This window comes from Ambystoma mexicanum, chromosome 2p (assembly GCF_040938575.1).
Source record: "Ambystoma mexicanum isolate Mex_15411 chromosome 2p, UKY_AmexF1_1, whole genome shotgun sequence".
In the NCBI taxonomy this organism is placed as follows: domain Eukaryota; kingdom Metazoa; phylum Chordata; class Amphibia; order Caudata; family Ambystomatidae; genus Ambystoma; species Ambystoma mexicanum.
The window spans coordinates 1,094,973,493-1,095,117,671 of NC_090923.1; the positions used below are offsets into that span (position 1 = coordinate 1,094,973,493).

The 144,179-nt window shown below is 46.4% G+C and overlaps 1 long non-coding RNA gene and 1 pseudogene across 1 annotated transcript; one reads left to right on the top strand and one right to left on the bottom strand.

Annotated features, from left to right (window-relative positions):
• Positions 1-9,469: 9,469 nt before the first annotated feature.
• Positions 9,470-69,118, bottom strand: LOC138567148 (uncharacterized). The gene is made up of 2 exons (XR_011302114.1): positions 68,539-69,118; positions 9,470-9,611 (listed from the first exon to the last, which is right to left on the bottom strand). It is a non-coding gene; the product is annotated as an uncharacterized lncRNA (long non-coding RNA).
• A 43,558-nt stretch (positions 69,119-112,676) lies between these two features.
• LOC138568255 (5S ribosomal RNA) lies at positions 112,677-112,795 on the top strand (annotated as a pseudogene).
• The last annotated feature ends 31,384 nt before the right edge of the window (positions 112,796-144,179 follow it).

Sequence of the window (144,179 nt, forward strand, 5' to 3'; positions counted from 1 at the left end):
TGTCTTTTGAAACAGTTCTTCAGGCTTCGCCCCTTTTGTCGGCTTTCCTCTGCCTGGTGCACTCTCGCCAACTTTTACAACACACTGTTCATCCGTTAATTTCACAAATCAGGACTCATATCCCTTAGCTTCTCAATCATCTGTCGGTCACAGTATTTTGACATTACATAGGATTTTACAAGACCCCTGTATGATCACTTTGAACTCTTCTCGCTTCTTCCCAAGGGCTTCTGGTTACGGTAGTTCCTTCCATCGGATAATCGCCCAGTTTCCTGCCTGAGCACCCACACTTTTTCTCAATAGTATCTTTTAGCTTTTCAAAGTTCAATTTAGCCAGTGGCCATTTATCGTTCAACAGTTTGGTTTCTTATCGACACTCCTCTCGGCTGTGATGAACCACTTGGTTTTCTTTCTCCTTGGAGTCAAAGTTGGTATCACAGAGACAAGCGTCTCTCCCCGGCTTGGTAATCAGCAAAGGAGGGTCTTGTGTACCGTTGGCATCTGTTGCAACACACGCTGGCTATTGTTTGCAGACTTATGATTCATTCTGCGGAGGCATCACAGGTCTGGGTTGGAAAGGGCAAGGTCGCTTCTTTCCTCATCACTGTCTCAGTATGCGCCGTCTTTCTCCTCCTCTTGAACTGCCGTGCTGAGCTAGCTCTCAAGTCATGCGGTCTGCCTTGCTCATCTTGTGCTCCACCTTTTATCTCTGTGGGGAAGGGAAAGGGCCGTCAGGTGTGTGGTCCTGGTCAATTGTCTGACTCTTGTATTGGGACATGTCAGGTAAACCACTCTGGTGTTAGTCCGTTGTATTCTGTGTTGTGCGAAAGAAAGGGGATACCGCATCTCACCCATCAGTGTCCCACTCACCAGTGATCCCCATCCAGGTGATCCTCCCTCACTGGTCCACCCCCAGGAACTGGATCCAATAGCGATGGCCATGTCCTGGCCACCTGCATGACAGATCCTAGGGAGACACCTTCAGGTTTCTCACAGAACAGAAGAGACAATATAAGAATCTATGCAATTCCAAAAAAGGCTGAGCTCAATGATCCCTTTAAATTCTTTGTGACTGGATTCCCAAATTGTCTTATTCTGCCTTTAGAATTCCAAAGAGCTCATAGAATCAGACCTCAGCTCACCAACAATGCTTCTCCCAAATCTTTCATTGCTTGTCTTCTTCATCATCATCAACATGCTCACCTAATCCTTCAGACAGCAAAGAAGCAATCACCTTTCACATTTCATGAAAATAACATTTATTTTTCTCCAGATTGTTCTAAACCAACTCAGGACAAAAGGAAAATGTTTTTGGAATGGAGACCAGCACTGAAGAAATTGGATATCAAATATGGCTTATGGAAGTCAGCAATGATGATCATTACCTCTCCTCACAGCATTACTAAAGTAAATTGACCCTGATGAATTGTATGCCCTTGTCAAGTCTAGGATCTCCACCTCATCCATTGTTTCTCATCCTTCATGCTCCAATTCACAACCTTTGCAAACATCTAGTAATAGATTTGACTCCAAACCTTCATCAAACACTCAAGATTCTCCTGATAAACTCAGATAAATCCATATCGCCTATACATTCGGATGCAAGAGCCTCAAAAAATGGTCTTTGCTAATTTCTCGATTAATTATGTCTATTTCAACTTGCTTAATCAGTTGCAAATTTCTTACGGTCTTTATGAATCTATATTTTGCATCTTTACAGCTTCACTGGGCACCATTGGGCTCGCAACTTCCTGTTTTGTACTGGTTTAGGACTGCTCCAATGGAATGTGTATTTCACTATACTATCGTTTTTGGTTTTTCCTTTTCACTTACAATTTCCTTATTCTTTGATACTTCCATTTTCACTCTACCTTTTTAACTCTACTTTCTTCCCTAAATGTTTAATTCCCTTATGTTTTTTCCCCTTATCAAGTCTTATATTGCTGCATAATGCAAAAGTTTATTAATCTCAACGCTTGAAAGTTTTTATCATTAACCATAAACTGCAATTGTAATTTCTCTTGTTACTTGTATACAGTTTTAAGTATCTGTGTGTATCTGACCACTATACCTTTTACTAGACGGAGTTGGTCTCATTAAATGTTAGAGTGTTAAATCATCTTATAAAGAGACAAAATAATTTTAAGTAATTTGGCCAAATTTAAGCTGTAATCGCTTGTATTCAAGAAACCCATTTAGGCTACTGAAGAAAAAAAGAAATTGAATAAACTTTGGGTTGGGCATGTTTTCTATGCTCCTGCTGTAGGGGAAATAAGGTGGGGTTGGTATACACATTAGCAAGAGATCCAATGTCTAGCTAATTAAAGAAGAACATGATCCTGCTGGTCGTTGGTTGATTGTTGAAGTGATTAACAAATTATCGGTCATCATAGTCAAAATTTTGGACCCCAATAACTCTGATCCACAATTTTGGTTAAGCCTCAAATAAAATAGTTCAATTAAGTTATGATCGCATCATCGTTTGCAGTGACTAATCAGATTTGTGATTTTGTTCTTGTAAATCTGATACAAGATTTGTTAATTGAAGATCCCACAAATAATTAATTAATTTCATAGATCATTTAACTTTGATTGATACATGGCGTCACTGTCACGTGGATTTTAAAGGATTTACCTTTTACTCGTCTCCTCATAATTCTTTTTCCAGGCTTTACCACATTTTTGTAAATGCTACTATTGCTCCCACTATTCTTGACTCAGAAATCGGCCCTATTATCACCCCTGATCATGCCCCGGTCTCCTTTGTCCTAGAATGGTATCTTTAACCCAATCCCTTCCAGATGGAGATTTAACTAATTTCTTTTAAATGATCCAATTTTCCTTCAACAAATTAAAATGTTTTGTACTGAATTTATTATAAACAAACTGAAAGACATTTGTATGCAGAACTGGGATACATTTAAAGCAACGTTTTTAAAAAAAACAATTTTTCTTTATTTTAAACAAACACACACAACAATGTACACTTTTAATAATCACAAGCAAATACAAGTAAATAATTATCAACTTCCCTCCCCAACTCCCAAATCCCGTTCCCTCCCCTTGGGCCTACCTTACACTTCCAAACAGTCATTCTTTTATCGGCGCCACTTCATCTGTGGCAACGGATTCGCTTAGTGCTCTCCCCCCCTCGAGTATCGTGTACAGAGGCGGCCAAATCAGCTATCAGCTGTTTCCACATATCAACTCCACTCACTCCTAGTTCCTCCTCCCTGCTGGACACTTCTGACCACGCCACCATTTCCACATTGGTCCATTTTAGCAGATCCCCCCACCATACCAGCGCCACTGGTCTCCCCAATGCTTTCCATCCCATTGCTATTCTCAGTTTCACCAGAATATACGCTAAATCCTTCAGCTTGCTTACATGTTTAGCCCGCTTGAGTCTCGGGAAGCACCCCAGTAGGCAGGCCTTTGGAGAGTTTACGTCCAACGTGATCCCAGCATTCGCCAGCAGCTGTGCCGCCTCCCTCCATAATCTATTGATTTCCACACATGCCCAAAACAAATGCACCAAGTTAGCATTTCTCTCCCCACATTTTGGGCACGCCTGGCTACCTGTCTGATTAAACCTTGCTATTTTGTACGGAGTCAGATATACTCCATGTGTCACATATAGCTGGATCTGCTGGAATCTTGCGTTTTGTGATACCTTCTTATGATACCATTTCACTCTGTCCCATTCCCCATCCGACAGTGGTACCCCCAGGTCCACCTCTCACTTCCCCCTGACTTTATCTAATCCCCGCTACTGTGAACATCAATAACTCGTATTTACGTGAGACTTCATGTCCCCCTTCCGATAAATCATAAAAGGAATCAATCACCCTACTCGGCTGCATATGCGTGTCGGATCTGGCCATCTTAGTTTCAAGCCTTTCAGAAGTCTAGAATGCGTGATGTACTGACCATTGTGTATCCCAGTATCTACTACCAGCTCTTCAAATCTCTTGGGTTTTCCTCCTTTAAGCACATCTCCTACTGTGACTACTCCCATGGGTTCCCAATTATTCCGTACATTCTTCCTGGTCTGTTCATGTGCCCCTGTGAGTGCCACCAGCGGCACCTGCAGAGAATATGGTGCTGTGGAACCTAGCAGCCGCAGTGCCCGATGCCATATGGTGCAGCCCAGTCGTAGCAGGAGGTGCCCGCTGGTTTTGTGCATGTCAGGTAGCCAAATCACTTCCTTCAAGAAGAATGGTCTGCCCGGTGTTTTCAACAGTCTGAGTTCAGTAGTCGGTTCGTCCGACAGCCATCTGGCCACGTATTGCAGCTGACTGGCTATAAAGTACACCTCAAAGTTGGCCAATTTAATACCCCCTTGTTCATATGAGTTCTGGAGCTTCCATAATGCCATCCTGTTTGTAGACTTATGCCAAATGAAGCTCTGGCATGCTCTGTGTCATTTCCCCCAAAACCTTTTCGGGATCGCAAAGGGGACATTGACGAAATAATGCAGAAGTCTCGGCAGCACCACCATCTTCAATAGTGCCGCCCGCCCCATCATGGTTAATGGCAACCTCCCCCAGAATGTTATACACGTCTCTATCCTCTCCACCGTTTCTCCGTGTTGTGCTTATGTTCCTCCTTAGGATCGTGCTGTATGTCTACTCCCAGGTATCTGAACGTAGCCAGCTCCCATTTGATAGGCAGCACCGGCAGACTCTGTAAGGGCTTCCCTTTGTAACCCCCTAGGGGGTACAAACTAGATATCTGGGGATTCACCGATATACCAGACATTAAGGCGTACTGTGCCAGCACCTCCAGGACATATTGTAAATTCTCTTCCGGATAACTCAGATACAACATGTCATCTGCATAAGCAAGACCAAATGTCTCCCGTCCTGTGTGCTTACTCCCATCTCCCCAAATTCCACCCTCAAGTAAACTGACAGTGGCTCCAGCGCTAGTATGAAGAGCAGCAGCGACCATGGACACCCCTGTCTTGTTACCTTACTTAATTGCCACATCTCCAAGATCACGGAACCCATCTTGACTCTGGCCATTGGGGCATTATACAGTAATTTCACCCATCTTATATAGGTTGGTCCCATGCTGAAGGCCTTCAGAACCGTCAGCAACCAGGGCCACTTAACTGAGTCAAATGCTTTCACAGCATCAAGCGAAACCACTGCCACCTCGACTATCTTCCCATTCGTGTAATCTATTATGTGATGCAGCCTCCTCAGGTTGTCGGTAATGTTCCTATGCTGGACATACCCCGTCTGGTCTGGGTGGATAATCTTGCCTATCATCGATCTCAGGCTCATTGCCATGACCGCCGTAAGCATCCTCCCGTCCTGGTACAGTAGTGACAGAGGTCTATATGACCCACAGTCAGTGTCTAATTTGTTAAGTTTGAGGAGGGGGACAATTACTGACTCCCTTAGTGATTCGGGAAAATTGCCTTGTTCTAGTGCTTCATTTAACATTGTTAACAATGGGCGGGGGGGAATGTCTGCCCTATACTCCTTATAGAAACTGCTGGGGAGCCCATCCACCCCTGGAACCTTGTTGGTAAGCAGACCCGTAATCACATTTTCTAGTTCATCAATCATTATGGGGACTTTTCATCTGTCCCTATCCTCTTCAGTGAGTCGGGGGAGATTTATCTCTGATAGTGCCCCTTGTGTGTCCACTATTTCCTCCCCCGTGGGTAGACTGTACAGGTCCCTGTAGAAAAGTCATGGAAGCACTCATTTACCTCTTCTTGGGTTTCTCGCAAGTGTCCATCTGCCCCTTGCACCTCACTCTTATATAACCACGCCAGTAGGCGGCCAGACTTATCCCCTTCTGCATGTTGGGGCTCAATATATTTCTTATAGCTCAGGTTACCCAGCCTCTCCCATTGCATTATGCATTCCTGCTGGAAGCGTAGAGATTCTCTTGCTTCCTCTTGTGTTCCACTACTAGTCCACATCATGCCTTCCATTTTCTGCTCTGTCTTTTGTAATTCCAGCACTATTTCCTCTTGTAACCCTTTGGACTTGGCTATTGCCTCTCCCCGCACCAACACCTTGAATGCTTCCCACAGCACACCGGTCGAACTTATACTACTGGTGTTGAGTGTAAAATACTCCTGCACCACCGACCGCATGTGGTCCCGGAACCGCGCATCTTTTAGGGCTTCAAAACTGAGTCGCCAGGTAGGGATCCTCACGCGGGAGGCCGTATTTGCCACTTAATGAACAGGGGTGCGTGATCGGACAGGACTATAGCTTTATATTCAGCGTGTGTGGATTTGTGCATCACCTTGTCGCCTGCAAACACATAGTCAAGTCTCGTGTACAGGTTTTGGGAGGCTGAATAAGGTGAATATACTTGGTCTATCGGGTGCTGTTTCCTCCATATATCTGCCAAGTTCAGGTCCCATATCAACGCCTTCAATGCCTTGGCTGCTGAGAGTGGGTTAGAAAACTTGTCATCCGACCTGTCCTTTGTCGGGTCTATCATGCAGTTAAAGTCCCCTCCCCCCCATATGAACTCACAGTCCCTGTGCGGTCTGATCTTGGGGTATAGTGCCGTAAAATAAGCTGTGGTGTTCTGATTCGGGGCATACAGATTTATGACAAATATCTTTATTCTCTACTTTGCCTCCGACAATAACTATCCTGTCATTATACACTACAGTTTGGAGGCCCATAAATGGGACCCCTGGTGCCACAAAGATCAAGACCCCTCTTGCATACGTTGAGTAGGCCGTACCAACCGTGATACCCCTCCATTTCCTTGTCAGTGTATCTAATTTATCTCTGGCGAGTTTCTTGTAAGAGCGCTATATCAACCTTCTGCCGCTTGAGATATGTAATAATTATATTTCTCTTTATATAGCTGTTTAACCCTCTAACATTCATTATTACAATTCTCAGATCACCCATTTTCATAGACCGCTTCGACCTTCTCTCCTTTGCATCGATTGTGTATATATGCAGGCCCCCCCCTCCCTCCAATTACCCCAACTCTCCTACCTCCCGTTTCCCCAAGCAACGCCAACTGTTGCTCAGCCCCATCCCTGGATCTCGGGCATCCCCGCATCTTGCCTCTTTCTCGGTTAACCCGTACTCGAAGCGCTGCAGGAGGATACTGCACTAACAGTATCCGAACTAAACTAACTATCGGGGGCGATAGCGTGTCTCTTAATGCTGCTTAGAAGAAGGCAGCACCTTAGTCTCCTGCGCTTAGCAATCAACTTTCGGCACAATAGGTCAATATCTACAATCACTGCCTCAGCATTTTGCCTATATTGTAATTCTCCCTGGATTATATTCCTTCCCAATGTCCATGTCATTGTTACAACCGCTATCTAACATCAACTGTTCTAGTCAATAGTATATTAGAGGAGGAATGCAGGTTCACTTATCCTATCCGCTCTGCGACTGGCCTTGCGCTTCTGCCGGACAGCCCAACGTGTCCAGCCATCCCACCACGTCCTCGGGAGTCTCGAAGAAAAATGCCTTGTTCTTGTGTATAACCTTCAATTTCGCTGGGTACAGCAGCATGTATTTGAACCCAGTCGTCTCTTGACCGCCACATAGTGCAGACTGTGTTTCTGTACCAGAAAGGCGTAGTCTGGGTAGGCTGCAACAGTCGCTGATGCTCTGATTATCATCCCACCTTTGTGAAAGTGTTCCAAAATCTTTTCCCTGTTTGTAGTTTAATATCTTGGCGATGATCGGCCAGGGTGGGGCGCCTGGTGGTGGACTCCTAGGTAGGACTCTATGCGCTCTCCCCACTGTGAACCCCTGGGTGAGCGTGCCTGCGCAAATCTTTTGCATCAGCATATTTTCTATATAATTTGTCGGGTCCGTGCCTTCTTCTCCCTCCCGAAGCCCAACCATGCGTATGTTGTTCCGCCGCGCTCGTCCTTCTGCCTGGCTTTCCAGATTGCACACTTGTTGTTGCAATATGGTGACCTCCTTGGTATTGGCCATGCTGGTATCTGTGTTGGCTTTCACTTTGCTTTCGAGCCCGCTTGTGCGCTCTGCCAGCGCTCTCACATCTTGCCTTAGGAGGTTAACGTCCACGCTGACAGCGTCAATCTAGAATTCCAGCGAGGATTTTAAGTCTGCCATGGTAGCATCAATCTTGCTCTTCCATGAGGATTTCAGTTCCGCTATGGCTTCCAGGATCTGTTGATCACTGCGCACTGGATTTGCTACTCCTCGCTTGTCTCCCCCTGTATGTATGGACGCTTCTGGTGTTTGGGTTGGTTTAGTGAAAATGTCTAACGTAGGTTGTTTCACTTTGGCCTTGCCAGTTTTAGACGACATCTCCTCTTCCGTATGTAACTTAGCTATAGTCCCCCAAGCCAGTGGTTTAGCTCTTAGCTTTCGGTCGCTTCTGGCGCTCCATTGTCCTGCTCACCTCAGTGCTGGGGCTCTGTATGCTTAGTTTCTCACTCGACACCTGCAGCTTCCACGAGCGATGGGTCCGCAAGGACTCAAAGCTTTGCCGCTGCCTGGATCTGCTTAATGTTCACGAGTGGGTGCTGCGCCTGAACGCCTCGGGTACAGTGCTGGTAGCCTACTTTCAGTTTGGAGGCTGCTACTGTTGCACAGGGCTCCCTTCAGTGGCTAACCACAGCCCTTTCAGTATCCTGTGTCAGCCCTAGGCAGCCATCCTCCTCTGGGCACTCTCTACTGTTGAATTGTTTTTGCGTTGTCCCCAGGCGGGGTGCTTCGCTCTTCGCCAAAGGTTAGGGCAGTCTATTGAATTTATTTCCTTTGTGGCTCATGTATGCACTCCCTAGGCATGTTGCACACATTTCGCTGTGCCCGTGCCCCTCTGCTGGTCTGCAATGGTATCATCCCTTGCCTGGACACCCGCAATGGGCAGCAGCTTGCCTTTGTCGTGAATCCACTTTGCTTCTGTGCATGGCCGAGTCCCACCTCTTTGCCGTAATGTCACTTACATATTCACTAATCCGTCGGGTCCACTCCCTGTGGTACTATGCTGGCTACAATGTTGGCTCTATTTTTATCAGTTTCACTTGTACCTCCGACTTTGCTGCTCAGTCGCCTGGATGCACCCTCATCAGCTGTTTCTGGGGGCTGTTCTCTTACACCCCCATCGATATGTGGCTGTGTACCAGCTACCGCTCTGCCAGTCTGATGATCTTTTCCTCGTAACTGTGTTGCTGCACACCGGAACCTTAACCGAGTGTCACCACCGTGCTCACCCTTTATTCACACAGCTGTCATGTCTTTTGAGTTGCAATTGTTCCGCTACAATCTCGTGTGCCGAAGGATCTTGCAGGATCCGCAAAGATCAGGACCCAAAGAAACACAGTCTATCTTATGGCTGCCAAGCTACACCCCCCATTTAAAGCAATGTTACATGGTTTTATAATACAATGTGTTGCCTCTAAAAAGAAAAAAAAAATTAAAAGTGAACTACTTAAATCTATTAAATTGTTGGAATCATAATTTCTTAATAATCCCTCAGATACTACTTTCAAATCACTTTTATTAAAGAAATGCATTGAATTTAATAAATTAAGTTCCAGTAAAGCTTGCTCCTCTTAACTAAGATCCAAAGTCAAATACTATACACGTTCCAATAAAGCCGGAAATATATTAGTAGCAGCATACCTAAAAAAAGAAAAAGGAAATAAATATGATTACTTCAATTGTTAATCAACATGGCATTATAGCAGTAACAAACACTAACCAAATAAACAACATTTTTTACTTTTATTCAGATATTTATTAATCTACCATTGATATAATATCAGTTATTTACACACACACAAAAAAAATAGCCAATCTAGTAGATCTGTCCTTTTTAGACTGTCCAGTCACCCACCAAGAAATCCAGAATGCTATCCTTCATCTGAAAATTGGGAACGCCCCAGGTCCTGATGGGTTTCCTATTAATTTGTATCACTCTCTCTGACTTTCCCCTAAACTTCTTGAACTATTTAATGATTTTTTTTATCTCAAGACTAGTTTGAGTACCTTTGGGGAAGAAGTATTAATCTTGTTCCCCAAATCAGATACAATCCCTTCTTTGTTAAAAATTACCCTGTTTTTCTCATTCTGAACCCAAAGTTTATGCTAAAAAATGTACCACAGTTCAGAACAGGCGATGCCCAAATATGACATGCATTCCTTACCGTAATAGCATTTCATTTTTTTTTTAAAATGATCTTTATCTTATTCAAACAAGTACATGTAAGATATAATACATCCAAAACCAACAAAAATACAATATATCTTAACACATACATCTATTCGAATTCGCCATACCCCAAGAAATTCAATAAAGAGACATTCATAAGATTTTAGAAACTTATATACATTGGAGCCATAAAACATTTTCAAATAAAAATCAGTCCTATACAATGGAAATATTCAAACCTACCAACATATAGACACTAACAAGACATAAACAAATAACTATATACACAGTAATTGAACAAATAACTATTACTCACTAACATATAGCATTTCTGACGATTGTATCTGCTTAGATTCACATGCTGTGCATATAGTCCGACATCTAGTGGTAACTGCAGAATATTGCATCTTCTCTTTCAAGGATCGAAAGGGGACGTCGGCATAGGCGTGTCTTTAACACGATCGCTAACGTGACGTGTAGTGTACCCAGACATCCTCATGCGTCGAAGTCCCTCTGGTTGTATTTTTTCTGCCGTGAGGGAGCCTTATGACTATCGTGAGCAAGTACGGAAAGAAAGAAGTAGTAAGATGTCTATGTTCCTTCCATCTGAGTGGGGAGGAAGGGTGGGCACATATGAATCGAAGCAGATACATCAGAAATGCTATTACGGTAAGTAATGCATGTCTTCTGATGCTTGTTAATCTGCTTAGAATCACATGCTGTTCATAGACTAGCGAGCAGTACGTGGAGTTGGAGGTGGGATGTGAGAAGGAACAGTAGTGAAAAGATGTCTTAGTACTGCTTGTCCCACCTGAGAATCAGACCTAGAGTGAGTGTTTAGGCAATAGTGTTTTGTAAAGGTGTGTACAGATCTCCAGGTTGCTGCTTTGCAAATGGACTTGAGAGGAACATTTACAATGAATGCTATGGAAGCCCCCGTGCCTCGAGTAGAGTGTGCTCTATGCTTGAAGAGCAGTTATCTCTTGGCAAGTTTGTAGCAGAGTGTGATGCAGTTGACAATCCATTTAGAGATAGCTGATTTAGAGACAAGATCCCATTCTCTACCACCTGCCATTGAAACGAAACACTGGTGTGTTTTCCTTAGTGGTTTAGTTCTTTCCAGATGGTACATGACTGCCCTGCGCACATCTAGTGGGTGTAGGCTCTTTTCTGCCACGTTGGTAGGGTTCTGGAAGAATGTAGGCAGTTCTATAGACTGGTTCACATGGAACTTTGAAATGAATTAAGGCGCAATCCTTGGATGAGTGCGCATAACTACCTTATCTCTGTGAATTGTGACAAAAGGGTCTAGACTAGAAAGGGCCTGTAGTTCACTAACTCTTCGTATAGAAGTGACTGCCACTAAGAAGGCGGTCTTGTAAGTGAGTGCTTTTAGAGTTGCTTTGTGCATAGGTTCAAATGGAGACCCCATAAGTCTGGTTAACACCACATTAAGGTCTGATGCGGGAGCTGGGTTGGAAATGGGAGGTTACATTCTCTTAACCCCTTCCATAAAAGCTTTAATCACTGGGATCTTCCACCAAGACACTTTCTGCTGGGACGTAGTGTAGGCTTAAAGTGTAGCTAGGTGAACCTTTAGGGAATTGAATACAAGACCTGAATCCAGCAGGCGAGTCAGGTATAATACAACATACGTAGGGGAACATTCAACGAGATTGATGTCCTTGGTATTACACCATATGACAAAGCATTTCCATTTATTGGAGTAGCAGTGTCTGGTGTTAGGTTTCCTCTGAGTATATCCATGCATCTCTGAGAAGGCTGGAGATGCTCAACCTCTAAGATTTCAGGAGCCAGACCGCTAAATTGAGAGCTTGCGGGCATGGATGGAGAGTTTCCCCCCTCTCCTGAGACAACATATTGTAAGGGCAAGGCAGCTTCATTGGAGGAAAGAGACATTTCCATCAGATGGGAGAACCAGGGTTGGCGTGCGCATAATGGGGCCACCAAAATCATGGTCACTGGTTCCTGGTGCATCTTGTGCACAATCTTGTTGAGTAGGGGAGTTGGGGGAAAAGCGTAAACAAATCTCCCTGACCATGTTATCCTGAGACTGTCCCCCTTGGATTGGCTCTGAGGGTACCTGGAGGAGTAATCTGGGCATTATGAGTTCTCCAGAGTTGTGAACAAGTCGTTCTCTGGGGAACCCCATTCTGCGAAAACATTGGAGACAATGTCTTTGTGTAGTCGCCATTCGTACTCTAAGGGCAGTGGGAAGTCTCGGCTGAGCATGTCTGCCCGAAGATTGAGTTCCCCTGGAACGTGTTGAGACAATAGAAACATCTTGTGTTTGAGAGCCCACTTCCAAATGTTCTGAGATAGTCTGGACAGCCCTGGAGAATGAGTGCCCCCCTGATTGTTCAGGTAGTACATGGCTGTGGTGCTGTCCGTGAGGACCAGGACTCTCTTTTCCTGTAGCTGCGTCTGAAAGGCTTTCAGTGCTTTGAACACCGCTAGTAGCTCCAACAGGTTTATGTGGCTGGAAACTACCGCTGGGAGCCAAACCCTGTGCGCCATTTGTTGAAGAAGGTGAGGGCCCCCCACACCGCGAGGGATGCGTCCGTCGTGAGAGTGGCTTCTAGTGCGGGGGTGGTGAAGGTTTTCCCCTTCAAGAGGTTTTCCCTCGACCACCACCTCAGAGAGAGAACGAGGGCTACCGAGACAACCACTAGATCATCACATAGTCTGCTGGACTGACACCATTGGCTGTTTAGCCACTCTTGCATGGGGAGCATGTGCAAACACGAGTGAGGAACCAAGTAAATGCAGGACGCCATCATACCAAGCAGTCGCATGGCCTTGCGTATCGTCACCTCGGGACCGGCTACATACTGAGGGATTTGAAACAGCATGTTTTGAACCCTCTCGTTGGAGGGGAACACGAGCCTGTCTTCTGTCCGAATAAGAGCCCCTAGGAACTGCTTGACTTGACTGGGGTTGAGGCTGGATTTCTTCTTGTTTATGGAGAATCCCAGACGGAAGGTCGACCGTCCTATTTACTTTTTATTTTTAGTATTTGCTAGGCATGTTTCCTAGGAGTCCCCTGTTATGAGCCAGTCGTCGAGGTAAGGATAAACTGGGATGGTTTGACTGCTCAGGTGAGCCACTGCCACTGCCAGTACCTTTGTAAATATCCTTGGGGCTGAGGCAATGCCGAAGGAAAGGACCTTGAACTGATAGTGCTCGCCTTCTATCATGAACCGTAGGTGCTTTCTGTGTGCCGGCAACATTGAAATATGAAAGTATGCATCTTTCATGTCCAATGTTGCCATGTAATCCCCCTTCTTGAGAAGAGGAATTACTTCTTGCAGCATCACAATACGAAACTTTTGGGGTTTGACAAACTTGTTTGCTGGGCACAAGTCTAGCACAGGGCGCATGGTTAGATCCTTTTTGGGTACAAGGAAGTACACTGAATAAATACCCTTGTTTACCTGTAGAACGGGGAAGACTTCAATGGCGCCCTTTTCCTGCAGGATCTTGACCTCTTATAGCAGGATCTGGAGGTATTCCGGTATCAGGTGCCTGGGTCTTGGGGGTTTGTACCGAGGTGGCCGACTGAACCCTATACAGTACCCGTGGGTGACGGTCTAGAGCACCCATTGGTCCGATGTGATCATCTTTCATGCATGCAGGAAAGCTGTTAATCCTCCCCTGACCGGGAAGGCATGGGAGGGGACCCGGACTCCAGAGGCCAGTGAGACTCTAGGGGTGGCGCTGCAGCCCCTTCCCTTTCCCTGACGTGGTCCTCTGGGAGGGTAAATAGTGGCGGTGTTAGAACCTTGTCCCGAAGAACAATTGTTCCCTGAGCCATACTGATAACGGGGGGAAACGTTGATAGGATTGGCTGCGAAAGGAGCAGCGAGAACTTGCCCCTCTTTGAAAAGGTCTTTGGGTAATTTGGTTCAAGGACTTGAGGGTCTCATGTTCTTTTTTTGTCATTCTCCAGTGCCTCATCCACCGCTTTTCCAAACAGATTGGAATCTTCCACGGGTTTGTTAATCAATGATGCCCGAGTCTCGGATTTAAACCCGGAATTTCTCATCATTCCCTCGTCAGGGATGTTGCAGTGGAGTATCCACTAGTACCTTGAGTGTAGGTGCTTTGGAAACTTGGGGTACCATGTTGTCGGCTTGTAGTTCCTGCTGTTTGGCTGGGCACGAAACAGACGCTTGCCTCCAAATGATCCTCTGTTGGAAGGATCTTCCTGATATTTGGCCTGAGCTTTTATAATTCGCATGTTCTTTTCTAGTGAGTCATCTACTGCTGGCCCCAACATACAGTGGTCTTATAGTAGTTTGTCTGTTAGATTAGCTTGTGTCTCAGGTTTAAATCCAGAGCCTCGGAGCCAAGCAAGCCTCTCGATTATGCTAGACCCTGAATCAATTATTCCTGCTGGGTCTGTGGCATCTGTACTTAATCATTGCATCAGCTGAGTTTTTCCCTCAGCTATGATCTTGAGCATTGCTGTTTTAGTGGGCTCTCTGACTGGTGGGTTGTTCTATTTCATCCCATTGGCCTTCAGAGTATCTCGCCATGATTGTAGTAGCGTTGGCGATTCTGACCCCCATAGGTTCCAGATGTGGTGATCCCGTTTTGAAAGGAGTAGAATGTTGTTCTCTCCTGATCAGGGGGGCATTTGAGGTTTGATGTATGCTCCGCCCCTGTTCATAGCTGTGGTTGCCATCAAAGTGTCTACTCTTTGCAGGCTCCTTATGTATAGTGGGTCGCTAAGCACTGGCCTATACTTTCCTATTCTCGGGTTAACTGGTTTTGTTTGTACTTGGTTGGCCAAGGATGGGGAGATTCTCCTTAGTATGCTCTTAAGAAAAGGTATGGATTTTGAGACTGACCCCTCTTTGAGGATGTCCTCAAAGTCAGTCTCATCCTGGGGTTCTTCCATCGGGATATTGAAGCTTGTTGCTGCTCTTAAGAGATCCGTGTACAAGACTTGGAGGGTCATAGTTTCCCGGTATCCATTGATAATTCCAGCAGGATACCGGGAAACAGACCTACCGTTTCTACCGCCTGATATCCTGATATTACAGGCAGCGGGAAGGGCGTTTGTTAAGATGGATTTCTGAACTCTGACCTGGTGGGCAAAGGTTCAGAAGGCCAGCCTAGTTTCTTGGAACAGGGTAACCTTCTGGAAAAGCCAGAACCAATCAAGGTGGCATTGGCGGCGGTCAAGACTAGGTCTCAGAAGGGGTGCGGGTGACTGAAAGCCCACAATGAGCACAAACAGTAAAGGACACTACAAATCACTCCCAGTCAGGTGTATATATCAAAAATACATATACATTTATTCAAGACCTTTGAAATCAAACACAAAGCAAATATCAACAGTAATACATCAAACCAACACAACACTACTTTGAAACATATATACAGTTACCAAGTGGCCTAAAGCAATAGTGCACAGAATGGGTCCACAACCGATGAAGAAAGGGAGCAAACAGTGCAAATAGGCTTTAGGTAGTTCTTCATCAATCAATCCCTAACTAAGTGGCAGTCCAGTCCCTACGAAGAGTGGAGCATGGCGCTCAAAAGTATTTTCGGATGCAGGTGGACGCAACGCTGCGGTAGAGTGAAAACGGGGTATCTAGCAGGGGCTGTAGCGACTCAGGAAGGTGGGCGAGGCTATGAAGAATAAGTTGCCACTATTCAAGGAGGGTCTCCCCAAGAAGGCAGAACAGGTTACAGGTGTTGGGAATTGGACAGTAGCACAGGCTACCTGTGGAAAGGCGAGTTGCTCTCAGGGAACAATCATGCATAAAAATTGATGGATGCTCTAGGAGCCACCGGTAAGAGTTGCAAGTACCAACCCCAGGCGCACACCGGACTAAACTTGGGCAGTCGAGTCCACTTCGGTTGCAGGTTCAAATCAGCAATTGTGTGGCTCTGCGGCTTTCAGTGACTGAGTTACAGCAATGATTCTGTAGCAGGTCAGTGGCCATTTCTCCACTCCTGATGAAGGGGGATCAGGTCAGTTTCATTGCAGCAGGATTCAGGGCACGGAGGGGCACAGCAGCAGGGCACCTGCGAAGTTTGTCAGCATGGCTGGGTGACACAGCGAATGCGTGCACTCGGGTTCAGGCGTACTCTCCTAATTCTAGACCTAGGGCACATAGGTGCACGAAACTCAGCAGGAGAGTGCCCCGGACCCAGTGCTTATGATTTACCAAGTTTCAAGTGTCAACTCGAAACGGCAGCGGTTTCAGAGCAAAGGACCTGCGCAAGCTGATCAGGTCACTGGTTGGCCCAGGAACACTTCCAAAGAGGCTCGCTTGCAGGTTAAGATGAAGGTGCCATCAATAGTTGTTCCCACTATTCAAATGGGTCGAAGCGCCTTTGCAGACCTTCTAGTTCGATCAGATGCAGAGGGGTACTGCAGGACAACAGCGGGCTAAGGGTGCCAAACCTTCCAGTGGGTCACCAGCAGTTCCTCGACTCAGCTTCTTATTTTCAGGATGCTTGGATCCTATCCTAGGTTCAGTGAGAACTCAAGAGATCAACCTGGTGTGATCATTTGGAGCCTTCTCTTATATAGAATCTCCTTTATGCCAAAACGAAGAGGACCCAATGGCGATCTGCTCCCATACAGGCAGATCAGACGCGGAACAATCACGGACCACAGTGGTCCCAGTCATTCCCAGCACACCAGACTCTCTGGCACCCATGATGTGTATTGGAACTAGACAGTCCAGCCCACATCCTGGAGGCACACACAAGGTGTTTCGCAGGAGAATGCATGAGCAAATAAGGACTGACCAGGGTCTGCGCGACCTGGGGAAGGCAAAGGGACAAGATGGCTAAAGGAAAGGACAAATAACCTTGTGGCATGGCCATTTTAGAGCCACACCACCTTCCATTGCCAACCACGGTAAACTGTTTGCATGGAAAGAAAGGGTTACAAATATGCGAAACGTTACACTGCCACCAGCCCTGTCTAAGGCACATCTTCTACCAAAAAAATCCTTTGTGGGAGTCTAGGGTCTTTGGAAACGAAAGGAAGACCCCAGCGCACTATACTGTAAGGTACATTGTCCACTGGAAACATGTTGCAGAAAAGTTGAAACATTGGAAAGGGAAACAAAGTCTCCCAGTACTGACTGTCTTTAAGGGCATGTCGGTATCCCCATAACAAAGTGAACAAAAACCCAGCGGAGTGCAGCAGAAGGCTGTGCTCCACTGGCAAAAGTCAGTCTAGGCTTGTCAGACAATATCAAAAAGTTGTGGGGTACACTACTGGAGGGTAAATTACACGTATATGGGAAACTTTCCGAACAGCGGTAAATCCCCATTCCATGGAATCCAATAGGACTGCATGGAGGGGATTGCTGGAATTACCGGCACCAGTATTACCAGTGGCAGTTATTCCAGCTTTTGTTTGCCAGTGGGGCCCCGATTTACCTCCAGCTCTTGGTTGGAGGTAAATCAGTCACCCCCACCGGCAAACCTTTGGTTTCACTGTGCGGTAAAAGTGCCAGTGATGGATTTATCAGCAGTTATACTGCACTGAGAAACTTTTAATGACTCCCCACCTGCCCCCACCTTTGTCTTCTGAAGCAGAGGATGAAGTAAAAGGTTCTGCCTGGTCTGGGAGAGTATAGTCCTCTGGGTCCATTTCAGTTTCCTCCTTATCCCCAACAATCCGAGTAGATATCCTCCTCCAACAGTTCCTCCTCCTCCTAAGTCTGCTCAGATTGGGATGGTAATGTCTTATGTCTCTTGAAGCTGTATGCCGGTCCGTGTCCACTCACTCTGTTTTTGGGAATCTATCACATAATTCCATGAAAGATTCCATCTTTCCCATAAGGAAAATGAACCTCCTCCATCCAAGGGGTTCCCTGTGGTGTAGACTGGCGTGGTCATAGGAGAATGTCTTCCTCCTCCTCAGAATCAGACACTTCAGACAGGGTACTATCCTTATTCTGTGCAGCAGTATGCTTTTTGCTTCCATGGATGTAGTCCCTTATCCTCTCAATGTGTAGGGAGTGTTTTTGGTATTTAGGCAGAGATACGCCCTTTGTCTTGCATGTTTGATCAGGTGTCGTTCAGGTTTTTCTTTAGGTGTGGATGTAGTATGTTTGGACATGGCTCTGTGTTTGTGTCCTCCCCTGCCCTGTTCCTGTCGGCTTCTCTTGCCCACCGAGGTGTGTGTTTTTGTTTGGTAGCTGCCCAATGCCGATGTGCGATTTTGGTGAGGAAACCAACTGGACGGCAGAGGTTGTACACACTGCACGACCCAACATCAGCCCCATGTAGCTGGAGGCTGGCTGCAAGAAAACTATTTGCATTTCCTCAGTTTTTCTTGATCTTCGTCGTCCCTCTCACAACCAATGTCCACTTCCTGTGCCTTGAGATCTTCCGCAGTAGCAGCAGATGTACCCAATCTCTTTTCAGCCTGCCTAGTCTAGGCTGCCCACCTCTTAGTTTGACGCTCTTAAAATGTACGCTCTAAAAAGCCTGCAAGATTTGCACAGAGAATCGTCGTGATCCCTTGCAAGGACGTTATTGCACAGTCAGTGCAGGTCCTTCCAAGGGAATTTTGTATTGCACCTTGGGCATAACTTAAATTGAGTCTTCTCCGTTGGGTAGCCAGGAGACGGGCAAGCTATTGTGTGTAGGTGAATTTGTAATGGGAGTTCAAGGCATTCTCTAATAACACATGCATATGGAGTAGAACCTAGCCCTTTCCCCCACTGCATCAAATTTACGGGGTGGTGCGCCTTTCAGCGTTCTATTTGGCGTCCTGTGATGATACACGACACCAATTTCTCATTGTGCTCGTCTCCGGGTGGGGTAGGCCTCTGTGTTAAATCTCCATGTGCTTCCTTTTGGGAACTTTGTGTTTTGCATCCAACCTCTGTGGCAGGAAAAAGAAATTTAAGACATCGGTGCGTGAAGGATTATAGGTACACGTAGAGTAAGCAGTGTTACAGGTACGCACCTGTCAATGCCTATTTTTTAAATTTACAAATGTTTAATACTCTGCAGCAACCACTAGATGGAGGCCTGAAATGGTTTTTCCACTTTATGAAGTGGTTTGACAGGCTGAAGAACAAGGGACTGGGGCGTTGCCCAGAGCAATGCCAGAGGTTAAGAAATTCTAGACCAGCCATCACCTCTTGTTTGGAGGTCTTCTATTAACATCTCATTAGCTTCAGTCAATATCCATCAGTTTTGAGGCTTTATATAGGAGAAATCATGGCAGACCTCCTTTAGTGCTGAGGTCTTCTGCTTCTCCTCTATTTTTTGGTTTGTCTTTTCTGTGTCACTCACCTGTAGTCCACAGTTTTAGTGAGGTTCTCTGGTATCAGTCCATTGATTCTCTGTGCATATTCTGTCCCACTGTCCTGTGTGTGTGCCTGCATTGGAAGCCTGGTGAGAGTTGCCCGGAGGGCATCCCAGTCTTATGTAGAGTTCAGCTGTACACAAATTGCTCTGCCGCTTTGTCCCTTGCCTAGTTTTCAGTTGTGGAACTTGCTGAAACTCAGCAGTCACATATGAAGGAGCCAAGACAACTGTCCAGTTGCAAGACCCGTGAAGAGAGTGGAAGCCTGGTGAGCAACCTCTGCTGCTGTCCTGGTGGAACCCTGTCTTGCTTGTGATCAGCAGTCCTGCGAAGGAGTTGCAACCCGTGGGGGTGGGGGGGGGGGGGAACATCCATTCCGGACGTCTGCTCTGTATCTTGTGAAGAAGAGCCTTCGGAAGTGTCCAGGGACGTCCTGTGGCTGACTAGCTCTGGGTTTATGCTACCACACTGCTGACATCGCCGTTCTGAGTTGAGGCCTGGCATTTGGAGGCAGGGGGATCCTCTGCTTGTCCTAGAAGATTTACCTCATGCGAAATGTAGGGGTCCTACCATCAAAGGGACCTGAGATAGGAGGGAAAGTCGGACCGCGACAAGCGAGGCCCTTTGCGTCGCTGCGCTGTGGTGACCACCGTCCTAAACAGCTTTCCTGTGTTGAGTGCAGTCCTGAGAGGGGTCCTGTATCGATTCTGCATTCTTCATCTGAGAGTGTTTGTGCCAGCAAAAGACACCGACTGGAGATCAGCTCAAACCTGCAACCTCTGCGAAACAAGGACTGAGGCGGACGGTGGGAAAAGCAACCTCAGATCTTCCCTTGACCTGCCAAGTCCTGGGAAGAGTCGGAGTACGGGGGGAGGTAAGTTACAGGGGTGCTTACCTGATGCTAAACTCACTTTCCGAACTTTTACAAAACCTTTACCGACACTTCTATTAGTTAGAATACATTGTCTTCTAACTCTTGGAACTGTTCACTGGACCCCAGAGACCCTTCCTTCATTTTTTCCTGCATCACAGACTGTCAGCACTTTCCTGAACTTTCCTGAACTTTTGGGCATAAGGCCCAAGACAACTTAGGCAAGGACTTTTGAAGATAGGGTCATGTAGTAAATAACCTAATCTGCACTTTCTTTCACAGGGGTTTGATGTGTGGTGGGGTATGCCCTACTTCAGTGACTGTATATGACATGCATTACTCACCGGAATAGCATTTCTGATGATTGTATCTGCCTAGATTCACATGCTGTGCATATAGTCCGACATCTAGTGGTAATCGCAGAATATTTTATCTTTCTTTTGAAGATCAAAAAGGGACGTCGAAATGGGCGTGACTAACACTATCCCCAACGTGACGTGTAGCGCACACAAAATCCCTCACGTGTTGAGGTCCCTCCAATTGTGTTTTTTCTGCCTTGAGGGAGCCTTCTAGAAAGCGTGAACGAGTACATAAGAAAGAAGGTGTAAGATGTCTATGTTTCTTCTATTCCATGAGGGAAGGAAGGGTGGGCGCATGTGAATCTAAGCAGATACAATCAATAGAAATGCTATTGCGGTGAGTAATGCATGTATTCTGATGCTTGTTAATTTGCTTAGAATCATATGCTGTGCATAAACTAGTGAGCAGTGCCCAACGATGTGGGAGAGATGTGAGAAGGAACAGTAGCAAAGAGATGTTTTAGCACCGCTTGTTCCACTTGAGAATCAGGCAGTAGTGTTGTGTGAAGGTGTGTACAGAACTCCAGGTTGCTGCTGTGCATTTGGAATCAAGAGGAACATTAGCAATGAATGCTATGGTAGGCCCTGTGCCCCGAGTAGAGTGTGCTCTAGGCGTGAATGGCAGATCTCTCTTGGCAAGAGTGTAGCACAATGTGATGCAGTTTACGATCCACTTTGAAATAGCAGATTTAGAGACAGGGTCCCCAGCGGCCATTGAAACAAAAAACGGGTTTGTCTTTCTTAGAGTTTTTTGTCTTTTCCAGAAAATAGATCACTGCTCTCCTTACATCTAGTGTGTGGAGGCTTCTTTCTGCCACTTTAGTGGGGTTCTGGAAAAAGGTGGGTAGTTCTATGGACTGGTTCACATAGAACTTTGAAATAAACGTAGGCGTAAAACCTGGGTGAGTGCGCAACTGAACTGAAAGGGCTTGCATTTCACTAACTCTCCTTATTGATGTGATGGACACAAAAAGGCGGTCTTGTAGGTGAGTGCCTTAAGGCTAGCCTTGTGCATTGTTCAAAGGGAGGCCCCATAAGTCTGGTAAGTACAACGGTCAGGTCCCACCCAGTAGCTGGTTTGGAAATAGGAGGATGAAGTCTTTTTACCCCTTCCATAAATGCTTTCATTACTGGAATCTTCCACCATGAAACCTTTTTCTGGGACGTGGTGTATGCTGAAAGTGTAGCTAAGTGGACCTTTAAGGAATTGAAAACCAGGCCTGAATCTAGTAGGTAAGTTGGGTACCGGACAATATGTGTTGTGTGCATTCAATAGGATTGATGCTTTTGCCATTAAACCAGATGACAAAGCGTTTCCATTTGCTGGAGTAGCAATGTTTGATGTTAGGTGTCCGTGCTTCCCAGATTATGTCCATACATCTTTGAGGGAGTTGGCGGTGCCCGAACTCTATGGGGGTAATAAGAGCTGGGCGGTAAGAGGTTAACGGTGCCGGTAATGGTTCTGGCGCCGTTAACCCCTTACCACCCTATTATGAATCTGCACGCGGGACCCGCAAAGGGCGGCCGGTAAAACCAGGTACCCTTGGCGGGTCCCGCTAGCAGACCAGGGAGCTAATAACGGGCCCGCTAACAACGGGCCCGTTGTTAGCCCCCTCCCCATTGAGCCCTATGGGGGCTCGAATGGGGATGTACCGGGTCCGGCTTCCTCGAATGAGGAATTACCGGGTCCTCCAAGGTTGGAATGGCCCGGCAAGTCCTCATTTGAGGAACCCGGACCCAGTACCTGGTAAGGAGGGAACCATGCCGCAAATTGCGGCATGGTTACCTCCAACCTCGTAATGACCCCCTATGACTTCAGGAGCCAGGCTGCTAAGTTGAGAGTTTGAGGGCAGGGTCTCCCCCTGGCCTTGCGACAGCATGTTGTAGGGAAATGGCAGCTTCCTGGTAGGGGAGAAGGACATTGCCATGAGATGGGAGAACCAAGGTTGGCAGGCCCACATCGGGGCCACCAGAATCATCCTGACTGGCTCTTGGTGCATCTTGTGCACTATTCCTTTGAGCAGGGGAATTGGGGAAGTGGGGGGCGGGGCGTAGACAAATTTCCCTGACCATGTTATCCAGAGACCGTTCCCCTTGGAGTGGTTCTGAGGATACCCGGACGTGTAAATCTGGGCATTGTGCGTTCTCTAGAGTTGCGAACAAATCGATCTCTGCAAAAACTTTTGACTGGCTACACAATGAGGGATCTGAAACCGCATGTTTTGAACCCTCTCATTGGAGGTAAAGGCGCGCACGTCTTTGGTCCGAATTAGAGCCCCCAGAAACTGTTTGACTTGGCTGCGGTCTAGACTGGACTTTTTCTCGTTGATCAAGAACCCCCGGTTGAAGAGGAGATCTATCGTCTTTTTGGTATATTTTAGGCATGTTCCGTAGGAATTCCCTGTTATGAGCCAGTCGTCGAGGTAAGGATAGACTGGGATGGACTGCCTGTGCAGGTGAGCAGCTACTATCACCAGTACTTTCATGAACACCCGTGGGGCTGAGGCAATGCCGAAGAGAAGAACCTTGAACTGATAGTGGGTGTTCTCTATCATGAACTTTAGGTACTTTCTGTGCGCTGGCAACATTGACATATGAAAGTATGTATCTTTCTTATCCAATGTTGCCATGTAATCCCCCTGCACCAGCAGTGGGATTACTTCCGGCAATGTTGTCATTCGAAATTTTTGCGGTTTGTCATTTGTTCGCTGGGCGCAAGTGTAGCACAGGGTGCATGGCGAGATCCTTTTTGGGTAAAAGAAAGTACATTTAATAAATACCCTTGTTTACCTGGTGAATGTGGACAACTTCTACAGTGCCCTTTTACAGAAGGATCTGTACCTCCTGCAGCAGGATTTGCAGGTGTGCTGGTGAGAGGCGTCTGTTCTTTGGTGGGTGATATCGAGGTGGCCGGTGGAACTTGATGCAATAACCGTGGGTGATGGTCTTGAGCACCCACTGGTCTGATGTGATCCCCTCCGATGCCTGAATGAATGACGACAACTGCCCCCAACCTGGGGAGCATGGGAGGGTACCCGGACTGGTGAGTCACTTGGATGTGGAGACAGTGGTGCCTCTTGGGGTGGAGTTTCTGTCTCTATCCTTGCCTCTGCACTGCCCTCTTTGCTGATACTGGCTGTTGCCAGATGAACCGTGTCCGGAGGGACATGAGGTGCCTCCAGCGCCATATTGCCCATCGGGAGATCAGGAGGACTGACCTCGAAAGGAACCACGAGACTTTGAAATCCCTTGCTGTTGGAAAGGCTTGGCTGGCTGTAATCTGGTTGAGAGATTTCAGCGGCTCATGTTCTTTTTTTAGCCGCCTGCAAGGCGTCGACAGCCTTACCAAATAAGTTGGACTCCTCTACAGGTTTATCAGGGAGGCCTGAGTCTCCAGTTTGAAGCCTGAATTTTTTAGCCAAGTGTGTCTCTTGAGTAGAATCCCTTGTGCCAGAGTGTGCCCCACAGTGTCATTAGCATCTGCGTGTTCTTTAAAATATAATGGGTCACCTGTCTACCCTCAGTGACGACCGCCAGTAGGCATGATCGCGTGGCTTCAGGGACATCTTGGAGCAGGGTCCATTGTACGTCGCTGTAACTAGCGACAAGGGTTGTGTTATTCGCGATTCTGGTGGAATAGGTCGCAGATGTGGTCATACGTTTGCCGACGGCATAGACTTTTTTGCAGTACTTATCCGGGTGAGTCTCAGCCGCGGACAGTGGCACCTCTGCCCTTTTTCTGGTGGTTGTAACAACCAGGGAATGAATCCGGTGAGGCATGCCCTCGAATATACATCGGGTCAGATGGAGAGGGGCGAAACAGTTTCTCAACCCGAGGGTTGACAGCCCTTGTGAGAGAAGGAGACAATAAAGAAGGGGCAAGACACTTCTTTATGGAGTTGAGTACAGGAATAGGCTGACTAGTGGGGGGGGGGGGTTTCTTTGAGAATGTCCTCACCAAAGTCAGAGTCGGACAGCCTCCTTTGTAGCAATCTGAAAGTGATCTGCGGCTCTCTTCTGGATGGCATTAAATACCATCTGGTCATCTATTGGCAATGACTGCCTTTGTTAAGGTGAAGAAGGCGAGTCTGGGGTATGAGGGGGTGAGAGCCAAGGCCCCTGATCTGCTGGCTGATCCTGTTCCCAGTCTGGGTCCTGGTCAGCAGTTTCCTGATCAAAAGGATTGTCCTCATGTTTCTTCTGGTTCTGAAAACTCAAATACCTCCTCTTGATGGATTTGTGACTGAATTGGAAGCTTCTGCAGCTTTGTTGGAATGGGGTCCTCCACCTCCCTAGGCCTCTTAGGAGTAATGTATTTCTCTGAGAAGTCTATGAATTGGGACATCTTATCCATAGGTTTCTCAAACCTCTGCCTAATCCACACGGATGAAGCTGAGGGGTCTGGAGGAGGGAAAGGCTTTTTCAGAACAGGGAGATTTACCTGATAAAGCCCTAGAGATGGGCTGGGGGCCTTCAGAGTATTCCTCCTAACGAGAGGGAGGTGCTTCTGGATTGTTCCGCTGCATAAATAATAGCTGCGAGACTCACGCGTATTTTCGGCAGCTGAATGCTGGGTTTCAACGCGCCTGCAGGTGTCACCGCGATTGCCGACTCCGCCAAAAGTCTTAGGTGCAAGTGCGCCCTTGGACGATGTGTCGGTAGCTGTGTGCTTTTTTAGCGGACACCATTTTGAGAGGAAAGCCCAGTCGCATGCCGAGAAGACTGTTGCAGGGAGGGGAGATGGACCGCGAGGTTCAGCAGGCACCAAAGTTTTCGGCAGGCCTGTTGGTGTCTGGCGCTTCTTCAAGGTGTCCGTCAAGGAGGCCTTAGGGATTGTGTTTTGCCTTGGGTGGTGCGTGTGTGCCCCATTACAGAACTTGTGGTCTGTCAGGGCCGGGGACAGGCACCTGGGAACCAGAGGGTTCCACCGAAAGGTCTATGGCTTCCAAGTCAGAGCCATGGCTGCCGCTGGAGTCCTCGTCGTCCGAAGTGACGGTGCCAACGGGGAGACAACTCGGTCTGCATTGCGTAGGCCTTCTACAGCTTAGTCCGCCTTTCCTTTAACGTCTTAGGACGAAAGAGTTTGCAGGACTTACAGGAACGCTTGTTGTGGTCACGAGGTAAGCACCTATTGCATCTGCGATTGGGTGTCTTTCCATGGGAACTTTCCGTTGCACGACGGACAAAATTTAAATGGCTTCCTCTACATAACAGAGGTAGAAGGCAGCAGCCAGACCAAAGAGGCAAAGAGAAGGAAATGCATTCTTAAAAAGAATCAACCCCAGGCCCAACTCTCCCTACGTCGATCAATACTCCAGTCGCCAAAGAGCAGTGGATGTCTTCGGCGTAGGAGTCCACAAAGTATTTGTCGAAAAGAGGTACCAAAGACTAGACTACCATCAGTCGTGGGACAAAGTAAGAAATGAGCAATATCAACACTTGCAAGCTGCGCATAAGGCGACAAACTATTTGTGTGGAAAAAAAGAATCTGAGGGACCTTGACGCGTGAAGGATTTTTGGGTACACTCCACGTCACGTTAGGGATAGTGTTACAGTCACGCCCATGTCGACGTCCCCTTTCGATCTTCGAAAGAAAGATGCAATACTTTGCGATTACCACTAGATGTCGGACTATAGGCACAGCATGTGATTATTTTTTTTTCCAATATGTTTTTATTGGCATTTTTTCATTGTTACAATAAAAATTAAACTGCCCCCTCTCCAACAGCCAATCCCCCCAACTCCCCTCTCCGGTTAGTGAGATCGTCTTATTCTTCTTCCTCTTTCATACTCCCTTTCTCGCCTCCTTTGTTTTTCCTCGTCACTTATGTGGGGTGGTCCTCACGCCAGACCCAGGAGCTGCACCTTCTTTGGGCACCACGCCCACCTGTAGTCCATTAGAAATTGCAAAACCGAGGGGCGTGGCCAACGGACGCGGCATGAAGACGTGAGCTCTCGGTGCTCCTGAGGCCGCCAGCCGTATCCTGCAATATCCTGCTAGAAAAACGACTGCCCATGTGAAGTAAAAGGTTTTTTCGGGTATCGGAACATAACGTTTCTCATGCCCGGTGGTCCAAGTGTGAAATCGGCTGCCAGTTTCAGAGAAATAAGCTGGTAAAAGTTGGAGTGACGACGTTTGGGAATTTTCCAAAATGGCCGCCGGGCGCTGCTGAGCGCGAACCCGGCGACGCTGCAAATCCTGGTACCTGTGGAAGAGAAGCTGTGCAGAGACTGTCGCTGCTTCAGAGGGAGGGGACTGCCTCCCCCTTACCCCCTACGCGGACCAACAGATTACCGGAGAGGGGGGGCCGCTACGTGTGGGGACTCGCGGCGGAATTCCTGCCCCCCCGGCCTCCCGAGTGGAGGCAGGCGCTCCGTACATCGTTGAGCGCCCGCCAGCCTGCTGCTTACCTGCTATTCTGCTGACCTGTGGTGCGCACCGGGAGGAGGAATCCACGAGACCCGGTAAGGAGAGACGGGAGTGGGCCCTGAAATCTGTCTGCCTGCCTGGAACGCGCTGTGGGAGAGGAGTTCCCGTGATCCCATCTCGGTGCAAGCGGGCCCCCCGCCTGGGTTAGAGCAACACCCCGAGAGACTGCCGCGCGAGTGCTCCGCGACCCAGGAGCTGAACTGAGATCCGTTCGCTTTCCCAGCGCAGGCCCTGAAATACTGGCGCATAGATGGAGACACGGGCCCCGGCAACAGTTTCTCCCAACCCATAGCGATTTGAGAAGTGCCTCCCAACCGCAGAACGTACTTTTCTTCATAATACAAGGCCTTGCTTCGCAATATGGGGAAGGACAAGCCTAGAAAAACCTCCACCCAATGCAGGATAGAACAGTACGCAACCACTCCGCTGTCTAGATCACCTGAGAGGTTAGCATCGACCGAACCTGACATCATGGAGGAAGACTTCTCCCTCAGGGATGTGATGGGCGCCATTGACAGCTCCAGGACATCAATGGAAAAGAAAATGGACGCCATTGGAGCTGAGGTATCCCTGTTGAGACATGACTTGCAGAAGCTGACCGCACGCACTGGAGAGGCGGAAACACGCATATCGATGACCGAGGACAATCTACAAGGTGTCAACCGCCAGATAACAGGCATGCTACAACAAATGAAATCCCTAGAGGGAAGAGTAGACGAAAGTGAAGGTCGATCAAGGCGCAATAACGTCCGCATCCTAGGCCTGCCGGAAAAAGCTGAAGGAGAATGCATGGAGCTGTTCCTTGAAAGATGGCTTTTAGACATATATGATACTGAATCCTTCTCCAAATTCTTTTCTATCGAAAGAGCCCACCGCATCCCAACGGGCAGGGTCACCCCTGGGGCGCCACCGCGTGCGATCATAGAAAGACTTCTGAACTATAGAGACAGAGATGCCATACTACAAATGGCAAGAACGAAAGGGTCCATCATCTATAACGGCTCAAAGATCTCCTTTTTCCCTGACTTCACTAGAGAAGTCCAAAAAGTGCGCCAATCCTTTGACCCACTTAAAAAACGCCTTCAATCGCTTGGAATCAAATATGGTCTGATTTTCCCTGCTCAACTCAAGATATACTACAAGGGCACAACAGTACACTTTTGCAGATCCCAGAGAGGCATGGAATTGGGCAGAAAGGCACATTGAAGGCGATTGAAACGGAAAGAAGAAGGTTGGAAACGACCGTAATAGACCACATCCAGAGAGACCACCGGACAACAGTCCACCACAGCGGCAGGAAAATGCGCCACAACAGGAAAACGCATGACGGAAACGGCAACAGAAAAGGCAAGTGAAAACACGAAAGAGAAATGAAAACTGCTAAAAACGAAATTCACATGGCAGAAAGTAAGTAATGGCTGGCGACTGGAACCGTCCCGCCCCCCCTTTGGCAAGAAACGAACGTACAACGATAGGCAGAGCTCTAGACTGCCTAGATATACTGTCCAACTAAAGTTTGAACTGTTAAGGGGCGACAGATGCTTCGGTTGGGGATGAAGTATGGGGAGGGGGGAGTTTGGCAAAAGTTTACAAGTTGGAAATACTCGATGAAGCACTACATATTACATAAAACAGTGATTAATCGACTAGCAATTACTGTTCCCTGCTGCGAGTCACACGCGTCCAACGCCCCCACTATAGGAGGCTCCATTGCCAGCTGGAACCATACACATGAACGCAACTCTACAAGACAATAAGAACAAAACTTTTTAAAACTACTCACCTGGAACGTAAATGGCCTAGGAAACAGCCTGAAAAGGAGGCTGGTGAGACAGTTCCTGAACAGGCACAGTATGGATATAGTCTTCCTAACAGAGACCCATCTGGCGGGTACATCCAACACACTATTTAAACACACGAACTATCACACAACCATACAAGCTGGTTTCACGATGGGAGCCAGAGGGGTATTGATATTAATCCACAAAAGATTACCGCTCACCCTCACCAAAACAATACAGGACACTGGGGGCAGATTCATATATGCCACGGGCACACTCTGGAACAAAACGATATCCTTTATGGCGATCTATGCTCCACCGACTCTCCAATCCAGACTTATGGATGATGTAACGCCCTTGCTAATCAGCGACACCTCGGACACTTTGGTCCTAGGAGGAGATTTCAATGACGTCATGAACAATGTACAAGACCGTACGCATCTACGTAACAGAGACCCTAACCGTCGAACCAATCTGGCTACATTTGTGGAAGCGTTTGGTATTAAGGATGTGTGGCGCGACCTGCACCTGGAAAAAAGGGGTACTCCTTCCACTCTGGAGTACACGCATCGCTATCACGCTTGGATTATTTCTTCATGCCTGTGACTATAACACACAGTAACGCAAGCCGAATACCTTCCACGGGGCATCTCAGATCACTCCCCTGTACTCATATCACTCACGACGTGCAAACCAGCTCCTCCACCGGTGTGGAGATTGAATAACTACTACCTAGGTTCCCCTGAGCTGATTGAACGCATACAAAAGGCCACTACAGAGTACTTTGAGACCAATGAAGGATCAGTAGAAAGTCCCTCTATACTCTGTGAGGCATACAAACCAGTGCTACGAGGAGAAATCATCTCCTGGACGACGGCCCAAAAGAAAATCCATTCGGAATCACTGAGAGAGGCAGAAACAAACGTAAAACAAGCAGAAGAAACATCTTATCAACGACTGTCCAGATGCCAACAGAGCACTGATGCTAGCCCAAAAGAAACTGCAAAACATCGCATTGGACAATGCCAGGCAGGCACATAGTGCTATGCAAGCCAGACTATATGATACTGGGGACAAAGCGGGGAAGGTCCTAGCCTGGCTTGAACGGAGAGACGAAGGGCACAGCCATGTGAGAGCAATTGTGTCCCAAAACTTGGAACCCTGCCTCATGGACCAGGACATAGCTGAGGAATTCGCAAAGTTTTACGAGACACTATATAAGGCACCTACAACTCCCCGATACCTCTATATTGGATGGTATCCCCCCTCCCGACTCTCTATGAAACCCAGATTGCTGGTCTAGAAGGAGACATCACGGAAGACGAAATTGCAATGGCCATGATGCATCTCCAGTTTGGGAAGACCCCTGGACCGAACGGCTTTCCTATAGAAAACTGGAAGAAGATAGGCTGTAACAACCTGGCTCCCCACCTACTCAAAATGTTCCAACAGGCCCGGACAACGGGACGCCTCCCGGCGGACCTGAGGAAAGCTACAATAACTGTTATACCCAAAGTGAATAAGCCCCCGGATCAATGCAGTTCATATAGACCCATCTCCCTCATTAACAGTGAAACCAAGATTCTGGCCAAACTCCTAGCGATACGCCTACAGCAAGTCATAACGTCCCTATCCCACCCAGACCAATGTGGCTTTATGCCAGGCAGATCCACGAGAATGAACATAAGAAGAATACACTTGGCCATTGAGCGGGCCCAGGCCCTCAACATCCCCCCGGGTGTACTTGCAATAGATTTTGAAAAGGCGTTTGACTCCATTCGGTGGGAGGCTCTATGGGCTATCATGCGAAAAATGGGGTTTCAGGAACAGTTTCTCTCTTGGGTCCAACTCCTATATGAGGCACCAATGGCTGAAGTCCGAGTGAACGGCTGGACTTCACGTTCCTTTGCATTGGGAAAAGGGACCCGACAAGGCTGCCCACTATCAGCCCTACTCTTTGCGCTGGCCATGGAACCACTGGCCCAGTTGCTGAGAGAGGCACCCACATGGAGTGGCATCCCGGGGGGTTCAGAATGGGAAGACAGAGTCTCATTATATGCAGACGATCTACTACTATATTTGAGGGATCCCAAGACGACGTGCCCGGTGGTGACACAGTTGCTCCAGAAATATGGTGCTTTTAGCGGCCTGAAAGTAAACTGGTCCAAATCCACGTTATTTGCACTAAATGCTCTAGGTAGTGGGGTTCCCGAGCCTTGCCCATACAGAATAGCCCCTGATCACGTCCAATATCTAGGAATTAAGATCACGAGGAATCTAGATGATTACATACTGAACAATTTACAACCCATTACGGAGCGATTCACAGGGGATGTGCAGCACTGGATGACCCTGCCCTTGACCCTTTTAGGCCGAGCTGCAGTGTTCAAAATGCTGACACTCCCCCGCTACCTGTATGTGCTCCAAAATGCCCCCCCTACACATACCTGTGAAAGAATTCCGGAACATAGACAATATACTCAGAAAGCTCTTATGGGGAGGTGGACGCCCGAGAATTGCCCTACGAACACTACAAAGGTCAATATGGGAGGGTGGAATTGGCCTACCAAGGCTACAGACATACTACTGGGCCAGTCAGATGTCGGTAGTAAACAATGCAATGCACGCAGACCCAACACTGCCACATGTACAGGCTTCGCCCCCCCCCTGGAACTGTACAAGGCAATGCCCAGAGCGACCCCCGAAACATAGCGGCACAGACGCCCCGTATTTGGGCTGAATCACATACCTTCATGGGATGGGGAGACAGAGTCGCGCCAATCCAACCATTATGGAATAATGGAAACCTCTATGAGGTAACCAAATTACCGAGATAGCCAGTATGGATGGGGTGTGGTATAGAAAAGGTGAGCGACATTGTAACAAATGGCGCCATCAGATCCTATGAAGAACTGGCTATATCCTTTAACCTCCCAGAGACAGAAAGGTACCATTACACACAGCTCCGACACGCACTCCAGCAGCACCTCCCTACAGTAGCTGACATGCCAGATACCACGCCAATAAAAGGCAATATAATAACAGACTGCATTCAGGCTAAAGTCACCACAGTAAGGTACAACGTCATCACCTCCTTCGCTACAACAGAGCTGGTGCGGCTGAAGACAAAATGGGAAGCCGAAGTTGGGGAGATATTACCGGAAGACTGAGTTCAGATATTAATGTTCCCCCGGGAGGTGGCCATATCGACCAGGCTGCGATTGGTACAGCTAAAAATACTACATAGAATCTACTACCCGAGGATAGCCCTATACCGCTGGGGTAAGATAGCGGAACCCAACTGCCTACACTGCCAAAGAGAAGAAGGAACTTTCTTTCACACACTGTGGGAATGCCCAAACATCCGCGATTATTGGCGGCAATGCTGTGACATCCTTACTAGTGTGCTACACAAGACGATCCCCAGTGACCCGAAATTGCTACTCCTTGGAGCGGACAGTGAAATAGACTTGTCAAGGTATGAAAAGCTCTGCTTCATGACAACAACTGCAATTGCTAAAAGGAATATAGCACAACTATGGGGTGCTGCAGAGACGCCGCAAATTAGCCAGTGGATCACTGATGTACAGATTTGCATTGCCATTGAAAGAAGAGTGTATAAAGCCAGAGGATGTCCCGAAAAGGTGGACAAGATATGGCACCGATGGGAAGACGAGGTGTGAACTCTGCAACCAGACTTGATATAACACTCCTGGATGTAGAATGTGCAGGGCAGTAGAGGATCCTTCACACTAGCACAACAACTTTAATGCGACTTTGTATGATTTGCTTGTTTGAGTATTCCATTGTACGGTACTATTGTTTTTAGTTTGTTATGCGTCTTGGCCCAGTGAGGACCAAAGTTTGTATGTTACAAAACCAATAAAATATAATATTAAAAAAAAGAAATTGCAAAACCAAGTCCCAGTCTGCTAAGAATTTAGCATGTTCACCCCTGATTTCATAAGTTACTTTTTCCATTGAAGCAAAGTTCCACATTTTGGCCACCCATTCAAGTTTAGTTGGTGTTTTCAATTTTTGCACAACCAATAATGCTCCTGCCAGGACCATAATGACGTAGACCTTCCGCTGGGTCTTCGTGGCCAGCTTTTCAATCTCTCCGTCTAGTCCCATTATGAACAAACCCATATTTGGCTTTTTCTCCACCCCAATACGCCCTGGATTGCTTCCTGTATCATTTCCCAGAACATCCCTACAAACGGGCAGCCCCACCAAATGTACCTCTATATCCCTTCCTCCCTGCACCCCCTCCAGCATTGCCCAGAGGTAGACCGGTACATTTTCTTCAGTCTGCTGGGGGTGAGATGCCAATGAAACATAATTTTCATCCATATTTCCTGGATCTGCAGTGAGTGGGCCCTCCTGGGGATATTTGTCCACAGGGAAGACCATTGATCTAGCTTGATCTCTTGCTCCGTCTCCCTCTCCCTCTCCCTCTCCCTCTCCTACTTGACCATGAACTTTCTCGCCCCTTCTCCTTCCCCCTCTTTGATCAACCTATATAAGTCCCCCACTAAATGTTTGTCCCCCGTGTTAGATGTCACAAATCTCTCAAAGAGTGGTTAAAGCTTGCGTTGCTGCCTTCTTATTTGAGGGATTTATGGGCCAGTGTCTCAGCTGGGCATATTGGAATCTTGCATCTTCCCCCACTACAAAGTCACTTTTACATTTGATGAATGTTTTAATCTCTCCCCTTCGAATAGATCCCGATGTTTATTGCACCCCCCGTCCTGCCACTTTTCAAATCCCTTCCCCTCCCGCCGCGGTGTGAATTGTGGGTTCCTAAATATTGGAGTGAGTGGCGAGGGAAACGTGGTTATTTTAGAATGTTTTATAACTTCATCCCACGTGTCACCCACCAGGGCTTCAATTGAGTTGCAGTACATGTTTTGCGGTCTGTCCTCCTGGGGTAGCCATTGACCCACCTCTATGTTAAGTCCCACCACCGCCTTGTCCATTTCCCTCCAACTCTTCTCTCTATCATCTTGATCATTCTAATTTGGGAAGCTCAGAAGTATGCTATAGGGTCTTGTTAAGGATTTCAATCAGGCGACCCATACTTTGGTCTCGGCCTAGTATGTAGCGCACAACTGAGATGCTTTTCTCCTTAGTTTATGCAGATTCAATTTGAGATGGTACAAAACTAGTATCACACCCCCTTTTCAAACACCCCGGGTCACAATGGACCATGAACCAGGGTGGTTGGTGAAAATGCAATTTTTAAAAAAAAAAATCAAAATAAATCATACTATGTTTAATATGGGGCAGCAATCACCAATAAGGTGAGAATTACGATGATGATGTAAGCAATACACTTGGTTTAACCTTCTAGTGAAACATATACAAAACCCCAGAGAATAAGAGCACTTTTTGATTTAGGAAAGATAGCACCCAAGTTTGGATTTCCCCCTGCAATGTTCCCTCAACCCACAAACAATTGAATTCTGAATGGATAGCAGGACACAGCAGGTAATCACGAATAAGAGGCAGAAAACGGAATCCAAATCTGACCTTCCCTCACCAAATAGAAGTGGAAAAACGGATTTTAAACCCCTTGCAATGTTATGAAATGACACTCGGAAATGGACAAATAATTAATTAATGTGCGGTTAAAACTTTAAGGTAAATACAATTTCTCACTAAAGCAACCATGCATAGACACTAACAATCACCAGCAATGGATTACCAAGAGAATACAATTGAACACTAAGTGGAAAGTTTAAAATATGTTGCAGTCACGTGTAAAAGTTGCATTTTCTTACTTCCCGCTTTAAATTACCCAAAGATTTTTTAATAAAAATGGGTGAAATGCTCTGATTTGGAGTGCAAGATATAAAAAAGTGCGCTTTGAGTAAAATGAAGCCGTGAAATAGGAAAGGAAAGCAGTTTTGACAAGAACAGTTTTACTCTAAACTAGGGTATTCAGACTAGACCACCAAAGATGGACACAGTAAGATCCAGGGTTGATTCACGATTTCAACCCTGTCACCCCAGCGCCTAACCCTGGCGGAAACCAGTCTGATCACTCGAAATAGGACTAATGGCTTAAGATTACACAAGACAAAATTGAAAAGAGATGGTGCTAGCACTTTAAAAAGTCACGGGCAAGAACACAGAGAATTCTGACAGTTTTAACAAGTTACCAGGATAAGGATATGATGGCTTAGAGAGAGGGATAAGGACAAAGGCAAGACAAGATAGGTTATGGGTTTCTCTGGGGTAGGGATTATACTCACAGTCCACTTTTAGTTTTGGGATTTTTGGACCGTCAACAGGTTCTGGTCACCACACGGCTGCGCGTCTGACAAAAGAAAACAGCTGGGCCGTTCTGGTCAGCGGGTGGCAAGGACAGCAGAGTGGCAATTCTGGTCACTGGATGGCACAGGTACCTCTGGATGCAGTTAGTGGGCAGCAGTTAGCGGGCAGCAAGCCAGCCTGGTTCAGGATGCTTCCCAAAAGAATACCACAGCTTCCCCTTTGGTTATTTGGGAATTTTAGTGGGATTTCAGAATTGAGGCCTTGCTGGGAATAGGATCAGCACTGCTTGGGTTTTGCAGTGGGCCCTGGAGTAGGGTCAGCAATACTTTGGCCTTGTAGTTGGGATATGGACTCAGCAGGATGAATGGAACAGGATGCCTCCACAGGAAAATCAGGAAGAGTGTGTGTCTAGAGTCTTGTCAGGGACTCATTATATAGAGCATGGTAACATCATAGACTATATATTGCTGGGCCGGCTTAGCTAAGCACACCTCTAAGCAACTGGATTGGACAATCAATGTTGGCTGCCTCCCCTAAGATGTGACTCAGTTTAGGAGGTTGCATTTTATGGTGTAAAAAGACTTCCCACAGACCTTTTTGGCAAAGGTCAGTCATAACAGAATTTACACATTTGTACATTTGCAGCACCTTAATAAATGGCATAATCAGGTTACATATTTTATGTAGAGCATAGCAGTCCAACCCTTCAATCTGTGACACATTGTTTGGTCCGTTTAATACTTTAGTAATTTTGAGTATGAAAGATTTGGCCTAAAATTCCATAACTTTATACACATGTGTGGATGATCATAAGGGATGCAAGTATACAAATTCGCATTGTCAACATGGATGCTTTTCTTGTAATCCGCAATACTTTGCCATTTCCATTCCCAAGGTGTCAGTGAATTCTACCATTTCTTCAATGAGAGCCCATAAAATCAAATTTAAACTGTAACATTTTCGCATTTTTACAAAGTCTTGCTGTAGAGATAAAAGTCTTTAAAGTTTATTTATGAAATGGTCTCTGGAAGCAAATTGCAATCCTTTGCCTGTCACTGGACCATTTTTTTCTCTTCAGCTGCCGTCAACTGTCATTTCCTTCAGAGCAAGTTGGGGGGTTTTCCTGCTTCATTGAAGGTTTATTTCCCCTTTGCCACTTCACACTTTCTTGTAATGGGAGTTCCATTGTCCTGGGTTTCAGCCCAGACTAGATTCTTTGCAACCTAGTAATTATCATTGGGATGCTAGTCTCTGCTGAGAGTTTTTATGGCGATTCCCTTCCTCCGGGGGAAGCCTTGGCTCTGCCAGCTGGAATAACCTGTTTTTCTAGAGCTTGCAAACTCCAGCCCAGGAGGTTTAAAACCTTTATTTTCTTATTTTGAGTCCCAAATTAAAACAAACCTGTAGAATAAAATAGCCCATGTGTGTATTATCACCAGCAACAAAACACCCTTCACATTGCTTGATAAGGCAGGCTTTCATTCAAAAGTTTACTTCAAAACAGGCATTTTTCTCCTTTTTAGTTTGCAAAGCACATTTTTATACACGTGTGGAGAAAAGGCACTTCATTTTAAATTTGGTTTTGCATCTCCATCATATTCCCCACACTGTCTTGCAGCTATAGTTATTTCTTGTATGCAGGAGTTTTGTTTTGGAGCACAGATGCCTTGAAATAGACACGGCTCAGATAGCTGGAGTTTCTTTTGAACTACTGAGCTTTGATACATTGTGAAGAAAATTAGCGTGTTTTACTGTGCGGGTAAAAGTGGAGTTCCTTGTTGATTTATCTCAAAGTTGCTTTGACAGGGCCTGTCATTCGGGAATCATGCCTGTTTTGCTGAAGCACAGTGAGATATCCTGGGCATGGCAGGGCCTTATTAATCACAGTGGTTTAAGGAAGGACAGATGGAAATAGCGTCAGCAGCATAAATTTAAAGGAGAAAAAGTTTCCTTTTAAATGGGGATTTTGGGTGTAGCAGCAAGGCAACGCTGCTTTTTCACTTTATGGCACACTACCTCAATGTTTCGGTCAACACAGCCCAAACGATAGTCTGCGATAACAGCGACCACAACAAGCTAACAGTTCATTCGCATTCCACCATCAAACAAGACACTCTTGAAAGAACCTGTGCTTGAACTTGACGGAACATTCACAAGGCTCTGCATTCCACAAACAGCGATATCACTTCTACCGACAAAACTACTTGCTTCACCAAAGACAGATCTCGAAAAATTGAACTATGGGTGGATTCTGCTCCCTTTTCAACAAACAGTCAAAAACTGTCCATACAGAACTCACCTTCACACATATAACGAGGAAATAGCAGAAAAGAAAAAGGCGCTGACAAAATCGTTAAGACACCTGAAGAAAACCAAAACAGTAGAAAGTACTATGTAGATCTCAAAATTGAAACAATCATAACTGGAAAAAAAAAAGAAATTGCAAAAATCAATCTTGCTGAAAACAGACACAGAAACCATAATGAAGACATACCAATCAAACAACACGAGAACTTTGGAATCTATTGAAAGACAATCCCCAGAAACACCACAAGCTAACGGCCAATGTACCACAACAAACATGGATTACCCATTTTTCGACCATCTATGCGGACCGACCACATCAATCTGAAGAAGAACCAATCAATAATAAACCAAAATGGACAGTATTCGTCTCCTACAACGATCTCCTATGCATGATAAAAAATCTCAATTCATCAAGAGCACCTGGCCCTGACGGACTCTCAAACGCTGTACTAAAGCAAGATCCGCCGGCATGGGCAAACTTCATGTGCCAGATAGTAGACATCATAAATACACACAACGAAAGTCCAACTACTTGGAGAACGGCTACAATCGTTCTGATTCATAAACAAGGACCCCGTGACCAGCCTCAGAATTTCTGCCCAATTGCTTTATTGGACCCACTTGGAAAACTTTTTGCAACAGCACTCCTGAGACAACTCACTACTTGGGCCACTTCCAATGGACGATTTTCAACACGGCAAACAGGTTTCACTCCCAAGGTCGGAAATAACATCAACCTATTTCTACTTCATCTCATCAAATACGAAGCAATCAACAACAAGACCATGATTTATGCTGCATTCATCGATTTAAAAATGGCCTTCGATGCCATACCACGGCAAAAGCTATGGGCAAAATTAAAAACATGAAACTGTCCTCCGAGCATTCTGGAACCAATCATCTTACTCTATTCAGAAACTTCAATAAAAGTGAGACTCACAAAACAAGGCTTGACCACCGCTCCAATAACTACATCAAATGGTCTAAAGCAAGGATGTCCTCTAGCAGCATCTCTCTATAATCTTTTCACATCAAACATCGAACAACATTTATAAACAGCCAAACTAATCCGGCGAAAATAAATTCAACTCCTGTCCCTGTTATGGAATATGCGGATGACATCATCTTGCTCGATAAATCCCCATCCGGATTACAAGCCGCCTTGACATCATTGAGCAATTACATGAACGAAAATGAACTATCAATCAACATCTCAAAAACAAAGACAACGCTTCTGACGAAACCACAATCAAAACCAAAACAACAACCATATTTCAACATCAATGGAATACGACTATAAAATGTCACAACATTTAAATATCTGGGCACATTCATCAACCAAAGACTGAATCTCAATGGTTGGCTAAAGTGGAACAAAAGGCTCAAGCACTGGCACGACAGGGATGCATTCTCCATAGGAAATATGGAAAATTTTCATTTAAACCTATCATTGCGTATTACAGGCAAAAATACATCCCGATAATAACATACGGAATAGAGACAATGATGAACACAGAAAAAGTAAATTGGGTGAAAATCGAGTCAACCTTTTGGCGCAAGATCCGAACTCTTTCTCAATCGCATCCAATGCCGAGAATACAATACAAACTAGCAACACAAACATCGGATCCATTGTATGCTGGAAACAACTAGATTTCTATCGGACGACAAAACCCCTGCTATCCAAATCCTGAAAACCCAACCAAACACCCTTAACAACACAGTGTTAGAAAAATGGAAAAAATCTATCATCAAAGAAATGGAGCATGAAGAGATATATAACTTTTAATCATGCATCCTCAACACGCCAAAGCCAAACTGTTACAGAATGACTGGATCAAAACCATCCAACAGAAAAACACCTACAAACAGACACTTCAATGTAACAAAGATAACAGAAAAATACATGAACTACAGTCGTACTTGTTATCATTTCCTGATCAAACCATCAGATCAACATTTCTAAGAATCTGGCTGAACATTCTACCCACAAACTTATCTGGCTACAACAAGACAGATTCCAAAAGCACAAAACTACTGCCGCTTCTGCAAAACTGAAACTATACCGGAAACCATATTCCATCTGTTTATGGAGTGTCAGTCTCTTGTACTTCAACGCAAGCGATTTGGCTCCCACTTTGATCTCGCTTCATAACAAATGAATACAGAAGAAAGATGGGCTGCCATCCTCAGCGAACATATATATATATACATACACACACACAAACACAATTGCCCTTTTCTTCTCCAGTATCCTTGATCTCAACGGAAGAAAACTCTGAACCACAACAGAGCCTGGACGTTGATCTTTTTTTTTTTCTTTTTCTTTGCACTTTCTATTTTACTTCACAAATAATTCACAACGATGGAAAAGTTTGACACCAAACTAAAACATCAACAACAAAAAAAGGTTTCCCCTTGTTCCATACTGCCCAATGTATGCTTGGCAAGATGGCGCAGCCATTTTTTGGTGTTGCTGCGAAACACAGTTTTAAGGCCATGGTGCTGACAGGAGCCAGTGCAACCATTTTACTGTTTCTGCACAAATGCAGCTTGGTTTTGGTGAAATTCTGTTCAGTGGGTCAATGTAGCCCACATATTCCGACTCTTCTGAGATCCTTGTCGAGGGAGAGTAGGGCAAGGTGGACTTCATCAGTCAGGAGTCCTTCTTCCATTAGAGAGCAGAACGCCCTGATCCTCTCGCTGTCTCTCGTTGGAGCGTGCAACAACACCCCAGCTTTCGCTTGGACCTTCCCTTTATGGTGATGAGCGACACCCCAGGATTTCCTTGGGTTTCTCCTTTCCAGGTCCCTGAGGAGGTCCTCCTTGGTAGTGAAGGTGCAGCCAGTACAAATCTCTGAAAGAGAACACAAACCGGTTACTACCATTTCCCACGAACTGCCCTCCAATCGGGTTGACAGCAGTGGGATACGCAGGCATTCAATGATAATGAAGAAAAATACTCTGTTACATAATTATATTTATAAATCCCTCGTTACCGTCTGATTCTTCTTTTTCTTATTCTAATGCTTCAGATGCCTCCTCTATTGGATTCTCTCTTGGCTCCTCAATTTATTGCAAAGTGTGCCTAGGGTGACAACTCTTTAGCTGATTAATATGGACCTATTTCTCTTCTGTCAATTTGCCTTTGGGATGTGGATTCTGTAGGCGACAGGTGAGATTTTATCTACAATTTCAATAGGTCCTCGCCAGCTAGGTAAAAATGTACGCTCTTTGGTCTGGTTCCTTTGGAAATTGTTCAAGTAGACCCGGTCTCCTACCTGGTATTCCTTTTTGGTTGTTTTTAGATCATATTGAGTCTTCATGCCCTCTGCAGATCGTTCTAGATTCCACTGAGCGTATGCAAAAGCATATTGAAGAGGTGTTTTCTTAGATTCTCAAAATACTCATGAGTTGTGGAGGAGGAAATCAGTGTCTGCTCTTGGGTTCTATAGAGCAAATGCTGAGGTAACACCATCCTTCGTCCAGTTATCAGCTCAAATGGAGACATCTTAGTTGCAGAAGAAGGTGTAGATCTGATGGCCATCAGGACAAGCGGTAATCGGATGTCCCAAATTGGCCCAGAGTCTGCCACAAACCTTTTTAGAATGCTCACAACGGTTTTATTGTACCTCTCAACTCCACCACTAGAGGAAGCGGTATGCAATGTGAAGTTTCCTTTTTACCCCAAGTATCTACCACATCTTTGTCATCACTTCGCTGGTGAAGTGACTACCTCGGTCTGACTCAATCCTTTGGGGTAGGCCAAAACGCGAGAAGATGGGATTGATCATCAGGGCAGCTGCTGTTTCTGCCTTGCAATTTGGGGCCGGGAGACATTCCACCCATTTGGTAAACAAGCATGTTACGGTTAACATGTACTTATTCCCCGTAGATGAGCGAATCACGGGCCCGATGAAATATACTTCTAAATCTACCAAGGCAGTGTCATCCCCCTCTTCTGGAAGGGAGCTCGGTGTGCGAGTGATTGGTCGAGGTCCTGCCCCATGTGTGGCCAGTATGCACCCTCTCGTAAGATTTCTAAAGTAGTGTGAAACCCCTGATGACCGGCTGTGGCCGCGTCATGGGCGTGACTTAGCATGAGGCTTCGGAATGAGGTAGCGACCACCCACTGGTCACAGCCAGATATGGATCTCCTTACCAAAAAATCATCTTGAATTTGGAACATTTTTGGACATTTCATCAATACCCTGACATCCTCTTTCCCAATGTAAATCGGTATCTGTCAGAGGAAGGTTCTCCAGTTCCTCAATGTGTTGATAAAATTTATCAATAATCAGATCCCCTTTTTGTGCCGTGATTAAATCAGCATCTGGGGTCTCCTTACTCCACTGGGCAGTCGAGAGCTCAACGTGAGCATTTTTCTGGGACCTAGTGATAGCAGTGACCTGGATTTCCCCCAACAGGGACTCGATCTCAAGGAGTTCCCCCTGTATGGCTCTGGTGTTGGCCAGCTGATCGGCTAGGTCATTTCCAGTTTTGTCTGGTCCCTCTATTCTAGAATGACCCTTGATCTTCTTCCAATAGATGGTCATCCCAGTAGAGGTGACCAGATCATCAATATTTTGATTAGCTTGCCATGTTTAAGCGGTTTATTGTTAGCACATAGCATGCCTCAGGTTTTACAATTAACCAGGTGCTCCACGAACCCGTTCTGGACATAATCTGAATTAGTGATTATGACCAGTTAGTGGAGTTGGTGTTGGACGGCAGTGAGGATGGCCTGATGAACTGCCATCAACTCCGCCAACTGACTACTACGGGGACCGATTTTGTCTGGGCATCATTCACCCAGGCATTCCCAATGCCGGCCACCAGTTCCTTTTCCCCGTTGTTTTCAACATGGTAGGAGCACCCTTCCACATAAACTGTGGGCATTCCCTCGCACTTGTCTTCTTCATAGACTTTGTGCGGGGAATTCAGGTACGCCTCCATGTTGTCCTGGGTTTTAAGAATTTTGACCTTGAGACAGTGTTCTCTGGCACAATCATGCAAGTCAGCCAGACCTTGCGTGAGGGGAGGGACTCTTCTAGTTTTGGCCATATCTGACCTCCACAGGAAAGCCTTGCATTGACAGAATCCAGGAAGTAATTCTGGAATTACTCACATTTCCGGCCCGGATTCTGTCACTTTGAAGGTATTACAAAGGCTGGTGTGGAGTCTCCACTATGATGTGTTCCCCCTGGATGAACGGCAGTAATTTTTCAATGCCCACACCGTTGCCAGGAACGCCTTTTCACAATCGTTGAAGTTTTTCTCCACAGAGGATAAAGTTTTGCTTGCATAGGAGATTACTTTATTGACCTTGTCATGCTTTTGATAAATACTGCTGTCATGCATGTATTTGAGAACCCTGTCTCCAAGAAGAACTCCTTGTTTTTGACAGGGTAAGCTAGACAAGGCGCTTGCGAGAGGCTTCTTTTGAGTTGCTTTACTGCTTCGGCTTCTTCTGGACCCCACTCCCACTTGCCCCCCCCCTTCAACAGATGGATCAGGGGTCTTGTGATCTCTGCGTAATCCTCACTGAACTTCCTACTGTAGTTAGTCAGTCCAAGGAGGCTTCTTAGCTCCCGCAGAAATGTGCTGTCTAAGTTTTAGGAGTGCTTCCACTTTCTTCTCCTGGGGACAGAGACCCTCAGGAGTTATTTCATGTCCCAAGAACTTGACACGGGTTCTGCACCACTGCGCCTTTTGAAAGGACAGTTTTGCTCTGGCAACCCTCAACTGTGTTAGAACATAACAGATTTCCGCTTTGTGTTCCTCCACAGTTTAGCTTTTTATCAGGACATCATCCACATAGGCCTGGTTAACCCCTTCACCCAAATCGGGCATGGCCTTATGTACGAAGATGTTGAATTTGTTGCCGGAGTTGATGCATCTGACAGGAGTCCGGGTCCACGTGTACTGCTGCCCCCAAAGGTAAAGGCCAGATTGTATTGGTCCTCCCGACTGACAGGCACGGTCCAGTACCCATTGGTCAGGTCAATGGCAGTGTATACCTTTGACCCCTGGATTTGGGCCAGCCCCTGGTCAATGTACAGGAGAGGCCATTTTGACATGTGGACCCGTTTATTCAGCTCCCTCAGGTCAGCACAGAGTCTCCACTGGCCGTTCGGTTTTAAAATCCCCCGCACCGGATTATTAAAGATGCTGTGGACTGGAGGAATTATCCCACGGGACTCACAGTTTTTGATGATTTCCGTCAGGGACTCCATGGATGCAAGAAGCAAGCGGTATTGCTTCACAAACACTGGAGTCGTTCCAGCGTCCATGGCAATTGTTGTAGTGTGGATTTTGGTGCGACCACAGACAGTCCACCGCAAAGAGATCTTTAAAATCTAAGAACACCTGTTTCAACTTTTGCTTTTGCACAGGAGTCTTACAGGCATCAACTAGGTTGACTTGCTCTTCAACCATTTTCCTGAAGCCTGGAAAGGCTTCCGGTTTGTGGTATCTCAGCGGCCTCCTCCAGCTGGGTGGAGAGGTCCCCGGTTAGAATATTGACCTGGACAGAGGGTTTCAGGTAGGAGGGGCTGTCATTGTGGACCTGGAAGATCACCTCATCCTGCCTAATGTCACAAGTCACCTCTTCCTCACCATAAGGGCAGGAAGAGTACACCAGGACATTCCCCCCTTGCTGGGTGAAGATCCTGTCTGGTGGTATGTCATTGTCACTATCACTGTCAAAACAGTAATTGGGAATTGGTCCTATCAGTTCATTACCTAGATCCATGGAAAAATGTTGGTCATCAACCGACATTCCAATATTGGTGCCTGCGCCCAGAGTGATACTCCTAAGGTCGCTGTTATCCATCAATATTGGAATGGTGTTGTGTTCTAAATTGACTAATGGTGTTGGGTTTAACCCCAAGCCCTGCTATTGGAGATGGGCATTGAGGTGTACATATGCGTCAGGATTTTGCAGTTTCTGTCCTCTTAATTTTTAATTCAAGTGGGAATAGTCGTGTCCGTCCTGAGATGGTGACCTCCTCTCCAATTTGAACTTGCATATGGCAGCAATTGGGCTGACCAAAATGCTTTTTCTGAATCAAAGTCTATGGAATTACCCCCTAGTCGGGACCAGGCTTTGTAACTGATCAGGTCCAAGTTAATGGCAAAACGATTGGGAATGTCACTGCCTAAATAGAATGCAGCAGGGACACCTCGCACAAACCAACAATTATGTACTATGCTTTTGTTTCCTATAGCAATTTTGAGCATACACCCACGAGGCAGGAGATGTTTGGAATTGGGAGGTTCCAGGCCCATTTCCACCTTATCGATAAATTTAAATGTGGGAATGGCTGAATCTTTTGGGAACTTTCGGAACATGGCTTCACTGATGAAGCTCTTACCGTTGTTCACGCACATTTGGGCGAGAACAGACTCATTCCCCTCATTTAATTAAATAAGGATGAACAACTGTTCTCTAATTTTCTGAATATCAGCTACACTTTGAGCTGGTTTCACATTACTTTTGACTATGGAAGTGGGATTATCAGATTGGGAATTGGTATAGAATTTCAAAGTATTTCCTTCCAGTGTGGATTGCCACTTGAAACTGGAAGGAAGGTGGATTTTCAGGAATGAGAGGGAGTTCCCATTGCCCGTTTGTTGTCCTACAGCAATTACCATCACGTCAGGTATTCGGATTGTTCTGGAAATTAAACTCAATATGATCAGGTTTTTGTTCAACCATGTGGCATGTGCCATTTAAACTAACATGGTTGACACTCTGTTTCAATTTTATTGGCCTATTAGTCTGAGTCCAGAGGACCTTATTCACACAGTCTATTAGGGGGGGGACAAACTGCGCAGGATGTCATTCCCCAGTAGACAGGGTGTGCCCTCTGGAGTCACGACTATGACCGGGTGTTTCACTTTGTGTCACCCAATTTTTATTTCCAAATCCGCAGTCCCCTCGACAGGAATATCATTCCCGTCAAAGTGCTGGAGTTGTCCAGGAAGAGGGGTGAGAGGGATCTGGTATCTCTCCCCCCCCACCCTTCCTGAATTTAGCTGCTCAAAGGCTCTTTTTGACAGAAGAGTGGCTTGGGATCCAGTGTCCACCAGCGCCGAAAATGTACATTGCCCCTGCACTTTGACTGGGGCATAAAATCTACCCTCCTTCTCCTCAAGGGGGCAAAGGTAATGTGCATTTTGGGCAAGCTGGGTGGTCAATTTCCTTATTTTTGACTCCGACACAGGGGTAGTTTGGGCATAATTCTGTGTGGGAGTTTGGGAATCTAAAAGAAAAAATTTACATTCTGATATTTGGGGAGTTTCGGGCTCCCTTTTTCTGATTCTGGGCTCCCCGCCCCTTTTTGGAGGCAGTCACAGAATTGGTTTGTGAGGTTTGGGATCCCTCTGTTACTATTGGGTTTCCTGGATGCTCATTCTGGGGTTCAAGGATGGGCGATTCTGACTCAGTCCCCACACCTACCGAGTCTTCATTTAGATCTCTTGGGACCCATGTTTCTTTGGGAGGAGTTCCCCCATCCCTGAAGGAGAAGATCTTTTTCCCGGAATCCTCTAAGGATTCTTCCCCTTCAAATTGGAGGACACTAACTTCCTCCACAAAATGAGCCTTTTTGAGTTCTTTATTTCTCCTACCCACCCCCTCTGTTCCCTGGGTTGCAGATTTTCGGGGCAGGAGATTTTTGTTCCGGTTCCTGGGTGTCCAGGGGCTTTTCACGAGTAGGGAAGGAAACTTCCTCTAGGGCTTTACACCTCCCACCCCCGCACCTCCTCCTCTGGAACAGGCGAGTTGTCAGGGTTCTCTCCCCGTCATTGTTCTGGGGTACCAGATCCTTGTTTTGTGGGGTTCTGAGCCGCCATGTTCATCTGAGGTTTCTGTTGAGCCCTCAACATGCGACCCAGATCCTGGTACGGGGGGGGGGGGAAATCACAGGAAGGGTAAATATCCCTTCTCCCCTAGTACCCTGGATATTGTGAATTTTGGTAACCCTCCACCCTTGCCATTCCCTCTCCCAGATTGGGTTGTCTGAGTTCCTGAAATCGGGGAATGAAAGGAGGATTGTCCTGCAGGTGGGGGCTTTGTGAGTATCGAGGGAAGAAACTTAACCCAGCATTTTGGGAATTACTGCCCTCGTGGGGGAAGTTAGGAGGGAGGTTTCCTGGGGCAGTACTTGGCTGATTGGATCCCCCTGGAGCTAGGGGGAGTCCATACATACCCCAGGATTGGTCGGTTACCCTTGTATCGGGGACTGATAATCAGGTCAGTTAGGGGTCCCATTGGTGGGATCAGATTGCCCTGAAGGCCACCTCGGTCTCCGATTTTGCATAGGTACATTTTTAGGCCCCCCCATTCTCTAGGTCTAAAATGGGGGCAACCTTCACCTCTGCCACCTTAGCAGCAGGGGTGTTGGCTGGTTTGGGGTTTTTGGCCAGATTTGATTTTTCTGCAGGTGTTTGGACCTCATAAATGTGGGTTGCATGCTCTATGACACAGTCCAGAGATCTTTTGTAATGGAAATCCCTCACCAGCTGGGTCAGAATATACTTTGGGAGTGCATGAAAGATGGTGGTTACAAACTCTCCGTGCGCACCCTCCCAGTGGTTTGTGCAAAGGCGCGTTTGAGCTCCTGCATAAATTCTCGTGGGGCCTGATCTTCCCCGCACTGCAGATTGTAGGCCGCTTTGCGAGCCTCTTGGGGGTTTCTATGGGCGGAAAAGTGTTTCAAGATCGCCGCCCTGTAGGTGGACCATCTTGAATGGGTCTGGTCCTCCAGTCCAGCAAAGAAGCTGGAGTACTCAGGGGAGAAGGTCCATTTTACATACTCTATGCAGTTCTGGATGTCTTTCAAATGAAACGTGTCCATCACCTGCTCATAGAGTTCCAGGTGTTCCCAAACAGAATATTTTTTATGGTATGGGGTTATGACACTCCTAATGGCCTTAATCTGCCTAATGGGGTCTTTTGTCATAACTCTCTTGAGTTTGCCTTCTTTGGCTTAGTCACCAGAGTCCACTCGCCTTCAGAGGTCCTCTCATGATCATTTAGGCACTCCCTAATTCTGTGAGCTTGAGGCACTCGCAGAATCGTGGGGCCTAGTTTCTCTATTCCTGTGGTGCTCAGGAGAGTAGTCTTTTGACTGTTCCCTGCTCCCAGGGTTGGCAGAGTATCCCCCACTGCCCTAATTGGGTAGAGGTTTTCAGGATGCTCATTCTGGGCCTCATTTAATTCGGTTTTTCATCAAATTGAACCCACTGGTCCCTTGGAAGGTAGTATTTCTGTGGATCTAATCCCCTGACTCTCCCCTCATAGGAGTCTTCCTTATCAGAGACATCAGCCTTAATGTTTGGGTATCTATACAGAGACGCCCGTCCATCAATTTCTGGGGGGGCGCTGACCTGTTAGTTCCATCATGCTTGGTTTATTAAATTCCGATGGCCTCATGGTTTCCGGCTCATGTGAACTGGCAGCCATGAAGTCAGCAGTGCACAAAGGGTCTCATTACGACCCAGGCGGTAAGTTACCGCCTGGGTCGTACCTTTACCACCATGGCGTAAACTACATTTACGCCATGGTGGTTGGCGGACTTACCGCCCCATTCCGAGGTTGGCGGGGCAGTAAGTCCCCAATCCCCATTTACCCTTCCCCATTCCCATTTTTGCCCCATAGGGCATAATGGGAGTGGGGAAGGCGTTAATTACGCCACCGTAAATTACGGTGGCGTAATTAACAACAAGGTCCCTTAGCGCCATGGATTTTAACACCTGCTAAAAGCAGGTGTTAAATCCTCCATGGCGCTAAGGGACCTCGGAATCAGGCGGTATGGGTCGGCGCTGTTTACGCCGCCGTAAACCCCTTACCGCCTGGGTCGTAATGAGGCCCAAAGTGTTAAATGGGTTAGAGTCCCTTAGTATAGAGGTCCTTATGCTATGATCAGGGGTTACCCTGTGCCTCTCTGCATGTTCAGGGTCCCTCCAGTTAGGATTAAATCTAGCACCCTCTTTCTCCAACCTAGCTAGTTTCTCCTTCTCAGACCCGACTTCTTGATACTAAGTTAAGATCTTAGCCTTTTGCTCAGCTATCAAGGCTTTACTGGCCTAAATGACCCGCTGCTGCGCTGCCACTTGTTTGTGGAGCCCATCATTCTTTTCACAGAGGGCCACACTGTCTCTCTGCGCTTCCTGTATGTTTTGAGAATAATGAGACAATTTCTGTTGCAGGAGACTTACCTCATGAGTATGTGCATCTTTGGTTTGGGTGTTCTCTTCCAGAGCACCTTCTACCCGTCGGGCGTGCTCCAGTAGATTCCCATACTCTGTTTTGAGTTCATTTAGTTTTTGGAGGGCTGACTCACGTCCCTGTAACTCTGTTTTTAACTTCCTTATTTCCTGGCCTAGGGCGTCTTTCTCCTGGCTTAGGGTGCCCCTCTGTTCAGCCAGGTCATGCCTTCATTTCTTGATGGTATTGGATTTCTGGCACTCTTGATCAAATTCTGCTCTAGAGTGGAGGTCTCATGATTAATTTATTATTTTCCTCTTTCAATTTCTCTATGTGATCTTGAGGGTAACTATCTGTTATGCACAGGCTCTATTAAAATGTATTTGTTGATTTAACTTCTGTTGACTCTTGCAGAGTCAACCTTTTCCTTACACTCCTCTTACAATGCCTCTAATTGGGTCTCTTGATCTGCATTATTTTGCTGTTGGAGAGCCAAGTAAGTGTTCTTTTAATTTTATGACATAATTTCCAGATTCTACCTTCAACTCTTGGCTCTTCTGTAATTTTTGTTCTGCTAAATTCAGATCAGTCTGGAAACTTGAATCTGTGCAAGGAGTCGTGTTTTCCTCATGCCTTTCCCCCCCATCACTCCCATGTGGAGATACATGTAGACTGCGATTCTGCCAATTTTGATTTTCTCCTCTTTAATTTTTGGGGTCATATATAATTCACTCAGAGTTTGGTGCAATAGGCCACCGTCCTGCCACGTGTCCAGTTTCATGGCGGTGACCTGTTGTGTTATTTCTTGTAGCCAGAATTTTTTTTTTATACTGTTCTGGCCACTCACCTCTGACAAGTAGCTTGTGCAGAAGGTGCTCCCTAGCCATATCGATTTCTACTACAGTCATTTTGGACATGATCTTTCTTCATTAATTTCTTTATTTATGTAAGGGTAACCTGTATTCTATTGCTTTTCTTTCTATTTTGGTGTTGATATTAGTTTTACTTTTAGACACAGGCCTGGTAGTATTTGTTTTTGGGAGGCGCTTGTACAGTGTAACACAGTATTCCAACAACACAAAGTATCACTACCTTGCAGGTTAGTCTGCTGTGTTAGACTGCCACGGGTGGAAACCAAACTCAATCCCCGACACGAGCCCCCAAATGTGTTAAGGATTTCAATCAAGCAACACAAACTTTGGTCTCAGTCTAGTATGTATCGTACAATTGAGATGCTTTTCTCCTTATTTTATGCAGATTCAATTTGAGATGGTACACAACTCATATCACACCCCCTTTTCAAATACCACGGGTCACAATGGACCAGGAACCAGGCTGGTTGGCGAAAATGCAATATATAGATTTCTTTTAAAATTCAAAATAAATCATACCATTTTTAATAGGGGTAGCAATCACCAATGGGGTGATAATTACAATGAGGATGTAAGCAATAGCCCAATATCCCAATAGCCCAACAGCCTCTCTGTGAAAGTTGCATTTAGAAGTGTCCCCAATAGCCTCTCTGTGAAAGTTGCATTTAGAAGTGTGCCCAATGGCCTCTCTGTGAAAGTTGCATTTAGAAGTGTGCCCAATAGCCTCTCTGTGAAAAGCTGAATTTAGAAGTGTGCCCAATAGCCATGTTGTGAAAAGTTGAATTTAGAAGTGTGCTCAATAGCCACGTTGTGAAAAGTTGAATTTAGAAGTACATTTAGAAGTTGCATTTAGAAACGTGCCTAACAGCCTCCGTGTGAAAGTTGGCTCTAGAAGTGTGCCCAATAGCCGCTCATGGAAACTAGTATTTAGAAGTGTGCCCAATAACCTCTCTGTGAAAGTTGAATTCGAAGTCTACCCAATAGCCGCTCAATGAAAGTTGAATTTAGAAGTACATCTAGAGGTTGAATTTAGAAGTGTACCCAATAGCCTCTCTGTGAAAGTTGTTTCTAGAAATGCACCCGATAGCCTCTCTGTGAAAGCTGAATTTAGAAGTGTGCCCAATAGCCATGTTGTGAAAAGTTGAATCTAGAAGTGTGCTCAATAGCCTCTGTGTGAAAGTTGTTTCTAGAAATGCACCCGATAGCCTCTCTGTGAAAGCTGAATTTAGAAGTGTGCCAAATAGCCAAGTTGTGAAAAGTTAAATTTAGAAGTACAATTAGAAGTTGTATTTAGAAATGTGCCCAATAGCCTCTCTGAAAGTTGAATTTGAAGAGTGCCCAATAGCCGCTCATTGAAAGTTGAATTCAGAAGCACATTTAAAAGTAGAATTTAGAAGTGTACTCAATATCATCTCTGCGAAAGTTGAATCTAGAAGGGTGCCCAATAGCCTCTCTGTAAAAACAGAATTTAGAAGTGTGTCCAATAGCCTCTCTGTGAAAAGTTGAATTTAAATGTGTACCCAATAGACTCTCTGTGAAAGTTGAATGTAGAAGTGTGCCCAATAAACTTCTGAGGGAAAGTTAAATATGGAAGGGCGCCCAATAGCCTCTCTGCGAAAGTGGAATCTAGAAATATGCCCAATATCCTAATAGTCTAATACCGTACCAGGTTGAACCGACTAATCTCCCTAATAACCTCTCTGTGCAAAGTTGATTTAGATTCATGCCTCATACCTTCCCTGTATAAAGCTGAATTGAGAGAAGTGCGCCTATTAGCGTGCCTTAATTGAACTGACTAGTGTCCAGAATAGTCTCTCTGTGCTTAGTTCAATTTAGAAGTGTACACGACACCATTGAGGTTAAGAAGCGTGCCTAAATAGCCTAAGTAATCCTATTAGTATACCTAATAGTATATCTGTGTAATGTAGAATCTAGAACTGTGCCTAATAATCTAATACCTCCTCTATACAAAATTGAATCTAGAGGTAGACCTAATATCATCTCTGTGTACAGTTGAACTTAGAAATGTACCTAATAGTACCTAATAGCCTAATAACATCTCTGTGTACAATCGAATCTAGAAGTACACCGAATAGTCTAGTATCATCTCTGTGCAAATTGAACTTGGAAGTGTGCCTAAAGCGTGCCCCCACTGAATTTAGAACTACAATTAGAAAGTCCTCCTAAATCCACCTAAAAGCTCGTACCAAGCATGAGTGCACCCACTCCACCAGAGTTTGTCGGAAACAACCACCCTGGACCTCACCCACTTCCTAATCTGCCTTCCCTCCCGTCCCCCTTCCCAAATCACCCCACCCTCCTTCGCACTCCCTGCCATTCCCCTCTCCAGACACCATGCCAGAGGGGCACTTCTCCCCTGAACCCCACCACCGACCAGCCCCTCACTATCCCACCTGGCAAACCCCGCCCAGCATTCATCCACCCCCCGCCTTTCCCTCAAACCCCCGCCACCTTCCCCCCGACCGCACCGTTTCCCCTCCCTAAATACTGCACGCCTAGCCCTAGCAAGAACCAAAGCCGCATCCCTCTCCCCCTCTGATCCCCCCCCTACCCTCTCTCACACTCCAATCGCAACAAAAACTAAAGAGGAAACGTACCTCAGCACTCTTCGCCTCCCCTGTCTCGACCCACAACCTGACTCCCCCACTCACCTCCTTCCCCCATGGCTTCACCCTTCCTGAAACCCCTCTCCCTCGATTTCTCATCAACTGCAACTGAAACTCCTAACCGCCCACACCCCACCTTCAAATCCCCCGAGCCAGACCGGATCATCCTAACACACGCAGCCACCCAACCCCGCCAATACTGCTGCTCGCCCACTATTCCCATCGATCATGTCCCACCCTAACCCTCACCCTCTCCCTCTCCAGCCTCCACTCGCTCCACCACCACCCCCTTCCGCTCCAGCTCCAAAACCAACCTCACCTGCCGATGTGAACTGCATCGTATTTATTGCCCAATCCGTAGCAAAAAACAGACATTGCATCTTTGACCTCCTCGCCTCTAAGAAATCAGACCTGGTTTTCATCACCGAGACTTGGTTCTCTGATGATTTCGCCCCAATCACTAATTAAGCCTTCCCCCCGACCACTCCCTCATCCCACTGAACTGCCCTTCCAGAGGAGGAGGAGTAGCACTCGTCTTCAAGTCTCTCGTCCATGCCTCAATCATCGACAACCAACCCTCCATTCCTTCCTACGAATCTCTCCTCGTTAAACTATCCCTCTCACCGTCGCTCTCACACAGCTTCCTAATAATCTACAGGCCCCCTGTCTACAATAGGAAATTCGCAAACAACCTCTGTGACTCTATTGCCACCCTTGAACTAAACCATCACAACCTCACCCTTCTTGGAGATTTCAACATATGGCTCGATATCCCCACCAACCCTATGACACTCTCTGGTTGACGGTTTAGACGCAATTAACCTCCATCCCCACATAAATGGGCCGACTCACTATAAAGGACACACTCTTGACGCCATCTTTAGCTCCAACACACGGATTCATTTAAACCCCCCCACCCCTATCATCTGGTCCGATCACTTCATTCTCTCGCTCGCCATTCGCTCACTAGACCCCCTCCGCATACTCCAATCTGAACCTCCGAATCTACGCAAATGCTGGACAAAAATAATAATCGTCCCGGACCTAGCCGACGCACTCCTCCAGGCCCCACCACCTACCTGCCAACTCAATAAACAACTAACCCCTGAACGCCTTTGACTCATGGCTCAACGCATCTCTGATGCGGCTCACACCCCCTTGCAAACCATCGACCCGCCGTGGCATCTTCCCCATTTGGTTCACTCCTGAGTTGAAGACCACTAAACAACTATATAAATACCTAGAACGCAAATGGCAGAAAGACAAAACCCAGGAAAGCAGGGCCACCTTGGCCCGACACCTCTATCAGTACAAGGCCGAAATCCAGAAAGCAAAAAAACCCACTGCAACTCCTGAATCCTAAATTGCAAAAACCCAAGCAAAGAACTCCACAAAATCATCTCTGAATTCACCAAACCGGCTTGCACCACGACCGCCCGACCCCCTCACAATCACTGTGCGACTCCCTCTCCCTCCAGTTTTACACCACAGCTCTCGAAAGAACAAATACTCTAACCACCAAACTGGCCCTCTTACATCCACCAGGCAATACCCCCCATACCGACCTGCCCACCAGCTGCAACCACTACGCAACCAACATTCGAATTCTTTAGTCCAATATCACCAGAGCAATTTCTTAAAATTCCATCTGCCCGCAAACCATCTGGCTCTCCGCTAGACCCTGCCCAGCCACAACCCTCAAAGAAATGTTCGCTTCCACCTGCGCAGGAGAACACGCAAGATCGATCGTAAATGCCTCCCTTTCCTCTGGTATCTTTCCTGACGCATTCAAAACGATTCATGTCAAACCTCCAATTAAAAAACCTTCCCTCGACCCTCTCGAGCCCAAAAACTACCGCCCCATCTCGAACACCAGGTTCCTTGCCAAACTCATTGACCGAACCGCCTACTCCCAACTAGATACCTTTGTCGAAGTCAACAATCTCCTATACCCCCCACAATCAGGTTTCAGAGCCCGTCACGGAACTGAAACCACCCTAACCTCAATCTGGGAAGACCTTAAAATGACCGCAGACTCTGCGGGGTGCGCCGCACTAATCCTTCTTGACCTATCCGCCGCCTTTGACACAATCAATCACTCAATCCTCCTAGACCGCTACCACTCCCTAGGAATACGTGGAACCGCTCCTAAATGGATAGCTTCATTCCTCAAAGATAGGTACCAAATAACTATACTCTCCACCTATACCTCCCAAGCCCGACCGGTCGACACGGGAGTCCCACAAGGAGCATGCCTATCCGCCCTCCTGTTCAATCTCTACTTGATTTACCCTCCCACCAACAATTCGTTCACACAACATCCTGTATTACAACTACGCCAACGACACTCAACTAATTCTAAAACTCCTGAACTCAAAATCCAACCCCTGACCTGACCTGGCCTGGCCTCCTGCCTCCTTGACATAGAACTCTGGATGACCCAAAGCCATCTCTTGTTAAACCCCTCCAAAACGGAAAACATGGTTTGTGGCAACTCCGAACTTCTTCCGCGCTCACTACCCTGGCCACCCGCCATGGGCAACTCACCAACCTCCTCCAACTCAGTGAAAAATCTTGGATGCACCCTTGCCTCTGACCTAACACTCTTGCGCCAAGTCAACAACGTCTCAAAGTCCTGCCACTACCACCTTAAATCCCTTAGGCGCATCTTTCTGTATCTCTCCTTTCCCAACAGACTCTCCGTGGTCCAATCAATCGTTATATCAAGACTGGACTACGCAAACCCCCTATACCTCGGAATCCACGCCTACCAACTGAATAACCAACAAAACGCGGCAGCCAAATTGCTACTTGCGCTCGGCCCAAGAGACCATATCTCCCCAGCCCTTAAGACGCTGCACTGGCTTCCTGTAGCCCGAAGGGTGACTTTCAAAAGCTTATGCATCGCCCATCGAGCTCTGCATAAAACCGGAGCTCAATATCTTCAAGACAAGCTAAAACACTATTATCCCCCACGCACCCTAAGATCAAGCTCAGCCGGCCTCCTAGTCATACCAAAGACAAACAGTCAGGTTAGGCAGATAATCATTCTCAGCCTTGGCCCCCACGCTATGGAACTCACTCCCACCCCACATCCGCCTAACTGAGGATTTAACGTCTTTCCGCAAACTGCTGAAAACCTGGCTCTTCCCCTAAAACCAACCCATCCAAACTAACACAAACAGACTAACAGCAGCAGATTGACACCAATCCAACTAACTACCAGATGCGAGAAATTGACAGCTAGTAACCCCTAATATAAACTAGAAGGACAATCTGAATTAACCAACTAAAATAATATCAAAGCAATGAAGTGGTTAATAAAAATAAATCATACGGAAACAGTAAAGAGACTTAAACTCCTGAAATGGACATAAAGCATGAGGAGTGAACGAAGTGAATGACGTGGATGAAATAGTTCGAATGGATGAAGCGTGTGGACCAGATGAATGCGCTAAGTGGAAGAATGCACGAGTGGAAGAACAGATGACTACATAGTTCAAATGAGTATGTAAATCGGATGAGTATGTAGATTGGATGAGTAGATAGAATGGATGATCAGTTTGAGCGGTTTGGGTGTGTAGAGCGGACGAATGCATAGAGCACCTGAGTGTACAGAGCGCCTGAGTGTACAGAACGGATGGCAGTACAGAACGGATGGCAGTACAGAACGGATGAAGGTATAGAGCTGATGAGTGTAGAGGGCAGACGAATAGATAGAACAGGATTACTGCGTACTAGCGAATGACTTTATAAGGCTGATGGTTGCATATAGCTGTTGAATGCGTGGGCACGGGATGAGCGTGGGGAGCGTCTGAACGTTGGGAGCGGATGAGTGCAGGGAGCGGATGAGTGCAGGGAGGTGGACACGCGTGGAGGGCAAATGCGCATGGAGAGCTGGTGAGTTCGGGGAGCGAGCGAGTGCGGGGAGAACGTGATTGTGTAGTATGGGTGACTGCATAGAGCAGATGGAGATATGGTGCATATGAGGGGATAAAGCAGACAAATGCCTAGAGCGGAGGAGTTACATAGACCGGGTGAGTGCGCAGAACGGATAAGCATGTAGAACGGATGAGTGCGGACTGCATGCATAGCAGATGAATGCGTAGATTAGATGAGTGCGGGGAATGGATGGATGAGCAGAGTGGGTAGGATGAGCTGAGCGGATGACCGTATAGAGTGGAGGACTCCATAGAACAGACTAGTATGTAGGGCCGACAAGTATATAGAGCAGACGAGTGCATATGATCAAAATAATGCATATGATAAAAAGGGGTGCCTAGAGGGGGGGGGCGAGCGCATAGAGGGGGGGGCGAGCGCATAGAGGGGGGGGGCGAGCGCGTAGAGGGGGGGCGAGCGCGTAGAGGGGGGGGCGAGCGCGTAGAGGGGGGGGCGAGCGCGTAGAGGGGGGGCGAGCGCGTAGAGGGGGGGGGCGAGCGCGTAGAGGGGGGGGCGAGCGCGTAGAGGGGGGGGCGAGCGCGTAGAGGGGGGGGCGAGCGCGTAGAGGGGGGGGCGAGCGCGTAGAGGGGGGGGCGAGCGCGTAGATAGAGGGGACCTGTGCGCCGAGGGGACCTGTGCGAAAAGGGGACGAGTGCGCCGAGGGGACGAGTGAGCAAAACGGGTGAAAGCATAGTGCGTGTGAGGGCATAAAGAGGACGAGTGCCGGAGCGAACGGGTGCCTAGAGCGAACGAGTGCCTAGGGTGGAACAGACGTGTCGGATAGTGTGGACGAGTTGCGTAGAGCGGATGAGTACGTAGAGCAGCTGAATGCGTAGAGTGGATGGAACGAGTGAAATGGAGCGTGTGTGGCAGACAAGAATGCATGCCTGGGGCAGACAAGAGTGCATGCGTGGGGCTGACTGGGGCGCGCGGAGTGGACTGGCGTGCGCGGGGCGGACTGGAGTGCATGACTGCGTCGAGCGAACCAGAGTGTCTGGAGAAGATTAGGATGCATGGAGTGGATAGGCGTGCATGGAACGGACTGGAGCGCATAGAATTGTGTGACGTATATTGTATGGTTTGGAATGCAGAGAACATTTTGAAAGAGCATATAATCCATCATATCACACCACCACGCTTACTCTCCCCTCTACACCACCACTCAACTAGAACACAGAGATACTATAATACCATTCGGTATAACTGTTCTCATACCAACATCCGATGCATACTACACATCATTCTAAGTAAACATTGCTGGTTACACACCCCCCAGCCAGGCGTTCTCCTCAGGCCTAACGCAGCCACACTCGGTCTGGATAAATCCTGCCAGAACGAACACATACTTCTGATCTCTCAACCACCACACCTACTGCTAAGAAGCAGCTATTACACGAAAACCGCACCAGCTGCACACATACCCGGTACCCACACGCACCGTTGACTCTCTCTACTCTCTCTACTGATCTGAACTTCGGTTCCCAAGGGCGTTCAACCTACCAGCACCTTCAGACCATACCAATGGTGTACATAAGGCGCTATATAAATGCAAAATAACATAACAATAACATAATACACTTGGTTTAACCTTCTAGTGGAACATATACAAAACACCAGGGAATAGGAGCACTTTTTGATCTAGGAAGGATAGCACCCAAGTTAGGATTTCCCCCTGCAATGTTCCCTCAACCCACAAACAATTGAATTCTGAATGGATAGCAGGACACAGCAGGCAATCACGAATAAGAGGCAGAAAACGGAATCCAAATCCGACCTTCCCTCACCAAATATGAGTGGAAAAACAGATTTTAAACCCCTTGCAATGTTATGAAATGACACTCGGAAATGGACAAATAATTAATGTGCGGTTAAAACTTTAAGGTAAATACAATTTCTCACTAAAGCAACAATGCATAGACACAAACAATCACCAGCAATGGATTACCAAGAGCATACAATTGAAAACTGAGTGGAAAGTTTAAAATATGTTGTGGCCAACTGACACATGTAAAAGTTGCATTTTCTTAATTCCCGCTTTAAATTACCCCAACAGTGTTTAATAAAAATGGGTGAAATGCTCTGATTTGGAGTGCAAGATATAAAAAGGTGCGCTTTGAGTAAAATGAAGCCGTGAAATAGGAAAGGAAATCAGTTTTGACAAGAACAGTTTTACTCTAAACTAGAGTATTCAGACTAGACCACCAAAGATGGACACAGTAAGATCCAGGGTTGATTCGCAATTTCAACCCCGTCACCCCAGCGCCCAACCCTGGCGGAAACCAGTCTGATCACTCGAAATAGGACTAATGGCTTAAGATTACACAAGACAAAATTGAAAAGAGATGGTGCTAGCACTTTAAAAAGTCACGGGCAAGAACACAGAGAATTCTGACAGTTTTAACAAGTTACCAGGATAAGGAATATAATGGCTTAGAGAGTGGGATAAGGACAAAGGACAAAGGCAAGACAAGATAGGTTATGGGTTTCTATGGGGTAGGGATTATACTCGCAGTCCACTTTTAGTTTTGGAATTTTTGGACCGTCAACAGGTTCTGGTCACCACACGGCTGCGCGTCTGGCAAAAGAAAACAGATGGGCCATTCTGGTCACCGGGTGGCAAGGACAGCGGAGTGGCAATTCTGGTCACTGGATGGCACAGTTACCTCTGGATGCAGTTAGAGAGCAGCAGTTAGGGGGCATTTTACCAGGCTGGTTCAGGATGCTTCGCAAAAGAATACCACAGCTTCCCCTTTGATTATTTGGGAATTTTAGTGGGATTTCAGAATTTAGGCCTTGCTGGGAATAGGATCAGCACTGCTTGGGTTTTGCAGTGGGCCCTGGAGTAGGGTCAGCAATACTTTGGCCTTGTAGTTGGGATCTAGACTCAGCAGGATGAATGGAACAGGATGCCTCCACAGGAAAATCAGCAAGAGTGTGTGTCTAGAGTCTTGTCAGGGACTCATTATATAGAGCATGGTAACATCATAGACTATATTGCTAGGCCGGCTTAGCTAAGCACGCCTCTAAGCAACTGGATTGGACAATCAATGTTGGCTGCCTCCCCTAAGATGTGACTCAGTTCAGGAGGTTGCATTTTATGGTGTAAAAAGACTTCCCACAGACCTTTTTGCCAAAAGTCTGTCATAACAGAATTTACACATTTGTACATTTGCAGCACCTTAATAAATGACATAATCAGGTTACATATTTTATGTAGAGCATAGCAGTCCAACCCTGCAATATGTGAGACATTGTTTGGTCCGTTTAATACTTTTTAGTAATTTTGAGTATGAAAGATTCGGCCTAAAATTCCATAACTTTATACACGTGTGGATGTTCATAAGGGATGCAAGTATACAAATTCGCATTGGCAACATGGATGCTTTTCTTGTAATCCGCAATACTTTGCCATTTCTATTCCCAAGGTGTCAGTGAATTCTACCATGTCTTCAATGAAAGCCCATAAAATCAAATTTAAACTGTAACATTTTCGCATTTTTACAAAGTCTTGCTGCAGAGATAAAAGTCTTTAAAGTTTATTTATGATATGGTCTCTGGAAGCAAATGGCAATCCTTTGTCTGACACTGGACCATTTTTTTTCTCTTCAACTGCCACCAACTGTCATTTCCTTCAGAGCAAGGTGGGGGTTTTCCAGCTTGATTGAAGGTTTATTTCCCCTTTGCCACTCCACACTTTCTTGTATTGGGAGTTCCATTGTCCTGGGTTTCAGCCCAGACTAGATTCTTTCCAACCTAGTAATTATCATTGGGATGCTAGTCTCTGCTGAGAGTTTTTATGGCGATTCCCTTCCTCTGGGGGAAGCCTTGGCTCTGCCAGCTGGAATAACCCATTTTTTAGAGCTTGCAAACTCCTGCCTAGGAGGTTTAAAACCTTTATTTTCTTATTTTGAGTCCCAAATTAAAACAAACCTGTGGTATAAAATAGCCCATGTGTGCATTATCACCAGCAACAAAACCCCTTCACATTGCTAGATAAGGCAGGCTTTCATTCAACAGTTTACTTTAAACTGGCATTTTTCTCCTTTTTTGTTTGCAAAGCACATTTTTTATACACGTGTGGAGAAAAGAAGGCATTTCATTTGAAATTTGGTTTTGCACCTCCATCAGATTCCCCACACTCTCTTGCAGCTATAGTTATTTCTTGTATGCAGGAGTTTTGTTTTGAAGCACAGATGCCTTGAAATATACATGGCTCAGATAGCTGGAGTTTCTTTTGAACTACTGACCTTTGATACATTGTGAAGAAAATGAACGCGTTTTCCTGTGCGGGTAAAAGTGGAGTTCCTTGTTGATTTTTCTCAGTGTTGCTTTGACAGAGCCTGTCATTCAGGAATCATGTCTGGTTTTGCTGAAGCACAATGAGATATCCTGGGCATGGCAGGGCTTTATTAATTAAAGTGGTTTAAGGAAGAACAGATGGAAATAGCGTCAGCAGCATTATTTTAAAGGTGAAAAAGTTTCCTTTTCAATGGGGATTTTGGGCTTAGCAGCAAGGCAACGCTGCTTTTTCACTTTATTCCATTTGTATGCGTCAGAACACACTGGCATGCTCCCTCCGTGTGTCTTCCTGTTCCATACTGCCCAATGTATGCTTGGCAAGATGGTGCAGCCATTTCTTTTGTTTTTCTCGAAACGCAGTTTTAAGGCCATGGTGCCCACAGGAGGCAGCACAATCATTTTACTGTTTCTGCAAAAATGTAGCTTGGTTTTGGCGAAATTCTGTTCAGTGGGTAAATGTAGCCCACAGATTGGACCTCCCATGCCCCCTTTATTCCTGGGTAGCAGCATCAGTTTGTAAGGGATCCTTGGTTTCCTTTCAGTCCCAGATGAAGGCTTGTGAATGTTTTTGAAGTGCACTAAAGAAGGACTTCAGTATCCCTATGGGCAAGGCCAAACACACTTATAGTAGCCTCGGCTGCACTGCCATTTTTATGGCATTTATCCTGCCCAACCATGATATTGATAATGGGCACCACCTGGTCAGTGTCTTTTTTGGACTCCAGGAGAGGGGGGTAGTTAACCTCTAATAGTTGTTCGATTGATTTAGTGAGGTATATTCCCAAGTATTTCAATTTGTTCTTGACCCACGCATATGTTGACCTGTACCTAACCTCACCATCCTCCTCCGGTGTCATCACCAGGCCTAGAACCTCCGACTTGCTCTTATCTATCTTCAGTCCTGTCACCACACCAAATTGGTTTCCCTATCCACCTCCTCCAAACGCTTTCCCCGGGTTGGACCTAATCCTGCTCAAGATGGGCTCTAGGTATATGGCATATAAGAGTGGGGATAGCGGGCACCCCTGCTTTGTGGCCCTTGAGACCTTTACTGGTTCAGACGGCTCCCCATTAATCAGTAGCCGCAGAGATGGTGTTTTGTAATTGGCTGCAATCTTTGAAATGAAGGCCTCCCCCAGACCCATCTTACGTAATGTACCAAAATGAAATTGCCACTCCACCCTGTCAAATGCTTTTTCAGCGTCCAGCGCCACTACCAAGGCTGCCGTACACTTTTTATTCATCTTCTCGATGATATGTACTACCCTCCGGATATTATCATGGGTCTGTCTTCCCCGAATGAAGTCTAATTGGTCAGGATCAATCAGCCCAGGAAGAAAGGGCGCCAACTGGGTCACCAAGATCTACATGTATATCTTGGCATCTGTGTTGATAATAGCAATTGGCTTATATGAGCCGCATTGGCCAGGTCTTTCCCTTGTTTCGGCAAAAGTATCACTTTCACCTCCTCCAGTGATGGCATTATTCCCCCGTCCTTCCCAAATCTGTTGAATAGAGCTGCTAGTCGCGGGGCCAGTATCTCTGTATGTGCTTTATAAAATTTGGACGAAAGGCCATCGTGGCCTGGGGCTTTATTAATGGGAAGTGAGGCTATCGCTCTGAACACCTTCTCTGGAGATCTCATTCTCTAGTATCTCCCTCTCTCGAGTCGTAATCGCTGGTAACGGGCAGCCATCTAGCTAATCCTTCAGTGCTTTCCCCTCTGATGTTTCTAATTTATACACCTTCCCAAAGAAATCCTTGAATTCCCTCTTGGTAGATTTAATATCTGATCGTTCTTCCCCCTCTGCGGTCCTTTTTTTTAGGACGGTTCTCTTTTTTTCCTCCACTCTAAGCATCCTAGCCAACAGTCTGTCCGCTTTATTGCCCTTTATGTAATATTTCCGTTTTAGATGCACTAGTGCCCTCTCCGCTCTGCTTGTTATTAGCGTCTAATTGGCCTCTCACAGCCCTATATTCTTTTCAAACCGCTGCTGTGGGCTTAGTCGCCATTCGGAGAGTGAGCGTCTTAAGATTGTCTTCCAAGTCCCTCTCCAAGTGCCTCAGCTCCCTCTCTCGTTTGGTTTATATCGCTATTATATTGCCCCGGATTGTGGCCTTAAAAGCATCCCAAATAATTCTTGGGTCCACCCCCTGGGTCTCATTCATTTGAAAATATTGATTTATCTATTCCCTCAATTCATCCCTAAGGACCCGGTCCGTAAAAACATGTGCTGGTACCTCCACTTCCACAGGCCTACTTGGCGGCTGGGCACTGTGATTGAGATGGTGATGGGCGCATGGTCAACAGGGTGATGGCCCACACTTCCACATCCCTCACTCTTCCCAGCAGGCGCAAAACCCATACATAGTCGATCCTAGATGCTGTTCTCTGCACATGGGAATAGAACGTGTACCCCCTCACCTCCCCTCTCTTTGCCCTCCATGTGTCCACCAGTTGCTAGATTTTCCATCATCCCACTTAATTCCTTGGACGGCCTGTTCTGTGAGGTGAATGTTTTTGCACTTCTGTCCCTCCCAGGGTCCCAGGCAAAGTTAAAGCCCCCCACTAAGATTATATTTCCTCTGGTAAACCCCTCCAGCTTTTACACCATTTTTTGTATGTAGTGGTCTTGCCCTGCATTGTCATGACCTACAGAACGCGCCCCTTTTGGACTTCCTGGTCCTGGTCTCAACGGGGCTTGCACTCCCTGGTACTCCCAACATGGCAGTCCAGCGTGAAACACCTTCCTCGCTCTACACGTTGGACGTAGCGTGTTCTATTAATAGACCACGCCACCCGCGGCTCTGCACATCTCAATGCTATTGCGAAGTAGCGACCAGACGTGTGCTCCTTAGCTCGCGGTATTGTTATCCTTGGTTCTATCCCAACCAACCCCATTCCTAGACCCTTTCACTTCATTTTTGCTTCCTGGACTCGTGTGCTGAGTAGCGCACTCTCTTAATTCCCCGGATTCCTGGATCGTTGCATCCCGGAACTTTGAACGCACACTGGAGTCGGAAGAGACTCGTGCAGCCTTATTCAAGACCCGATCCGTCCGCAAGAAGACATCGACCAAGAAATCCAGCAAAGATCGGACTCAGGTGAGAAGGGGGAACTCCTTGACACGCATTCGGGGCATACAGAGAGGCTACCATTAGGAACTAACCCCCCCCAATTCCCCCAAAAAAATTATCACCACGAACCTGCCGCTTTTGTCCCTGCTGACGTCCATTATTTTGAGATCTAGATTGTTTCTCAAGGCTATTAACGTGCCTGCTTTCTTACTCAGACCTTGGCTTGCTGGATTCTGCTATAGCCCCCAATCCTAAACCTGCTTTTGTCCATTTCCTGTAAATGGGTTTCTTGCAGAGCTATTATGTCTGGGGTCTCCCTAGTCAGGTATTGGTCTAATTCTTTCCTTTTAAGTGGAGTGTTTAACTCCCTGATATTCAATGAGATGACTTTTATAGTTGTATCCTTAGCCATTGGTATGCAATTGACTATATCCCTTTCCTCTCAGTGAAGGAGTGTCCCCCCCCCCTTCCCAACTTATTTCAAAACCAGGTTCCAGCTCCCTCCCCCCACCTACCCGGTGGACTCAACTGGCCTCTGGCCCATCCCGACTTCCCTACTCGAGTGTTGAGCACCACTTCTCTCCCAGTAACCCTTTGTTCTGGCCTTCTCTGACCCATAGGATTCTCCAAGATTTCCCCCGCCCCCTTCCCGCCTACTGTTGTGCGTGTCTGAGTGTAGCGCCCTCCCCAGGAACTTTTGCTGAGCCCATGGCTTTGTTGTTATCTTTGTTTGTGGGAGTACTCGTCCCCAAGTACTGCTTCTTGCGATGTGTCTGTCCGGTAGGCTCAGGCCTCATGGACCCCGCTTATTCCTCTGCCTCTTTCCCGGTTCTCGAGTTGACCATTCCCATGCCTTCCTTTTCGTATGGTCCTTCATAGGGCCTCCGTGCATGTGGTATCTACCTCGATTCCCAATACATCTGCGCCTTCTTCGACTGTAGTGACACTCCCCTGCCTACTGTCGACCTCAAACAGGAGGCCAAAAGGGAAGGTCCACTTGTACCTCTTGTTGCGTTTGACCAGTTCTTGTACTACTGGGCGCATCTGCCGTCTTTTCTTTAGCGTTGTGTGGGCTAAGTCCTGGAAAAGATGCACTGCTGCGCCATTGTATTGAAGGCCGTCTGACAGTCTGGCCGCCCTTAGAATATTTTCTTTCCATTTGTACTCGTACAATGCTGCCAGCAAGTCCAGAGGCCTGGCTCCTGGTTCATTTCGCTTCAGACCCACTCTATGTACTCTGTCCAGCTATATCTCCTCTTGGTTTGACAGATCTATGAGGGATGCAAATATTTGGTGAATGGTTTGCTGCAAGTCTGCATCTCCTACCGACTTGGGCAGCGCGTTTATTCGAATGTTAGCCCTCTGGGACCTATTTTCTAGATCTTCCGTCTGGAGCTCTAAGTTGTGCGTGGCTCTGGCCAGTTGTTCCATCATTTCCTCCATTTTGTGGTTATCCTCGGCTACTTCCTGAAGTGCCCTCTCATTGGTGTCCACTCTTGCCTTGATGCCGTGCAGCTCACGTTTGATTTCTTTTATCTTCCCTGACAGATCCGCTTTCATCTTTTCTAGCTGCATCTGCATCGTAGTCGCCATTTAGTCTCCAAAGCTCTGGAAGCAGTGCTCCATAAATGTTTGGGTTACCCTTTGTTCCCCCTGGCCTTCCTCTCAAGGGGGGGAAATCTTCCTCACTCCTGTCTTCCCCCATGTCAGCCTCCTGCAGAGCTCCCCAGTCCTTCCTTCACATTTTCTGAATTTGCCCCTCGCCACTCTTCTTGCTCCCTTTCGCCAGGGTCTGGGCTCCTTTCCCCTACTTTTCGACATCTCACCCTTCTCAGCAGCTGCAGGCCGTGTGTTTCTCCCTCCTCCTCTTCGGCAATCGGAGTGACTCTGCACCCTTGCTCCGCCTGCCTTACGGGCCTTGTCCCACTCCACTGCGTTTTCTCTTCTCGTCGTTCCCCCTTCCTCTTATAAACTACTGCACGGATTTCCCTTCTTACAGGCCTTACCCCATAAGGGGGAGGGGGGAGGGAACAGGCGCCGGTGCCCTAGGTTCCCTCCCCAAAGCTGTAGGGGTTTCCCCCCCTATGTGTGGCATGGTACCGGGGTGCCCTCCCTGTGTTTCGAGTACACTGTACTTTGATGCCTGCTGCCTATTTTGGATGGTTCCGTCCTGCTTCCTTGCCCAGGGCACCTGTCCCCTCTCCTCTCTGAGGTGCCACTTGGGGATGAACAGCAGGACTGGACCTGCACTATCGCCTTCTCTCCCGCCTTGCCTCCGTCTGTGGGTGACAGACTCTGCTGGCCTTATAGGCTGAGCCTCCCTTTCTTGCAGGGGGATGTCATTGGCCCTGTGTGTGTGTGTGTGTATATATATATATATATATATATATATATATATATATATACACACATACACACACACACAGGGCCAATGACGTCCCCCCTGCATATATATATATATATATCCTTTTGCCCCAGTGGTTGCGGCTGCTTCCAGCCCCTCCCCCCTTCCGCTGTCAAGACTCCATCTTTGCTCTTATATCGCTCTCCCCCAGGAGGTCAATCTCACACCCCCTCCACTCAGGCCGGTAGATTGGGATTGGGGCACGTATCAACGCAGTCCTGGCTCCCTTCCCTAGCTCTTCAGGGGTCTTTCAGTGGTTTGTCTCGTAGAGAAGAGAGAAACATGTAATGATTGGAGGGGATGGCCGTCCCCACAGTCCTTCGCAGCCGCTCCAACGCTGTTCCTCCCGCCAAGCCCCACTGCAGGCCTTCCCCCAGCCTTCCAGTCACACGCCTTGCAAGCTGCGCTCCTCACCTCAGAGCCACAAGCTCTTATAGTTGCTCCTCTGGGCCTGCCACAACACTTGCAGTGACCTTGCGTCCTTCGTCCGCTCTCCTTTGTGCCACCGGCACTGCTGACTTCGTCTGGCTGCTTTTCCGGGTGCTGAGGCCCCGCCTAGGCCACCCCGGTGCCAGCTTCTGTTCGTTGGGGGGGTGGGGGGGTCTCTTCCCGTCTTCTCAAGCTCCTTGGTGAACGGGGGCGCTTCTCCCTCCCCAGCTACCTCGCCTGCCCGCTGAAGCCTGCTTCTCCTGTAGCGTCGCCGCCCAACGCCAGGGTGCCCGCTCCCCTAGCCGTCCTCAGCCATGAAAGGGCATCCGTGTCAGCAACTGGAGGTGGGCCTCACCTCCACAGCCAGCTTACTCCAGGGCAGCCCTCAGTCTCAAATGTGCCCGCTAGTGGTTACCTTCTCACCAGTCAGGGCTGTCCGCACCTTTGCTTCCTTGCTAGTCTGCCCCTGTCCTTCCTGGGGGTAAGGACCTTCACTGTCCGGCCCCTCTATGTGCGCCGACCTAGCACTGTGCTTCTTCTCGCAGCCGCCTTATTAATACAGTGGCTGGGTGGCCACTACGTTCGAGGGAATCGCTTTATCCGGCTCGCTGAGTCCTTCGTCTCCGGAACTCGTCACACCCCCACCAAGCTGTATCGCTTCCTCTTCTTCTGACTTTCTCAGCTGCGGTGTCTTTGGGTGTCTGCTGGAGCTAGCGATTCACACCCTTGGGCCCTTGACCTCCCTGGAGCGATCTTCGCTTCCCCTCCATTTGGTCGCCTCTCCGCTGCACCGCCTTCCGAGGTAGGGCTTTCGCAGCGCCTCGGCGAGCCCTCAATGCTGCTCCTCACGAAACCGTGCCTGGGGAGGGTGTTCCAGCTACTAATTTATCCGTATTTGCAGAGAGGGTAGCGGAGCACGCCGTTTCAGAGTGTCACCGCTGCCGCGGCAGCCATCTTGGATCCAGCAAACATATGATTCTAAGCAGATTAACAAGCATCAGAAATGTAATCTATTATTAGTGTTGTGTGATATTTCTACCCGTTAGTCTTTTCATAGTGTTGTTGGTTATAAATTAACTTTATTTTTATACATACTGTCTAAGTGCAATTTGTGATCCCCATTTGGTATACTCATTGTGGACCCTTTACAAGCTTATATACTGTCATATTTTTTGGTCCTCTTCCACACAGCCCCCTACAAAAAAAGAGGACCCCACAGCTCTGTATTTGTATACTCCCTTTACAAGCTCACCACCTCTTGAGACTTAGCCCAGACCTCTCGTCACTGCTACCTTGAACTGGTTTGGCTACAGTTCCCCAGAGTTGTCCCTTTTACAATATAGGTTGGCCTTTTATACATCTGTCCACCAGGCCAGAGTATAGAAAATATGTCCTAACAGCACCATTCAATCAGCTACCTTAAAACAGTAATCAGCCATTAAAGTCCAACATGGATGCCCCCCATTTTCTACACTTTCCAGGGCACTGGAACCCTATAGGAGCAGGTACAAGGTAAAGTGCCAGCAAGGCGTCCTTCCAGCGATGCATCACAGCAACTAAGACAGTAAGGATTTAGTAACCAAAAGACTACCAAGCATTTTGACCCACGGGGGGAGGGGAGAATCAAAGTGTACCCAGGCTCTGGTTGATCCCCAGTAATTCAGTACCATGGTTGTGCAGTTCCACCTCTTCCGCAGCCTTACTCAGAGACCACCTCTGGCTTCCAGAGGACCTGCAAGTAGTCAAGGCATCCCCATTGCGTAATGGTGGTCAATCTGACAAAAACAGGGGGGAGGGAAAATAAGCACAAGGGAGAAACTTTGCAGCAAGAGCCCTCTTATATTTGCTCAACTTGGAGCATCCTGGCGAACCAAGACTCAGTCTGAAATAGTGAATGCATGAAACTGCACTGACAGTATGAAACATCACAAGATGCAAAGAAAGTATGGTCTTGATAAGCATGACAAAAGGGATCAGCAGAACACAGTAGTCTTAAATATTCCGTACAACAGGATGAATATTGGCAACTCCTAGAAGTCTAGTGCAATTACTGCACACCAAGGGAAACCCAATACCAATCCATTGGGTGTCAGAATGGGATACCTAAAGGTGGTTAGGTCCTACAATGGGAATGTTGGTCTTCACCTTATTCCCCAATCTAACTGTGAGTAATAAAGCACCCAGCTCACCTTTTGATTTTGCAGATCCTGGGATGTGGCTCCAGCCTTTTCTTACCAGCAAGACTGTCTACCTCCTTGCTTTACGGTGGAATGTCAGGCTCAGATATTGTTACCCTCTGATTGCAGACCCCCTCCTGGTCCAATGCAAAAAAATAAATTAAAAAAAAGATAACTTCAGAAACAAGCAGAGAGCAGATGTTAAATATGTACAGTGACAAGTCCAACATTTACCAGAGTGAGACTTGGCCATGGGTATCAAACAGTGCAAGGATATCAATTTCAAAATATTCATAAGGAAAAGAGATTCAAGACCTATGCTGGGGCTTCAGACGTGAGACATGGACAGGGATAAAACCAGCAAAATGGGCAAAGAAAGCCAGCCAGGTACAGGGAAGTCCTACATCAGCATTCCTGGTTTCTACTCTCAACACACACATGTCAGCTTGCCCAAACAAGCATGATTTAACAGGCAGCAGTGTGCTACTGAGGGAGGAAGGGGCATTAAAATGATTGACATTCTCCATTTTGACCCTGCCCCAAACAAACAAAAAAGTATTTTGCGTCACTGCTGGAATTACACACTTATGTAACATCTTTGTGCAAAGATCCAGGAATGGACTAAATTATTAAACAGCAGTGTTATTTTTATACCCGGCTCTTGACTTCCCCTTTTTAAAATGTTTGGTGGCCTTTTGGGGATGAACATTTATTTGCACCCCGCACCTCCCACCCTCTTGCTCATTATACTTCTTTCCCTCCTCCTGCTTACTAGAAGCAGGCTTATGCTTAATGGGACACTGTGTGAAACCCATAAATCAGCAGCAATTGCTAGTTTTTTAGGGCAACTTCTTTAGAATCAGCAAAATGTTGCTTAAGCTCTGGGGAACAAGGGGCAAAAACACATGGCCAAGCGAAACATGCCCTCAAAGGTGGCCACTTTATAAACCTTTCCCCAGCCACACGTACATAAGAATCTGCAACAAAAGTTACAGAAGTCATATGATCCTTTTTCTTGAACTCTGAATCTCTTCAAGTATTGGGCAGGAGTCTTCCCAAACCTTAATGTAAGAGTGTGCTTCAATTTTGCAAAATCTTTTTTGTCAGCCTTCGACATTTCCATAATGGCACTGCAGCCAAAATGGGGAGAGTAGACTAAGCAACCATGCAATCTTGTCAGCATCACCCACTTCTTGCACTTCATAGGCATACTCAAAAGGTACAAGCAAATTTATAATATTAATTTTCTCATCATACTGACTAAGCAGATCATTGGGGTACCTTGGATGTTAAGAGGGCCACAAACCATTCCCAGACCCTTGGAAAGAACCTGTTGGGGCCTGTAACCTGGCAAGCTCCAACTGGTGAACTCTATCTTTTTGCCTCTCACACTCTAGCTTCTTCAAGTTGAACTCAAGCTATTTTTCCTTGATCCTGAGCTTCTTCAGCTCACAAATGGCATCAGGCTCTGATGTGGTCACAGGCACATTGGTTATTAAAGAGTCAACATATTCCTCCTTTTCTTCCCTTTTAACAGGTGTAGTGGCAGTAACTCCAGTACTGCTGCTGGGCACAGCGCAGCATCACCACCAGTGCCATTGGTATGGGGAGGTACACCCTTATTACTTTCAAAATCCAGATTTCTTTTTAATATGGTTTATTATAAACCTTTAAAATACAACAGCACATATACAATCCAGAATTCTAGTTTAGCTTTAGTGCCAGAGACTGGGGGGCCTCTGTCACCACATAACTTTCAAAGATCAACCGTGTATGGTGAAAGCAGTACAAGTGATTGCTTCCATGATGTTAAATATAGTAGGTGACTTTGTAAATACCAAAATTCACTGTGGTTTGTGAAATTGTTATCCGGACACTTAAAAGTTGAACAACACTGGGGTACCCAATACCTTATCTTCACAGCTGTACACCAATTTGTTAGGACTGGATTTGTCTACTCTGGCCTGGTGGACAGATGTATAGGTGGCAAATCTAAAATTGTGACAGGGACAACTCTGTGACCTGTAGCCAAAACAGTTCAAGTTAGCGAGCCGGGTGGTCAAGGCTCTGAAGGTGAGCCTGGTAAGGGGTCCACAATGAGTCCAAAAGGTTAGTAGACAAGAATAACCCTTTGACAAGTAGCTATAAAAAAATAACGTGCATTATGTAGGCCAAACACACAATGACTAACGACTGTACGCAAGGAACAAGTTACTTACCTGTAACTGTTGTTCTCCAGCATGGGTCAGTCATGGATTCACATGCTCATGAATATTCTGCGTCGTCAGGCTGGGAATCCGTGGTAAACGGAAAAACTGTTTCAGTTTCGTTTCTAAACTGTCTTTCTCCTATAAACCCATCACTGAGTTCTGGGTCATACTGCCCCCAGCCAATCACTGCCCTCTACCTAAGCCCCTCCTCTGGCATTTCAGATTTGGTAGTACATAAAGTGGCAGTATGACCAAGAGAAGAGCCGCAGAGGGGAGGGTTTGCATGTGAATCCATGCTAGACCCATGCTGGAGAACAACAGTTACAGGCAAGTAACTTGTTCCTTCTCCAACATGGGGGTATGGCATGGATTCACATGCTCATGAATAAAGAATACATAGCAGTACACACACGCACAACCACGGGAGGTGGCAAGGCTCAACAGAAGCAATCTCTTACCTCCTCACCATGCTCACCTTCAAGCGAACAGGTTGCGCAGCACAGCTTGGGCGACTCTGGACTCCTCCCTGGAATCCCCTTTGACGCAGTAGAATTTTGTGAAGGTCTGCGTCGACCTCCATTTAGCAGCCCTGCAGATGTCCAGCAGAGGCACACCATACATAAACGCAGTTGTAGCAGCGATCGCTCTGGTAGAATGGGCTCTCGGACGGCAGGCAGCGGTTGGTTTGCCAACTGGTGACAGTGAGTGATACAGCCGGTGAGCCAACTGGAAATGGAAGACTTGGACAGAGCCTTCCCATGGTTCACAGGACCAAAGTTCACGAAAAGCAGAGAAGTTTCACAGAAACTCTTCGTGCGGGCCACATAAAACTTCAGCGCTCTAGCCACATCCAGCGAGTGCAAAGTCCTTTCAGTCGGCGACGAAGGCGTTGGAAAAAACACAGGTAACACCAAGGGTTTGTTGAGATGAAATTCCGATGGAACCTTGGGCTTGGAAGGAGGGGTGCCTCCGCAGCACCTCCCTCGTCTCATGAAAAATCAAGTAAGGGGGGTTTTCATGACAGGGCCTAGATCTCACCTACTTGTCTTGCAGAGGTGATGGCCATGAGGAAAGCGGTTTCCACGACAGAAACTTGAGCGGAGCTGAATGCATAGGTTCGAATGGAGCCCCCATGAGCCTAGTCAGCACCACATTGAGCTCCCACGCTGAGGTCGGCACCTCCACTGGCGGGAATGAGCATAACAGTCCCTTGATAAACTCCTTAACCAGGCAGTGTGACCACAGTGAAGACCATCCTGGAGATCTGATGTAGTGGGAGATAGCCGCCAGATGAACCTTGATGGAGGTGTGCGCCAGCCCTGATTTAGCCAATGACAGTAAATACGCCCGTGACCCTCAGAGGGTTGATCTTCTGTGAACAGCAGCAAACAGTAAAGCGCTTGCATTTGTTTATGTAGCATTTTAAGGTAGATGACGCCCTGGCCTGGGCGAGAATCTCTCTGCAGTCCGCCGGAAGATCGTAGCCACCGAACTCTAAAGTTGCAGGAGTCAGGCCTTCAGGTTCAGCGACCCTAGGTCGTGGTGCAGAATTGCGCCTCCTTCTCTGGCGAGAAGATCTGCGACCACTGGTAGCTTGACTGGAGGGGACGCTGACATACTGAGAAGGTCCGGGTACCAGATCTGCCTCGGCCATGCTGGTGCGACGAGGATCATCCTGCAGCGGTACTGTCGGAGTTGATTGATGACTCGAAGAAGTAAGGGCAATGTAGAGCATGCATACAGAAACAGGCCTTCCCAAGGGAATAAGAATGCGTCCCCCACATTGCCCCAGCTGGGGGAAGCTGCCAGCGAACCTCCGGCACTTGGTGTTTGCTGCTGTCGCAAACAGATCGATCTGGGGACTGCCCTATTTCGGGAAAAGCTTGTCCACTTGATCCTGCCGAAGCTCCCACTCTTGGCAAGAGCACAGCTCCCGGCTGAGCGTCGCAGGCACTGTTCTTTACTCCCGCCAGGTGAAATGGAATGAGGAACATACCCTGGGCGACAGCCGAGTGCCATAAATCCAGCGCTGGAGACCATGTGCCCCCCCTGCTTCTGGATGTAAAACATTGTGGTGGTATTGTCCGGGAAGACCCTCGCCACATTGCCTTTGAGGGACAGCAGAAACGAACCAGGGCCCAAAACACTGCCCGTAGTTCCAGGACGTTCATGTGTAGCCTCTTTGCTTCCGGTAGCCACAGGCCTCTGGCGTGAAGATGTCCGGTCTGGGCTCCCCATCCTTCCAGGGAAGCGTCCATCGTGACCGTCTCCTGGTACGGAGGGCTTTGGAAATCTGTGCCTCCGGCGATGTTGTAGCGTACACCCCACCACCTTATCGCTCGACTGAACTCCTCATTGATTGCGATCCTGTCCTGGAAGCCTCCAGACACCCGGACCCAACGAGCATCGAGGAACTCGTGTAGAGGGCACATCTGCAACCTGCAGAGCCGAATTAGGTATTTGCATGACGACATCATGCCGAGTAGCGACTTGATGGTTGTCACTGTGGCGACCCTCAGTGCCAACAGCCGTTGCACTTTGCCTAGGACGGCCGATATCCTCTCCTCCGACGGTGACGCCAGGCAGGCCACTGTGTCGAGTCTGGATCCCAGAAACAGAGCGTCCTGCGATGGAGTCAAGCAGGACTCTGCATAATTCACTGACAACCCCAGTTCCGTCAGCATGCGGACCATCTTTGCCGTGTGGTCGACTGCGATGTCCCTTGATCTGGCCCGGATGAGCCAGTCATCCAGGTAAGGGTACACGTGGATCTCTTGCAGTCGAAGATGGGCCACTGCCGGAGCCAGTCACTTGGTGAAGACTCTGGGCACTGACTTCAGTCGAAGGGGAGAGCCTTAAACTGATAATGCTTCCCTTGAACGACGAAGCACAGAAACTTAGTGTCCTTTGTGGGTGGGGACGTGGAAGTACACGTCCTCTACATCCAACAACGACAGGTAGTCTCCCTCCTCCAGCTGGCCGAGCACATGTTGCAGCGTGACCATCCTGAACTTCTAGAACTTTATGTACTTGTTGAGTAGTCTTAGGTCGAGGATGGGCCTCCATCCCCGGTCTTCTTGCGTACATTGAAGTACCTTGAGTGAACTCCAGAGCCCCGGAGACACTTTGGAACCAGCTCTATTGCCCCTTTCTTTAACATGGCCCGAACCTGCAGCAATAGCTGAGTGATGTGTTTTTCCCGCTGGGCCACCGGTGATATTTGAGGACATTGTTGGAACTCTAGTGTGTGTCCGTGGGCGAAAGCGTCCAGCACTCAACGGTCGGTGGAGATGGTCTTCCACACGCCAACGAATTTTGCCAGCTGGCCTCCCACCGGGGTACGCGGTCGGTTCAATCTTGCTTGGAGGTCGACGGGCCGCCTTGCAGTCCCTGACAACGACAGCGTCCGCCAGCAAAGGCCTTGGAGCGCCCCCTTTTGGCTTCCTGGCTCGAGGAGTGGGAGGACTGGCGGTAAGTGGAGCCCCTGCCGAAACCTTTGGAAGACCGACTAGACTTCCCTGCTGAGGAACAAAAGGACGGCCATCCGTTGCTGTAGCATGCCCAGGCGTCTCCATGTCCTTCTTGATGGCTTTGCGGGATTCATCCACAGCCTTCTCAAACAGGTTGACCCCATCCAAGGGTATGTCCAAAACCCTTGTCTGGACCTCCTGCCTAAAGTTGGTGGCCTTGAGCCAGCCATGACGGCATAGGTTTCCCCATCTGGCAGAAACCCATGTCCGCAATATCCAGGGCCACCATGATTGCGTGGTCTGATGCCACCTCGCCTTCTTGAAGGATCTCCAAAGCCTCTACTCGCTGGTCATCGGGGAGGAAGTCCAGGAGCGGCGCCAACTTAAACCACAGCTCTCGGTCATATCTGGCCACGATCGCAAGGTCAGTGGCCGCCTTGACCGTCGTCGTCACCACCGAGTAGATAACCTTAATACCCATAGTTTCCAATTTCTTCCCCTCGAGGGGTGGAAGATGACAAAGACGTCGAACTCGACGATTTCTTCCTGTCGGCCGCAGAGACCACAGAGCCCGGCGACGGTTGAGACTGCAAGCATTTGGGTGCAGAGTCCGGCACCCTGTACTTTTTCTCCAGCCAGTCTCTCTTCGCTGGGGCTGTGAAGGGGTTCTACATCAGAGCCAGCCCTTCATTCCAAACATCGTCCATAAGTGGGACCGAAAGGATGGTCTTCCTCTTCGCCTCCTGGCGCGGATATAAGAAACCTTCCTTCTCCTCCAGCGCGAGATGGAAAAGCTCCCACGCTCTGGGATCATTTAATGGAAGGATGCCACTTGGTCCGGCACAGAGGCCCTGGGCGGAGGCGGCGGAAGGTCCCCCATCCTGCAGTCATTTGTGCCCGTTGTTGCCATGTCCGATTCAGTCTCCCTTAGGGAGGTGATGGGTGGCATGGAAGCATGGGATGCCTTCATTTCTTGGCCGGCAGACCCCCCGACACCAGTGTGTGGAGGGCCGAAAGGATGTCCAGTGAAAGATCTTTCGGTGGTACCTGGGTGGTAGGTGCGTTGGGCCCAGGGCCCTCATCGTCTCGGGGCCCCTCGTCGTCTCGGGGCCCCCCTCGTCGTGGGGTGATTCTCCGACGTACCCCTTGTCCGCCTGGACGGTGTGAACGTAAAGGAACTCATGCTCGTCGGGAAATGTCAGTTCCTTGGAGGCCTTCATCACCGCCCCCACACCCCCGCCTTCTTCGGGTCCTGAGGGGGTCAGTCTCTGGCTGAGGTCCGGCATCCTCTTCTCCAGGGTCATCTCAACAGGCTTGTTCGAAGCCTCCCTCCTGGGAGGAAGAGACATCCTGGCAGTCATCTGGGTACCCTGGACTGGGCCCGCCCCTATGGCCTTTATTAGTGACGCCGCCACCACCACCTCGATGGAGGGGGACGATTTTGCCTGGTGCACCTGGGCCTTCATGGAAAGACCAGATCCCTTGTCTTGCTTGGCCTTCTCCTTCACGGCCGTGTCGGACACCTTGTCCTGTTTGGCCTTCTCCTTCTGGGCCGGTTCGGACCCTTTGTCCAATTTGGCCTTCTCCGTCACGGGTAGGCCAGACAAGGTACCCTGCGTGGCCTTCTCCTGATTCTCTCTCAGCTTCCCCGGGGTAGCTGACTTCCTCTTGGACGAAGAACCAGAGTGGTGACTGGAGATCAATGCAGATGACGATCGTGCCCTGACCGTTGTGGGACCTGCAGCAGCGGCGACCCAGACGGAAGCGGACTTGCGGTGCTTGGCCTTGTGTTGGGACCCTGTGGGTGGGGGCGCCCCCAAAGGACGTAGAAGCCCGCTCAGGTTTGCCGGATCCACGAGAGGCATGCCCCTGGGTACCACCCGGGGCAGAGGCCTTGGCCTGCAGCCACGACTCCAACCGTTGGTGTCGATCCATCATTGTGCGCTTTGTGAAGACACAGCAAATCACACAATCTTCCTTATACGTTGGGTGCAGACAATACAGATACTGGGGAATGTTTGTTGTCCATGTAAACATTCCGCAAACCGCAGTCGAAGCAAAGCTTGAAGAGGGACGCACCGTCCTTCTGCTCCTCCAACATGATTCACGCGGTGTAGGCCTGAAGAACTGGAAGCTTCCGAGAAGAACACTCAATGATTTCTGCCCTTGAGGGGCGATGAAAGATGCCGAAAAACGGATCCCCGTTGATCAGAAGAGTAAGCGATGGATCACACGGGCTCGATTAACCAAAAAATAGAATTTTCCCATCACAAAAGTGAAAAAACTCAGAAAAGCTCAAAGAGCAAAACACGCAAGGACTACCAACACTTGAACGTGCAGTAAAAATCGGAAGATGGCTGCCAGAGGAGGGCCATAGGTAGAGGGCAGTCATTGGCTGGGGGCGGTATGACCCAGAGCTCAGTGATTGGTTTATAGGAGAAAAAACAGATTAGAAACTAAACAAACTGTTTTTTCTTTTACAGAGGATTCACAGCCTGACGACAGGGAGTATTCATGAGCATGTGAATCCATGCCAGACCCCATGCTGGAGAAGTATTACTATCACACAAACTAAAATAATACACACATATATATATATATATATATATATATATATACACACAACCATATGGACAGTGCACAATTTCAGAAATACAACAACACCTGAAAGGGAAGTCCCACCACTGTCAGGTCCCAGTAATCACAAACACCAACTTCAAAAGTCCATCCCTATGTTGAAGGAACAAAAGCATCTCCCCAGATGTGCGCTCAGTGCCTGTTATTTTTTTCAATGAAAACTTGCACAATTTTGTACAACTCACCAATAATGGTTTAATTATGTAACTAGTTTGAACATTACTTCATATTCAGTTGTTACAACAATTGCAAGGATGTGATTCAGTAAGTCAGATCCTAAGTTATATACAAACTGATAAGCCTCCTTTTTCATTTCCTACCATTAGTGTAATATTGCCTCAGTCCACACAAATCATCCCTCTGTAGCTCAGGTTTTGTGCTTCAGAATGTGTAAGTCTGAAGTTTGTATTAAAGACATCTGTATATATTGTGAGAAACCAAAGGGTGTCTCACCGACTGGACCCTTGGGATCGGTCATCCAGGTCGCCGGGTCACGGCCATCGCTACTGGATCCAAAACCCGGGGTGGACCAGTGAGGGAGGATCACCTGGATGAGGGGTCCGTGGGAGTGGGGCACCTGGAGGTAACCCTGTACAACACCCACATTCCATGTACTAGCTAGGAACTTTATTTCCACCCCCCCTTCCTACACACTCTGCTGCACAGACAAAGCGCTTCAGAGAAAGACAGACTCACACACAACCAGTGCATTTGACATGTCCCAACATTAGGGTCAGGCAGAGTCAGGCACTTAACCTTAATGATTGTCACCTGAATCCTGATACCTTTCGCCACTGCGATAAAAGGAAGAGCATGCGAGCACACAGAGAGCAAAGCAAGAAGGGCAACTGAAGCGAACAAGACCAGCAGAACAGAAGGGCAGGAAATCCCAGGAAGGCGACAAGACTATTGAAGCAGAGCAGTCGGGACAAGTAGGCAAATGAAAGGCTGTTGTCCTACCAGCTGTTAGGTGAAAGTCGCTACAGAATCCCAAAGGGGCAACACTCCCTGCCACTGCAGAAGATCAAAGCAGTACCTCCTTCATGTGCAGCATGAGGACTTGAAAGGAGGCTAGCCGGGCTGGGCCAAGAGCCTTGACTGAACAGAAGGTCGCGATAGTCTATCAGCCGCTATCGGTGAGTGAAAAGGGAGACCGGCTTGTGATGATAAATTAACATTAACGGTTGAAGTGCTCATTGGGTGGTCGAGAAACCGCAAGCAAAAGCACATTGTAGCAAGAATGAAGAATCCTGAGATTGTGCATGTGAGAGAAGCCGCAAAAGAAAATAAATAAGAAAGGAGGCGAATAGTCAAAGTTTTCAAACAAGGCGAAAGTCAAGGGTACAAGTCCCCTCGTACAGTCGACAGTCTTTGACAAGTGAAAGGAACTGCAGATACCAGCAAGAAGGCCTCGGGAGAGGAGGCTGGTATAAACCTTTGAACTGTATGCAGTATTGTGGATTGCGTGTAGGAAAGCAGACATGAGAAAGAAGCTTGATTATGAAAAGTAAACTCACTTGCTACAATATAACAGTGTGGGCAGTCGAGACGCGATCGCCCATCAGAGGTCTTTGTATCGAACTGGCAAGTGCGTAAAAGTGAAAGATTGCAAAGAAACAAGTGTGATGCTGGCGGTTTGAAGGCTCACCACCAATCGAGGGAAGCCACAACTGCCTACAGAGGAAGGTATGAGCCCGGAGGAGGGGGACCTGAGTGAACCGGTGAAAGTGAACCAAATATTTGTTTAAAACGACATTTAAGAGTTCCTGAATGCTATAAGCTAGTATAACTGGCAAAGTTAACTGAACTGTGATTTGAAGGCTACAGTGAACCTGACAGAGGGATACCAAGTGAAAGCAAGGGAAAGAGAATCCCGTATTTTGATAAGTGACAGAACAGTGGTGTAAAGACTAAGGTAAACCCAACAAAGGGGTATCGCGAGGAAAGGCGCAGAAGAAGGGAATACCGCAAGGTTAGAGCTTGGAAAAAGTATTATGCTTCCAGGCAAAAGATATTGATTCGAGGAATCCTGCCTTTTCAGAGGAAACTGCTTGCTGATGCCTATAGACTCAAGGGGTGCTCATAGTCATGCCAGTGTTCAGCCTTGGCCTGTGATGCAACGTAGGTGAGGAAGGGAGTATATTAGTTCAGCAGTCCTAAACTACCGAAAGCCTTTTGGACGTTTCAGTTTGCATTACACTCTTTTGTTGTACATATCATTGTCCTGCACCCTTTTGTAATATAGAGTAAGGATTTGACAATAGGTTTATTAGTATAGGTCATTTTTTTTGACACACCACCACTAGGACAGCGTTTTCTTTATTTTGATGGTCGTAGCTTGCTCCCATTCTAGATTTATGTTTAGATTAGGCATTTTTCTCACCCATATACCTTTTCATTGTATTCCTTGTGTCTGTCGTGCTTCTGATAACCATGCCTTCCTTACAATATACACAAGTTGTTCTAGTCTACTTGAGTGTGATTTCTGCACATAGTTGGCAATCTAAGACCTTGTTAGGGAGAATTATCATAAAAGTGCTAATTCCCTTCACCTTAGAGACCCCCAGCAACTTTTCTGGATTTTGAGGGCTTGATTTTTTTACCTGGAGAGTGTGTGACCCTTTTTCCCCACTCTCTCATGTATTTTGATATGTGTTTTACCTCTGTGTTTTCTTGGTTATAGAGTCTAGCCAACTCCATAGGCATCATCTTTTTCAATTGTATCACACAGCACCCTCAGTGCAGTGGCACAGGGAAGCCATTTCAAGCTTTCCCAAGGTTTAAATACCTTCTCTGGGATAAACTACTGTTCCCCAGAGTAAGTAAAGTGAAATTGACATTACTAGTCTTAAATTCCTAGACCCAGCACACCCTATCTTACACTAGAGTGCTGGAGGGGTTACTTGGTGTCCCCTGTGTCTAGATACTCATGTAGCAGTCAAATGCTACCCTTTCCTCTCAGAATGGCTGGTGGCAGTGGTTTTACAACGAATGACCATGATTTTTCCTGACCGCAAACTATTCGTAGCTCCGGTGACGTTAAATCGCAGGAGCCATGTTTTTCAAGATGGCGTCTGAGCACCCTTTATTAAAACAGGTCCCGGTCTTCTTTTTTTGCCATTTCTTTGTGGAAAAGTCCTTCTAAGAGTTATTCTCGGTGTGCCTAACCAGGCTTGGTCTCTTTGTTCATTTGTCTTTGGTGGGCTTCAGAAGTGAAGACCGCCTCTGGCGCCCGAGTATCTGGGTTGGGCAGGAAGTGAGGGCGGTGCCCGAAACCCCCTGTGCTTAGTCTCCTATGAGAACCAAATGCACTCTGTGGTGATTTGCTGGCTGACTGTCCGGCAAGGACATCCACATTGCTGGGTGAGTGACAGTTAGGCTGGAATGAATGGGAGAGAACTAAATAAAAGGCGAGTCTCTTGGCCTGGAAGGCAGAATGGACCACTGGAATAAAGGAACCGAAGAAGAGCTTAAAGAGGACGGTTGCTGCAAACCCTGGACCATTGGTTTGCCCGGTGAATCCCTGCTGCAGGTCCGAATCGCCAAGTTCACATCGACAGAGAAGCCCCTGCAAGGACGACTTCTCCCTTTGAGTTGGTGGGACCAATCAACTCACAAGTAAGCCACCTGGCCACCTATTTCGGAGCTGGTTGAATTTCCTCAGAGTTGCTACAAGAAACCGTAGAACCAGGGAAAGGGACACCAGCTTGTGTGCATTACTACAGCCACCGGAATTGAAGTTTTCCAATTGCAAGCTTTTTGACCAGTTCCAGTGCAGGAGTCCCCCGACGTCCTCCCTCTTATCCCCACGACTGAGGCACAGGAACAGCGAGATCTGCAGGAACTGCCAGGAACAGAAGTCATCAGCTGCATCTTTTTCTTCCTTGTAAGGTACTGTGAAACAAGACTACTTACCTCTCGCGGTGAAAGTGCTTGAAACTTTTGCAACTCGCAAGCCTAATCAGCTTGTGACCCAACATATGATTCTTCTTTTTACAAACTACTTCCAAGAACTTGTGCAGACACTATACCGTTTACTTAACAGAACCTCTTTATCCTATCCAAGACTTTAGCCCATTGACTTTGGCTTAGCCTATTGAATTGAATTGACTCTTCTGGTGAACTCAAAGTATTTGCACTGTGTAAGAATAATTATAACCTTTCATGTTGAATAGTATTGAAATATATTTGTGTGTTATTATATTGCCTCCTTCTTATGAATGTTTTATAACTGACATATAAATAAATTAATACTGCTCACATTCCCCTCTTGAGATAAGCCTGGCTGCTCAGCTCCACTACCAGAACTGTGTAGTACAGACTTATACCAAAGGTTGGTTTGCTTACACCTGTAGTCCTAGTTGTGTGTAGTGATCCCAAAGGATACTGCATACAAACTTTGCCTAACACTGGTGGCAGGCTGTGAGGATAACCTTCACAATGCTAAGCACTACTAGAAATGAAATTGTAACATGCCAGATATGGATATCTTCAGACAGGAAGCCATGATCATTCTAACAGTAGAGCAACTGAAAGAAATGTGTAAATTCAGGAATCTCCCTGTTAAAGGAAAGAAAAATGAATTGATTGAAAGATTGTTGAATCACCAGAACCTGAGTAGTAGGCCTGTCACGCCTGCTATCTAAGAAAATGTGGAAAATGTTGATGAGGAGGATAATGATTCAGAGTCTACTTCTAATGTTATTGAGGAGTCAGAAGAGTTAGAGGAGTCTCAGGATGCAAAACCCTCTTTACCTCACCAAGCTCTTAGGCCTCAACCTTTAGCCACAGGGGCCCTACCGGGTCCAGTACTGAGTCCAGAATGTGTCTCTCTTGAAAAAATGAGACTTGAGTTACAGTTCAAAAGATTGCAACTCCAAACTGAAAACAAACAGCATGATCTCAAACTAAGGGAAATGGAATTACAACATGCTCTTGAAATGAAGAAATTGTCTCTTGAAAATGTTTTTATCCCAGAGTCTTCTAGGTCTTCCAGTCCTAAGAGACCTTGCATGCCCAAGGAAGCAGAGTATGTATGAGGTGAAGCTTGATATTTTGGATTGGTTGGGTGCTTTTGAATATAACTATGGGATTCAGGGTTTCAAGGGAAATCAGTTGATTCCTTGGCTTTTGTCTGGGCTCCCCCAGGTTGCAACTGATGCTGTAATGGAGGTGGGGAAACTGAGTATGAAAATGTGAAGCTAGCTTTATTAGCTAGATTTGGGAAACTCCAGTACCCTAAGAGGTTTAGGACCCTCAAAAAGACTGATTGTACCCCTTGGGCTACCTGGGTGTGTGCATTTTTGAAAAACGTAGATGGTTGGGTTAAGGGTTAGAGTTAACACTTTTGAAGGAATGAGAAATCTGTTTTTGTTGGAATCTATTTGTGATGCCTGCTCTCCTGAGCTGAGACAGCATGTGGCTGACTCTAAAGAGATTGATCCCTAGAAGCTAGCAAAAGCTGCTGACTTGTGGGTTGCCAACCACGCTACTCACAAAGATTCTGGGGCCACGCATAAGAAAGATGAAGGGGAATGCAAAAGAAAGATGACAAAGAGAATTCTAAAACCTCCACTCCGAAAGAGGGCCACAAACAGAAAAAGGGTAAGCCAAATGGAAAACCAGGTCAGTCTAGTGAAACCTCTGGTGCCAAACCAGAGGGAGGTCAGCAGAATCCCCCCCATTTGTCAAAACATTTGGGAAATGTTATGCTTGTGGGTCAACTGACCATATGAAAGGGGATCCCAGATGCAAGGGTAAACCTTTGGGGGTTCACACTGCCTCCTTAGCCTTCACCTCTGAGGGAGAAGCACATACGGCAAATGGAAACTTTCAACTATTGGCTGAAGACCTCATTGGAGTCTCTGCCAGTGTTTCTTTAGTGTCCCCGGGTCTGTGGGAACATCAGAATTTAGATGTCTATAATTCTATACCAGATAACACAAAAGAATACTACAAGGACAGTGTACTTGTAAATGGTCAGGAGATCCCTGCCATTAGAGACACTGGGGCCAGCATTACCATGGTGGATGAAACCTTTTTCAAACCTGAGGATGTTGCTAAGGCACCTGAAGGCTTCACTAAGCTTGCTGGAGGCCCTGTCCACATGCTTCCAAGACTACCAGCTCTCATCCAGTGCAACAATATGACTGTAAGAATACCTGTCAGTGTACAAAGTGAGGTGCCTGGGAGAGTCCTGCTGGGGAATGACTTAAAAACGCTTGGAGTTGTATCAAGCACCCCCAGGCTTCCCAGTAAAAGGAAACAGGAGCAGACAAGGAAAGCCAGAGAGCTCACCCTAGGTGACTCAAGAGGTTGTTACAGGAGAACCTATAACACCCAGTCCACAGGAAATGCCAACCTCTATTTCCAGGAAAAAGGAGACAAAGGGGAAACCCAAGGTCTCAGGAAACAAGAAAGATAGCACTCCTGTGCCTCAAACCAGGACATCCCCGAGAGGACAGTCCAAAATCACACCTGTGACTATTCCACCAACTGAGGCCGAGTGTGAGAAACAACCAGGAGAGGTTGAATCAGCTGCTGAGGATTCAGAACTGGAAGAAGACCGTCCCCCAGTTGGAGATCTGGTTCCTAAAGACCATCCTGAGCTGCAGTCTTTACTGGCAGAAGGTGGCCCTTGTAGGGCAGTCTTTAGCATGGGTCAAAGAGTGTCCTACTCTTGAAGGACTTCGCCGACAGGCAGCTTCCCAGCTGGATGGGCAGGAGCCAGGGAAGTACAGGTTGTACTGGGAGGATGGCCTCTTCTACAGTGATCCTACTGAGTCTATCCTAGGGGACTGCAGGAGACTTGTAGTGCCTCAGGAGATAAGACACCAGTTTCTACAGTTAGCCCATGAGATTCCTTTGGCTGGTCACTTAAGCTTTAAGAAGACCATGGAAAGGATCTCTCTTTATTTCTACTGGCCCAAGTTGGGGTCTGATGTAGATAAATTCTGTAGAAGCTGTCACACTTGTCCGACATCTGGCTAGAGTGGAGCCAAGAATGTGGCCCCCTTGGTGCCTCTCCCAGTGGTGGGGTTCCTTTTGAGAGGGTAGGATTAGAAATTGTTGGTCCCTTAAACCTTCCAACCATCTTCAGGCAACCAATTTATATTGGTTGTGGTAGACCATGCTACCAGGTATCCTGAAGCTATACCTATGAGGACGGTCACCGCTCAGGCAGCTGCTAAGGCCCAACTTGGTATTTTTACCAGAGTAGGTTTTCCTAAGGAAGTCATCTCCGACAGGGGATCTAATTTTATGTACCACTACATGCAGGCCATGTGGAAAAACTGTGGTGACTTACAAGATCTCAACTGCCTACCATCCTCAGACCAATGGGTTGGTAGAGATGTTTAACTGAACTATGAAGAGAATGATCAGTGCTTTAGAAGAACCCCTTAGAAGTAAGTGGGACCTTCTACTGCCATGCCTTCTCTTTGCTTATAGAGAAATCCCTCAGGCAGGAGTTGGATTTAGTCCCTTCGAGCTCCTATATGGTCATCCAGTTAGAGGTCCCTTGGCCCTAATTAAGCAGGGGTTGGAGAGTGCTCCTTCCACCAAGCCAGTGAGGGTCACTGACTATGTGTTAGGTCACCGAAGGAGAATGACACACATGATGAAAGAAGCTTCTGATAATTTGAAAGCAGGTCAGGCTCTGGTGAAACATTGGCATGACCAGAAGGCCAACCTGGTTGAGTTTACTCAAGACCAGCTAATTCTAGTTATGGTACCTACAAGGCAGAGGGCCTTACAGGACAAATGGATTGGACCCTTCAAGGTGGTCGGAAAACTTGGAGAGGTCAATTATTTGTTGGACTTAAGCCCCCTAATAAGGCCCCCAGGGTCTTTCACACCAACCATCTAAAAGCCTATGTCTCTAGACCAGAACTGGGAGCTTTGCTTCTAGCCTCTGCTCAGGAGGAGGAGAGAACTTCTACCTGACCTCCTCAGGGACAACTTTTAGATGGAAAGATAGGAGTTAATCTCTCTTCTAATCTGACACTGGAACAACAGGAGGAGTGCAAATCTCTATTAAATCAGTTTGCCCCTCTGTTTTCACTATCGCCAAGCTTGACCCTTTGGGGCCAGCAAGATATTCTCACTGGTGACTGTTTACCTGTTAAAAGCAGAGGTTACAGGATGTCAGACCATGTAAGAACCCACATAAAGATAGTGGTCAACAAGATGCTTGATCTAGGGGTAATAGAGCCATCTACAAGACCATGGTCTAGTCCAGTTGTACTAGTACCAAAGGCAGGATCCAAGGATTTGAGATTCTGTGTGGACTATAGAGCTCTTAATGCAGCCACAAATACGGATGCCCATCCTTTACCTAGGACAGATGAACTGGTGGATAAACTTGGTTCAGCCAAATACCACAGTACATTTGACCCAACATCAGGCTATTGGCACATAGCTCTGACAGACCACGCCAAGGAGAAAACTGCATTTTCAACCACAGCAGGCCTCTACCAGTTTAAAGTTATGCCTTTTGGATTAAAAAATGCAACTTCTACGTTCCAAAGGATGGTGAATCAAGTTCTGAATAGGATGGTAGACTCCTGCATGGCATACTTGGATGACATTGCAGTGTACAGCCCTACTTGGAAAGAACATGTTGACCACCTAGGATATGTATGGCAGGCTCTTGAGCAGGCCCATCTGACCATAAAGGCAAGTAAATTTCAAATTGGTCAGAGCAAAGTGGTCTACCTTGGACATGAGGTAGGAGGAGGTGAAATAAGGCCTAGCAAAGTATAAGCTGTACGAGAATGGGCCACCCCTACTACTCAAACCCAAGTGAGAGCCTTTTTAGGTCTCACTGGATATTATAGAAACTTCATAGAGAACTATGGGACCATAGCTTCTCCCTTAAATGTGATCTCCTCACCCAAATTCCCCAAGAAGGTCAGCGGAATGAGGAGTGCACTAAGGCATTTGAAGGACTTAAGAACTACAGCCAACCCTTCATTGTGCAGACAGAAGCTTCCAATACAGGTATAGGTGCAGTTCTGAGCCAGCTGTATGGGAAAGGCAGGGAACACCCAATCTGCTTCATCAGCAGGAAGCTGAAGGAACCCGAGACAAGGTGGGCAACCATAGAACATCAGTGTTTTGCCATTGTGTGGTCTCTGAAGAAGTTTAGACCATACTTGTAAGGACCTACTTTTGTGATTCAGACAGACCACCAATCCTTGAAATGGTTAATGCAAATGAAGGGGGAAAATCCTAAATTGTTAAGATGGTCAGCCTACAGGGGGTTATTTATTTAGGATTTGTATAGCGCACTACAGCCCATGGGCATGGAGGCGCTGTAAGAAAATGAAAAGTACGCTTGCTTAGGGATTACAGGAGAGCGGCCCCAGTTTGATACAATTGCTTAGTTACAGAGAGTTCGTAGACCCAGCACAGGTTGCAGTTCAAGATACAGTACATGGTATGAGAACAACAGAGGGCACAAAGCACAAAGCAGGTTGGAAGGGGAGGCCGTCAAAGAGGCTGGTTTTTAATGCCTTACAGAAGGCTGCATGAGATTCGATCAATCGGATTTGGGCTGGGAGGGTGTTCTAGTATGTTGCTGCCATGTTTGGGAAGCTGGAGCCACCTGTAGTCCTAGTTATGTGTAGTGGTTCCAAAGGGTACTGCATACAAACCTTGCCTAACAGACCTATCATAGGAAGACTTGTATGTCATCGTCCTCATTAAGACCGGTTGTTATGCTTTGTAATTTACAAATTATCTTTGCCTCTTCTTGTCCCAGGATGAGTTCACAATTTCCTAGTCTGAAATCTGGTCGGATGTGTTTGATCCCCACAAATTTGATTTCATCCCTGTTGTCCATTTGGCCAATGTTCCTGGAATGGTTGTTTCCTCTCGTTGGAGTTGGTCACATTCATGTTCAGATGCTCCCAGATTCTTAGGTATAGTTCTCCGATTGTTGAACATAAATAAAGTTGATCACATATGCATTTTAAGGTATTTGTACCGCGCAACGTCACCAACGGAATAGGTCCTCAGGCGCTCTGCATATGATGATGTACACCACACACATAGTTCTACATGATCAGATCTTCAATTTTTGTTTGTCTTTGTTCTCAAATATTTGTACATTGTCCGGTGCATATTTACGTAGGGCGCATGTCAAACATTTGTAAAATCCCCTCAGCTTGTGTCCCGTTATCACATTAGCTTGAACCTGCATGTTGTCCTCTCTCATGAAGCTCGGGCTTAGTTTGGTTTTCAGTGTCAGTGTTCTAGTGAACACAAAATCAGGGCAATTGGATATGTAGTTATTCATGTTATAATCTAACAGTAGCATGTGCCAGTGCTTCCTAGAGATTTTCTGTATTGGCTTGTTGATTCTGCCTAACCTGGTAATCATTTGTGTTTTGTTGTCAGTTTGTGTCTTTCTTTCTTTAGGGCTGAGTAGTATAGACCTGTTGAGCTTGTCAACTTGTTTTCTTGCTTCCCCCATACATTTATGGCCTGATTCAGAGAGCAGTTTCCAATGGGATTGCACCATTATAAAACACTTTGGTGAATCAGGTCCTTAGTTGTGTTCACTAAAGCACTGGGCATACCCGCCCCACTAGGGGTTGTGAGAAGCCTGAAGGTATTCTCCCAGGTAGAAACCAGGAACCCCTTGTTCAGGTGGCCAACGAAGCACTGGCCCTCTCAGATCCCAACCCAAGGGGTAGACGACCAGTTAAGGATCTCCGGGGTAAGGGAACCCAGGGGTGTGCTCGGGGGACATGCCCCAGATGAGACGCAGTATTATACCGGGGAAGAAGGTGAGGAGGACGAAGTCCCTGTGGCTTTTATAGGCTGATCTACATCTACGTCCCTTCCACCCAATGAATCTCCCTTACTAGAATACAACAACCCCTCTGCATCTGGTAAACCCATCAAAAACCACAATCCCTGCTATCCTGTCTTCTACCCGGATATTCACAATCATTCTTCTTCAGGTCCCTCCGATAATGAATTCCTGAACACCCAATCTACCTTTACAAAGCACTAATGTTCCCACAATCCACTCTGATCAGTTCACAATCCCGGCTATCCCTGTTTGCTTCATAAACCCTACCAATCCCATCCCTCCGATTGTCATTTTCCGACTTCCCAGTCGAATGCGACCAACAACTACAGTTCCCACAAACCCTCTTACTCATTGCACAGACCCTGCAAAAACCACCCTTCCAAGATCACAACAAGCCCCTCTAGTATGAGGGTCATAATCCCATACAACATCTCTTCCTCTCCATATCCCGTAGGATACTCCAACACTCCCCTCTTCCGACACAAACACTTTTCTGCACCACGGAAAACAGACTAATTCCAGAGCTTTTCACCCGACGTGTCCTAACCCAAGGGCCAGGCAGAGTCAGGCAATTGACCAGAATTACACACACCCGACGACCCTTTCCTTTCCCCACAGGGATAAAAGATGGAGCATGAGAGCCCAGTACGAGCAAGGCAGACCGCACAATGTGATAGCTAACTCAGCACAGCAGGTCAAGCGGAGGAGGAAGACGGTGCATACCGAGAGGGTGACAAGGAGAGAAGCGACCTTGCCCTTTCCGACCAATACCTGTGAAACCTCTGCAGAGGGAATCGTAAACACACGCAAACAATAGCCAGCGTGTGTTGCAACAGATGTCAACGGTACACAAGACCCTTCTCTGCTGATTACCAAGCCGGGAAGAGACGCTTGTCATCTGTGGTACCAACCTTGACTCCAAAGAGAAAGAAAGGCAAGCGGTTCATCACAGCCGGTGAGTAGAGGAGAGAGAGAGTCAATAAGAAACCGAACTGTGTTGAACGAAAAGTAGCAAGTTGCTAATTTCAACTGTAAAAGGCTTAAAGAGCTATTGATGGAAAAGGGGGGGAATGAGCAACAGAGGAGTCCGACACCACGTGTATGCTCATGCAGGATTTTCTGGGCAATTACCAGATGCTAAAAACTACCATAACCAGAAGGCCATGGGAAAAGGTGAAAGGGGGTCAAAGTGGTCATACTGGGGGCTTGTAAAATCCTCTGTACAGTCGAAAGTCTTTGGCCGACAGATGATTGTGAAGTTAAGGGAAGTGAATCCCGCATGACAAGAGATAAATGAGAAAGGTACGATTGACAAGATTGGCAAGAGTGAACCTGAAGGAGGGACGACTACAGTGAACTGTTTAGTAGAAGTTAGCGAGAGTGAACCCGGCAGAGGGATGCTCGCAAAAGGGGGCAAGGCCTGAAGTCCTCATGAACAGTGTGTTGACAGGAGTGAACCTGACCAAGGGATGTCCACAGTGAACTCTTTTTCAAAAGTTGGCAAGAGTGAACCCTGCAGAGAGAGGCCGACAAAAAATGCAAACCCTTAAGAACGGTTTAAAAAGACATTAAGATCTGTGAATGCAAGGAGTATCGTAAGAGCAGGGGGGAGTGGATTGTCCCCCTTGGCATTTGGATCCAAGCCCGGCAGAGTGAAATCTCGAAAGAAAGACCTGAACCCGATAGAGGGAATCCTAGGGGTCCGAGCCTGATCGAGGGAGATCCAGTGATGGAAAGTCATCACCCAAAGTCCATTTGGAAAATAACTTTGTTTTGCTGAATATAATCGAACCCTCAAAGGCAAGAGATTTTTTTAATGAAAAGAGACAACCATCAAAGAACCGGATAGCTGGAACGGAACTGTCTGTTTATTCTCGGAAAGCTCGCGTGTGTGCTGTGCTTAGGAGATCCAACTTGTCCTGTGCCCAAAACGTGGGCAAGGGAGACCCCTGGCAATCACATCCTGACTTGTGAACACTTTATTGTATTGAAAACCCTATCCCACACTTTCTGTAATTAGTTGTAAGGATATGGCAATCCTTTTTTCTTTTTATTATAGGCCTTTTAGTTTGACAAGAATTGACAAGGACTGACTTATTTTTCATTAGATGGTCGAAGCTTGCTCCCATCGTAGATTTAGGTTAGGCGTTTTTCCACCCTGCATTTACAGTTTAATAAACACCCTTTAACTGTGATCACTTGTGTCTGTCCTTACTGTTGCGACCAGGAGTTACTTACAGGGTGACTTACGTAAAACAAAAGAGGTGATAGCTGGAAGGGTTGGGATTATTCCTGACCTCTGGCATAGCTCTGGGCAACCCGCCAGACCATCGTTCCTCACCTGCCAAGCCTTTACAAAAGGAGAAACATGTTTCAGACTGGTTGTGTGAGGCCCACCAAGGCTAAAACATGTCTGGGGCTGCTTCTGATCTTGTGCAGAAGGTATGTGGCCAAGCAGTTCGGGCTGGACTGCCCCTTTTGAGGTTGTGACCAAGCTTGATTTGCAGAGGGTCTTTCCCTTGTGTAATGGCTTGGCAGGTGATTATAAATACTTTTATTCGGTTTTCACCATTTACATGAAATGAAATATTGTACAATTCAAAATACAAAGAGGTCATCATTAACGCCAAATAAAGAACAGTTCATATTCAAAAGAAGATATGTTAAAATATACAATAAAAACTTATTAAATACTTAAAATGTTCTGACCATACATTTGAAAGCCTCAATATACTCTGATAAATCATTAATAAAATAGGCATCGACAAAGGACAAAACAAAATTCATGGAGTCTGTGCCTAGTATTAATGCGAAAATGTCTCCTCAGCCATAGGCTTTTCAAATCTAAAAAGAAATCAATTAGATCCTCATCCGCCCCACTTCCGCAGATACAGAGCTTTGTATTAAACTGCCATGTCATCAGAGCCCTCAGCGGTAAAACGTTCAGCACATCATTGCAATGGTACGTCTTTGCACCGGCGACCGTACGACACTTAGCGAGAAATTCTCACAGTAAATACGACAAGCCCTCGACAAGTGGCTGAGTGAACATACATTTTCCATACCATTTCTCACCAAGTCAAGTTCTCTCCTTCTAGCTTTCACAGACAAAGTGCATTTTGTAATCTGGCCACCCCTTAGATCATCAAAAGCAATACCCCATTTCCTGCACAAGATAGCACACTTAATATGCCTGGAATAAATAACATATGTTCCCGCATTTGAGAATTCTTCTTTCACATTGACAATATTGGGGTTCACTACCGGGGCACAATGTATGTAATTTAAAAAAAAAACTCTTAAAAACCTGCGTTCAGCCTGGATGCCAATATTTGGAACACCAGACTACAACATTAGTGCAGATCCTGGCGTACTGGGTGACACACCCAGAAACTTTCTCAGGCAAATATGTAAGATGCAATCCAAGGAGGTGCAGCTGACACTTCCCCAGATCTCACTGCCATTTAATATGGCTGAGTAAATCTTTGCCTCCAGCATCTGAACGTATTTATCAAATCGGAACCCCTCCAAACTTTTGATAGATTCGTCTAATCCATTGCCAGACTTGTCCTACAGCGATTTTCAACTGATGTTAAATGTGCAGACCACAAACAGTTGCTTGACAACATAACTCCCAGGTAACAATATCAATCAATCAGTTAGGTTCACATTATCTATGCACCATGTGTAGTTTATTTGTTTTTTTTTAACCAAAAACACACTTAGTTTTCTTCAGATTTAATTTTAGACCGGTCGTCTCTAAAATAATCTAATGCATAATTCAGAGTACCGACAAGTAGCTTACCCCATTCAGAGATAGAGAAAATAGGCCTGGCAAATGTGAGGCAGACAAAACGTCTGATAGAAAAATGACAAACAGAAGCAGAGCCACTGTGCAACCCTGGCAAGCACCTTCATGGTGGAAAACACACTTGTGGGGCCTCCTCTTGGATTGTCTCTTACTGGAGGCACTGGAGTCAGAGTGGGGATGGACAATCAGTTGTAATAAAGATGCGGGAACTCCCAATCTCTGGAGTTTATTCCAGAGCAGACAACGATCAATAGAATCAAATGCTTTTGCAAGATCCCAAACACCTACATATAACACTGTTAAGGATTTCAATCAGGCGACACGCACACCATGGTCTCGGCCTAGTATGTAGCGCCTAACTGAGGTGCTTTTATCCTTATTTATGTGGATTCAATTTTGGGATGACCACCACTCATATCACACCCCCTTTTCAAATACCCATGGTCACAATGGACCATGAACCAGGCTGGTTGGTCAAATGCAATATTTATTTATTTAATTAATTATTTAAAATTCAAAAGAAATCACACACTTTTAATATAGGGCAGCAACCACCAATGGAGTGATAGTTACAAATGAGAATGTGAGCAATGCACTGGGTTTGACTTTTTAGTGGAGTAAATACACAGCACAGCAGAATAGGAGCACTTTTGATTTAGGACAGATAGCACTCAAGTTAGGATTTCCCCCTGCAAAGTTCCCTCAACCCACAAATAATCAATTCTGAATGGATATAAGGAAGCAGCAGGTGATCAGGAATAAGAAGCTGAAAACGAAATTCAAATCCGATCTTGCCTCCCCAAATAAGAGTGAAAAACAGATTCGAAACCCTTGTAATGTTAAAAATGACACTCGGAAATGGATGAATAAAATAATGAATGTGTGTAAAAACCTTAAAGCAGATACAATCCTTCACTAAAGGTACAAACAATCACAAGCAATGGATTAGCAAGAACATACAGTTAAAAAAATGAGTATAAGATTTAAAACAGTTTGCAATCAAAATGACACAGAAATATTTCTGTTTTCTGTGTAAATTTACTAATGCAGTTTCTTTGAAAAATGGGTGAAATATTTTGCGTTGGGGGATAGCTATAGATCACAGGTACACTATGGAAGTGAAAGTAAGTCTCTAGCTGGTAAATTGAATGAGTTATGCAAGATCTAAGAAGGTGCACTTTGAGTAAATGGAGGCACGAAAAAGGAAAGAAAATCAGTTGTGGCAAGAATAGTTTTACTCTAGAGTATTCAGGCTAGGCCACCAAAGATGGACACAGTAGAGTCAGAGTTGATTCGCGATTTTAACCTCCGGTACCCCAGCGCCCACCCCTGGCAGAACCAGTCCGATCACTCGAAATAGGACTAATGGCTTAGGACTACACAAGGCAAAAGAGATGGCGCTAGCACTCGAAATCAAAGGCAGGGCTTCACAAATAATGCTGACATTTTTAACAGGATTTCTGGGTCACAATAGGATGGCTTAGCAAGGGGAACTAAGGACAAAGCAAGGCAAGGTATACTATGGGTTTCTATTGATACTCACAGTCCACTTTAGTTTAGGATTTCTGGACCGTCGGCGTTCTGGTCACCATACGGATCTGGTCTAACAAAGGACAGCCGGACAAAATCAGCGGGACAGGATCAGCTGGGCAGTGACTGGATACCAAATGATAGTTCTGGTCACAGGATGGCACAGGTACCTCTCGATGCAGTTATTGGTGGGCCACAAGCCAGACTGATATCAGGAGGCTTCCCACAAAAATACCACCGCTTCTCCCTTTGGCTATTGGGATGTTAGAATTGAGGCCTTGCTGGAAGGTTCAGCAATGCTTGGCCTGGTAGATGGATCTGGAATCTGGATCAGTGCAAGATACAGGAACAGGACACTGCGCAGGAAATCAGGAAGAGAATGTGTCTAGAGTCTTGTCAGAGACCTTTATTTATGGTGCATAATGACATCAAAGTATAAACTGGGCAGGGTTAACCAAGCACACCCCTAAACTACTTGTAGGGCAGGGGTGCTAGACTCCGCCTTGCTCTCAACTAGCTGGATTTCCAAGGGAATGATGTCAGGTTTATGAGGTGAGTTTTACAATGTCCAAAAACTCCAACATTTTCTTTACTTAAAATCAGATTTTGCCAAAAGCAGACATTTATACAATTGCAATCTCTTAGTAAATTATATACACGGGTTACATAGTATGTGCAGCACATATCAGTCTAATCCTCAAAGTCTGTGGGACCTTGTTTCACCCTTCTGATAGCTTGTGGTTATTTTTTGCATTAAAGATTGGCCTAAAATTCCACAACTTTCTACAGAGATTCAAATTATCCCAAGGATGTATGTACAAAATGTTATGCTTGCAACATTGATACTTTCAAATTTATCCTCAATACTTTGCCCTTTCTGCCCCCAATGTGTCAGTGACTTCTACCATGTCTCAAAAGAAAACACAAAAAAATGATTTTTAAACAGTGACATTTTTACAATTTTTCAAAGTCTTGCTGTAAAGATATTAGTCTTTAAGGTTTATTCCCGAAATAGTCTTTGTGAACAAATGGCAGTACCTTTTGTTCCTGGTTCAATTTTTTTCTTTAACTGCAACTGCTGCCAACTGTCATTTCCTTCAGAGCATGGTGGGGGGGTTCTCAGCTTAATTGAAGTTATATTGCCCCTTCACACCTCAGGCTTCCTTCCCTGGGAGCTTCACTGCCCAGGTCCCAGCAGAGACAGAAGTCTGTTCAACCCCGTAATTATCAAGGGGCTGTCAGTATCAGCTGAGAGAGAGCCCTCCTTTTGGTGCCACCCTTCCAAGCAGAAGACCTGTTTTTCAACTTGCAGCTTCAGCCGCCATAGTTTTACTCTTTAATTTCTGATCTTAGATACAGAATGAAAGCAAGCCGGTTGCATAAAATAACCCATGTTATATCTCTCACCAGCAACAAACCCCTTCATATTGCCAAAGGCTAGCAGGCGTTCATTCACCAGTGTACTGTTCCAACACACAGGCATTTGTTTTTCTTTAGTTTGCAAAAGGCCATTTTTTTTTTTTTTTTTTTTTACACACATGGTGCAGCTGGCCTTTCCTTCTTGAATACCATTTATTATCTCCAGCAGCTTGACACACCGTCTTGCAGCTATAGTTATTCTCTGGAAGGCTGGAGTTGGTCTGCAGCACAGATACATTGACACAGATATGGCTCAGCTAGTTAGAGTCTCTCTCTGAACAGATGAGTTTTGGATACTTTTGCAAAGAAAATTAACGTGTTTCCTGTGCAAGTAAGAGTAAAGTTCCTGGTTGATTTTTTTAGAGTTGGTTTGACTGAGCTTGTCAATTCAGAATCATGCCTGCTTTTTCAGAATCATGCCTGGTTTTTCTGAGGCACAGTGAAACACGTAGGGCTTTTTACTCACAGTAGCTTTAAGAAACAGAGGGAATCTAGCGTCAAAGCCGCATTTTTTTTAAAGGTGAAAAGGGTTTCTTTTCAATGGGGATTTTGTTTTTTGCAGCAAGCAACGCTGCATTTTCCACTTCTTCCTTTTATTTATGTCTGAACACACTGGCAATCTCCTTCAATGTGCCCCCTTTGTTCCATCTTGCCGATGTGTACTTTGCAGGATGGTGCAGGCATTTTTGTTGTTGCAAAACGCAGTTTTGAGCCATGGCGCTCACAGGAGCCAGCACAACTCTTTTGTGGTTGTTTCTGCGCAAATGCAGCTTAGTGATGTGGGGCAATGCCGTTGAGTGGGTCAATATATCCCACAACATGCCCCTTCTAATCTTCACATTTATCCAAGATGGTTTGAAAACAAAAACATGATCAGATGTTGAAAATCCCTTTCTACATCTGGCTGGATAACTGGGAAGTATATTGTTCTCAGCCAAAGTCTCTAACCTGGCCAACAGACACGTAATATACATTTTTGAAATACTGGGCATCATTACGACCCAGGCGGTAAGGGGTTAACGGCGCCGTAAAAGGTGGCGGCACCGTTAACCCCTTACCGCCTAATTACGAGGTCCTTTTGCGGGTCCCCACCTTAACGACTGGTTTTACCAGCCGTTAAGGAAGGACCTGCAAAGGGACTTTCGAGGTAATTATGGTACCGCAATTTGCGGTACCGTAATTACCGCCTTCCCCATTCCCACTGAGCCCTATGGGGGCAAAAATGGGAATGGGGAAGGGCCAATGGTGAATGGGGAATTACCACCCCGCCAACCTTGGAATGGGGCGGTAATTCCGCCATCCACCATGGCGCAATCGGTAAAATACCAGTGTCAACCATGGCGCTAACAGCGCCATGGTTAACGCCTGGGTCGTAATGAGGCCCACTGTCTAATAATGATATAGGGCGGTAACAATGGGGATCCAGCCGCGAGCCCTTTTAAAAAATTGGTCAAAGACCAAGAATGGGGCATAGTCATTGACACAGCAATTGAGTTAAAGAGTGCTAGCAGGACTGGTGCACCATTCAGGGAACCATTTCTATACTTCTGATCTGATGCCATCCGGACCTGGTGCCTTGCTGATCTTGGTTCCAGATATAGCACACTCCACCTCTTCTTGTCCTCTTCTATAGGACAAGCCATATCGTGAATATCATACCAGAATCCACTAGTGACCAGATTGCAAAAGCCCTTTGTATCTTTATCACGTATAGATGCCTCCAGTTTTTCACGCTGAGCTTCATAAAACTATTTTCTCTTTAGCCTCAGAGTTTTTTTTATTATCACACTTAGCCAGGTGCTTAGCCCCTGCTGTGCCTTATTTTGTTCTAGAAGCTAACCACAAGGCAAACATAGATCTGCGACAGTCCTCATCAAGCCAAGTAGTGCCATTACGTGGCCCCCACCTGCCTCCCTACACAATCAGCTAGCATGGAATTGCCAGAGTATCTGCACCTTTCAGAGATAAAAGTCACCAATTTCATACTTGTAATATATTAGCCACAGCATCCTCTGTTGATGCCTGTGACAAACCATTACCTCTTGCGTAGTGTGCACTATCCAAAATCTATGCCAACTTTTCTTTCAACAGCTTTCTAGAATAGTGGTCTGAACACACGTTATCACATGTAGGGATAGGGTTTTTAACAGGAAGTCCCGACTTCATATTCCACACAAGAATTAAAGGGTTGTGATTGCTTTCTGGGCGGGGACAGACCTCAAAATGTTCCACGCTCCAAAAGGAATAGCAATCGACCAAACAGTAGTCGATTAAAGAGCTACTGCTGGCCTGACAAAAGGTGAGCTGGGGTGGGGGGTGGAGGGGAGGGTGAGATCGGTACCAACAGACCTCCAGTTTAATTCTTCCAGAGCAGTGGCATTTAGAAAAGAATCTAGTAAAATGCCACATGGATCGCCAAGGTTCCGATTTATATGCCTCCTTGGGATCCACCCCCCCCAGCAGCTTCTAAATGCAGCCTATCAGACGGGATCGCCAAATATTACAGCGTGGTGTTAAAATGGGAGTCGTGACCATGCTTGACTCACATTCACTTAGTAGAAAGTCTGCCAACCATCCATTGGGAGATAGAATATTTTGTAAATCCTCCTTAGGGCAGCAGTACAAATTCCCAATAGGAAACCTGGAGTCCACCTTATTGTCATATGTAATAGAGGTCAGCTGGATTTGGTCTGAATGTGTAAAAATAGGAATAGGGGCAGACCCCTCGGTACATCGTACCAGAGTAGCAAGGCCCTTACGTCACCTGCCTGTGCACTCCCGAGCAGCCGGATAGATTGTTATCCAGTAGTCCGGAAAGTATTTCACCAACAGAGTCTTGCCACACAGCCATGTCTCTTGAAGACATAATATATCAATGTTTCGTGGCCAATATAGCCAGTCGGGGTCTTCCAATTTATTAGTCACCCCTGCCACATTCCAGACGAAGAGTGGAAAGTTGAGAATTAGACCGATATTTACCCCTGCCCCATCCACTGCAAAGACCTTTACAGTGCAGACTATTTATACTAGTGCTAAGGTCAATATCATTAGAGCTGCCCAGGCTGCTGAGTCTGATTTTGTTGGCCTCCTGCTAAAGAGACCCCATTGGCAAGGTATGTTGTGCAAAACTGTATACTGGCTCCTTAGCCTGGCTTGAAATATTGGCCACTCAAAAAGTGGCTGAGCCAGTCTAAGCTCCAGTTCTGCCCAGGCCATGTATACAATAAAACAGTCCGCCGAGGTGGAATGAGCAAAAGTGACTGATCTTACCAATATAGGGACAGCATCAGATTTTGCCAGACCATTACTACCGTAGCCGTGAAAATGACAAATTGTATGACATTATATACATCAATACCTTTCTCCGCCAACACGTCGTGACAGTTAACAACACATGATCGAAGATGGGAGTTTGCAAAAGAAAAGCGAATATTGCAGCCCTTGCAATACATACAATCATACAATTAGAGAGAATGTGTAGACTAGGAAACAATCTAATAGAGATGTCATTCACTCCATGAACTTCAGTTAGAGCTTCGATCAAGATTTGATTATAGGAGTTCTTGTTTCAATGCGTTAAACCCTTAAACATAGTATTCAGTTATTCTCTCGCCAACCCATCAGAGGATCAGCAGTAAGATGCAGAGCGTCAAATTTCAACACTCGTTGAGGGATCGCCACGTATGTCCCCGAGTTTGAATGCTCCGGCTGCAATTCTATCCTAGGAACTGCCGAGGACTGAGAGCCAGCGAAGGGAAGAGGCAAAGCATTTGTGTGTACGGCTTGATCCTGAAGACCCTGACCTTCCTCAGAGGCAAGGATTTGGGCAGAACATAAACAGAGTGTTGGAATGGCAGCACATTCAGAGATCACATTTTTCCTTGAATTAGTCATTGGAATATCCCCACCCCCACGCTTGGGTCTAACAGGCCAAAACATGGCAATAGGTCATTTTTGGAAACCCTCCATCAAGTTAGTTAATGAGCCAATTATGTCTACATTTGTCCATGTAAGCCATGTCTTTTAATGTTTGCTCGGTCAGTAATCGTAGAGAGAGACTCATCTCATGGCAGGCATTCGTCAAACGATTTACATAGTCAACCAAAAAACTAGAGTTACGCACGATTCTTTCTTGGCCACTGGTGCTTGGAGAGTCCATCAGCTTGTCATTAATCTCCTGTACTGATGGTGTGGACTGGGGTGCCAAGTGTACGTAATCTGATGATCCGAATGTTCCAAAGCCACCCCCATCCCCGCATACTGCGCCAGACAGGTCAGGTCAGCTCAGCTCAGTTCAAAGCTGAACCTGTACCACAGGCTTGAAGGAAAAGCAGTGCCATTAATAAAAGCCCCCTCCAGTGTTTCTGAGAAATGATCCACAGTAACTATAGACATAGTAGGAATAGTTGGGTCTTGCTGTGCCGATAACTGGTGCACAAAAGACAAACTCTAGGTGCTACAATATTGTCTATGGATGATATGCCACTGTCTGCCATAGTCATAAGCTGTCCCTCATCTGGGGACAGCAAATTTTCCTAATCTGATCCACCACTGGGCACACTGGTATTAACATTAGTGAAGCTTCTGGATTGCCTGCGCACACAGATCTTGTAATGCTGGTCAATTGAGGCCTCCAAGGCCTCAAGAGTAGCTCCATCTGGTCTCTCAGGGCTGGGTTGCTGACGAGGCGCTAAAGAGATTGGGACATTTAGGTGATTAGGAGGAGTAGCTGCGCTCAAAGGGCACCACCTACATTCTTCTATATCATGCAGTATTCTTTTGCCACATGGGGGCGGAGAGCAAAATAGGGATAGAAATATTTGACCGCTGGATAAAGTCAAACCAACCATGGACTCTGATATAAGAGGCACTAATTCAGCCGATCTTACAAGGCTTCTTATATCCAGTGCAGCAGGAGACAGGTGTAGAACTATGGTCTGGAGGGTTGCCCAGCGCAATGCCAGCGGTTAAGCTTTATTCTAAACCTTCCAGCCATTCCCTCTTGTTTTACAACTTGTAATATATATAGATGGCTTGAATACAAATAAACTTCAGACAAACATTCTGAAGCACAAAAACATGAGTTACGGATGGATGGCTGTCTGGATTGAGGCAATATTACACCAATGGTAGGAGGCTTATAATATAAGGTTGTATATAACATGGGTTGTATATAACATGGGATCTAACTTGCTTAAATAACATCCTTGCAATTGATGTAACAACTGAATATGAAATAATATTCACAAAGTATTTACATAATGAAACCATTATTGGTGAGCAACACAAGATTTTGTACGTTTTCGCTGAAAATATAACAGGCACTGAGCGCACAACTGAGGGGTGAGGGGGGAGATACTTTTGTTCCTTATGTTTGCTAATCTGACTGTTCAGGTGTTAGTCATCTACCCTCTTGTTGACGACAGTGTAATTTTAAATAAACAATGCAATTAAATTGAAAGTAGGGTTGGCACAGTGACACTTGGCAGCACTGACACTTCTTGAGCTATTTTGCTTTTCATTGATTTGGCTGAAAATGTCAACCTTATATTACAATTAGTACATGAATACATAAAACACAATTTTAGCAAAATATAATTCAAGAATACAATTAATAAATTACATAAAAATCGTCAATGCACCTAGATCCTGCCACCCGAGACATTTCCAAATCCCAATCCCAATTAATTCCTTGGAGAGATTAATTCCTTGGAGACACTTGGTAAGATCTTTAAAAGCAATAGAAAATTCACCACATTTAAGATTAACGAGACATGGAGCCTATTAAAAATCCTACTCCACATTTCAACTACAGTCAACAATTTAAAATCTGCAAAATGTTGGTAAAATATAACCTCCTTTGTGCTAAAACCTTTGGGCATAGTACTAAATATGCCTTACTGCCTCAAGTTCATTTACATTGTGACAGAATCTTCATGATTTCTGCTTCATCGTCCAGTTTAAATGCATGCTTGTTTTTACCCTGGTGAACCACAAGTTAAATCGAATCCTCAGAAATAACCTACAGTACCTATAACAGTACTTATAACAGGGACATTTTCAAAAGGTATATAGGTATTTGGTGCAATGATTTGATTGTGAATGCTCCCGTTTTAAACAGCTTATATCGATTACAATCTTCCAATGTCCTTCGCCAATCGTAATACCACAATTTTCTTTTCCCCCGATCAGGGTTGGTTAATAATAATTCTAGCTCAATGTCTGCCACCAACATGATTGCCAAACAATCTTTATTCCAAGAGTCTAAGGCCTTATCGGGTTGTTCAAGTATTTGAGCAATTATCGGCAGCAGAGAGGCAGTTGCATGCTGGCCTAAAACACATTTCCTATCCAATCCGAATGAGCACCAAAAGATACCAGATTTGGGCGCTCGTTTTAGAGGCCATCACTTGAAGCATTACCTCTCCATCCATTTGTGAAATTTTAGCTTTACGCATTCTGTATCAGGCCTTCTATTAAAAGAGGGAGGAAATCTCCTGTTTTTGTCCATAAATAATTTGAGGACAGACACATAATCCTCCACCTCCTTAACACTGCCCCTTTGATACCCCTTCTCTAAGCACCTTTTTAGATTTTCAGTCCATTTTAACCTGTTTCTACCCCCTTCAATCGCTAGTTTTTGGGGAGAATAATGATTATCCCGATGAGGGGGCAATGGTGGTACCCAGGTTAGTCCCAAAATATTGTGATCACTGCTCTGCTGGGGTAGGACCTTGAATTTGTTCATCTCAGTAAAAGCACATTTGGACACAAATATAGTCTATTAAAGCTAACTGGGAGAGACGCCTTCATGTTGGATGGGGCGGGGGGATATCCCATTTAAGGGCCCCATTCAGCATTACCAACCCTCCATCATCCATTAATTGCAACCACCGCCAAGCTCTAAGGGTTAACAAGGCATCTTAAACATGTAAACACTTAATGTTTAAATCCACAACAATCAGCGTTGTGCCACTCGTGCCCTCATTAATGCATAAATCCAACATGGCTTCCACAGCGCGGATGAAGTTATCTTCAGTGATAGCTTGAAGATTGTAATAAAGATTCAGAATAGCACAATGCATTAGCGGGAGCTCCTTTCCCTTAGGGGACAGGCGTTTTGTAAATTGGATGAATGGGTTGGGAGAGGCCTAAGATTTTAATGTTCGACCTGTGTCCAATTTACATGCTGTTAACAGGCCAGACGATGGTCTCCCTTTTAGACCTTTAATGACCGAGATCCAACAGACGGCATACCCCTCCCAAATAGGTGGGGCAGTAAGCCATGTTTCCTATAATAACACAATGTCACACATTGACAATGTATTATTTTGTGCCGGTAAGTGTCCCATGATGCCATTCTCGGCTCCTTTCCTTTACTATTCAGTGGGCATTCATTTTGCACAATATTTCTGTCCCCCTTAGGGCACCTTGTAGCCAGGACCAATCTGGTTCCTCAATCTGTTGAGGGTCTATAAATGCCACTTCCATCAACAACTCAACTTGATCCCCTTGAGATGTAGGGGCTCAAAAGTGGTGGATTTCCTCACATTTGGAGATGGCCAATGTGAGTGTGAGCTTATTGAACTAAGATCATGAATGTCCTTATCTAGCCTGAAGCCACGCCGTTTTAAATGGTCTTCAGCCCTCCACAGGGTTTCCCCAACCAATTGTGAAGGAACCACCAATCTCACCTTATCAAACAAATAGTGGTCCAGAAATTCGACTTGATCAATAGCCATTAGACCCTGGGATACTCTCAATTCAACTTAAAACCGTAGTTCTATTCACAAAACGGTTTCAGGGTTCATATTGAGATATGAGTAATGATTTCTGCACATTTTTGACCCACAAGAGTGACCAGTCCCTTTCGATTTCTTTGAGCGGGATGAGATAGAATGTCTTTCGCCATAATCTTACTTCTCTCTTGCTCCTTCACTCGAAAAGTGTCTTCTATTTCCCCTTTCTATATTTTGCCGCCTCTGGGTAACACATCCTCTATGATTATCATTCGTTACATGTTGTACATCATCTCCCCTATCTCGCAATATACAAAGTCTTCTTTGTTCCATAGTGTCCATATAGGGTGCCAATTCCTTCTCTCATCTACCCACTCAACTCACTATCTGTCCCGGCATTATCACAGATTCCTTCTGAACAGTCATGGGAGAATTAGAATGTGGTAGCAGACTTGTAATTGAATAGGTTGTAAGATTTAACAGGTCCACCTCTTGGGCTGAGATCTCAGCTTCTTTGTTCTGGGCCATCACAGGCTCTTTCTTAGATGTTGTTTTGTTTTTTTATTGGGCTGTTTGACCATTTAAAAGATTCCATGATTGTGAGGAGGGGTAGCCAATGCTCCTGGGAACTTTCTCAAGCCGTAAATAGATGATTTTATTTGGGAAGGCTGATTTTTAGATTGTTTTTCTGATCGGCCCTTGTCTTTGCATTTTTCCACCCTTTTAGCTTTTTAAATATGTCGAGAAAGAGCTCATGTACATTCACCATGTCTGTAACAGAGCCCTTATACTACTTCCTGATGTAATGAATTCCGATTTGTCTCAGCAATATTAGAATCTAGAGACAGGGGAAGAATCCCCATTCATTCCCAAAAACTGTGATGGCGTCCTGAGTGTATAGGACTTTTCAATTACCTAATTTTGTCCAAAAGCATGTACAGTACTAAGATTTGGTTATCCGATTTTCTTTCCATTCAAATAATTTTGTCAGGGCTATGATCCTATTATTCATCGCTGTTAATGTTATTTCCAATAATGGGGTTCCGCAGTGAGTGGGTTTTAACATATAACAGACAGGGATGGAGGCTATAGCTAGATTTGAGAATGTTGCAGAGTGGATGCGACACAGGCTAATGTTCACAATTCTAAGTGTGGCATGTGCTAATATTCACAATCCTATCTAGATGCGACGCAGGCTAATGGTCACAATTCTATCTAAGTGTGGCATGTGCTAATATTCACAATCCTATCTAGATGTGACGCAGGCTAATGGTCACAATTCTATCTAAGTGTGGCACATGGCATGCTAATATTCAGTTCTACATGTTGCACATGCTAACATTCACAGTTCCGAGGTAGGGTAATGTAGAGTGGCAGGGTTTTCTGGAGTAGAGTAATTGCTCTACTCCCCACCCATGCCATCAGAATTTATTAACAGGACCTCCTGTTCCCCCTTCTCTCAAGCTGAGGATTAAACGTGTGGGGCAAAGGGGGTATATTTGTCATGCTTGCGGGTGGATGCTCCCCCCCCCTTTTCTACAAATAACTTCTAATGTCCGAGGATTTAAGCAAGATATTGCTAGTTATCTTATACCCTATGGCCTTACCTCCTGGGTGACAGCCTTGGACTTCCCTTCTGCTCATTCTGTGGCATTACTGATTTTTAGGTGTACGCATATGACATGTTAGCATACCCACTGACAAAAAAAGCAGGGGAAAGATGGTAAGCGAGTAGAAATTGTTACCAATACCAGTTGACAAGTAAAGGAGGATACTTTCTTTCCCCTTAATAGATCCACAGTTCGTTAAGACCGCTCCCCCTGCCAAGTTAACAACGTACACAAAGCGAGACTCTGTTGCAAGGTTTTCCCACTTCCCGCTTAACAGAGGAGCAGCACTTGAGGTGCACTCCTGGGTGTGCACGTGCAGATGCGCACACCCGCTGGTTTTAAATGTTTTCGGTGGGAGTGTGCGGAGTCAAAGCCAAGTAGGAAATGTTTGTTAAATAAACAGTGTCCTAGACATCCAAAGTGAATAAATATGCTTAGGGAATTGTTCACCAGTCTTCCACAGCGGAACAGCACCCGAGGTCCACTCCTGGATGCGTGCTATATTTTATATCCAAGAAGATGCTGCAGAAAAGCCGCCCACCATGACTACCTACAAACTCAATAGGGATGAAGACACTAAATCCCTCTTTACACCAGGAGGAGACACAACTAGCCCTTTCATTAACAGAAGGGCCAGTGATGAAACACTTAGCGAAATTAGAACGTCTATCCCTGAAAGAAATCAACAAGTACTGTGAGAAGGCTACCATGCTAAATTATCTAGACAAAGAACCAATACTAAAAGGACTTGGTTCCCAATTTAAATAAAAGAGGACTCAAATCTAGCTGAGCTGTGGGAAAGTAGAACTCTTAGCAGAACACGCAGAGAGTGAACACAAGCAAGTTAGTGGTCGAGCAAGAGATTCGGGACATGGAAGCCCTAGAAACCACTAAACAAAAAAAACTTTAAAACAATGGAAAAAATCATTAAACGACACCAGGATGAGGTTAAACTCTGTAAAGCCCAGAAAGTGTCACATGACAACAAGGACTATCAGCTGGACAGGGTCTACAACACCCAGCCAAAATACAACAAAACAACGGTAGCCAATCAAGGAAGAGTACACCAGGAACATCTCCTGAAAGTTCTCACGCAGATATGATATGATATGGCATTTGTAACGCGCCTATACACAAGTGTTTCAAGGCGCGACGAGGCAGGGAGGGGGGAACAAGGGGAAGACAGACAACGATCCTACTAGGCCAGGTGTCATTCAGACCGCGCAAGTGCAGGGGTAGGGGGAAGGGAAAAAGTGCAAGGGGGAGGGGGGGGGGGAGTGCAGTACAAATAAGTAGAATAGAAATAAAATAATAAATAGGGCCAGCTGGTGGCAAGTGCAAGGTAAGTGCAGACAAGTGCTGGGGGCGGGGGGGCTGTAGTGATACAGAGACAGTCCCGCAGTGCAGGGGTTGCAAGGGAGGCAGTGCAAGTGAAGAGTGACTGGGCCCAAGACCGAGGTCGGTGAGAGTGGCCCAGATTGCAGAATCAGTGCAGTATTGGTGAAGAATTTAGCAGGGGAGAGGGAGAGAGAAAGCAGAAGTGAAGAGGAAGGTTTTGAGGTGCTTCCGGAACCGGAGATGGTTCTCCTCAAGTTTCAGGGAGGCAGGAAGGCTGTTCCAGAGGGAGGCCCCTGCCGCGGAGAGAGATCTACCCCCAGCTCGTTGCTTCGAGAAGCAGCTGACCCTGAGGGAGTTGGAGACGGATGAGCGTAGGGCTCGGGAAGGAAGATATTTAGGAAGAGAGAGTTGAAGGTATTTAGGCCCCAGGCCCCAGAAGGCCTTGTGGACAATGCAGAGGGTTTTGAACTTACTCCTCGCAGCCACTGGGAGCCAGTGTAGAGATTTCAGTCCTGGAAAGATACAGTCCCTGGGCTTGAGGCCAAGGACAAGTCTTGCAGTTCTGTTCTGGATGAGTTGCAGAGGGCGGAGAGTGGAGGCAGGCAGATTAAGATAGAGGCTGTTACAGTAGTCCAGCTTCGAGAGAACCAGGGCTCGGGAGGAAGTGAGCTTCTGGGGGAAGGAGAGGAAGGGAAGAATACCTCTGAGGAGGTGCAGCTGGTAATGTGACTTCTTAGAGACGTCAGATATATGAGGAGAGAAGGAGAGTGTGGAGTCGAAGATGACCCAGAGGTTTTTTGCCTTGCAGGTAGGAGCAGGAAGAGGGCCAAGGGAGGCCGGCCAGAGAGCTGCAGGGAAGGAGGGAGTGGGTGTGCCGATGAGTAGGATCTCAGTCTTACTAGCATTAAGGCAGAGGTCATTGGCAGCACACCATTCCTGGATAGCAGACAGACAGTCAGAGATGAGGGAGAGGAGGAGGCCGAGGGTAGCCTGAAAATGAGCTGGGTATCGTCCGCATAGCACTGACAGTTGGGGCAGATGGCGGCGATGCGGTGGGCAAGGAGTGCCAGATACTGGTTGAACAGCCAGGGAGAGAGATTAGATCCCTGGGGAACGCCACAGGTGGAGAAAAAGATGTCAGAGAGGAAGGACCCAAGTTGGACCTGGGAGGGTCGATTGGAAAGGAAAGAGGTCAGCCACGCCAGAGCCTGACCAGTGATACCCAGGTTATCACGGAGACGGTTGAGCAGGATGGCATGGTTGACAGTTTCAAAGGCAGAAGAGAGATCGAGCAGAATGAGAACACACGGAGTGTTGGAGTCGAGGTTCAAGAGCAGGTCCTCACGGATGAGAGAAATTGAGAGAGAGAAATACAAGCACACAAACTAGTAGTAGTACAGGGCCAGGAGCAAGAAAGGTTTTTTAGATCAAATACAGAGGTACCACAAAGGGAATCAATCACCTACAAAACAAGTACGCTTTCAAGATCGCCTACAGACAGATATGACAATACATGGAAACACACCAGAGGCAAGAGAGGGAGGAGCAAACCCAACAGATGGAGAAGATATAAAAACCAGAGCAGACACCAGGAGACAGAGATGAATTCACACAAGGAACAATAAACTAATTTGGTCATGAATCTATCAAATAGAATGCAGATGAACAGGCTGTACTAAATAAAGGATTATTCTTTGCTCCAACAGTTGGCAGGGACCTCACTCAAGTCCAGATTTACACATACAAATTTGTACGTAAACTGAAAAAATATCTCCAGAACACCAATTGGAAGTAGCTAAATGAAAGATTTCACCCAGAAATCACATCTACAACTGTCAAGGATCTTGATACCAAATTATGCCACTGTAAACCGGATAATTAATGCCAACTGACCAATTAATTAACAAACTAGGCATAGAAAGCACAATGAGAGATTCTAATCTCAAACCCAAATATAATTTTGTACCACCCAAAGCACAAAGCAATTTGATAGATTCATTCCATCAGGCCGTAATTAAAGACATACACGTACTGAAGAAGTCTAACCCAAACAGAAACTGATACATCACTACTAACCTTAACTACCAAGAACGCAATGCATTGCACAGAATAGAAAAGTTTGATATTGTGATAAACGAAGCAGACAAGGGAGGCAATATAGTGATTTGAACAAGACTGATTACATCACAATGGCAGACATACATCTAATACCTGTTCCGAAAAAATGTGACTCCAATTGTGTTATCAATATTAGAATTACATACCTTGATAGAACAGATTGCTATGTGGCACAGGATCACACTGCTAATGGATAATGAAAAAGGGTTTTTGAGCACATAACATCCCAATCTACCAGCCATATACTTTCTACTGAAAGTGCACAAACAGTATAAACTACCAGAGGTTCGTCCCATAGTCAGCAGGAAAGGCTGCCTAACCAGAAATATGTCAATATTCATAGACACAGAGCTTCATTACAAGTCCGGTGATAACCCGCCAGTGCTACCGGCGGGTTGCAGCTGGACTGTAACATCGTTTCCGGCGCCTGAGATCCCAGTGCCACCTGGACATTACAAGTCCCGACAGATCAGAATATCAGGTGGCAGAAAATGTTAGTCCACATTCCCGTGGAATCCTACAGGAATGGGGACTCGAAAGCACTGGCACTGTTGCGAACAGTGCCGGTGCTTCCATGACAACTCTGCTTTCCGCGCCCGTTGCGCCCGGGAAGGTCAGACTTACTGTGTGCACAGGCCCAGGAAAGCGGAGTTGTAGTCTGCCGGTTCGGAAAGGGTATGTTGCTACCAGCACCCTTGTTTCTGGGCCGGGAGACTCGTATTGAGGCCCACAGTCTTGACACCAGAGGTATACAAAATACCGTCCTACATAAGGCACACCATGCATGTCCTAGACATCCTTAGCAAAATTGTATGGGACAAACGGTTTTTACTGTGCACCATGGACGTGAACGCACTGCACATTTCCATTGAACATAGGCTAGCGTTGACCACAATAGAATATTATTTCAAGGATAAATCTGCCTTATTTGCATTAAAAATGAATATGCTGCAATAATTCTTAGCCTTCACCTTACAAAACAAAAATGTCTGCTTAACAACGTCATGTATAGCCAGACCAAGGGTGTGGCCATGGGAGGAAGGCCCTAGCCAACCAGTTCATGGGTGTCTATGAAGCTGAGCATATCCATCCTGACTTTATGGACATAATTCACACGTGGCTCAGATTCATGGACAATATTTACCTCATCTGGAAGGGTACCAGAAACAAATTAGTGTACTTTAATCACTATTTGCACCAGAATAGAACTGACATTAGAAATGAATTGACTGTCACATTACTTTTCTTGACCTGCAAATTGAAATAGAAGGACAGAATTGTTAACCGTACCTTCAGGAAACGGACTGAGATGAACACAGTACTACAATAATCAAGTAGTCATAAGAAATCAGTACTAACCAAGATACCCAAAGGGGAACTAATAACAGCAAGAAGAAATTGTAGCTAGACACCGACTATCAGGAAGAAGCACAGATTCGCTGAGAGGGTGTGCCACTACATTTATAGGGGAAGCAAGAAAACAAGTTGACAGAAACGACAATGCAATACAGAAAATCTTCAAGAAGCACGGACACATGCTACGATTAGATGACCTGAATAACTACATATCCAACCACCTTGATTTTGTGTCCACTAAAGCACAGACACTGAAAACCAAACTAAGCCAGAGCTTAATGAGAGAGGCCAACTCACAGGTTCAAACTAATGTCATAACAGGACACACACTGAGGAGATTTTACAAATGTATGACATGCACCTTATGTAAATATTCAATGAACAATGTAAAAATATTTGAGACCAAAGACAAAAAGAAATTGGTTATAGAAGACCTGATCAACTGTAGAATCAAGTTTGTGGTGTACATCATATGCGTATATGATAATCAGTATGTAGGTTCAACAATCCGAGAACTACGCCCAAGAATCCAGGAGCATCTGAACATGAATGTGACCAACTCCACCGAGAGGAAACGACCATTCCAAGAACGTTGGGCAGCCAAACACCAAATGGACAACAAGGATGAAATCATGTTTGTGGGGATCAAACACATCAGAAAAGATCTCAGACTAGGAAATTGTAAACTCATCCTCAGACAAGAAGAGGGAAAGCTAATTTGTAAGTAAAGCACAGGACGATGGCGCAAATGGCTTAGATTATAACAAAATTCAGCCACCAATATTATGAATATGCACACAATAATAAAAAAAATTCACACACAGGAGTATGATAAATCAGGCTACACGTCTGTTTGTTGAGCCAAACAGGGGGCCATCATCTTAACACGGAAAAACAACTAAGAGGACCTCAGATCCTGCTAGTAGTAAATGTCCATGGCATTATCAAGGAGCCAACAAAAAATTATTGTCACACAGACTGAAACCAAAGCAATAACATGCCTAAACGGGAACGTTCAACAAATTGGGAGTAATAAACCCTGATGTGATGGGATTACGCACATTGTTGTCTCAAAGGAAAATGTGTAACTAACACAAAAGGGGTAAAAAATGTTGCAATGGAGCCAATCATGGCAAAAGCATGCAAGCAAGAAAACTGATAGCACGTGTATAATAGAGAGGGATTTTTTTGTCATAAGAACTGACCACTGATGGTCCTCATTCAAGCAGTCTTGATGGGACTGGAAACTGACAATCCAAGGCCGAATAGCCGTGAATTAGTGGTATAATTGCGAGGATCTGGAAGCACCCGGTTAATTATCCACTGGATATCACGATCAGAGTGGCCAAAGTTATGTAATGATGCACAAAAGGCGCAGAGTACCTATGCAAAACCTTTGTTTCCCCTATTCTAGTTGAGACTTTTTGCGTGGTCATACCCACATAGTTTTGGACAAGGTTATTTAATAAATTAAATAGCATTCTGGGTGTCGGTTACTGTGGGTCCTAAGGAACCAATTGATGTAACTATGAACAAAGGCAGCACCAATGATACAAAATTCACATGCGGAACAAAAACCATGCGGCTAATGACCCACAATAGGTTGTCTACACAAATACCACCAATCAAAAATGGTATTGGGCCTAGATGTCAATGAAGGAAGCCTAGCTCAACAACATGATCTGAAATTACGTCCTCACATGAGAGCAAACAGTCGAGGTTTAGAGGTTCATCCCGTACTAAGGACTACATTCTAATATTTCTTCACCAGTTTTGTTTTTTTATACCAGTGCTGTTCTGTGAGAAAGTGGTAACACAGACTAGTCGGTCGCCTGCCGGAATGCATTCATGAGTCGTCAGTGTGTCCATATCAGTGTAGTACACTTGTTTGAGCATTTTAAATGGATAGCCCCTTGCAGTGTACGTTATCATAGAATTGGCATGTAGGCTATAATCATCCTAGAAGAAACAATTAAGCCTTCCTCCAAGCAGTTGGCTATAGGTGAGATCAGGTCGTTAAGCCCTCGGATATTGACTGCTATATAAAAGTATGATATTCCTGTCAGTTGGCTTCCTGAAAAGCAGCAAGATATCCAAAAAGGATACCTCATTTCTCTGGGCCATTGGTGAGTAAATAGAAGATTAGAGTTGCAACTGTTTATGGCATGGTACAGAGGAAGATCTCCAGTCCTTTATTGACTGGCTAAACAGTTGCAACTCTAAACTTAAAGAAATAATGCAAGATGGGGGAAATAAAAATATTTAAAGCGCCAAAGCAAAAATGGGACAGTAAAGAGGGGGCACAACGGTCACTCAACAGCAGACTTGTGTGCAGATCACGGACGACAGTGCAGGACCCTCACTCTAGGGCCCGCACTGCAAAAAAGTACCTACGAAAGAGTGATGCGGCACTGGCTTGTCATCGGCAGGGCTCGGGTTTGAATCCCCAGCACGGGACAATAAAATAAAAAAGTAAAAAATTGCTTCTTCTCCTGTAACATTTCTGTTACAGTGACAAGCATACAGCGGACATGCTCTGCAGACTTGTGTCACCATTGACTCCAAATGGTGGTGTCTTTCTTTTCTCGCCATTCTTGGCCCTTCTGCCATCCTGGTTGGGGGAGGTGCAGGTTTGACTTTTGTCGTTGGTGGGAACTCTTTATGTAGCCCGCCGAGGCCCCAGTGTGTCAGCAAGGAAAGGAAACAGGGGAGAATCCCGAAACTCAGCTGTCTTCTGCAGGTGTGCCAGAGAGAAACCAGTTCCCATGGAGAGAGGGGGGCACCCACCCCTTTCTGTAAACTGCAGGGAGTGTTTACAGAGGATGAGTGTGAATTCCTGACAAAAGGCGAGGATCCTGAGGCAGAAGACAAGTAGATCACTGGAATAGCAGAACCAAAGAATGACGATGACCAGAGATGCCTGCAGCCCCCTCCAGCAACCATGAACAGACCACTGCTGTCATGACCTAAAGACTTGTTCCCTTGGACTGCTCAGCATAATCAGTCCTCAGATGAACTGCAAATTGAGCCCTACCGCGACATGCTTTGACCTCCCTGGGCTGAAAACTGCCAATACCCTGGGACCAGTGATCACTTTGCAGTGAATAGTCTTCCCATGAACGAACTCTCTTGAACTTCGTTGGACTTCTTCAGGACCTCCAGAAGCAAGAATCCCCCCCCCCCCAAAGTCCCCTCACCAGAGTTGAGGACTGAGTAAGCGAGGTGAATCGTTCAGCTGAGAACCATCCCCGCCCCTTGGAATCTGTGAAAAGGCACCCAAACTGCAGACCGAAGTTGGAGCGGGAAGAATCTTTTCTAGGCTGCTGCGTGGACATCCCTTCCAGAGTCCCTCCTTTCGTCACCACGCCCAAGAAACAGGAGACCGAGCTCACCGCTGTTGGCTTTGTGAAAGAATGCAGTTCATCTTCTTCACAACTCCTCAGGTGGTAGTACATAGCTCAAGTCATTCTGTTGCTCCTTTGCTGCTGGAGTGCAGATTCCGGTATTTTTTCGCCCAGGACCAACGCTTGTGCACCCATAGGGAGCCTTTCTCAAGGTCCTGAAAATCTTTTAACCTTCTAAACCAGTCTACTTACTTGCAATCGTGGAATTATTTGGAACGTTGCCTTTTATGCTGCTTTGCCTTATCTGCATTACGTTCCATCTGACTCATACCTAAATAGGGATTGACAGCTAAAGCCTTAAGGCCTCGTATTACAATCATATTAAGCCACTGACCTGCTATTACTGGTGTTGAACAGCTCTTTTTATTCCTACAACAGAAAATGTTCTGAGTTGCCATAAGAAGTGATTTTACTTACCTTCAACTTTCTTCTTGAATTGTATAACTCCTAACTATTGGATTACTCGCCTGAAATACTACATTGTTTTCCTTTTAAGTGTATTAGTTTAAAATAATACTTACTTACCTGAAGATAACTTTATCCATGTGTATATAAAATAACTATTTTATTATATTTAAAAAAATACCAGGTGATGTAGGCTTTTTTGTGCTCCATGTTCAGGAAGTGAACCACTCAATTGTATTTCAAAACGGCATGGTCTAGCCGACAAGATGCATAAGCCCAGAGCCTACGGCCACACCACACTGAATGTGTCCGATCCCATCTGATCGCGGAAGCTCGTCAGTGTAGGGCCTGCTTAGTACCTGGATGGGAGACCGCCTGGTAATACCAGGTGCTGCAGGATCTTTTGAACTCCATGATTAGTAAGTGTGCCACTTCTAAATTGCTTTACCCCTTTTGCACTGCATCCTGCAGTGAGGGTCCTGCATTGCCTTCCATGATCTGCGCATGAGTCTGCTGGTAAGTGCTGGTAAGTGACCCCCTTCCATCCACCCACTCCACGTGCTAATGTCTTTTCTCCAATTTTTGCTTTGGCACTTTTATATTTTTATTTTCCCCCATCTCACATTATTTCTTTATTTAAATCCCTGCTCCCACATTATTATACATTTAGTTTGCTCACACTCTTTGGCCATCTTCCCGCTGTCGTGCGTGCTCCCCTGTCCTCTTCCCACCGCCTGACTGGATGCTTCCTTGAGAAAGAAAACAAACAAGCACAAAGCTTGAGGCCCCTTTTGCAGTGCAGGCCCTAGAGTGACGGCCCTCCTCTGCCCCCCACTTTACTTTATTTTCTCCAATTTTTGTTTTGTCACTTTATTTATATATTTCTTTTTCCTCATCTCACATTATTTCTTTATTTAAATCCCTACATTATATATTTAGTTTGCCCACACTCTATGCACCTCTTCCCGCTTCCGTGCCTGCTCCATGTCCTCTTCCCGCCTCCTCCTGCCCTCCCAGCCCATGACTGAATGCTTCATTATGATCTAATGGTGCCATTTTCACTGAAGGCCCCAAGGCAGCCCGCTAAGGGCCACAGCAAAGGGCAGCTCCCCTCTGTCAGAAACCTGACAGTACTCTCCCACATACTCCCCCGGAATCTTCCATTCAGGAGGCAAGGGAAGGGCCATCACTTTTAGATCCAGACCCTGGGGTGGACAAGCAAGGGAGGATCACCAGAGTGAGTGGAGGTCACCAGGTATTGGGAGAATACGGAAGGGCGAGACATGGTATTCCCCGTTTCCCAATTATACACCAACCAACTCTCCGTCAGCATTAATGGGGTATTTCCAATAAGTACTGGGACGAAGAAGAGGCGATCGGGAGCAATTCGGATTACCCATAGAAACAACATGGGGATACAAAGAGGCCTACAATATAACACCTTTCGGCTGTTCCACTAATAGCGTCAGGCAAGGTCGGGCACTTTACTCGAACTGTGCACCCTGGACTCCAATTGACTCATCTGCAGTACAAAAGGGGTTGTTGTAGAGACTGCGTGGGAGATGGCACCAGGAGAGCCAAGCAGCAGGGAGTTGCATTAGGAGAAGCCTCGAGAGTCTGGAGCAGCACGCTGAGACGCTGGCCCGGTGCGTTTGAGAGGCTGCAGCGTGGCCTGGGGAGCCATGTCTCCAGAGAGCTGGAGTGAGTCATACTGCAACCTGCTGGACCAGTACCAAGGGCGTCTGAAGGGCAGGTTGTGAGACCCGGACCTTGACCCAGTGTAGCCAGAGGAGGCTGCTCGCCAGCACCACGCTACCCAGTCATTTTCGTGAAAGTGAAGAGAGAAACTCGTGAGCTCTAGGGTGGCTGGAGTGGGAGTGGAAACAGACAAGATTTACAAGCGGCACAAACGTAAAGAAAGCAGAAAGCAAGAGAAAGTACAGAGAGCGGAACGCAAGAGAGCAAGCATGACCCAAAAACAAAAAGGGAAAGGTGCAAGTGTGCACAACAAAGTGAGAAGTGTGCAAGAGGTGCAACAAGAAGAAAAAGCAAGAGAAGGTGCAAGAAGTGTGCACGATAAAACAAGAAGAGTAAAAGAAATACAGAGTAAGTAAAAAGGAGGAGCTAAGAGGAAGACAAGTACAGAAAAGAAGGAGGGGTTGAGAGATCAGAGTGGTCGCGCATGGGAGGAGCAAAGTGCCCTGCGTTCTCAAAAGTATGATACTACCCCCATGAAAGAACATTGAAAAGTAAATCTTGACAAGAACTTTTTTTTGTTTGTTGAACTTCGTAGAGAGGCCTAGACGAAGGGAACCCAGAGAAGCCTAACAGGAACTGTCTTTTTGTTTGAAACTGGAGGGATCGAAGCTAGGGTAAGAGAACCCCAAGAGACCCAGAGACATTGTGAACTCTATTTACTTACGGCAAGAGCTCTATGTGGAAGGTTCCACGGGCAACACTTTATTTTGAACTTGCAGAACTACAACTATTGGTACGACTACCTGAAACCAGCTGTTTTACATTTCCTTTTTTATCACCATTTTTCCTTTAAGAAAATCCCCCATCACGTTTGGTTTAAGAGTGAGTGCAAGCATAGGTTTGTACACAGAAAAACTTTGGTTTTGGACTTACGGACATAGGCGGCCCTTAGAAGTATCAATTGAGGGAACAATCCCCTTAGAGTGGGGGGACAGGTAGGCATTACACCAACCCCAGAATGTTCAAAGTTTTCAAACTGTTACTTTTTGAGTCTGTGTTTCTCTTGGTACCATGCCCTTCTCGCACCTCCCAGTTTGTCCTTGTTCCCCCGTGGAAGCCTGACAAGTCATCCTACAGCGACAAGGTAAGGTCGTATGGGTGGGGTGCACAGCCATTACTATGCTCCAGAAAACTCTGCCACTCTAATACTACTATTGTGAACTGTTCTGCACCCTATAGTTAACCATTGTGTTGAACTGTGCTGCCCTCCATAGTTAGCCAGTGTGCTGCACCATATAGTCAGCCCATAAAACCCCACGCCCTATAGTATTCCAGTAAAAACCCATCACTCCATTACTTTCTAATACTTGATTAGGGCCAGGGCATCACTCTTCAGCTCTATTTTGGGGGCAGGGAATGTGTTGCATCTAGATGTACTGTGGGGGCAGGAAGTGTGTTGAACCTAGATATATAGTGGGGGCAGGAAACAAGTTACAACAGAAAAATTGTAAAGATTAGCCATGCGTCGCATTTGATAGAATTGTGAAGATTTCAATGCGTCACATTGGCTGTGTAGTCTCGTTGTACGCAGAAGCACACTTTGTGTCCGGTAATTTTGGCTGCGCAGAGAGGGCTAGCGGCATAGCCAAGGTATTGCACTTTTGTGAGAGTGGCTTGTGTGTTGAGTGTGGAGGGGTGGTGGCATTGCACTTGGAAATCAGAAGGTACCACTGAGTTGCAACTAGATGAACTCCACAATTGGAAGAACTTTGAGAGCACCCAATGTACTAACCACCCTGCTCCTGCTCCATTTCAGCTTACCTCCCAAGCACTATACACACTCTCTGGGCTAGCCAAACTACATTCAGACAGACACCCAACACAACAAACACCTGCATACATCAAACGACCCAGACATTGGACCTTCCCTTTATGGATACAAGCCAGTGTGCACAATCAATACTACCAGCCAAACTACACATGAAACACACACCCAACACGACAAACATACCATGCATTGGGCCATACCCTTACAGATACAACAAGCCAATGCACTCAATCAACCCATCTGCAAGCCAACACACACAGACGCCACTGTACCCTCACTAACCCACCCCACTCTGCTTCTTGCAGAGCCGCGTGAGCACCAAGACACCACCCCAACGTTATGAAAACATAACATTAGGGTTTATTACTTGCCGATTTGTTGACCGGTCCCATCAGAGCATGTTATTGCTTTGGTTTCAGTCTGTGCGACTATAATTTCTTCTTAGTTCCCGGAGACCACCATGCGCATTTACTACTAGTAGCATCTGCAGTCTTCTTAGTGGTTTTTCTGTGTTAACATTGCCCCTGTTTGGGTCCACAAACACACATGGGGTAGCCCGATTTAACACACCCCTGGTTTGCATTTTTAATCACTGTTTATTCATAATATCCTTCGCTGAATGTTATAATCTCAGTCATTCGCACCATGTTATTTCTATTAACATCACAAGAATGACGTATTGCTGTTTTTATATCAAATTTTCATTTGACTATTCCACTCTAAGATTGACACTGTTTAGACATGGTCACTCACGTGACCCGGATTGTGTTTAATTCCATGATTTTGTATTTATTTGGGATATAGATATATTAGATGCTTACTGTTCAGACGTGGTTTCTTACGCTACCTGGATTTGCATTGAGCTGCATCAAACACAGTTTAGTGCTTGACTCGTCACTTGATTTTGAAAGTTCAAAGTGGAGGTTGACACAGCAACAACGACCTAAGTAATGATAGTAGGTCTGCGCTCTGTGAATGTTTTTTCAATGCTGTCTCTGGGTCTCTATACATTCATAGATGTATCTATGGTCTGCTTAAGCATTGACTTCTCACTCACTCTACAGCTATTTATGGTAATTGTTGTGCTATTCTTAGTACATCAAATTTTTCTTTACTTTTGATAGTCTATGTGCTCCATTCCGATTTTAGGCTGGCTAGATTGATGATTAATGGTCCTCTATCTTGCTACCTGTGGGCTCCGAGTAGCATGGTTCTAATCTAGGTTAGTGCCCATTTTTGCAATTTACATATATATTTTGTTCTTTCAATCGATGCTACGATATTCCTTGACCAATGCTGCATGGTCTGTTTTGCAGCACTGGACATGTGTCACCACAGGATATTGAACACTGGATGGGCTTCCTTGTGAAATGCATTGTTCAAGCTTTAAACTATGATAACTTCATTTTTACCATTTGAGAATATAAAGAGATAATGGGATTCAAACGTGATTTTAAAAACTTTGGTACAATTCATAGTTACTTTTTTGATTGTCCTTGTTTTTTGATTTACAAATGTTTGGAGACATCCGCCTGCCCCTTCACCTTCTAGCTATTATGTCGTTTCACCCAGAGGAAGGCTGCGCCTCTGGAATTAGCTAAGCCCATAGAAGCCGAAACTCAAGTTGGCATGGTTTGGCAGTATAGACATCTTCAGTTTTGTCTTTTGGGTCATGGGGATAGAAGCTACTCTGGAGCCATTTACCCTACTTTTTCATAACTGTTGGCACATATAAATGTTGGCCATGCAGGGTCAACAATGCAGTGCGACTACAGGAGTAAACTTCAGTAGAAGGATTATGAATTCAGATTCTTGTTTTGATTAAGGTGGTCACGTTTTCTTGATCTTCTTACACCTCTGGTGATGGTAGCATACTTTGAGCATTCTTTTGCTCATCATCTTTGTGGGTACGGTGCGTTTTTATGTTGTTTGCCAACCTTTGATGGTCTTTGAATAAATGTATATATTTTATTTGACCTTATTTATGGGTTATTTTTTGACAAACTAAACTTGTGATAATTATTCATTATAATTTGCACTGTTTTATGCAGCACAAACGCAGTTGCATTCAATGTGTAGTTTAGGACCAGGTCTTTTCCTAGTTATATATTTTTGACCCCACTTTTCCAGGTCCTTATTTAAATCATTTTGGTGGGTTGCCTCCTTTTGTTGTGGAACCGCGAAATTTGGCAGATACGCCTCCAGTAGCACAAGCTGTCAACCCCGAAAGTTCCAGGCCTCAATGCGGAACGGCAATGCCTGCAGCACGGTAGCCCAAACTCAGAGCTGGCCGGCCACTGGGTAATTCATAGGCACTTCCAATGGCTCTTCTTCGCTGGGATTCTAGCCAATGCCGAGGGCAATTGTTCCCACTACCCCAACGGTCGAAGCTCTTTCACAGGACTTCTGGACATCAGCAGCCAGCCAGGGCGCTCCACGAACAGCAGCAGAAGTTGGTCGCTAGGCCTTCTTCCAACAGGTCTCCAATCTCCTCACATGTCTGGCAGCTGGACAGGATACTTGGCTCCTTAAGGAAAATCCCTGATCTCTGGAACATGGCGCAGGGAATCTTAGCAAAAGGCAGGTAAGCGTTGAATCCCACCAGCCAATCTGTCAGTCAGACAGACACCCAACCCACTTCCTGGCTTGTAATACACATGGCCCTGCAGTAGCCCGTGAGAAAGCTCTCCTTTACAGGGCACTGGAAGTCCATAGAAAGATTTTCCTGTCCTCAAATGTCAGGAAGAAGGGTTAGTGAAAAGATGGCCGAGGAACAAACAAAAGACCTCGTGGCACGGCCATGTTAGGACACTAACCCACAAAGCTACTGCTGCCACCGGATGTCCTCAGGCACATCTCTTGAAACCTACAAATCCTCTGAGTGTTAGTCTAGGGAAAAACAAAAAGGTACACCCCACTCATTGCACTGCTTTGGAAGATGTTGGGTGCAATGATAACAAAGGGTTACCAAAAGTGATAACACTCAGAAGACTAAGGGAAACAGTTTCCCAGTAATGACAGCCTGAAGGACTAGTCTCTTTCCCCATGACAAAGGAGCAAAGGTCAGTGAAGTAAAGCTGAAGGCTTCACTTCACTGTAAAATGTTTGGAGATCCATACAAATTGAGTGAACGCTGCTAAAAAGAGAAAATCTTCCTAACAAGCAACACCCACTATGGACTAAGTGTAGATGTGCATGCAACTGGAAAGAAGACAGCGGGCCTGGTCCGGAAATAAGGGTGCTAGTAGCAGCATACTGGCATCCTTTCCGGACCGCCAGACTACAACTATACCCTGCAGAGGCCTTTGCTCCCGGAAGGTCTGACCTGCCGGAAGCATGGGCACCGTTAATTACGGTGCTTGTGTCCCCCATCCCCATGGAGTCCTATGGGAATCCACAGGAATGGGGACTTACACTTTCCGCCACCTGACATCCCGGGCCGCCCCGGATATCAGGCGGCTGAACAGTGTTACGAGTTTGGCGGCAACCTGTCAGCAGCACCGGCAGGTTACCGCCAAACTCATAATGAGGCCCAGTGTGCACACTGTTTTATTGGGGCTGTGTGTGGGAATGGAAAATGTGGGGATGGGATAAGTGGAGAAGCTAGGAAGAGAAGCCAGGCAGGGGTACGGTTGGTGTAGAGGTGGCAAACCACACCAAAGATACAGCCAATAGCACAGAAAACAGCATTTCTTCCGGTTTCCACTCAAAAGCAACCATTGGATCTTGGTGGGATTTTATCGGCTTGGATCGCTAAAAACCAAATTCTTGATCCCATTGCTAGAATCCATTTACAAAATGGATTGCAACTTGGAGGTAGCCAACCTCTAAAGCAAACACCTTTTTATATGTTTTGATGCATGGAATTCATCAAACTACTAAACAGTGTACACCTTTGCACCGCCTCCCAACACTGCTAAGCGCTCGCCAATATTCAGTTCTTTGAACCATATAAAAGCTTGGGTATCTTCCCATTTAGCCACAGAGAGTCCACTATTCAGGTGGCCAGGAGAGGGCCATCGCTCGGGATCCCAACACTGGTGGTGGACGAGCGAAGATAATCTTGGTAGGGGAATCTGGGTTGCCTTTTTCGGAATACCCTAGGCGAGATGCAGTATTCTGGACATGGCAACAGAAGAGGGGTAGATTGATTCCTGTCGCCCTAATCCAGGTCTAATTTTCCCCAATTCCAATCCAGTCATCAATGACGACCTAAGGAGGGCAGGGGGAGGAAAGAGTGAACCGCCCGAGCTGGGGAAGAAAGAAAAACCAACTAAAACAAAGACAGGAATCTGATGTTAATATCCATCCCTCCTTTAAAAATTTTAATCACAGGGAATACCATCAAAACTGATGTTTTGTATAATAAATCATCAGGAATATGGAAGCGGACAACCACCCCCTTGAGGGAAAACCATTTCCCTATGCGCATTGTTGATTCCCTGAGAGAGTAGCTGGAAATAGATATCCTCCAAACCCTTCCATCACCCCTTCCCCATTTCCAACTAATACTGGGACGAAGAAGAGGCAACTGGGGGCCATGAAGATTACCTATAGAGACAACATGGAGAAAGAAAGGGACGCCTACTATAGAAAGAACTCAAGCTGTCCCACTAATAGAGTCAGACAGGGTCAGGCATTTAATAATGACCACTCACACCCGAACTATAAAAAGGTGTGGTTTTTCACAATGAGAGCGACCAGGGGATGCTGTCAGGACCTGAGAAGCCAAGGAGCCGAGTATAGCAGGTGTCAAAGCCTGGAGGAGAACAGTGTGCCCAGACGCTGGCCCAGTGTTTGTGAGGGGCTGCAGCATGGCTAGGGTGGCGTGCCTCCAAGGAGCTGGAATATGGCAGCTTGTATTCTGCTGGTGGCATTTCAGAAAATGAAAGCAAAAAAGGGTGCAGGAATCACCTGAAGGTGAAGGGTTGAAAGTGAAGAACCAGGAATAAAGAGAGGGGTTACAGATCAGAGTGGTCACACCTAGGAGCAATGAACCAGGCGGTTTCGAAAGTCTCCGATTGTACTCCACAAGTTAAGTGTGTGTGAAAGAACTGTGTATAAAAGGAAAGGAACATCCTGACAAGTTGAACTGGTGTTTGAGACCAAAAAGGGGCGTAAGCTTGGGGAAGGGAAGCCCAGGAGGCCTAATAAAGAAAGCAAAGTACATCCTGACAAAGTAAAATGGGCCTGAGCTTGGGGAAAGGAACCCCCGAGAGGCCTAACCAAGTTGGAGACATATTCCTGCGTAGTGTCAAAAGCATTGAAGCTTCGGGAAGTGAACCCCAAGGAACCCAAAAGACACTGAAGGTATTTACTGCAAGGGCTCAGCGGAGAAGGTCTTACGAACAGCCCTTTTTGACTGAACTCATTTTTGAGACATTGACCAAGCTACACCTGGTGAAAAGAGCACCTGAAACCAACCTTGGTTTCCTATTTTCCGGTTAACCACTATTTTTCCTTTTTAAAGACTACCTAACACATTTTTGTAAAGAGTGAGGGCAAGCATAGGTTTAAACATGGACAGATTATTATTCTGGACTATTATACATTGACGGCCTATACAAACATCAGTTAAGGGAACCATCCCTTTAGAGTTAGGGCCACTCAGGCATTACACCAACCCAGTAAACTTAGTAACTAAAGGTTTTGAAACTAACACCTTTGAGTCTGTGTCTCTCTCTTGATACCATGCCTGTCTCACAATTGTCAGATATAACATACCAGAGAGGATAAGTTAATCAGCATTTGTACTGCGCTCTTCACAACCATAGTGGTTTTGAGGCATTGAGGATGGTCCAGAGCGTGGCATACTGCAATCCATCAGTATGGTGAGCAGGCAGACTGTCTGCAATGCAACTACTTGAAATGTTCTTTATATCACACTAGCAGAAGTATCCATTCTCCAAACTGGTTCTGTAGACAGACATGATAGCACTGATCCTGTAGGTCTCTGTTCCGATTCGCTTATCGCTTGATGTGCTTTGCACCCTGAAGGAAACAGCACTGAGAATGGGGCATGTGTGGCTGGATGACATACCCCCAGAGCAGATGTGTGGGGGGGGGGGTAGGGTGGGAGAACGGCAGTTGGTCTGCTGCTGTATACTGGGACCTGTGCTCTCTCCCAACCGGTCGCCTCACCCTAGCGTGGATGGTGCAGTTTGTTGCAGTGCAAATATCTTCGAAATCGTGCATCCTAGGGCCTGGATCTCGAGTTGTGTTCCTTGTGTCGGGACCAGTTCTTCTATGACCACATTGATGTTTTGCCAATTTCAGGCAACCGTCTCATGTGTGATGGTGCTGAAATCCGGGAAAAGGGGTGGGGAGTCCAAATGGCATGTAGCCAGTAATGTCCGGAGGGTCTTGTAACTGCGCAACATTTGGTTCAGATTGGTGAAGTGGTGTGGAATCGTATAAGGAACAACGCTTTGCCCCAAATTCATCACAAACACATTTTATATATATATATATGGGATACATCACTCACCATAATCGTATTTCTGATGCTTGTATCTGCTTAGATTCACACGCTGTGCATAAGCCGACATCTAGTGGAAACTACAGAGTATTACAGTTGTTGTTTTCAAAACTCGACAGGGCATGCCAGTAATACTATCCCTAGTGTGACGTTCACTGTACCCATGGTCCTTCACGTGTCGAGGTCCCTCAGATGAACAAGTTACTTGCCAACTGTAACGTTCTTTCGACTGGATGTTGCTCCCACGTATTGCTCATCTATGATTGTTACGCTCACCTGCTATCTACGGGGACGCCACTCAGTCCTGGTTGGATGATTTGCACTCTCGAACCCTCTCCCGGTCCCTTGGTAAGCCCTCTGGTTAAAGATGGGTCTTAATATTGTAAGAGGTGGATTCTCGTTCCTGCTCCTCATGGCAGGGGCGCGTAGATGTGGGGGGCGAGCAGCGACCAAGTTACTTCACTGGTGCAAGCCCCCCTGTGGGATTCCAGGCCTGCTGCGACTCCGTAGGTTTGCTGCTTTACAGTCTTTATATGCAGTTCTTATGTTCCTTCGAATAATAATGTCTTGCTTCTTTTAGGTATGGAAAGGTATTTTGGTGTTGTCATGCAGTTTGAAGATGAGCATGGGACGGTAGGGGAAAGCGCGGTGTGCGCGATGCTGTCCAGTGAGTAATGCGCGATGCCCTGCGCTGTTTCACCTTTTATATTGATAACCTGTGTCTTTTCTCTCCTTGCAGGTTGCGATGTTTCTCGCCGAGCGCCGTAATGTTCCAGCAATGATACGGACCAGGAGATGACTACCCAGGTAAGAATTGTGTGGCTTTCATAATTCGGAAGGAAACGTGAGTAAACGCTTAATAATGCTGTCTTTCTTTCTCCTCTTTCCAGGTTATGGTATTCCAGGATGCATGCGGTGCCGGATGATGGAGTTCGTACCTTCAGGTGAGTGGAAATGAAGTCAGCGATGGATTGAAGACAGGATCCTGTTCCAGGTACGTTTCGTAGTGTTCCTTCTCTCTCTGCAGGTCCTTGGTTTCAGGTAAGCTGGCATCAAAGAACTGGACACTGCGCATTACGCTGCCCACAGCAGAATAACGCAAAGCATGTTTTGCTCTTTGGGTGTCATTTAAATAGTCTCAGGTAAAGTAGTACAGGTAAAATAGTCCCAGGCCTGCCACACCCAAAAGACTAGACCGCATAGCTCAGTTCCTTGTAACTGAGCTATGTGTGTGCCTCCATGTTGGCTGAACACCCCCCCAAGTTAAATAGTCCCAAGTAAATAGTCCCATTCTAATGTTGGTCTTCATGATGGTTATGAGCCTGGCACCAGAACTGACTCCAAGAGTGTCTTGGATGAGGTTTTTGACCTGGCCCTAACTGTCAGGCTGACTTGCCAGTGAGGACCAGGGGCAAGGGTCATGACAGCACTCACCCTCCCCCCCCCTCCCCACGGTGGCACTTCTGCCTGGTCCTGGTTTGGCTGGGTAATTCCGATGGAACCTTTTAATTAAGCGAGGTGCATGGATGTATTCACTAGGTTCCCATGATCTGTCATGAGGGCCGTATCCCTTCCAATCAACTATGTAGTATAGTTTGGATCTGGTGTATTTTGAGTCTAGGATATCCTTTACTTCAAACTCTTTCTCCGTCAACTAATACTGGTTTTGGTGGTGTTGTAACACGAGTACCGGGTTGTACCGGTTTCAGGAGTGATACGTGAAACACAGGATGAATCTGCATAGTGGGTTGGAGGGCTAATTTAACTGCCACTGGATTTATTATGGATTCAATAGCATAAGATCCCATATATCGGGGACGAAAGGTCCAAGTCCCTTTTATGGGCATATTTTGATACTAACCAGACCTTGTCTCCAATTTGATAGTTGGGGGCTTAATATCAGGAAAAAGGGCTGGTGCAAGAAAGGAGTGTGCAAAAGACCTTAAGACATGTAATACGGAAAATCAACTACAATTCCCAGCAGCACTTGGGAAAGGTTGTAGTTGCAAGCCGCGCGCCCGTTTGCCCAGCTGTAAGGAATTAACAACAGCTTATGATGGCTCAACGGTGCACGGCAGGTGTGGCTTAGTGTGTTTGTCAGGAGCAGGCGGAGAAGAACTACAGCGTTTGCCGCGGCATGCAAGGGCTTCATGAGGGGACACAGACTATCGGCGGCGGTGGGCGGAGAGTGTTTGCAGTAACTGATTCGTCCGGGATGGCTGCCGGGCCTCCCGGTCTAGAGATGAGTACGGGGCGGGGAATGTAAAGCATTGGAGCGGCAGCGGGCGGATGGATGGATGGAGCTGCTGCCAGTGAGGGGCGTTTCCCTGCTGAGACCGGGACGGCTTGCAAGCCTCCCGGACCTAAGTTAAGTGGAAAGAAGTCTGTTAGGGCCATGTCCTAATCTTCTCACAAAACAAACCTGATTATGTCAAATGTGATGCAAGCTATTTTCACAAGTTCAGCCTTCAGTGCGGGCTGGAGATTACCCATTCTGTCATTCAGATCTGCACTAGAGTTTTTGGAAAACCACGCACTCATAGGGCATACGTCGTTTTCATTCATGTTTTAGAAACGTCCAGCGTTACATGTTATGTTCGTGCTCAGTGCTTCTATGTGCCCTGAGGGCCATGTGTCTGTTGATCATTGTGGGAATTCCCCCAACTGTGTAGGTGCGTGTTGCGTACCATATATGCGAGTCTGGTATTCATGAATCATAAGAACATGTTGTATAAGGTATAGGTATCTCAGGAAAGGAGTCTGTGACAGACATTGTGTTTTTAGTACACGTATTAAGGTGTCTCAATCACAGTTATGGCTATGCTAGGTATGGTACAAATCTAGAATTGGGACGGTTTTTTACCTGTTGCTTCCCCTCGTCCTATCCAAAATAGGTGTTCCCTAACCCTCTCTCCGGTGTTCCTAATATCCCCTACCCTATCCACAACCTCTCCCTAACTCCTCTTCCCCCCCTTCCCATTGGCTGCCACGTGATGTCCTGTTTTATCCTATCAGGTACCTGTGCCAACCACGGGTGGAGGGTCGACTTCATTCGGCTTCTGTGGTTCGGGAGAGTGTTGAATTCTCTCCCTTGTATTGTGTATTAATTGACATAATAAGCCACCCCCATATTGGGATGCTTACAACCACCCAAGCCAAATGGAAGTGACACCTCCGCCTTTAGCTGATGTGCTAAAGGCTCTTCAGGATATTCAGGTGGAGTTGGCACATGCCCGACAAGAGTCGGATAATTTAAAGACACAAGTCCAGAGGTTGGTAGCCCAGAGAACCCCTTTGGAGGGTACCCGGGCTACAGGGGCCTCCACAAGCCAAAATCCAACGGTCATTGTTCAACCTCTTAGCAACGTTCCTCTGGCAGCGCCGGAGCGGTTTGCGGGAGATCCTCGCAAATACATGATGTTTCTCACCCAATGTAGACTACATTTTTTGTGTAAACCCACAGCTTTTGAGACTATACAGGTGAGAACAGCTTTTGTAATTTCCTATTTAACCGGGGATGCAGCGGCTTGGGCCATGCCATTGGTACAAAAGGATGATCCGCTGTTATATAATTGGGAGGGATTTTTAACAGAATTTGACAGGCTATTTGACAGAAGGGATGTGTCCTTAGCACAGGACAAGGAATTGTTGGGATTGAAACAAAGAACTAGGGATTTGGTCACCTACGTAACTCAGTTTAACAGGCTGGTTATTGAAACAGAGTGGCCAGTGGCCAAGCAAACAGTGAAATTCTACCAGGGGCTAGGCGAGGAGCTCAAGGATGCCATTGCCCAAGTTGAGCCGCAACCAAATACTTGTACGGCAATGATTGACTTGGCATTACGATTGGCTCATAGGATGAATGAGAGAAAAGGGGATAAGAAAAAAACGGATGTAGTCCCCTTTGCGAGACTGGATAGAGGTAGGGGAGGAAGGATGAGTGAAGTAGAACCCATGCAGATTGGCAGCATAAGAGGACCATTATCAGCCATAGAAAAAGAGCAACGTAAAATGAACAAATTATGTCTTTATTGTGGACAGGCTGGACACTTTATACGTCCCTGTTACAACAACCCCGCAAATGAAGGTGGTAGGAGAAAAGAGTACCAAGGAAGCGGGAAAAGAGATGGGCCGACCTTAGGGGGAACATAGGTGTCAGGCCCAAAAGAACTCAGGTTCCCCAGATGGGTGGCAAATACAGTGGGGAGTAAAACTTCTCATGTATACATTTTGGTAACATTATGTTTTGCGTGCACTAAACACGAGGTTATGGCCATGGTAGATTTTGGGGCTACAGGCAATGTTGTGGATATTTCTCTTGCTGAACAGTTAGGGTTGCCCGTGGTGGATAAACAGAAGATGGAAGGAGTGCAATCTGTCGATGGTTCACCATTAGTATCAGGGCCCATACGGAAGCAGACACAAGGTTTGGAGATGATTTGTGCATCAGGTCATAGGGAGGAAATCATGTTTGACTTGATTGCAGCCCCTCAGTTTGGATTGATTTTAGGTATGCCATGGTTGGTGTTGCATAACCCTAGAATTGATTGGGGTAGACAAGTATTGTGATTTGAGGAGGAACATACGTTACCAGAAGTAGGACCAGTCAAATTGCTGGTAGAGAAAGGATTGGACAATCAGTTGGTGGGGGCGATGGGTGGAGAGATTCCTTCACAATATCAAGAGTTTGCTAAAGTATTTGACAAAAGGGTAGCAGAACAATTACCACCTCATAGACCCTAGGATTGCGTTATTGAATTATTGCCTTGCAGTAGGATTTACACTCTTACTGAAAAAGAAAATAAGTATTTACGTGACTATTTGGATAAGATGTTGGCTAAGGGGTTTATACGACACTCTACATCCCCGGTCTCCTCACCATTGTTTTTTGTCCCAAAAAAGGAAGGAACTTTACAAACGTGTATAGACTATTGTGCATTAAATAAGGTAACAATTAAAAACAGGTTCCCATTGCCTTTGATTGCAGTTCTATTGGATCAAGTGAGGACAGCCAAGATTTATACTAAGTTGGACGAGAGGCGCATATCATCTGATCCGGGTAAAAGAGGGCAATGAGTGGAAAACCGCTTTTCGGACAAAGCTTGGGTTATTTGAGTACTTGGTTATGCCTTTTGGTTTATGTAATGCCCCAGCGGCTTTTCAGTTTTTTTCTGCAAGAGGTATTGCATGAATTCATTGATGTTTTTGTTATTGTGTACATTGATGACATTTTGATTTAGTCAGATTCTTTCGAGCAGGACGTGCAGCATGTGAAAGCTGTGTTGCAACGGTTGCAAGAGCATCAACTGTGTGTTAAGTTTGAGAAATGTGCCTTTCATGTGACTCAAGTGGAGTTTTTGGGCTTCATTCTGACTGCAACAGGAATTGTGAAGGATCCAAAAAAGGTGCAGGCAGTCAGGGATTGGCCCTCTCCGCAATGCATAAAAGATATCCAGTCTTTTTTGGGGGTTTCTAATTTTTATAGGAGGTTTATTGATAACTTCTCAACATCGTTACCCCATTAAACGGTTACTTAAAAAAGCAGTGAAGTTTGCTTGGAGTGATGAGGCAGAGAAAGCCTTTCAAGAATTGAAGGTAGCCTTTACCACTGCCCCAGTGCTAAGACATCCTAACACTGAAAGGGGCTTTCAGGTTGAGACAGATGCCAGCAATATGGCCGTAGGAGCTATTCGACCTCAAAAGGATGAGAAGGGAGTCTGGCATCCAGTGGCATTTTACTCTAGGAAATTGTCAGGATGTGAACAAAATTATTCCATCACTGATAAAGAGCTATTCGATCAGCCTTCCTTGAGTGGGGACATTATTTACTGGGAGCAAGGCATCAGGTGGTGGTGGTAACAGATCATAAAAATGTACAATACTTTAAGACCGCTCAAACTCTAAGTCCAAGACAATTAAGGTGGTCTCAGTATTTTAATGAATTTCATTTTGCGGTGACATTTAGGCCAGGAATAAAAATGGAAAGGCTGATGCTTTATCTCGGCAACAGAACCTAGACAATGCAATAAGTGAAAAGAAAGCAATAATTGCGCCCGATAGGATTATTGGGACCCTTACCAAGCAGCTAATTGAACAGGTTAAAAAAGCATTACCATCTAGGCAATTACAGAAGTGGCAGAGTAGTCATCCGACAAGAACAGTACGAGATGGACTACCATATCATCAGGGTTGATTGTATTTACCAACTAAGATGTTACAAGAAAAGGCTTTATTTTGGTGCCATAAGTCTCCTTTGGCAGGACATGCAGGGCAGAGAAAATTGAAAATGATGTTGGAAAAATATTTTTGGTGGCCCACATTAAGACAAGATATAGTGACGTACTTGGTACAATGTGAAGATTGTTTACGAAATAAGGTAGATCATGTTAAGAAAAGAGTTGTTACAGCCATTACCTACTCCCGAGAAATCATGGACTCACATTTCAATGGATTTCATCACAGATTTGCCCCCTGACAATCAATTCGATACCATTTTGGTAGTAGTGGATTTCTTGTCTAAACAAGCTAACTTTGTGCCTTGTGTTGGTATACCGGGAGCGGGCCAGTTGGCGGAGTTATTTCTACAACATATAGTGAGACTACATGGTTTACCAAAAAGCATTGTTTCAGACAGAGGCTCTCAGTTCACTTCCAGGTTTTGGCGTGCTTTTTATCGACTATTGCGAATCAACTGTGCTCTATCCACCAGTTATCATCCTGAAACCGATGGTCTGACGGAAAGGGTGAATCAAACACTTGAGCAATATTTGCAAGGGTATTTGGGAGATGGGAGAGGATCCTGGGTGCAAGCCCTATGGTTAACAGAATTCACATACAATAACACATTTCACAGTTCTCTGGGAATGGCTCCTAATGAGTGTCTGTATGGTCATGAGCAGAATATGATACCTGAACAATTGCCAGAGATAGAAAACATGCCAGCTTAGCAGGAGCCTGAAGCGGTTGCTTCTGGAAGTCAGACAAAAAGCACGAACCAATTTGGAACATGCCAAAAGAAAATACAAAACACAAGCTGATAAGCATAGACAGGACAGCCCTAAATATCAACTGGGGGATAGAGTGTGGCTATCAACTCAAAATCTATCCATGATAGGATCACGAAAATGTATGCCTAGATTCATTGGGCCATATACCATTATTCAATGTGTCTCTGAAACTGCTATGAAATTACGTTTGCCTAAGAATTTAGCTATACACCCGGTGTTCCATGTATCTTTACTTAAACCCGCAGATCCTGAGATGACGACTAAGCGGCCTCCAGCAATCATGAAAGAAGGACAAATGGAATATGAAGTGGAACGAATTTTGGATATCAAGAAACAGGGCCAGAAGGTCTGGTATTTGATCCAATGGAAAGGCTATGGGCCGGAGGATTGTTCTTGGGAGCCTGCAGGAGCGGTGCATGCTCCTAGGTTGGTTACACAATTTTATTTGCAACATATGTCCAAGACTGGCCTGAGGAAGGGCCGTGAGAGAGGAGGTAATATCAGGAAAAAGGGCTGGTGCAAGAAAGGAGTGTGCAAAAGACCGTAAGACATGTAATACGGAAAATCAACTACAATTCCCAGCAGCACTTGGGAAAGGTAGTTGCAAGCCGCGCGCCCGTTTGCCCAGCTGTAAGGAATTAACAACAGCTTATAATGGCTCAACGGCGCACGGCAGGTGTGGCTTATTGTGTGTTTCTGGCAGGAGCAGGCGAGAGCAGGCAGAGAAGAACTACAGCGTTTGCAGCGGCGTGTGAGGTCTTCATGAGGGGACACAGACTAGTGGCGGCGGCGGGCAGAGAGTGTTTGAAGTAACTGCTTCATCCGGGGCGGCTCATGGGCCTCCCGGGCTTGAGATAAGTACGGGGCGGGGAATGTAAAGCATTGGAGCGGTAGCGGGCGGATTGACGGAGCTGCTGCCAGTGAGGGGCGTTTCCCTGCCGAGTCCGGGACGGCTTGCGAGCCTCCCGGACCTAAGTTAAGTGGAAAGAACTCTGTTAGGGCTATGTCCTAATCTTTTCACAAAATAAACCTGATTATGTCAAATTTGATGCAAGCTATTTTCACAAGTTCAGCCTTCAGTGCGGGATGGAGATTATCCATTCTGTCATTCAGGACTGCACTAGAGTTTTTGGAAAACCACGCACTCATAGGGCATACGTCGTTTTCATTCATGTTTTAGAAACGTCCAGCATTACATGTTATGTTCGTGCTCATTGCTTCTATGTGCCCTGAGGGCCATGTGTCTGTTGATCATTGTGGGAACCCAACTGTGTAGGTGCGTGTTGCGTACCATATATGTGAGCCTGGTATTCATGAATCATAAGTACATGTTGTATCAAGGTAAAGGTATCTCAGGAAAGGAGTCTGTGACAGACATTGTGTTTTCAGTACACTTATTAAGGTGTCTCGAGCACAGTTATGGCTATGCTAGGTATGGTATGAATGGTACAAATCTAGAATACGGAGGGTTTTTTCCCCTGTTGCTTCCCCTCGTCCTATCCAAAATAGGTGTTTCCTAACCCTCTCTCCGGTGTTCCTAATATCCCCCTATCCTATCCACAACCTCTCCCCAACTCCATTTCCCCCCCCATTGGCTGCCACGTGGTGTCCTGTTTTATCCCATCAGTTACCTGTGCCAACCACGGGTGGAGGGTCGACTTCATTCGGCTTCTGTGGTTCGGGAGAGAGTGTCGAATTCTCCCCCTTGTATTGTGTATTAATTGACATATTACTACAATGTTGCTCAGCGAATTTCTTTTGTCTGTTCTTGGCTTGGAGTAAATGTTCTGCTGCTTCTTTGAAGGCCTGGGAAATAGTGGTATGTAGGGTTTTAACCGCTGGCATTTCCAAAGGGGTTGGGAGATCCAATTCTGAAGCATGCAGATGTCTACCATATATAGTGTAGAAAGGGGTTTGCCCAGTGCTCGTGTGTAATGAATTATTATAGGCATATTCAGCTATCCATAACAAGTCCTTCCAATTCTGTTTGGCCATCTGTTTGAGGATGGCGACTTGTGGATAGTCGAATGTCAATTTGGGCCATTGAACAGCATTTCCTCCAGAAGTTGGATACGAAATGACTACCTCGATCTGAGATGAAGACCGATGGAAAGTCATGTAGCCGTACAATATCCCCCAGGAATACTTTTGCTAAATTGGATGCATTTGGAAGACCCTTAAAAGGAATAAAGTGTGCCATTTTAGAGAACAAGTCTACAACTACTAAAATGGTGTTGAATCCTTGACTGGGAGGTAGATCTGTAATGAAATCAAGGGACAGTGTGTGCCATGGTGCGGGAGGAATTTCCAATGGTTGGAGAAGACCAGCTGGTTTCTGCTTTTGGGACTTGTTTTGTGCGCACACACACCGCAAGATTGGATAAATTGTATGATGTCTTTATGCCATGTGGGCCACCAATAGTTTCATTTCACTTTAGCTAGAGTTTTGGCAATTCCAGGATGTCCTTCAATCAGGGAGTCGGGATAACCCGAAATAACCTGCTCTTGTAAATCTTTACCTGACAAGTATAGACTGTTCCTAAAATATGGTAACTGGTCTTTAATGGTGTAATGTTCTCCTGGAGTACACCACTCTTGTGAGAAAGTGGGATCCATTAAGAGTTGGATCTTGTTTTGGAGTTCACCCTGTGTCAATGTTGTCATAAGACCCAGGAGTTTGTCTTCTGGAACGATGGCTACTGGATCTGGAGTTATGTATACCTTTTCATCAACACCCATGCGGGACAAGGCTTCAGCCTTTCCATTTTGGACTCCTGTCCGGTAGGTGATCACAGTCATATTCAGCGAAAAAGAGAGCCCACCGCATTTGATGGGATGATTGAGCTTTTGCTGTTTTTAGGTATTGCAGGTTTCGATGATCAGTTATGACCGTGACAGTATGTCTAGCACCAAGGAGATAGTGTCGCCATGCCTTGAAAGCTGATTTTATAGACAAGAGTTCTTCGTCTGTGATAGAATAGTTGAGTTCAGGAGGTGAGAATGTTCATGACCAGAATGCCACAGGATGTAACTGGCCAGTTCCTGGGTCCCTTTGTGAGAGATCAGCTCCCATAGCCATGCTAGAGGCATCCAGTTCAACTATATAAGGGAGGTCTGGGCGAGGATGCCGCAGAACTGGAGCAGAAATGAATTTTTTCTTAAGTTCTTGAAAGGCCTTCTTTGCTTCTTCGGTCCAATGGAACTTTGTTTTTTTCTCAATAGTGATGTAATTGGATGCACTATTTGGGAAATATCTGGGATGAATCGGCGGTAAAAGTTTGCAAAGCCCAACGTACTCTGGATTCCTTTAAATGAAGTTGGTGACGGCCAGTTAAGAATGGCATCTACCGTGTGCCTATCCATTCTGATACCTTTTGGTGTGAGGATAAAACCGAGGAACTCCACTTCGGTGACATGAAAAGAGCATTTTTTTAGCTTAGCAAACAGTTTATGTTGGCGGAGTTTAGTAAGGACGGAGCAGACATGCCTGACATGGTCGTCTTTTGTAGCAGAATACACTAAGATGTCATCAATGTAAACCAGGGCGCAAACGTCAATTAACTCCGGCAAAACATCATTCATAAAGTACTGGAATGCCGCAGGAGCGTTGCAAAGTCCAAAAGGCATTACCTGGTATTCATACAAGCCATATTTGGTACGAAAAGTGGTTTTCCATTGGTCTCCTTTCTTCACTCGAACAAGATGGTACGCCCCCCCCCTAAGGTCCAGTTTGGTGTAGATTTGGGCGTCTTTGACTTGATCCAATAATTCGGGAATAAGGGGCAGTGGATAACGTTTTTTTACTGTGATCTGTTTTAATGCGCGATAGTCGATGCAAGTCCTCAAATCTCCTTCCTTCTTTGGTACGAAGAATAAGCGACTGGCTGCCGGTGATTTAGATGGGCGGATGAATCCATTTGCCAGGTACTGATCAAGATAAGATTTCAAATGGAGGTTTTCTGGTTCAGTAAGTGCATAGATTCAACCACAAGGAATTAGCGCACCAGGTAGGAGGTCGATCTGACAATTGTAGGGCCTGTGCAGATGTATGCTATTGGCTTGTTCTTTCTGGAACACGTCTTGAAAATCTTGGTATTCATTTGGTAGAGTACTAGTCACACCTAGTACAATCGCCACCGTACTGGGAGTAGCAGATGTACATAAGTCTGTTTTCCCCTTTTCTTGGTAATAACAGGTGCGAGCACAATCATCGGAAAAGGCCAACTTCTCAGCACGCCAATCTTTTAGAGGGTTGTGAGCTACCAACCATGGCATCCCTAAGATTATTCGAAAATGAGGAGCTTTGATGAGATCGAATGCAATAGATTCTCGGTGTCCATCCTGGCACAGTAGGGTTAGTGCTGCTATACATTGGGTTACTGGTCCGGAAGCTATTTCTGTCCCATCAACAGTAGTAACTTTTTTCAGTAGTCGACTTAGAGCATAAGGGAAGGCCCTCTGCTGCAACTCTTGGTCTACATAATTCCCAACTGCTCCGCTGTCTATGTATGATTCGACAGCATGCATCCGAGACGGTTGTTGGTGATTGATCAAAATTACTGGTAATGCAAAGTGTGAGGTCTGTGGTTCATCCTTCTCGCTCGACAAGCGGACCTCTATGCTTGCTGGGCTTGGTAGTTTTCCAACTCCTTGTTATTATCTTCCTTCTCTATGGCTCCAACAGTTCTCCTTGGTGGTTTCACTGGACATTCTTTGAGGAAGTGGCCTGATTTTCCACAATATAAGCATAATTGCTGTTGCCTTCCCTGGTCTCTTTCAGTTTTAATTAAAAGGGGGCCATACACCTCCGATTTCCATGGGTTCTACCGTGTTTTCCAATGTATGTGGAACATTATCCTTTGACTGGACATACACAGCTCGAGTGTCTAACCTTATTCGGTCCGCTTTTCGGTCTTGTAATCTAATTGCACCACAAGGTTGATGAATTCTCCACAGTCTTTAGGTGGGTTAACCACTTGAGCAAGGACTTCTTTTAGTTCCCCTCGTAGACCCCGATGTAATAGTGTGGTCCTTTTTTCCTCAGGCCACCCATCTTCAACGACTAGTAGGTTAAATGTTGCTATATATGTAAGCAAGTCTTGACTTCCTTGACGGAGTGACAAACCTTTGTTGTCTAATGCTTGGCCTTGGGTATGACGAGCAAAGAGTTTTTCCATTTCCATCTGGAAAGTCATGTAACAACGGGTTATCCTGACTTACCAATGGTACCGACCAATACGCAGCACTGCCACTCAGATATGACAAGACAAAAGCAACCCAAGCTTGGTCGTTAGGAAAAGCCCCAGGTCTGCAAAGGAAATTAAGACAACACTCGTTCATGAATGTTGCGTACTTCTTGGGGTCGCCTGTAAATAGTTCAGGTGGAGCTAAAGGAACTGCCCCAGGAAAGGTTATTTGTACTGGATTGGTGGAAGAAGTTGGTACAGGTGCTGGCGGAATGTTACCAGGCAATGGGGTTTGTCCTGCCTGTGATTGGAGCAATTGTCTACTTATTTCGTCGGTACGATCCTTTGTAAAAATTAAATCCCTCCTAAGAGCATTGGTTTCTTGCCTGGCTGAATGTTCTTCATCGCATAATTGTCCCAACAACTGAACTAACTGGTCAGTCTCTGAAGTCTCCATGACGCCCAGGTGGATAAGATTATTGAGGCTTTGCGTTCCGTTACGCTCACCTGGTATCCACAGGGACGCCACCCAACCCTGGTTGGATGATTTGCACTCTCGAACCCTCTCCCGGTTCCCTTAGTAAGGCCTCTGGTTAAAGATGGGTCTTAATATTGTAAGAGGTGGATTCTCCGTCCTGCTCCTCATGGCATGGGCGAGTAGATGTGGGGGGCGAGCAGCGACCAAGTTACTTCACTGGTGCAAGCCCCCCTGTGGGAATCCCTGTGGGAATCCAGGCCTGCTGCGACTCCGTAGGTTTGCTGCTTTACAGTCTTTATATGCAGTTCTTATGTTCCTTCGAATAATAATGTCTTGCTTCTTTCCTTTTAGGTATGGAAAGGTATTTTGGTGTTGTCATGCAGTTTGAAGATGAGCATGGGCCGGTAGGCAAAAGCGTGGCATGCGCGATGCTGTCCGGTGAGTAATGCGTGATGCACGCCGCCGTTTCACCTTTTATATTGCTAACCTGTGTCTTTTCTCTCCTTGCAGGTTGCGATGTTCCGAGCGCCGTAATGTTCCAGCAATGATACTGACCAGGAGATGACTACCCAGGTAAGAATTGTGTGGCTTTCTTTATTCGGGAGGAAACGCGAGTAAACGCTTACTAATGCGGTCTTTCTTTCTCCTCTTTCCAGGTTATGGTATTCCAGGATGCATGCGGTGCCGGATGATGGAGTTCGTACCTTCAGGTGAGTGGAATTGAAGTCAGCGATGGATTGAAGACAGGATACTGTTCCAGGTAAGTTTCGTAGTGTTCTTTGTCTCTCTGCAGGTCCTTGGTTTCAGGTAAACTGGCATCAAAGATCTGGACACGGTGAGCGTTACGCTGCCCACAGCAGAATAACGCAAAGCATGTTCTGCTGTTTGGGTGTGGTTTAAATAGTCTCAGATAAAGAAGTACAGGTAAAATAGTCCCAGGCCTGCCACACCCAAAGTAGTCCAGGTAAAGTAGTCCCAGGCCTGGCACACCCAAGACTAGACCGCATAGCTCAGTTCCTTGTAACTGAGCTATGTGTGTGCCTCCATGTTGGCTGAACTCTCCCCCCCTCCCCCCAAGTTAAATAGTCCCAAGTAAATAGTCCCATTCTAATGTTGGTCATCATGATGGTTATGAGCCTGGCGCCAGAGGCTGACTCCAAGAAAGTCTTGGATCTGGTTTTAAGGCCTTTGACCTGGCCCTAACTGGAAGGCTGACTTGCCAGTGAGGGCCAGGGGCAAAGGTCATGACAATGATATTCCTATCTCCAAGCTTCACTGTTTCGGAAAATAATAATTCGGCAGAGGGTGCTGTGCATCACATCGATGTTCCTCAACGGTCTCGTAGCGTGTCGACGTCACCAGTCGTATAAGTAGCTTGTGCCACGCCTGTTAGCTTCCGTTCTGTTTTTCATGGTATTATTCGGGGAACACCCAGGCGTGCCTCAAACTGTAAGCTCTTTGTGAACGAGAAGTGTAAATAACATAAACTGTACTGCGGGCTAGGATGGGAGGGGCGATGAGGAATACGTGGGAGGAACATCCAGTTGAAAGAACGTTACAGTTGGTAAGTAACTTGTTCTTCGAATGGATTGTGTCCTCCCACGTATTCCTTATCTATGATAGACTCCCATAGCAGTAGGAAAATTTGGAGGTGAGTGTACTAATTATTTTTTTATCATGTACGGAATGAAGTACAGCTTTTGCAAACAGACCTTCCTGGGAAGAAGGGGCATATAAGCAATAATGCTTACAAAGGTGTGCATTGATGCCCATGTTGCAGCTGAACAAATATCAATTACAGGGACTCCCATCTTTAGAGCCGCGGAAGTAGCCATACCCCTTATGGAATGGGCACAAAGTCCCTCCAGTGGGTCTTTCCCAGCTAATCTGTAGCACTTGACTATAGCCAAGTAATACAGCGGGATATAGTTTGTTTTGTCACTGCTAATCCCAGTTCATGGCCAGTGTAACCCACAAAAGTTGGTCATCCTGGCGCAACCTTTATTATATATAAAAACTCAGAGGCCTTTTTGGGTCCAGTCTGTTTAATCTCTCCTCTTCTTTGCCCAAATGAGGAGGAGGATAGAAGGATGGAAGTGTGACTCTGTGACAAATGAAAGTCAGAAACTATTTCCGTCAAGAAAGAAGGTTTAACTCTTGTAAAAGGTAGTATACAGTGGTTTGCATGAGAGAGCCTGCAATTCACTAACCCTGCAGGCTGATGTTAAGACCACAAGAAGCGCAGTGTTGAGTGTTAAAAGCCTTAAAGGACAGGAATGTAGAGGCTCAAAAGGTATACAAGTTAGGAATTCAACACAAGATTCAAATCCCAAGTAGGGACATGAAAAGGTATGGGGAGGGGGGGGTGGGAATACACATTTGTGAGCCCCTTCAAAAACTGAATAATCAAAGGAATCTTAAAATAGGAAACCTCTTCTGAGGAGCACTTGAATATGGAAAGCGCTGCCAAATATACTTTTATTGTCCCAATCTGGGGCCTCAGATGATAGCACTGTAGGAGTACCACATTGAAAAGGGTCCAGATTATTATCTTTGCACCAGTTACTGAATGTATTCCAACGACACCAGTACAGAGATTTAGTTGCAGGCCTTCTGGCCGAAAGCAAAATCTCCATTACGTCATTCGGGAGGTCCCAATCCTTAGATCTCAACCTCTCAGAAACCATGCGTGAAGGTTGAGTGTCTTGACCTCTGGATGGAGAACTCAACCTTCCTCTTGCGAGAGAAGATCCTCTCTTTGTGGAAGACATACTGGAGTACTGAACGGCAGAAGGACATGTCCAGAAGGTCCGGGTACCACGTCCTCCTGGTCCAATCCGAGGCACTTAGGATCATGGTTTTCCTGAACTTTCTCAACCTCCTGATTAGGTGAGGAATCGCAGGGCATGGGGGGGAAAACGCATACACAAGTGGAAACTCCCAATCCACTACGAATGTGTCTCAGAGCACCTCTTGGGGGAAATTCCCGTGAGCAGTACTGATCGCCATTTCAGTTGAACAAGTTCGCAAACAGATCCACCGGAGGGGCTCCTCAAAGGGTGAAGACCTCTTGAAAGACTTCCTGAATTAGTGCCCACGTGGGATACTGTGCTCTGCCTGCTCAGAGCATCCGCCGCTGTGTTCTGCTCTCCAGCTAGGTGAACTGCTGAGAGATTCCTTCTCGTATTGCCCAGAACGAGAGCTGCACTGCCTCTCTGCACAGTGGTAGTTACCCTATGCCTCCTCTCTTGTTGAGGTAGTGCATGGCCACTTTGTTGTCCATCATTATCAGGACATTCTTTCCCCGTACAGAGGGCAGAAAGGCCTTTAGCGCTAGTCTGATCGCCCTCAGCTCCAAAAGGTTGATGTGTAGTTTGGACTCCGATGGAGACCAACGACCACCGATGATTGTCAGATCGTTGGTATGGACTCACCACCACGTGCGTGAGGCGTCCCATCACTATTGTTATCTCCAGCCATGGTTGCCAAAAAGATTCGCCCCTGAGAATATTGTTGTTGCAAGCCCACCATAGAAGGTCCTGGGCAACTGTGCTTGGAACTTGCAGAAGATCTGACATATTCCCTGAGAATTGGGACCATTGAGTCCTGAGGGCCCACTGAAGGGATCTCATTCTCAATCGAGCCTCTGGCACCAGGAAAAATGCCAGATGCCATGAGGCCGACCAACCTCAGACAATCGAAGGCTGGCAGATGGTGGGCATTTTGGAACTTTGTTACCATCTGCAAAAATGTGGTAAGCTTTCATCTCGGGAGGAGAGGCTTTCCCTGATGAAGTGTCCAGGCGTGCTCCGATAAATTGGAGTCTTTGGAATGGTACCATATGGGACTTCTTGTAACTGAGGGAGAAGCCCAGTCTGTGAAGGGAGTGGCAGGTGATGTTCCTGAGCTTGTTTGGGGGAACGTGCCCTGATCAACCAATCGTCCAGGAAGGGGTAGACATGAATCCTCCCTCTCCCGAGACTCGCTGCCACAACCGCCATCAGTTTGGTGAAAACCCTCAGGCAGAGGTCAGTCCGAATGTCAGAACTCGAAACTGATAGTGAGAGCCGCCAACCGCAAACCTCAGGTACTTTCTGTGCTTGAGATGGATTGGCACATGAAAGTAAGCATCCTGAAGGTCCAATGCTATCAACCATTCTTGGAGTTGGAGAGCCTAAAGAATCTGAGAAAGGGTTACCATCTTGAACTTGTCCTTCCTGAGGAACTTGTTCAAACTTCTTAAGTCCAAGATGGGTCTCAGTCCTCTGTCCTTTGGGATGAGAAAGTAAGGGTAGTACCAACCCTTGTTCCTCTCCGCAACAGGTACATGTTCTATTGCACCTTTCTCTAGCAGGGTTACTATTTCCTGCACCAGGAGCGAATCTGGAATTTTGACAGAGTTGGCTCCCAGCGGATGATCCCGAGGCCTTTTTAGAAGTGAAGGCAGTAATCTTGAGCTACTGTTTCCAGTGCCAAAGCATCTGAAGTAATGCCCCACCATTCGTTCAGATGCTGAGAGATTCTGCCTCCCACCGGGATCTTGTGGGCTAAAGCCTCAGAGATTTGGAGGCGGCTGAGGGCAAAGATGCCGCAGCCGAGGCCGATTTCGCACCTCTTCCTCGTCCCCTACAAGGGACATTTCTTTTACCTTTCTGTGCATTCTGTCCTCTTCCTCTACCAAATGAGCAGTAGAAGCGAAAAGAACAACCTCTCCAGGAAGATGAGCCTGTAAAAAGGTTTTTGAGGCTGAGAGATGCTAAGTGACTTAGCCGCCGCCTTGGAGGTCTGCAGTTTTTCTAAGCTCTCATCAGCTTTACTGCCGAACAGCCTCTAGCCATCGAAAGGCATGTTGAGTAGCCTGGCCTGCACGTCCGGTGCAAACCCAGACTTCCTCAAACATGCAAATCTGCGCAGTACTGTGCTTGCGGCCATGGATCCGCTGATGCGGTCAACAGTATCCAATCCAGATTGGAGACATTCCCCCATTGCCTCCTTACCACCTTTCACAATATTCAGAAAGCCTTCCCTTTATTCACCTTGTGGAATATGTTCAACCGCCGCCTTTACGCAATCCCACAGGGTATGGGTGAACCTGGCCAGGGTACAGGTAACATTTGCTGACTTAAAGGCCATACTGTCCGAGGAAAATACCTTGCAAGCCCAAGCGTCCACCTTTTTATCCTCTCTATCTGGGGGGATAGATGGATAAGCTGACTGCCTTGTGGAAGTAGCAGCTTGTACCACTAGACTTTCTGGCGTAGCGCGTTTACTCAGATAATCAGGGTCACAGCTTGGTGGCCCATATTTTTTTTTTTTTAGGAAAGTCTTTATTGACTGCTGCAACAGACTCAGGAGTCTCCCAATTTGCAACCACTGTTCTTTGAAGAGCCCTGTGAAAGGGAAGAACTGGGTCCTTTTGGGGGGGCCCTGGTCCAGGATATCGGTCATATCATCTTGTTCAAAGGTTGGTAAAGACCTACCCCAGCCCATATATCCAGCAGTTCTGTTCATCAAGTTCCTGTCCCCGGAATCTGCATGTTCTGCAGGATCAGGTTTTTGAAAATCTAACTCTGGTGACGTGTTAATGCCACTGGCAGAATGAAGAGTGTCACACAAGTCTCTCAATCTTGACTCAGGATCAATCAATTCCTCTGGCACGTTCCTAGTACCAAATTGTACTCCAAATGGAGAAATGTCTTCCTCTGAGGCACTTTCTTCCTCAAGAATAGAATACATGAACTTTAAAAAGTCTGGCTTGGGTAAAGGTGTATACCTTTTTTCCTGTTCCAGAATTTGCCCCGAGGGAATCGAAGGATTCTTCGAAATCGTTGACGACTCGATAAAGGAGCTAATATCTCCTTTGGCTTCGGCGTCGAGGTAGTCGGCACCGAAGAACCCGTCAAGTGCTTCGTCGGTTTATGCTTTCTAGCCGATACCGGGGAATCATTCGAATCTCGAGGAATTCGACGTTTTAACGTAGGGTTGAGATCGTCAAGTTTTCTCCTTACTACTGGACTTGGCGTAGTAGTTTGACTCTCCTGCGTCGTCCAAGGGAGCGACCGGGGTCTGGCACTTACAAGGTTTCTTTGAGGGGGTCGGGCCGCATTCTCAAAGACCATCATCAGTTGTTTTCTAAACTCTTCCCATTTCCATGGGGAATTCGACTTAGTCGGCGTTTTACCATCTCGGTAGATGTGTCTGACGAAGAGGAAGGAGAACTATGTCTCCTCTTCGTCTTCTTAGAAGAAGACAAAGAACGTCTCGATCTACTCCTAGATCAAGATCTCTTCGAGTGTTTATGCCTATCGGAGTCTCTCGACTAGCCAGACTTTGTATGCTTGTTAGAAGCGGCCTTCGAAAAGGCCCTTTAAGCTTCCCGCCCCACCGCTAGTTTACCTTTTCGTTCGTGAAGAGCTTTTTCCGTCACCGCTTGACAAGAGCCACAGTCGCTGGTCCGAACTCAAGCTCCAATGGCAGACGGTGAGGGTCAGTGATCAACATTTTGGAACCACAGTCGACACTTTTTAAACCCCGTTTTAGGAGTGGAAGGGGTTGAAGATTACATTTTTTTTCTGAGGAAAATATGAAGCGCGCCGTTAACTCGATTGCAAAGCTATCAGAAAAACTGAAGCCAACGGGCGCGGCACAAACTACTTATACGACTGGTGACGTCAACACGCTACGGAGACTATCGAGGGACATCGACGCCACGACCACATGCACAGCCCCCTCTGCTGACATTTTTCCCCCAAAACAGCAAAGCTGGGAGATCCAAATATCATGAGGAATATGTGGGAGGACACAATCCATTCAAATGTTTTTTTCCGCCATCATAACCAGACGCTGTTTTGTGGAGTTCCCTTTACGCTTATCGCCATTTATCATTATACAATTAACAATAGTTTTTCTTGTTAACCCTTTATATCCACCGGCTAGCGAGACCATTCAACAGCGTTGTGGAGAAAAGAAATGACCGTCAAAGACTCCCGGCAACGGATCCGTTCCGGCTTCGGCCCTCACAGTAGGGAGATAGGGGTTGGGGAGGTCATTCTAGAATGTATATACCACTTTTCGTACACTACATTCGCCTAACTGCCGTGCAATTTCGTTATGGAAAGGACCCCATTTAAATTGTGCCCCAAGGAGCGTGGCCTGGAGCACCAGCGATGTGGCTGCTCCCTTGATGGCCTCCATGGGGAAGCCCGCAGCATACAATGAAAACAATGGCAGGAACCCTCCAGCGACCTGGGGTGTGAGTTAGGGCCCACAACGCACTGCAGGTTCCGAGAACAGAGCAGGGGAAGTTCCCCAGCTCTCACGCCTCAAAAATCCAAGATGGCGCCTAGACTGAAGAGGCTCTGCCGCGACGTGGAGGGACTGGGACATAGAGCATAGAGGGACCTGGGCGGAGGGCCGCCGTCGGCGAGGTATCTCCAGCTTCATCATCCCCCTCATAGAGGATGCCAGCAACTGTGAAGCATCCGACTGCCTCCTCCCCGGCAACTTTGCAGCAGCCAAAAGCTCAACACAGCACGCCCCTCATTGCGGGCTCAACATAGGGCGCATGAGACTAGGCGGCCCCCCCGCCGCACCCGAACTGAGGGGGGGGTCGCTCTACATCAACGTGGGGTGCGGAAAACGACTCCCCCGCCAATCTGCTGCAACCACAATGAGAACACACATAATTGCAACAGCCGAAAATGCCGAGTTTATGCAGCTCCCCATATTACTCTAATATCCCATACTCCCCCACATATATATGTGGTGTAAGGGGGGTATAAAAAAAAAGTCGTCATTTTCGCCCATCGCAATTCTCAGGTCGACATTTTTGTACGATTCCTTGAGGATCTATGTGATCACTGTGCCGCCCACAACTGCAAAGCCGAAAATGCTGCCGGCAGTTACGGCGCAGTGATCATATGGATCACTGTGCCCCCTCTAGCCCCCCCAACACCAACACACTTACCTTTAGGGCTGCACACTTTTCTATGTGCCACCCTGCTGTGTCAGCTCCTCCCACTAACGTGGTTTGGAGCTGATGCCAAAGGGCGCTTTTCATTTTTTTTTATCATGTCCCCCGCTTTCCGAAATGGTAAGCGGGGGGGACACCCCCACAACCCCAGCTCTGCTTGGGTGCAGTAAATGTCACCCTCATTTTGTGCGCCTCCAAAGTCGCAGTGACTGCGGGGCACACAAATGAGGGCGACATTTTTGTATGATACCCGGAAAACGACTCCCCCACCAATCTGCTGCTAGCTGGGAGCTCGCTGGCTCATCGGCCCCTCACGGCGGACCGGGCTGCTTAACTTGGCGGCATCATACAGACCACGCCATTGCTCTGATCCTGGGCCTGGTAAAATATGCCCCCCCCTCTACAACTGTCTGGGGCCCTCGGCCCCCCTCCCCTATAGTGGCTTGGAGGCCTCCCCCACCCCTCCCCCCCCCGAGGCCACGTTGGTGCCCTGGACCCAGGAAGGCCCCCCTAGGGGAGGACTGGGATTGCTGTAGCGGCTGGACATGAAGATACCTGGGACCACCTCCATATCCTGGGGCGCCCCGGCCCACGACAGTCCCCTGTGAAGAAGCTGCCACCATAGCACCTGGAACTCCCTTGGCTCCCCCTCCCTTGCTCGAGGAGATGCTCGAGGAGATAGTTCTACCTGGATCACCTGGATCGCTTGTGGAAACCTAACTGCCCAATAATTAGCAGTAAGTGGCAGGCCCTGAACGTTCCTCCTTGAAAACGCTTCGGCAGTGGGGGCTATTCTGCACCTGACCTGCTCCCCCTCCCTTTGGGTGGACATCCCTCCTGGGGTGCCCCTGCTCTCCCCTTTCCCCACACCAAAAAGCCTGGGACAGCTTCACGACCATACAGCCTTGGGGGCCTCTGTCCACGAGAGCACCTGCCCCCACAAGCACTAACCAGGGAACCAAGACATGCGCTTCAACAACAGGCCTTATTGGACTTCAGTCAGCAGCCTCCTCCACTCCACACCTCTGAGAGATCCCTGGTCTGCCTACCCCACTCTCAATCGGGGCAATGGTGAAGCAATAAAAAGCGGGTAAAAACTCGGACATCGCCACCATGTTCTCATTGACTGAAAGAAAC